Genomic DNA, 144,179 nt, shown 5'->3' on the forward strand with positions numbered 1-144,179 from the left:
ACCTCTTCGTTTGCTTTACCTAAGACCTTTATGGCCTTTAATCCAATCCTCTTCCAGGCTTCTCTACTCTAATGAAAACCACCACCAGTACTTTCAATTGATACACATGACTGAAGCGCCTCGTCCTTGAAACCATTCTAGTTAATCTTTTTTCCTCCATCTATGAGACCTTTGTATTCTTCCTAACATATGGTGCTCACAATTAGGAACAATGCTATATAATGGGCAACACAAGAGAGACTCCAGATGCTGGAAACCTGGATTAACACATGCAAACTACTTGAGGAACTCAGCAGGTTAGGCCTCATCTATGGAAAGAAATGAACAGTCAACCTTTTGGGCTGAAGTGGTTTATCAGGACTGGAAAGCCAGAACAAAGGGAGAGGAGGAGTGGGAGGTGATATGCAAATCCAGATTTGGAAGTGGGAGGCACTGCAGATACCCTCCGGCATTTTGTGTGTCTTGGGCAAACCTGGTTCAACATAAACACCCTTGTGCTGCAATCTGTGTCTCTGTTATGAAGCTGAAGATTACAAAGCTTTATTAGCTCAGCCTGCCAACCAAATTCAAAGATTTTTGTATGTATACTTACATAAACAAATGAGTAAAAACAAAAACTTAAATCAGATTTAGAACAATAATTGATTAAATACTTAAATAATAGGTAGTGTTGTAGGTACTGTAGAAGGTAATGAACAATTACAGGGTGTAATTCTGGCAAACACCCCTCAGATTATATTGTTTCTCCTCATTCTTCCCACCAATATGCATCATTTTTCATTCTGTACGTTAAATATCATCATTGCGTGTCCACCCATTCTCCTGGACGGTCTACATACCCTTGAAATCTTTCACCATCTACCTCTCTGTTTATCACACATCCAAGTGTAGTGTCATTTGCCAAGCTTGAAATTATACCTTACAAACTCTGGTCTGTTAGTATACCTCCAACTGCAGAGAAAACAGAACATGAGCAGTACAGCACAGTACAAGTCCTTCAGCTCACAGTGTTACGCCGACCTTTTAACCTACTCTAATATCAATCTAACCCTTTCCTTCCACATAGTCCTCCATTTTCTTTTATCCAGTGCACATCAAAGAGTCTCTTAAATGCCCCTAATGTATCCACCTCTACCACCACATGTGGCAGAACATTCCACACGCCCACCACTCTGTGTATATTTGAAAAAAACATTCCTCTGACATCCTGGCTTTTCTTTCCTTTAATCACATTAAAACTCTGCCTTCTCCCATCAGCCATTTCTCTGGGAGAAAGATGATGGCTGTCCACTCTGTCTATGTCTCTTATTGTCTTATGCACTTCCATCAAGTCACCTCTGGTCCTCCTTTGCTCCAAAGAGAAAAGGCGTAGCTCACTCAGCCTTTCCTCATAAGACATGCTCTCTAATCTAGACAATATTCTAGTAAATCCCCTCTGCACTTTCTCTAAAGCTGCCACATCCTTCCTATAATGAGGTGACCAGAAACGAACACAATACTCTAAGTGTGGTTTGACCAGAGTTTTAGAGAGCTGCAATCTTACCTCACAGCCTTTGAGCTCAATCTCCAGACTAATGAATCCTAACACACCATACACCTTCTTAGCAATCAACTTGCATGGAAACATTGGCAGATCTATGGATGCGGACACCAAGATCCCTCTGTCCCTCCACCCTAAGAATCCTGCTATTAACCTTGCACTTTGCCTTCAAGTTCATCCTTCCAATGTGTATCACTTTTCCAGTCACACTTGAGCTCAATCTGCCACCTCTCAGCCAGCTCTGTATCTTATCAATGTCCTGTTATAATCTTCTACAACTTTCAACACAGTCCACAATACCACCAACCTTTGTGTCATCTGCAAACTTGCGAGCCCACGCCTTCACTTCCTCATCCAAATCATTAATAAAAATTACAAAGAACTGGATTCCCTGCGAAACAGCATTTGTCACCAACCTCCAGGCAGAATACGCTCCATCTACAACACTCTCTGCCTTCCACGGGTAAGCCAATCCTGAATCCATGCACAAATAAGGGGAAATCTGCAGATGCTGGAAATCCAGGCAACACACTCAAAATGCTGGAGGAACTCAGCAGGCCAGGCAGCATCTATGAAAAAAAGTACAGTCGACTGTACATTTTTCCATAGATACTGCCTGGCCTGCTGAGTTCCTCCAGCATTTTGTGTGTGTTGCCTGAATCCATGCAGCCAAAGTTTCTTTGCATCCGATGCCCCCTGACTTTCTGTATGAGCCCACTATGGAGAACCTTGTGGAATTCCTTACTGTTGTTGTTGTTCGCCCATCGTTGGCGTCGATGAGGACCTCGACACTATAATGATGGTGTTGAGACTAGCGCGTGATTTGGATTTAAGTGAGGGAGAGTTGCGCAGCGTCAGCCTCACTCTCTCTTCCCAATTCCCATCTGGATCCAGTGGCAAGACAGTCTAGACGGCTGGAGATGGGACTAGGCGCAGTGGATGACCAGGACGTCTTCTGTGTCTTGTCCTGCTCTACACGTTCCACGACGCTTGCAGAGACCGCCTTCTTGACCATTGGACCTTCCATTGGTCTCGTCCGCTCAATCCGCCGGAGTCTGTCTTCACATGCTGGGATAGACAACTCCCTATCTCACCGAGGGTTTGAGACCCGTCGGCTACCCTCACCTGGTTTAGCCGGCTTGTTGAAGCCGTTGTCTGGGGTGTGGCCGCTGTCGCATGCAAACAGCTACGGGGAGCCACAGGTGAGAGCTGAGTGCCAGGTGGGGACCAAAGGTGGACTAACCATCTTGAAAAGGATGCGACATGTTCCCCCACCAGAGGTGCTACCCCTCCCTGACACCCCATATACCCCAATTAGTAATTAGTAATTACTTAATTAGTAATTCCTTACTAATATCCATATGAACCGCATTTACTGCTCTATCTCCATCAATTTGTTCTGTCACATCGTTGAAGAATTCAATCAGGCTTGTGTGACATGACCTGCCCCTCACAAAGCCATGCTGATTGATCTTAGACCATACTTTCTTCCATCTTGGAAAGTAGGCATTCAACAAAACTCAAACAACAGGAATTCTGCAGATGCTGGAAATTCAAGCAACACACATCAAAGTTGCTGGTGAACGCAGCAGGCCAGGCAGCATTTGTAGGAAGAGGTGCAGTCGACGTTTCAGGCCGAAACCCTTCGTCAGGACTAACTGAAGGAAGAGTGAGTAAGGGATTTGAAAGTTGGAGGGGGAGGGGGAGATCCAAAATGATAGGAGAAGACAGGAGGGGGAGGGATGGAGCCAAGAGCTGGACAGGTGATAGGCAAAAGGGGATACGAGAGGATCATGGGACTGGAGGTCCGGGAAAAGACCTCCCCCTCGTACCTCATCTGTTACTTATTTTTATGCACACATTCTTTCTCTCACTCTCCTTGTTCTCCCTCTGTCCCTCTGAATATACCTCTTGCCCATCCTCTGGGTTCCCCCCCCACCTTGTCTTTCTTCCCGGACCTCCTGTCCCATGATCCTCTCGTATCCCCTTTTGCCTATCACCTGTCCAGCTCTTGGCTCTATCCCTCCCCCTCCTGTCTTCTCCTATCATTTTGGATCTCCCCCTCCCCCTCCAACTTTCAAATCTCTTACTTACTCCTCCTTCAGTTAGTCCTGACGAAGGGTCTCGGCCTGAAATGTCGACTGCACCTCTTCCTACAGATGCTGCCTGGCCTGCTGCGTTCACCAGCAACTTTGATGTGTGTTGATTCAAAAAAACTTCCTGTTAAAATAATGGTCACAGAAATTTACATCACAGAGAACGGGAGAAGGCCAGTGCTTTTTGTGGTTTTGTCTTAAAATCACAGCTGTGAGAAACAAAACAGAAAATGCTAGAAAGATTTAGCCAGTCAACCAACATCTGTGGAAGAGAAATAGAGTTAATACTTCAGGTGTGAGACACCGTGTTTATTTCATCTGCGGTTTTTGATTTTCACAGGCTGCGAGAATGAACATGGGCTTGCACAGAAGCTGTGAATAAGCCAGCAGATATATTCATGGATTGTGGATGTGACCTCTGGAGGCATTCTTTATCAAAGTTATAGGACATGAAAAAATGAAATAATGACATCGGTAGCATTGAGGACTATTTCCCAAAAGCACACATTAAGGACCACCTTTGCCAGCAGTATACAAAAAAGAAAACTTTTGCAGTTATTGCAAATATCAAATATATATTGAAAATTCTCAATAAGAGAAACCTGCAGATGCTGAAAATCCAAGCATCACACACAAAATACTACAGGAACTCATCAGGCCAGGCAGGATCTATGAAAAAGAGTAAACAGCTGACATTGCAGGACGAGATGCTTCATCAGGGCTGGAGAAAAAGGGTGAGAAATTGGAATAAGAATGTGGGGGGAGGAGATGAAGAAATACAAAGAAATGGGAATGGGGAATGCTGAGGAGGGGGTTGACAGAGAAATTGAGAGAAGGGGATAGCATTTTTACAAGTAACGGGGTGGGAAGAGATATAGTCCAGGTAGCTGTGAGAATCAGTGGGTTTATAAAAGGTATCAGTAGATCAGCTATCTCCAGAGATAGAGACAGAGATCATGAAAGGGTTCAAAAAGGTTCAAACGTTCAATTTAATGTCAGAGAAGTGTATACAATATAAATCCTGAAATGCTTTTTCTTCTCAAGTTATCCACAAAAACAGAGAAGTGCCCCAAAGAATGAACGACAGTTAAATGTGAGAACCCCAAAGTCTCCCTTCAGCTCCCCCCTCCAGTGCGTAAGCAGTGGCGAGCAACAATCACCTCTCCCCGCACCGGTAAAACAAAAAGTGCACCCGTTACCGAGCACAAGCATGAGCGAAGCAATAGCAAAGACATAGACCTTGCAGTTACCCCACAGACTATCGCAATTCATCCGGCATTCTGCAACCCACAGGTTCTCTCTCTCCCTAGTAAGGGAGAGGGAGGTGTCCCCCATTTTCACAGTGAGCGGGAGACATAACAACAAGCCGCCGGTTTACAATATTAAAAAAATCCGTTTCGTTGCTTTTTACGAGCTCTGTGCCTGAAGATCGCAAAGATTCCAGGTCTTTGGGCCCACAGTGAAAGATTTTCCAACCTCCCCTACAACACACGAGTCTCCTGCCGTGACACCGACCCTCAATCCGCCCGTTTCCAGAGCCCCGAGATCTTAGGGTTCCAAACACTAGGCCACCTCTCAGGCCGACCCCTTGGTGTGCCAAACATCGGCCGGTCCTGAAACCCTGAGAACGGGTCCCATTCTTGCAAAGAACTGAAGTCAGTGTGTAACTCCACGTCAGGGTCTTCAAAAGAACCCTGAAAGGGAAAAATAGAGATATTAAAGATGGAAATAGAGCTGTTCCCGAAGATGCAAGCAAAGGAGTTGCTGTTTAGTGCCATCTTAACTCCGCCTCCGTCTCCGGGAGGGAGATGTTGGAAATGGACCAGGTAAATTTGAGGGCAGGGTGGAAGCTGGAGGCAAAATGGATGAAGCAGTCATTAACGTAGCATAGGAAAAGTTGGGGAGTGATACCAGTGTAGGCTTGGAACACAGACTGTTCCACATAGCTGACAAAAAGGTAGGCATAGCTGGGACAAACGTGAGTGCCCATGGCTACATCTTTTGTTTGAAGGAAGTGGGAGGAGCTGAAGGAGAAATTATTGAGAGTGAGGACCAGTTCCGCCAGAAGGAGGAGAGCGGTGGTGGAGGGAAACTGGTTAGCTCTGGTGTCCAGAAAGAAACGGAGAGCTTTGAGGCCTTCCTGAAGGGGTATGGAAGTGTATAGGGGCTGGACATCCAGAGTGAAAATAAGATGATCAGGGTCAGGAAACATTAAATCATTGAAAAGATCAAGAGTGTGTGAAGTGTCATGGATGTTGTAGGCAGGATGAGACAGCTTTTTTACTGATATCTTTTATAAACCCATTGATTTTCGCAGCTACCTGGACTATACCTCTTCACACCCTGTTACTTGTAAAAATGCCATCTTCTTTTCTCATTTCCTCTGTCTCCACTGCATCTGCTCTCAGGATGAGGCTTTTTATTCCAGAACTAAGGAGATGTCCTCCTTCTTCCACAATTCCTCCACCATTAACACTGCCCCAAACAGTTCTTCCAGGTGAGGCGACTTCACCTGTGCGTCTGTTGGGGTTATCTACTGTGTCTGATGCTCCAGGTATGGCCTCCTGTATATCAGTGAGATCCAAGGTAGTTTGGGAGGCCGCTTCACTGAGCACCTACACTCCACCAGAAAAATTGAGATCTCCCAGTGGCCACTCATTTTAATTCTGCTTCTCATTCCCATTCCAGCATGTGAATACTGCAGCAATGAGATCACACTCAGTTTGAAGGAACAACACCTTATATTCCATCTGGGTAGCCACCAACCTGATGACATGAACATCGATTTCTGGAACTTCATGTAATGCCCTCCTCTCCTCTCCTTCTCCATTCCCCTTTCCCATTTCCCTCTCTCACCTTACTTCCTTACCTGCCCATTACCTCCCTCTGGTGCTCCTCCCCCTTTCCCTTTTCTCCATGGCCTTCTGTCCTCTCCTATCAGATTCCCCCTTCTCCAGCTCTTTCACCAATCGTTAACCCAGCTCTTTATTTCACCCCCTCCCCCCCCCCGGTTTCACCTCTCACCTACTACCTTGTATTACATCCTCCACTCCCCCCCACTTCTTACTTTGACTTCTCATCTTTGTTTTCCAGTCCTGATGAAGGGTCTCGGCCCGAAACATCGGCTGTTTACTCTTTTCCATAGATGCTGCCTGGCCTACTGAATTTCTCCAGCATTTTGTTGGTAAAAATTCTCAGTAGATTTTAGGGATCACCAATGAAGACAGAAACTGTTAATGTTTCTGGTTGGTGACTGCTCAAGTTAAGCTAGAGGAAAGCAAATAGGGAATGGAGAAGAAAACAAATCAGAAGGTCAGTGTAAAGTGGAAGGCAAGAGAGATTAAATAACAACAAAGATTGATGGTGAAAGGCAATTGGGCTGTTTATTGACAAGTCTGTATTTCTTTTTTTATTCATTCTTGATCATCACATGGAAATGGCAGGACATGTGTAATGAGTCCAGTGAGATAACGTCACCAACATCTCTTTATTTTCTCTGTGTCGGGCCTTTCAGCAGCATCTCCAAAGCTTGATGGATCATTCTCCCAGGCCTGCAAGGAACATAGTCTGACTATCAGCTTGAAAAAGACAAATGTCTAGGGACAAGATGTGGAGACACCTCCATTTGTTAGGGGTCTAGATGGTTTAGAGTTTGTAAAATGTGTTCAGGAAAGTTTTCTAAATCAATATATAGAGGGACCAACTAGAGGGGATGCAATATTGGATCTCCTGTTAGGTAATGAATTAGGGCAAGTGATGGAAGTCTGTGTAGGGGAGCACTTTGGTTCCAGTGATCATAACATCATTAGTTTCAATTTGATCATGGACAAGGATAGATCTGGTCCTAGGGTTGATGTTCTGAACTGGAAGAAGGCCAAATTTGAAGAAATGAGAAAGGATCTAAAAAGTGTGGATTGGGACAGGTTGTTCTCTGGCAAAGATGTGATTGGTAGGTGGGAAGCCTTCAAAGGGGAAATTTTGAGAGTGCAGAGTTTGTATGTTCCTGTCAGGATTAAAGGCAAATTGAATAGGAATAAGAAACCTTGGTTATGAGGGAAGATTTGATAGAGGTATATAGAATTAGATGGGTGTAGATAGAGTGAATGCAAGCAGGCTTTTTCCACTGAGGCAAGGGGAGAAAAAAACCAGAGGACACGGGTTAAGGGTGAGGGGGGAAAAGTTTAAAGGGAACATTAGGGGGGGCTTCTTCACACAGAGAGTGGTGGGAGTATGGAATGAGCTGCCAGATGAAGTGGTAAATGCGGGTTTTTTTGTAACATTTAAGAATAAATTGGACAGATACGTGGATGGGAGGTGTATGGACGGATATGGTCCGTGTGCAGGTCAGTGGGACTAGGCAGAAAATGGTTCGGCACAGCCAAGAAGGGCCAAAGGGCCTGTTTCTGTGCTGTAGTTTCTATGGTTCTATGGTTACCATTGATAGCTACAAACTGGATGTTGTTAGTCAGTTCACATATCTGGGGTTCATCGTCAGTGACAACCTCTCCTTTCTTGCAGAAATTGACAAGCGCATTGCGAGGTCTGCAGCAACTCTAGCTTGCCTCATCACACGAGTCCGGGCAAACTCCAAACTCTCAGTCAAAACAGAGATGGCAGTGTACAAGCTTATCTCACCAGCACACTGCTGTACAGCAGCGAAACCTGTACAACATACCATAACTTGGAGAGAAGGCTCAATGCCTTCCAATTAAGGTGCCTTCACGCACCTTGGGCATCTCCTGGAGAGACAGAGTACCCAGTGATGAGGTTCCCTCTCATGCCTCTCTCCCCAACATTTACACCCTGCTCAGGCTGCGTAGGCCAGGGTCACTGGGCTACGTCTGCCGCATGCAGGATGGTCGCATCCCAAAAGGCATCCTGTATGGCGAGGTGGCTTCGGGCAAGAGAACCACTGGCCACCAGCAACTGCGCTACAAGGACGTTGGCAAGCAGGACATGAAGGCACTGTGGACACCAACGCTGAGTCCTGAGAGGAACCTGCAGCCGACCACACCAGATGGAGAAGCACTCTGAAGGAGCACCTTCTGTCAGTCAAGGAAATATTCCTGAGAGCAGCAGAAGACCAAAGGGTCCATAAAATGGCACGCTGCATCTCCAGCAGAGCTGAAGCCACTTATAGATGCGACCTTTGCAATAGAGAATGCTGCTCTCATTGACCTCATCAGCCACGGACAGCATTGCAGCAACAACGTAGATAGCTGGGATACAACCTCCATGTCGACCTCAACCAACAGAGGGTGACGCACAGGGCCTGTGGGGCACATAGATAGATGAGGCCTTCACAGCTCATGTGAGGGCTGCTTTGTTCTTACTGTAAGGGTTCTGTCTGAGTGAGCTCCAGATCTTTTGAATATAGCACTGTGAATCCTCCTTCAGCTGGTCCTGTTTCAAGCTGTACGCTTTCCCTAAGAAATGTTTTTTTTCCTTAAGCCCATCAGTAACTCCCTGGTACTAAATGCTATTCCTTCCCTAATACAAACACAGCGCATACCCTCCCAAGACCAATAATGAGCTTGAGTCTTGCACCCACCCCTGCCATTTCCTTTGCTTTTCCTGCAGTATTGGAGCATGCACAGAAAAACTTTTCAGTGCAGTTCACAGGAGAAATTGATTCTTTTGCTGAGACAGCTCTCAGATTTCTAAACTCTGATGCAGTACTTTGAACCACTGGGAGGGCGAAAATGAACTCTGACTTGGAGTGGAACAGACAGACATGCAACTGAGAGCTCAGAGATATATTGGAGACACGAAGTGTGTCTTCTAACCAATCTGTACTGAGAACGATTTTGAAAGGAAGACTGCATTGTCAATGGAAAGACTGTTTCCAGAAACAGTTGAATCAACCTGTCCCAAAAAGCATGATAAACAGACCTTGTCCCAAAACAACAAGTCCATCCCTATGTTCAGTGTAAATGCACATTCACTGATTAAATTTTTGGAAGATCAATCCATTTGTAAATCTGCAATGTGCTGAGTTGTTTTGGGAATCTCAGAGCAACAGCTCCCACTGACTTGCGGGGAATGTCTATTGACCCTTTAAAACAGAGAATCAGCATTTGGGAAGGATGGCAATTGAGAACCTCAAATTCATGCATCGGTATTACACTGAAAAACTGAGCACACCACCTCAAAAGCTACTCACTCATCTTCCCCATTAGGTACCTTCTGTATCTACGGAAGAGCCTGTGACTCTCACGTTGTTCCTATCAACCACCACAGATCAACAAAATTGGAAGGGAAGCAAATCATTCTCATTACCTAGAGACAGCTTGAGAAATGTAGGAATTTCATACTTCCGTGAAGAGTGATCTTTCTGCAGAATGGCTATCGATGCAAACTTAACAATATTTTCAATGCTCAGAACATTGTCCCTGAATAAGAATGGTCTAATGATTGTGTTACAGCTTTGCTAATCCAGAAGTTTGGATAAGACTTCAGTTTGTAGTCTGTGAATTTTCCTATAAAAATAACCAAGGCAGTGAGAACACCCAAGAGCAGACTGCAGCATTTTACAGAGACAATTAGGGATATACAATAAATCTGACACTGCTGATAATGCCTGCACATTCAACTAAACAAAAGTTATTGGCAAACAAATTAAAATACTGAATATTTTCGAAACAGTATAAAACATTTGGCTGGGATCATTTAGGAATTTAATTCAACAAAATATAATTAGGACTGGGGACACAATGGTGTTATAGTTGGAGTTGTGCTGTTGCCTTTCAGCTCCAATGATCCAGGTTCAGTCCTGATAAGGACTGCTGAATATGTGGAGGTTATATGTGAACATCTGGGCTTCCCCATGTGCTTTCGTTTCCTCCCACACCCCAGAGACATGCTGGAAAGCAGTTAAATTGGCAATTGTAGATACCAGTATAAAGATGTGGATCAGAGCATCAACGGATAGTTGAAAAGGATGTGAGGGAGAATAAGTTACAGGGACATTGGGGGAATTGTTTGGAGAACAGCATCGACTTGATGGGCCAAGCGACCTCCTTTGTCATGATTAAGTATTAAGACAGATTTTTATTATTATTCTCCCTTTGTGAAGATAAGAAATTATATAACTTTTCATGAAAAGTCAGTTTTGTAGTGACTGAATTAAGGTTAATTAAGGTGAACAATATTTCATCTGTTGATTTCATTGGAGACACAGCATACTGCAGATGCTGAAATCAAGAGCAACACACAAAATGCTGGATCTATGGATGGCAGTGGACAGCCAATATTCTTGTCCAGACAATGGGTCCTAGTCTAATGCATTGAATAAAATTTTACAAATTTAAAACTAAAAATGTGTACTTCCCCAGTTTGAAATAGGCTAATTTTTTGTTTCTGGATTTGATATTTAGAGTATTTCTATTTACAAGATAACTGGTAGGATACATAAAACAAATAAAACTTGCAGAAGGTGGCCATATCAGTTAATTCCACCAGTGCAAAGAACCATTACGACTAGAGTTTGTATTTGAATTTGAGTTTTGTATCTGAAAGAGAACTGTTAAGTTTGTGTGTATGAAGTAACATGGCAGCAAAACACTGAATTAGTATTGGTGAGATAACAACTTATATATTCCACAGCAGACGTTAGGATTTACTGATTTTATCTTCTTCCTTTAAGGTTTTTCTATTTGAAATTATATTTTCAAATTACAGTGCAGGATGAAAGAAACTAAATATTAACACGTCATTGTAATATGAAGAGTGGTGCTAAATTCAATTTCCTCTGTTGCATTGCACAGTGTGTTTTTTTAACAAATGATTAGAACTTTGCATAGCCACGATTTAAGAATTTAATTCCAGCAATCTTTGAGATATCTATTCATAAATTCATCCCCTGTCAATGCTATTTCCATCACCTGACATAACGGAGAGAGTGCTCTGAAAGGAAGGTGAGAGAAAAGTCGCCAATGCAAGGAAAAGAAAAGTTATTCAAAGAGGAAGAAGAGAAAACCTGGTAGGATAAAGGTAAGGAAATGAGGCATCATTGTGAAGGACAGTAAGGATAGAGTATGAGAGGGAATGAACAGGGATTGTGATGTACCGAACTGACAATAATCGCAAAGGCTAATGTACCACATTGACATTCATAGCAAAGGCTGAAAAATGACTGATTGACATCAGGGAGGAGAGGGTCAAAGCCTGTTTGTTGGGACTGGGAATGCTCTGTGACCAAATGTTTGTTCATTCCAAGGAACTAGCTGAAAAGTGGAGGAAGTATTGAGAAAGTTGCTGAGAAGACTCTATAGTTTTGGTCAGACGTTTTTTTTTGTTTAAGCTTGTAAATCTGCCAGTTATTTTTCTCCAGTGTTTGTTTATTTATTGAGATCTATTCCTTCCAGCAAAAGTCAGCAACTCTTTCATCCATTCTGGTCTTTGCTTTGTTCATTCTAAATTATTAAATATTGGAAATGTACAAAGCAAAATGTGTAAACTTTTGTGCACTTCATGTCTGAAACAAATATTTTGTTTTAATGTATGCTTTTGGTTGTATAACAAATAAAGGGAAATACATTTTCAGTTCTGGCGTGGAGCTTTCCTCACTGAGATCATCAGGCAGATGTGTTTCCTAAAGTCCATGCTTCTATTGTGATCTAAAACTTCCTGGGAACATCTTCAGGAAATATTGCCGTCCCAATAGAGTGGGGATGAGGTAGGTGCAAAGAATAACTAATAGTGGTCTAATGACCGTCTGAATCATTTGATCCAATGTGATCAAATCAGGCCAGGTTATTTCAGAATGTGTGCAAACTTCAACGATGGATTCCGAAAGAGCAAGTCTACCTAGTTCTGCTTCCCTGAGTATCATCTCCAAAGCAAGCAAGTGCTGAAACGGGAACACAATGCCACGTATTCCACAGTTTACCACAGAGCCCACCGTTGGCTTCAGAGTCCCAACACCATGACTGCTATTTCAATAGCACCTCAGCGCATCACTGTTGCTTGCTGCTTGCCACATTGTGAAGCAAACAGCCGACGCGGGAATGCGAGAAAATCTGCAGATGCTGGAAATGCAACGCGACACGCACAAAATGCTGGAGGAGCTCACTCAGCAGGTCAGGCAGCATCTGTGGAAAAGAGTAAACAGTCAATGTTATGGGCTGAGACCCTTCATCAGGACTGGGGAAACGATGAGAAGTCCTGGTCAAGACTAGCAAGACTGAACACGTGGCATCAGTGTCGATTCTTTGGTTCAGCCAGGGCCCTAAACCAGCCATCTGAAAACAGAGCCAATAGGAAAAGTCAGGACACCCAGATATCTGATATGAATTTTAACACTTGGGCGTTTCAGCTGATACTACACGTGATTTTTCAAATCGTTTAAATGAATGGTCAATTTTTTAAAATGACGTCTGTACTGCTTTCCAAGATACCTTCCACTGGGGACTGGAGAAGGCCATTCACCGTCAAAGGCAGAACACGATCCCCTGTGAGAGTTTGGGCAAACACTTGACGTAACTGACCGAGTGAGTCCACCGTTGCAATACTGCCACCTTGGCCTTCAAGTGAATTAGAAGTTTATTTTCTTTAGGCTGACATGCGACAGGCAAAAGCGCGAAGGGTGCCCAGACGATACGCAGCACCCTTCGTCTTATCTACTGGAGAGCCAGAAACCCAGCAGCTTTGTTTCTAAACTGGAAATCGTGACAGAGACTCGGCAGGCGTGACTGCAGGAGACCGTCTGTAGGGAAAACAAAACATTCCATCCAACAGGAAATCTTGGCCCATTGTGGGAAAAAAAAGCACTTAAGAGAAGGGAGATTTTCCGATGTACTGCAGCAGCTTGTTTTATCAATTGGCATAAAGCAGGATCTGTGTAAATCAGTGAAGCATGTGCTTCTCGCGGTTACATGAAGCTCTGCTGTTTTTACTGTAGTTCTTAAATGGTGTTGTTGAATCTAAGCAGCTAGTTGGCAAACAAGCAATATGTGACTGACAAACATCAATGGGGAAGTTGGTGACTAGTCTTTTTTTAATATTTTATAATCGGAGCAACGTTTCATAACAGTATTTATTTCTTTTGGGGAAAATCCTAGAGTATTTCAAAGCGTCCAAAATGCCCGCCAATTTGAGTTCAGCTTGCTTTACGTCTACGGAATGAAGAGGCAAACAACGCATTTGTTTTTGGAATTAATCATTCGTGTTTGCCCATATCAACGGGGAACGACTTCCGCTGCTTCAGTTGTTGATTGCCAATACTGGTGTGTTGAATAGATAAGGGCCGCACAAATACTGTCTCATCCCATGACTTCGCCGATTTAACAGATAATGTATAAAGAAGGTTCGATAATTTCCGTCATCAAGGTCTGTAAAAAAACATAGTTACTGCCGCCACTTCAAACAGATTTCACTACGTGTATAAACGATCAGAGTCCAGATACATACAAGACAGAAACAGGTCATTCGGCCCATCTAGATCAGGCCAACCTGACCTTTTGTCTAGTCGCATCAATCTATTCCCAGATCATGTCACCTACACCCCTCTCATCCATGTATCTATCTAATTTCTCTTTAATATTACAATTGAACACGCATCTACTACTTTCCCTGGCAGCTAATTCCACTCTCTTCCTACCCACTGGTCTCCCTTCAGATTCCTCTTAAATATTCCACTTTTCACCCTCAACTTCTGACCTTGAGTTCTAGTCGCACCCAGCCTGAGGGTGAAAAGGCTGTAGTGTTAACTTCCTCTATACCATTCGTAACTTTGTCGACTTCGGTCACCTGCACTCCAGGGAATAAGGTCCTAACCGATTCAACCTTTCCCTGTAACTCAGACATTAAGGTACCAGTAATGTCCCTGTAGATTTTCTCTGCACAATTTCAATCTTGATACCTTTCTTATAGACAGGTGACTAGAAATACACACAATACTCTAATATAGGCCTCACCTATATCCTGTATAACTTCAACATAACATCCCAACTCCTGTATTCAATACCCTGATATATGAAGGCCAATGTTTTAGAAGCTCTCTTTACACATAGAACATAGAATCGAGGAATACGATCGAGGAACGTGTTTGTAGACCGGATATTGAACTTTTTGCTGTTGGACTCCAGACATATTCCACCGAGATACAACACTGGGCGTCATGGGAGGTTGTTCCTGCCTGTGGCCATCGAACTTTGCAGCTCCTCCCGTGGAGGGTCAGGCACCCTGAGCTAATAGGCTGGTCCTGGACTTATTTCCATCTGGCATAGTTTGCATATTGTTGTTTGATTGTTTGTGATTTTTGTATTGCTGTATTTATGCTCTATTCTTGGTTGGTGTGGCTGTAATGAAACCCAATTTCCCTTGGGATCAATAAAGTATATCTATCTATCTATCTATCTAGAACATAGAAATCTACAGCACCTTCCAGCCCCTTCAGCCCACAATGTTGTGCCAACCATGTAACCTACTCTAGAGACTGCCTAGAATACAACCCTATTTACCTGTGATGACACTTTCAAGGAATTAATGATCTGTATTCCTAGATCATTTTGTTCTACACCACACCTTAGAGCCCTACTGCTCACTGTATGTCTTACCCTGGCTTATCCTCCCAAAGTGTAACACTTCACTAGTCCGCATTAAATTCCATTTGCAATTTTGCAGGTCATTTTCCCAGGTGGTCAAGATCAGAATGAGGTTTGAGAGCCTTCCTCATTGTCCACAATACCCTACTCATGTTATCATCATCTACAAATGTATTGATCCACTTACCACATAAATCATATAAATATTAATATATATATAGCAATATTGGGCCCAGCACTAATCCTTGCCACGTACCACTAGCCACAGGACTCCACTCAGAGAGATAACCATCTATTACCACTCTCTGGCTTCTGCTATTAAGCCAATGATAAATCCAATGAGCTACTTTAACTAAACCTTCTGGACTAGTCTTCTATGTGGGACATTGTCAAAGACCTTAATTAAAGTCCACGTAGATGACATGAAATGAAATGAAATATCTTTATTGTCATTGCATAGTACAATTTGTCATGCACCAATATAGCGAAAATGAACCTGTAACTCCCATACTCAATGCTATAAAACAACAAATAAATAAATAAACAATAAATAAAATCAAGTAACCAGCCAGTACAACCAGCAACCCTAAAACCAGTATTAAAGTAGCAATATAACAAATTTATGGATGATGCTTGATCGATTGGTTCAGAGCAATTATAGCTCTGGGGAAAAAGCTATTTTTCAGTCTGGAAGTGCGGGCATAGAAAATCTTACGTCTGCCAGATGGAAGAAGTTCAAACAGATGATTGCATGGGTGTGTATTGTCCTTACAGGTGCTTGTAGCTTTCCTTAGGCGGCAAGAGCTGTAGGTGCCCTCCAGGGCTGGGAGCTGTGTCCCGATGATCTTCTGTGCGCTAGAGACGACCCGCTGAAGTGCTTTCCTATCAGCTGCTGTACAACTGAGATACCAGACAGAGATGCAGTATGTTAAGATGTTCTCTATGGTGCAGCGGTAAAAGGTCACCCGCATCTGTTCAGGTAGACCAGCTTTCTTCAGTGTCCTGAGGAAATACAAGCGTTGCTGTGCTTTCTTAACTACTGTGGTGGAGTTAGTGGACCATGTAAGGTCTTCTGAGATGTGTATTCCCAGAAACCTGAAACTGCACACTCTCTCCACTATTTCTCCGTTAATGTAGACTGGAGTGTACTTGTCATCCTGTGACTTTCCAAAATTGATCATTAGCTCCTTAGTCTTTGCTGTATTAAGCTACATTGTCCTCATCAGCCTTATTAATGACCTCCATGAGAAACTCTAAGACTGGGTACACATGGCCTACCATGCCCTAGTCAACGTTCAAAATAAACTTATAACCAAAGTACATATATGTCATCATATACAACACTGAGATTCAATTTTTTGTGGGCATATGCAATAAATCTAGGGAATAATAACCACAACAGAATCAATGAAAGACCACATCAACTTGGGCATTCAACCAGTGTGCAAAAGACAAGATGTCCTAATTCAAAAATAAATAGATGGTAATAATAAATAAACAAGTGATAAATAACAAGAACATAAGATGAAGAGTCCTTCAAAGTGAGTCTATTGGTTGTGTAAACATTTCAATGATGGGGCAAGTGAAGTTGAGAGAAATTATTTTCATTGGTTGAAGAGTCTGATGATTGAGGAATTGAGTAGAGAATTGAACCTGGTGGTGTGAGCTCTGAGGCCTCTGTGCCTTCTTCCTGATGGTATCAGTGAGAAGGGAACATGTCCTGGGTGGTGAGGGTCCTTGATGATGGATGCTGCTTTCCAACAACAGCAATTCTTGTACAGGTATATGTGCTCAATGGTGCGGTAGTCTTTAACCATGGTGGACTAAGCTGTATTTACTATTTTTTGTAGGACTTTTCATTCAAGGGCATCGGTGTTTCCATACCAGGCTGTGATGCAGCCACAAAAAATAACCTTTCCACTACACATCTATACAAGTTTGTCAAAGTTTTAGATATCATGCCAAATCTTCACAAGCTGCGAAGGAAGTAAAGGTGCTGCCATGCTTTCTCCATAATTACACTTATGTGCTAGGCCCAGGACAGGTTCTCCAAATAACACTGAGAAATTTAAAGTCGCTGACCCTCTCCAGCACTGACCCTCCATTGAGGTCTGGCTCATTGTTCTCTGGTTTCCTTCTTCTGAAGTGTATAATTAGCTCCTTTGTCTTGCTGATATTGAGTAAAAAGTTGTTGTTATGGCACCACTCTGCCAGATTTTCATTCTCATCCTGTATGCTGATTCATCATCACCTTTTGTTTAGCCTATGACAGTGGTGTCATCAGCAAACTTAAATTTGGTATTGGAATAATGCTTAGCCATACAGTCTTAAGTGTAAAGTGAGTAGAACAGGGGGCTAAGTACACAGCCTTGTGGTGCACTATGCTGATGGATATTGTGGAGGAGATGTTGTTGCCAATCTGAACTGACTGGGGCCTGCAAATGAGGAAATCAAGGATCCAATTGCACAATGAGGTATTGAGTCCAATGTCTAGGAACTTACTGGTTAGTCTTGAGGGGATGATGGTATTGAATCTTGAGCTGCAGTTGATAAAGAGCATACTGATGTATGCACCTTTGCTGCCTGGATGTTCCAGGGTTGAGTGAAGAGCTAATGAGATGGCATCTATTGTGGACCTATGGCTCTGTTAGGCAAATCAGAGAAAATCCAAGTGGCTTCTCAAGCAGTAGTTGATAGGTTTCATCATCAACCTCTCAAAACACTTCATCACTGTAGATGTAAGTACTACTGGATTCAGGTCCTGTATATCCAAATACTCCTATGTCCTGACCCATAGAATGCCTTTCAATAACTTACCTATGACTGACCATTAGGCTTATTGGCCAATAATTTTCCAGCTTTTTCTTACAGTCTTTCTTGAACAATGGAACAACATTTGTCACCCTCCAGCTAGGGATATTTTAAGTATCTCTGCCAGGGCCCCTGCAATTTTTGCACTGGCTCCTTACAAGGTCTGAGGAGACACATTATTAGGCCCTGTTGATTAATCCACCTAACTTGCCTTAAGACAGCCAGCACCTCCTTTTCCATGATCCAGATATAGTCCATAACTTCTCTACACTTTTCCCTCAGTTCTATAGTCTGTTTATATCTCCAAAGGAAACGTGGATGCAAAACATTCAAATAAGATCTTCCCCATCCCTTTTGGCTCCATGCATAGATGACCATGCTGATCTTTAAGGAGGACCAAATTGCTGTCTTTCTTCTCTAAATATAGCGATGACGACAACTATGATTCTCTTTTACCTTGTCTGCCAGAGCAATTTTGGCCTATTTTTGGCCATCCTGATTTCTCACAAGAGTTTTCATGCAATTCTTATACACCTCAAGTGCTTCCTGTCTGCCTATACCTGATATGCAGCACCTTTCTCTTTACCAGGGTCTCAATACCCTTCGATAGTCAAGGTTTCCTAAACCTGTTAGCATTTTTTTTAATTACAGGAACATTCAGATTTCACTTTTGAAGGTTTCCCTCCTACCAAGCATCTCTCTGCCAGAAAACAGTCCATTCCAATCCACATCTGCCTGATCCCCTCTGATGCCATCAGAATTGGCTATACTCCGGTTTAGAATCTCAAACTGAGAACCAATCCTATCTTTCTCAATAATTATCTTAAACATAATGGAATCATGATCACCAGATCCAATGTGTTCCGCTGTAGACACTAATCACCTACCCTGTCTCACTCCCTAAGAGGAGATCCACTATTGTACTCTCTCTCTAGTTGGGATCTCTACATATTAATTAAAGAAACATTCCAGAACACATTTGACAAACTCTATCCCAGTCAATCCGTTTACAGTATGGGAACCCCAGTCAATATTTGGAAAGCTGAAATCACCTACTATCACACCTTTATATTTCTTACAACTGCCTGCTATCTCTCTACAGATTTGTTCCTCTAAATCCCACTATTGGGAGATCTAGAATAAAGTCCTATTAACATGGCCATAATTTTTTATTACTTAGTTCTACCGATATTGCTTCAGTAGAGAAGCCCTCCAATGTCCTCTGAGCATTGCCATGAGATTTTCTGTGATGAGTAATCCCTCTCCTATTAATACCTTTCTCTTTATCATGCTACCAGTCCTGCCCCTTCTCTAACCAAGGCTCGCTAGTGACTACAACATCTGATCCATGCTGCAAGTTCATCTGCCTTACCTACATCTTGCAGTGACATAGACTGATTTGAGAACATTAACCACACCATGCTCATGAACCAGTCAATTTCTGCCTTTGCTTGTAGGCTGAAGATTTACTTTCCCCACAGCCATTCCACGTGCTGCCCTGTCACTCAGGTTCGCACACCCCAACTGCACGAGCTTAGAACACCTCCCACCAATCAGCAGCACTGGCAAAATTTCCCACAAGGATATTGGTCCCCCATCCAGTTCAGGTGCAAACTATCTTGTTTGTACAGGTCCGCTGGCCTGAGAGAGAGCCAAATAATCCAAGAATATGAAGCCCTACCTCAAGTAACGTCACCCTAGCCAAGTGTTAAACTGCACTGTCTTCCTCCTCCTTGCCTCACTAGCACATGGCAGGGGTAACAGTCCTGGGATCACTACCCTGGAGGTCCTGCCTTCACCTGGAACTTAACTGCCTGAATTCACTCTGCAGTACTTCACCAAGCCTATGTCATTGGTATCAATGCTGTCAATGAAATCTGTGTGCAGTATTCGTTTGGCCACTGCAACACAACTTAAAAATATGAATGGAAATCAACCATAGAATGACAGGTGCAAGAAATCTGCAATTGAAACAGAAAATACTGAAGGGGGTGTGGTGATGATACAGCAGGTCAAAGCGAATCCATGGAAAGAGAAACAGTTAGTGTTTTGAATCTACAATCCTCTTTAATGGTTTCTCTTTCCATGGATGCTGCCTGATGATTCAGCATTTTCAGTTTTGGTTAAAAAATAAATAATTCAAAGGGCTTTATTTATTTTGGAGCAACAAACTGCAGATGATAAAAATCCAAATGAAACACAGAACTCAGTAGGTCAGGCAGTACCTGTGGAGTGAGAAAATAAGTCAGTGTTTCAGACCATTCATCTCAAAATGCTTTCCAGGTAATATAATAGGTATTAAATTAATCATTATTTCAAGGTGGGATAGGAAACACCCATGAACAGCAATATGATAATGGTAATTTCTTAAAGTATTATAGAATGACGGATACATTCTGCCCACTACTAGGGAATGATTTGGCCAAAAAAAGTGCCATAAAATATTTCACCACTACCCTCCCTCCCCCCCCAGAAGAAAGAGAATCACATCCAAAGCGAAGCATCACAAGTAGTACTGCAGCCTCTCAATGTTGCACTACAATATTAGCAAAGACTTTGGTGCTTAAAATGCTGAAATGTTGACTGAAGCTGGTAGCTTCTGAAAGAAGGGTGTTATTCACTGGGGCATAGCTGTCATAACCAAAGCCCAAACAAATGTTATATTTTGCAATATCCAAGCATATTAAGAAAAATAGTCAGATGTTGGAATCTGAAGCATGAGACAATCTGTTGGATGAACCGTTGAGCAGCATCTGTGGGTTGAGGAGAATTGGTGACATTACTATCCAAACCCTGTACTGTATCAGTCCTGACCTGGTGCAGGGTTTCAACCTGCAACATTGATAATTCCCTTTCTCCCACAGATCCTGACCAACAAACCCAGTTCATCCAGCAGATTTTTGCTGTTAAAGGAGATCTGAATAACTGGGTTCAAAAGCCCATTTATGTGGGGAATAAGTTAGGGTTTTCTAATTTTGCAGTGGAAAGTTGTCGGAATGCTTTCAAAGTTCAAAGTAAACGTATTATCAAAGTACATGTATGTTGCCACATACAACCCTGAGATTCAATTTCTTGCAGACATATTCAATAAATCCATAATACAATAATAACCACAACAGAACCAATGCAAGACTGCACCATCCAGTGTGCAAAAGACAACACTGTGCATATACACAGAAAGAAAAAATAATAATAATAAATAAATAAGCAATAAATATTGAGAACATGAGCTGAAGAGTCCGTGAAAGTGAGTCCATAGATTGTGGGAACATTTCAATGATGGGGCAAGTGAAATGGAATGAAAATGTCCCCTTTGGTTCAGGAGCTTAATGATTAAGGGGTACTAACAGTCCCTGAATCTGGTGGTGTGAGACCTGAGGCTCCTGTACCTTCTACCTGATGGCATCAGTGAGAAGAGAAAATGACCTGGGTGGTAGGAATCCCTGATGATCGACGCTGCTTTCCTGTGACAACACTTCGTGTATTAGTGCTGAATGGTGGGGAGGGCTTTACCTATGATGGACTGGTCCACTTTTTGTAGGATCTTTCATTCAAATGCTGGAAATCTTGAACAAGACCCATAATACTGGAGAAACTCAGCATCTAGGGAGACAAATAAACAGTCGATGTTTCAGGGAGACCCTTATCCTCTCCCTGTTTCTTACCTCATGCCCCCACCCCACCTATGCATCCACCCTTACCTGGTCTCACCTATCACCTGCCACCTTTTACTCCTTCTCCTCCTGCCATCATTTCATTCTGGTCTCTGATCACTTCCTTTCCAGTTTCAATGAAGGATCTCCACTCAAGACTTGACTGTTTCCCCTCTAGAGATCCTGCTTCACTTGCTGAACTCCTCCTACATTTTGTGTGTATTTTTCTCAAAAGCTGCAAAATGTTGTTGAACCATACACACTCATCAATATTTCTGAACTGAAGACACCCAGGAACTAATATTTAACATTCAAAAGATAACTTCTGATGAAAGCAGATGTTTGTAGCAGAATTTGTCTTATTTGTTTGATGGCTCCTTTGCTAGTAAATACCAAACTGTTTCTGCCAATGATTAAAGAATGGAAAGACTTATATGGAAATTGCATCTTTTGCATACTCAAGTTGTCCTGATTCATTTCACAGGCAGGGATGTTCCTTTGAAATGTAATAATTTTCTAATGAGGAAACACTGCAGCCGCTTTGTGTTAGCAAGCTCCACTATTTACCAATGCGTTAAGGAGAGGGTAATCTATTTTTGCCATGTCACTTGAGGGATCAGTTTTGGAGAAGGCACCAGGGATAACTCCAATGTATTTTATAATGAATACTCCAGGTACTCCTGCATATGTAACTGTGGCACCAGAGGTGAAATCCTTTGATACCATTTCTTTTGTAGCAAACATTAAGTAATTTCTAGATATCGGCACTTTCAGATAAAAAGTAAAATATGCTGTTCGATATTTAATTTATTTTATGCTGCATTTGTACTATTGTTCGAGATAACCAAACTCGTAAAAAGATGGTAAAATTAAACTGATGCATTCTCATATATTTACATCTCTTAGAAAGTTTGACTTTCGAGTTTTATAATGACTGTTAATAATTGAAACTGCGTTTATATCTGGAACTATTGAGAGTACTGATGTTGTTTCTATAATTTTTTTCAATAAGCGGTTTCAATGATTTTTTTGTGGACATAGTCAGTATAGGTTTATCCCACTTTTTGTGGTTAAACTCGTAACAAAGTTCTTTCTAGTTTCAATTATTTTTGATGGAATTAGCAGCATCCTCGTGGCACGTGACGCATAGTTAAATTTTCGAGGCTTGGGACCTCCCCCCGCATATAACCAGCAAATTGCCATGTCCATTCAAAGCAAAGTTGATCCTCGTCCAGCCAAGCCTAATCTTCTCCGACAGGACGATATAGAAAAAAAAGATACAAGATTATAATTCCTGGATTGTTTTGAAGACTTCATTCAACCTTTAATGAATCAAATGTGACTTTAATGTTGCTCGACTGTACTGGGGACAACAGAATGTGGTAGTGAGGTTGTGAATCATTCGGCATTTATCGAGAAAACTGCTGGATTAGACCAGAGATCGCGTTGTTCTGGGTTCAGGGATACCCACTGTGACATGTCGGGGGATCCAGTTTTCGCGCTGCTGTGGCTATGGATTGGGATTTCTGATTCAGCCGGTGAGGGTTATCTCCAGGCAAATGTTCTTGTTATGCAATATTTAAGAGGGCTCAACTTTATAGCAATTAAGCGCGCGGATCCAACAGAATTGCAGAAACGTCACATACGTAGTTTAACACTGTAGACATTAATTCATAGCGAAAATTTAAGTTTATTTTAAACGAGTGAACATGGTTTGCAATTGATTTTTTTTTAAAAATTGCATTGTAATATATAAATCCATCCCGTGTTTACTTTCATTTGGTGCCGTACCTTGACTCTGCGCTTTGTAAAACCTGAAGCCGATTTTTGATGATATAAACTGATTGTGGAAATTGTTTCGCGCAGTTGAAGAGAATTCGACCTCTTCAAACACGCGCACTTGCTCGACTTCCTTAGCCGAGTAGTCCATCTTCTGGCTGCCCGAGGCAGGCTGAAAGCCGACCTGTTGTCGCCTCTGAAAGTGACTGGTAATAATCTGATCAGTTCGGTTGTAATGAAACATTGCCACGTTTTTTGAAATCATACGAAAACAAGCGTCGTAGTTAAAACGTGGGGTCTTAGAAAGAAATCGGAAACTGTAATATTTCGATTAAATTTACAGGGAATCTCTAACATTAGTATATTGGTTATGGAGAACTGACGTTTACAACCGAGAGTTTAAAATGCTCTTTAAAGTAAAGTACAAACGAACACTATGCAACTTTACTGTCTTCCTCCGCGTTCCGCTGTTCACTCTGTAGCGTAATAGGATCGTCTAACAGGAAAGCCTGAATAGGACCAAATAATGCTGGAAAAACTCAGCAGGTCAGACAACATATGCCTGATGCTGAGCACTTCCACACTTTTCTGCTTCAGATTTCCAGCATATGCATTTTTTTTCTTATGTTCCTCTAATGTGGTAAGTCGACCAAGAAAGCGACGGGGTGCTCGTTTCTTTTCTATTCATGCTGCGCGGACCTCTGGATTTTCTAGACCGAATTGATAGACGTTCTCCGCAGAAATTAATTGGGAGAACGTTCAGAGGGGTAATGAACCGTGTTGGCGGAGTGTGAATCTGGACTGAGCGGCTGGCATTCAGTGCTGCTGGGTATGTGCCCGAGGGGATGGTGCAGGTGGCAGCGCTGACGGGGAGACAGAGGATGGTGGTGATTCCAGATCACTGCAGTTCGGAACTGGAAGTGAAGTACAAATGCTCCTTTGTCCATCATCTGTTCACACCTGCCATATTTTCGGAAGCAGAACTGAGACACTCATCAGGACCTGAAAAGATGATAGAGCTTGCATTTAATTGTACTTTATTTGTTCTCATTTAATCGTTGTACTTTACGCTATGATATCTAAATATCCAGGAATGAAGGTTCAATGTTTCGAGCTAAAGCAATCAATGGAGAGGAGGTGGGGGTGGGAGTTATCAATGCTAATGGAGCCACATTCCTTCAAAATACAAATTACGCCATCCTGCATCACTACTCTGTGCCAATGGACTGACATTGTCCCATCTGTCTGCTAGAAGCACAACTGTTTTCTGAATGTCGCTCCTACATTTTGATTCCGTCAGATCATTCGGTTTCTCTCGTGTTTCGGATTCACACAACACAAAAACGGATAACCCCAATCCCACCCCCATCCTGCTTCTTCCCCGTTGCCGGAGGGGAATAGAGCAAAACAAAATAACTTATTAAAATCACTGGTCTGCTCTCGAAAGACTTAAAAGTAAAACCCGTCCTGCGCCAAAAGACGTTGGAACAGTCCGCGCAATCATTCACTTCAATGCACTGCTGTTATCCAGGCGAGCGGATAGTCATTTGGGGGCAATGAAGTTGCTGAAGTCTGCTGTCAACGCGGATTGTCTCGCTGAAGTAGCTCCTGACAGACAAGCAGGAGGCGTAAGACCTGTTGATCAGAGGAAACCTGTAGCACAATTAGTGCCAGTAACCCTAAAACAGTCAGACTGCAATAGAAAAATAAGTGAAAGATTTCACTCTGCTTTCTTCGTTACCAGCTTAATAATGTTGTGAAGGCTCATTAGCAGGCAATGCTGTGAAAATAAGTAAATTCTAAGCATGTTTACTCAGGCTGTCTTTAAGGGAGCATAAATTGCTTCTTCACTTACCCTCAGCATCCCGTTTAATAGATGTTCTTCCAAGGAGTCAGTTCCCTGCATCTTCCAGAGAATGTGTAGTGCCCATCTTCCTATCATCACACCCATTCTCAATGTGTGGTATTCAGAATCTTAGACTTAATTTAGGGTATCCCATTGTTTAGTGGGCTGTGATTTAGATAAAGGATCTGACCACCATATTACCACATAGAATTAATTCAAAGTGCTGGCAATATTAGTTGAATATAAGTCCCACTGACAGTCCTATCTGCAATTATGTCAATGAAGAACTCACAAATGTTTTGATATACATGTAACAAATAAAGCTAATAAAGCTAATCTTTAAATGGAATATAGTCAACCTATGAATGAAGTAACTAATCACTGTGAATACGGACATATTCAGCAGGCCTGATTCTTTATGAAATGAGAAGCATTTTCTGAAAATATTCTTCCTGTTAGCATTCCAATAGTTCATTCAGTAAGTATGTTGCTAAAATATGTTACAATCCTTTCAGCACTAGCAGTGCTCAAAATGAGTCACCATGGTTTTCTGTAATTAAATTGACAAATTGCTTTACCTTTTTATTATTTTTAACTCATGTATAGTCAGATTTTACTCATTGAGCCTAAAGTTAAAACTTTAAAATATTGCAGCAGACAAATAAAGGAATATATATATATATATATTCTAAAGTAAGTACAATGTTACAGTCATCAGAAGAAATTGTCCTTGGACCCACCCAAACAGAATTTCCTTCCTATCTCTGTAAAAGTGTTGCTGTACTTTTTCTAGAACTAGCTATGCCCATATGCATTACACATAAACTGATGTAGATAGTTATACACAATCTATGCCTAGGAATTTGGGCTGGTCTAATGAGATGAATCCGCATGCACGGTTGAACTCAGCTTTTGACTCTAAATTACATTGAGGGATAGCTACTTCCATGTCTTTCCAAAACATTGCGAGACAATATGAATAAAATATTTATATCATGTTCTGTTGTACTATGTTGTCAATATTTTGATGAAACCGTTGTTGAGAAACAGCTTAATATGCCTGTGTAAACAGCTAGAAGCAGATTGCAAACTAAGCTATAAGGAACCAAGTAAAGACAATCTCTTAAATTGTATTAGGTCCCAAGTCACTCTCTAATGGACTTAGCTATCCCAAAGATTGTTGACATTTTTAATGTTCTGTATTGTAATTTAAGAGAAATAGAGGAAAGAAATATGAAATTCTCCAAAGGATGAGATGGTTTGCTGATTGTTCTAATATTCTACTCCTTATGTAAATCATGAGGAAATCAGAATCTTTCCCAGAGTCTGTGAGGTCCTAACCAGTTATCTCATGCCGAGCAATCTGCCCTTCATCCTGTAACAACAGAGTGCTGAACAAACCACTGCCTTTTGATGAGGCAATATTCCTTTATTTTGTTTGGGGAATTATTTCAAAGTGGCAGCATAACAAGATAAAAACGAATTCTGCATGCCCATCGGTACTCGAACATTGACAAACCCATCTTCCTGTTATTCAAGTGTTTGAATGCAGTGTTTCTGCGGAGTGGATGAAGAACATACACACTTTGTTGTACGTTCTTCACAAAGCCGAGTACAGAGCTAGTGAATTTTGTGCATTTTTTTCCTGATACATGCATTTGAAATACTTGTGGAGCAGAAAAGATACTTGATATACTTAAATTCATTTTTACAGAAAAACCTGCCATGCCCTATGTCTGAATATTTCTTTTCTGGAGCTCAATGTTCTAAAAATAAATTATAGCAGTTGTTGAACGGTGTCTAAAATCAGAACCAGCCTGAATATGTTATTTCATAAGATTTCAGAAGAAACTGTCCTTGGACCCACCCAAATAGAATTTCCTTCCTATCTCTGTAAACCAGTTGCTATACTTTTTCTAGACCTAGCTACACCCATGTATGTTCCATATAAAGTGATGTAGATTGTTATACCCAAGCTATTCTTGAGAATTTTGTTTTAATTACACAAATAAAACAGTGAGGTGGCAAACATGGATTACAAATCAATGACAAATTTTTCAAAAACCCATTCTCATATCATTTCCTTGTGATTTTGAATCTTTCAGTGCTGACATTCAATATGACAAATCTATAATTATTAAATGACTAGACACAGATATAGTCAATCTATCAATGATTTTTCCTTAATATTTATCTCATGGTTTCATTTATAGGTTTCTTCTCTTTGCCACACCTTAGCATCCAGAATAAAGAGCATGTAATTAATGCTAATGACACTTTAATAATTAATTGCAGGTAAGAGATTACAAGAATTATTACCTTTAAATGCATTAAACATCAGTTAACCTTGATCTTGCTTTACAGGTTTGAAAATATATATGGTTTAATGAATTTTCCTTTGCATATCTGTTTATAGTAAATATATTTCTATTAGCTTTTGACAATATTATCCAGATGATGTGATTAATAAGATTGTATGGTATTCCATTTTTGTTGTTGAAGTTCATGCCATTAAACATAAATTTAAACTGGAATCTAATCCTGATATCCCAAATGAGGGAAAGACAGTCAGCATGAATGGGAGTATTGAGGAACAAAGGGAAGTTGATGTGTAAGTCCAAAGATATTTGAAGAGAGCAGCACAAGTAAATAGAATGATCCTAAATCCTTCCTTTATTAGCTGAGGCAGAGAAAATAAGAGCAGGGAGGTCCTGATACAAGATTATAAAATGTTGGTCTGGCCACAGCTGGATAATTGTGTACAGTTCTTGTTGTCACACCACTGTGATTAAACTGGAAAGGTTGCAGGCAAGATTTGCCAGGGTGTTGCCTGGGATGGAGATTTCAGTTATGAGTTCAAAGTTCAAAGGAGAGATTAGATGGACTCTGTTTGTGGTGGTGGAGGCACGCACTTCTACAAAATTTAAGAAGCATCTTAAAGAGCATTTGATTCAGCTGATATAGAGGATTCTGGGTTGTGCTGGTAAATGGTATCAGTAGAACTAGATATTTGATGGTCAACATAGATTTGATGGACCAAGTAGCCTGATTCTGCACCATTTGACTCTATGAATTTAAATTAACACATATAAAATCATGAACAAATGTATGTTATCTGAACATATTAAGCGTACACCTGCAAAAATGGTGACAACTTTTATACATCTGAGAAATTCCCAGGGTTATGTATCTACGCAGTATCTACATCCATAATTATCCATAAGTCTGTTAAAGTCCATATTTATCCATCATCTAAAGTTGTTCTGTATTAAAATTAATTAATCAGCTACAATATTTAAAACATAGAATTCAAAAAACACAGTTACAATTTATATGAACTAGTCATCTTTCACTTTAATGAAATAAAAAATATATAATTTCAAATGCATGGATTTCTGGTAACAGAGGTGACATTATATTTTATGCATACACATTATATCTGCTTAAATTGTTACCAGAACCTTTTGCAAACAATCTCAAAATTCACTCTTAATGCAGTGATAGAATTTTACTTCCATTTCGCCTTCATACTAGCTTCAAAAATTTTACCTCACATAAATGAATATACTAGTATCATCATTATGCCCTGAGTTGTATTGACATGGGTGATCAAGCTGTTACCTATGACCTTGTATAGATTAGTATATCCTGATGTATATTAACATTTATCAATCGAAGATAGATCACATGCAGTATGCATCCTGAAGTACCAGATGAACACATACTTCCTTGATATAGAAAGCTCCTACACAACTGGTTTTCATCTGCACCTCATTCTCAGCTCCCAGCCATGCTGTTTTGGAACCTGCCTGAAGAGGAGCAAGGTTGGTAGGTGCCTGAAGCAGATACTATAGAAGGGATCAAATTGCTTTTAGATAGACACATGAATCTGCAGGGAATGGAGGGATATGGATTATGTGCAGTGAGAAGGGATATATTCTTGACTATCAAAGCCCTGAGCTCTGCAGCTCTCTCCCATAATCCCTGTCTCTCTCCTTAAAATCTACTCTGTGCAATGGTGTAAAATTTTGAATACTTACTTCTGTGAAGGATTAAGGTAAACGAAGCATATAAATACAAAGTGTTGGCTGTTAGTTTTCTCACTGAAAGTAAATACCAACTTCAATGTTTCACAAATTCAAATTAGCCATATAAGGGGCATCCGTTAGTCTCGTGATACCATGGATTTATGCCTTGGAAGTTTTCCAGGGCGCAGGCCTGGGCAAGGTTGTATGGAAGACCGGCAGTTGCCCATGCTGCAAGTCTCCCCTCTCCATGCTGCAAGTCTACCCTCTCCATGCCACTGATGTTGTCCAAGGGAAAGGCACTAGGGCTGATACAGCTTGGCACCAGTGTTGTCACAGAGCAATGTGTGATTAAGTGCCTTGCTCAAGGACACAACACACTGCCTCAGCTGAGGCTTGAACCAGCAACCTTCAGATCACTAGACCGACGGCTTAACCACTTGGCCATGTGCCAACACATTAATTAGCCATATGCTAAATATTATATTTTAGCCCTCTTCATTGGAATGCATATTTTTAAAAGGAGTGTAAATGTGATTGCATAAATGATGCCTCTTTTGCATGAAATAATTACATTAAACACTTTGAGCTTAAAATATATTCTAATCATTTTTTATTTCTAATTTAAATGATCATTACCTTCTAGATGAGAAAAATATCTGTAAATGCTTAATAAGTCTGATTAAATAATGTTTAAATTTTGTTTTCATTGCTTTTAGAAAATATAATTATAAAAATTATGCTCTACATTTAAAAATATTTTATTGTTATTTATAGCTGTGGCTTTTTTTTAAAAATAGATTGTTTTAACTAGTTCTACATTTCTAATTGAGAACATGTTACTTTGGAATGTTTGCTATAGTGGGCATGGACCAGTGGAATGGTCATGGCCTAGAAACCACAGTAGCATGGAGCACAGGATATCACTGACTAACTGCAGCAAAGGGAATTGGTTTTGCAAAACTCTCATTCTGACAAAGACCAATGCAAATGATACTGGAATGTACCGGTGTTACCATACACAATCACCAATCCATGTTGCTGCAAGTATCTATGTCTTCGTTCAGGGTAAGAAAACCTTTTCAAAGTTGTTTGACATCTGGTCTTTAGGATGATTTCTAATGATATGTAGAACAGTGCCAAATATCTTGATTGCACTGCTGTTTGTCAATACTTCCCTTGTGGCTCATTCTTCTGTCTGTTCAATGCATTCTAAATATGTCAATGGAAGTATTTAAAAGAGTGAAAGAAATTAAGAAAAAAATTTCTCCATTGACATTTTTTATTTTAACATATTTGATTTTATCATATCCAAAAAAAAAATTAACTGGTTACATTTCATGGAATGAACAAGATTTCAGTTTAAGCCTATATTTCCTGCATATTGTGTTTTCAATTTCTTTTAGTCTTTGATCTAATAGCAATGCCTGTCTTGTGGTAGTAGATACTGTTTCTTATCAGAGACCATACAAATGATCACTTTTGCTTCAGCAGCAGTGGTAGTGTGTCACATTAAAGTCCACCACATGCTGGGGTTAACCTCCATAGGGTTCCTCTTTACTGACTTCCAAAGCAATGTGGTTAAATGCAGATTGCCTGCAGCACTTCCTTCTGTCTTACTGATCAGAAGGGATTATAATAAAACACCAAACCAATTTCCTGATTGGCATTCATGACTCATGCATTTAATGTGTTTTTTTCTCTGCAATTACACTTGGGGGAATTGCAAATCAACATCAAAACATAACATTCTCAATCAATGATTATGAGTCACCGAGAATTCTATTATTTAACAAATTTACATGCCCACAAGGAATTTATCAGAAAATAGCTGTGCGCGTCATTTACAGCTAGCTACATAGAGGTTCATATTCACTCCTGCTGCAACTGTCATTGCAATTTTTTTTGCAAGTTCACTTATTTTAAAAACATACAGGTAACAAACGTCGAAAACCTTTGTGCACTCTAATAGTCATTAAATGTAGAGAGTCGGAAAGAATGCTTTAACATTGATCTTCAGCTTGAATTGATATGATTTAGTTTATACCTTTGGTGGGTGACCAGTTGCTCTAATGCAGCTGATGAGTTGGCAAAGATACTGATAGGAGAATGGTCCACATTTTACCATTTCTGAATGGCCCACGCCTCATGAATCTTTAATGTCTTTAATTTTCCAAGAATAGCAACTAAATGGGGTTGTTGGTGTTCAGGTTGACACTAACCTATGCCAGATATTTTTCACGGATTTGCCTTGCCACTGAATCACTTCTGGCTAATAAGATCCGGTGACCTGCAGAATTTTGAGAATGTTTACTCCACTGTCAACATATGTGTGCAATGTATATTAAATCTTTATCAGACATCCCAGCACTCCCGGAAGTTCCGGGAGTCTCCCGCATATTAATAGTGGCTCCCTGATGCCCGCAAATTATATACAATATCACGGAAATCAACTTTTTTTTAGAGCGAGCGCACGAGCGAGGGAGACAGAGAGTGCGAAAGCGACCACGAGAGAGCGAGAGAGCACAAGCGAGAGAGACATAGTGCGAGAGCGACCACGAGAGAGAGAGCGCGCGTGAGCAAGGGAGAGAGAAAGCAAGCGAGATCGTGAGCAAGAGAGAGAGCGAGCGAGAGAGACCGCGAGCTAGAGAGAGAGCGCAAGAGCGACCACTAGAGAGAGAGAGAGCAAGCGAGAGAGAAAGCAAGCGAGAGAGAGAGAGTGCAAGAGCGACCACTAGAGAGAGAGAGAAAGCGCGAGCGAGAGAGAAAGGGAGAGAGAGAGCACGAGAGAGAGCGAGAGTGCACCATGGCAGAGTGTTCCAAAAAAAAAGAAAATATGAAACGTACGTCACCCCAGACTACACTGAAGTGTACCCCTGCCTAATAGGGGTCAAAATAATGACAATGTTGCTCGCTGCACTGTTTGCAACAGTGACTTTTCTATTGCCCATGGTGGGTTAAGACTGTAAAAGACATGTTGAGGTGAGTTTAACAGGTGTCATTCGTTCATTAGCCATAGTCATAGTTATAGTCATAGTCATACTTTATTGATCCTGGGGGAAATTGGTAACGTTATTTAAACTAGCTGGCTAGCTGCTAAGGAGCTACTCTATTGCAGACGTCCCACCTCTCCCGGAAGTCTCCCGCAAATTGATGGTGCTACCTCCCTGAAATGAGTTTTTGCAGGGTGGGATGTCTGCTTTCTCAATATTGGAACAAGACAAGAAAACATTCATCAAACAAAGGGAAAAACATACTGAGGTCAGAGTTCAAATAGCCTCATTATTACCCCAGGTTTATGTGGAAATTGTTCAGTAACAGAAAAATGAAACCAATCAAAAATTTGTCCATCGTCCCTCCCCACTGATCTCACTATTACACAGACTAGTGATTTACACTTGCCAGTTATCAACCAGTGCAATCTCTGGTTTACATTTAACAGAGTCTCATTATTGATCTCAATGATCAGCAGATGGTAATTACAAAGTACTTATCCTTGCAAGCAGAACATTGGGCCCTGCACCTCCTCCCTTACCACCATTTAGAGGCTCAAATAGTCCTTCCAGGTGACACTTCACCTGTGAGTTTGTTGGGGTCATCTACTGTATCTGATGCTCCCAGTGTGGCCTCCTGCATATCAGTGAGACCCGACGTAGATTGAGAGACCGCTTCGTCAAGCTCCTGTCCTCCATCTGCCAGAAAAAAGCAGGGGCTCCCAGTGGCCACCCATTTCAATTCTACTTCCCATTCTGACATGTCAGTCTCTGGCCTTCTCTCTTGTGCAATGAGGCCGCATTTAGTTTGAGAGAGAAACATCTTATATTCAGTCTGGGTAACCTGATGGCATGAACATCGATTTCTCAAACTTCCAGTAATACACCCCCCCCCCAACTTCACCATTCCCTATTCCCATTTCCCTCTCTCTCCTTAACTGCTCATCATCTCCCTTTGGTGCTCCTCCCCCTTCCCTTTCTTCCATGGCCTTCTGTCCTCTCCTATCAGATTACCTCTTCTCCAGCCCTTTATCTCTTTCTTCAATTCACTTCCCAGCTCTTTACTTCACCCTTCCCACCTCCCAATTTCATCTATCACCTTCTTCCTTGTATTTCTTCCTCCCCTCCCCATCTTCTTATTCTGACTTCTCATCTCTCTTTTTCCAGTCCCGATGAAGGGTCTCAGCCCAAAACGTTGACTATTTACATCTTTCCAAAGATGTTGCCCACCTGCTGTGTTCCTCCAGCATTTTGTGTGTATTACTTTGATTTCCAGCATCTGTAGATTTTCACTTGATTTTTTTTAACTAGGCCTTTAATTTCCACAGGGATCCTCCTACAGCCAATCAGAAACTCTGAAGGAATTTGTCAAGTCACTTTTGCTCCCTATCTTCCCATGATTTTCCTCATGACCTTGTAAAGTGTGCAACAGTGTGCCATTGTTGGCAAAAGTTTTCCTGTGTGTGAGCTTCCTCAGCTTGATTCTGTGCTCAGATGAGACCTGAAACGGGAATAGAAGCCGATATGCAAAAAAGGAAGGGGCATATTGGCTTCCAGATATGCTAATGTGGACCTCAGAAGATGATCTCTCGTTGGAAAAGGAAGGACTGGAATGTGAGAAATGTAACAAATCTTATGGATCTTCCTCAGATGGGACTGAAATATTACAGAGTGGGGTTTTGGCCTAGGCCTGAGTCAACGTAGTAGTAGTAGTAGTAGTAGTAGTAGTTTTGGAAGATTGAGCTAATCCCAACATTACCAATGTTAGAGCAAAACAAAATTTGCAGGGTGAAAGGATTGGGTAAGCACCTACATTGTGTTTGGAACAGGTACTTTCTGATATGAATTTTCATCAGTTCCAAGTGGTTGTGTAATTCCCAGCATAATTTCAAATTCACAGACCCTTTGCTTTTTTTAAATCTCTATTTTGCAGATTTATGATACTCTCCTTCAAAAAATAAGAACAAAATTCTTTCCACTTACCCAACCCACATCTGCTAGAACAGGCGAGAACTGAAGTTTCACCCTGAAGTGAAATCATGTACCCTCAATTTTAACTTCACATGAAATAATTTCTAAAGAGTAATCCAATGAAATCAAGATTGTATAAGGTCTGTTCAAGAATACTGTTGCAAGAAAGTTATCCAACTCACCAGCTGCCGTTGATATCCTGATATATTTTAAAAGAATGTGAAAATATAACTAATCACTTTACATTAATATCTTATTTCACTTTAGATGATCAAATGCCTTTTGTGAATCCCTCCGACAAGCCAGAAGCACTGTTCATAACTGAAAGTAAGAAGCTTGTCATTCCATGCAGGGTTTCCATTCCAAATCTTAATGTCACCTTACATACGGTAAATATAATTGCTTTTTCTAGTTACTAGAACATCTACAGTGTCTAATTAATATACAGCTTACTTCAATATAGTTATATTTTAAAAATCATAAATGCCAAATATGTAAATAGACTGTTTATCTTTAATATTTGCTCAAAAACTTTGTGCATGTCTGAAAACATATTATAATTTTTTACAGTTTTGATATCATGGTAAATCTAATTGAGCATATTGTAGAAAATACATCATAAAACATAATTTATAATATACTTGTTAACTATTGCATGTAGCTTTATTACAAGTTATAACTTTTATTTTAGCATTACTTTTTTATTTGAAAATTAATTCTCTTTAATATGTGAACAGAAATATCCAGAGAATTACATAGTCCCTGATGGAACAACAACATTGTGGGATAATAAGAATGGTTTCATTGTCTTGAGTCAGAGAATCAGAGATGCAGGACTGGTCCAGTGTGAGACAACAGTGAATGGAAAAGCCTATCATTCTAACATTTATGTGCTGGTGGTTGTTGGTAAGAACATTTTTTACATTTACAGTGAAGTGGCTAAATCTGAAATATATAAAATATTATTTGGTTTAAAGGATGGTGAAAGTATTGATTAGATAGTGTTTATACTGTGTCCATATGAAGTTGCAGTTCAGAGGCTTGTGTCATATTAATTCTGGCTTTTACTTTACATGATGGTATCGGTCTGAAATGAGTGCTTCTTACATTCAGTTTGTTAAAATGCTGGTGGGATATTTTGTTCTCAAATAATGGTAACAGCTTGTTTAGAGGAATGTCGAAAAATGTCAGGAATGTCATGAGGAATTCATCATGGAGAAGTGGTCCTATCTGCAGATTATGCACATTTGTTACATCTGTCATGTGGTTTATAGGCATCTCAATTTAAACTCATGGGGCTAAAGGCAAACAGATCACTGGGTTGTAACAGAATGGTTCCAAAGAAAGTGGAGTTGAAGGTTTGACAAACAGCCACCGTGACTCCCTTGTTGGAAGGAGAAGGAAGATGCATGGAGGAAATCTATAGCTCATTTAGTTTAACATCTATTTTTGGAAAGATGTTGAAGTCAATAATTAATGAGGAAATAACTAGTCATTAAAGAAAGATGAATATAATCAAAACAGGTGAACATGGTTTTATGAGAAGTAAATTGAGTTATTGATGTGACAATGAAAATTGACAAAGGGGATCCTCTAAATGTAATATATTTAGATTTCCTAAAGGCAAGGTGCCTTATGAGAGACTGGTGAATAAATTAAGGGCTCAGAGTATTGGAGAAAGTGTGTTAGCATGGGTTGAAAGTTACCTGTCCCTTGCAAACCAAAGAGTTGAAATAAATGAGTTATTTTCAAACTGGAGGGATATAACAAGTGGAGTACCCCAGGAAAGGATCTTAGCTCTCAATTGCCTTTATGACCTGGAGAAAGGGATGAACTGTAAGGTTTGTAAATTTGTCAACAATATGGAAATAGGTGGAAGTGTATGTTATTATGATGATATTGTGACTTTGCAGTGGCGTATACTGGAGGTAGATTCAGTAGTTGAGTGATATCCTAACAGGAGATTAATATAAGGAAGTGTGAGGTTGTACACTTTGCAAGAATCAAAAGGTGGATTAACATTTATTTAGAGAGAGACTTAAAATGAGTAAAGTTCAGAAGAATGCAGGTGTTCTGGTGCATGAATCACAAAAAATGTTAAGAAGCATATCCAACAGGCAGTTCCTATGGCAAAAACCACATTGGCCTTCACATGAAAGAGTAAGGGGATGTTATTTGAGTTATACAGGGTGTTGGTAAAACCACATCTGGAATACTATGCATAACTATAATCTTACCTATGGCAGCCCAGAGGAGATCCACCAGACTAATTCTGGGGATGAGAGGTTGTTCTATCGAAAGAAGCTAGACAGATTTGTTCTGTATTGAATGGAGTTTAGAAGAATGAGGTCTGATCTTAGTTAAATATGTAAGATCCTATGGGCACTTGACAGGGTAGACGGTGAAATGTTTTCACAAGTGGAGGAGCCATGAGCAAGGCAGCATAGCTACAGAATAAGGAGCTGGTCATTTGAAACCAAGATGTGTAGAAATTCGTTTCCTCAGTAGGTACTAACTTTGTGGAATTCTCTACTACTGGGGATGCTGGAGAATAGATCTTCAAGTATATTTAAAATGCAGATAGATAAGTAATTCAAAGAAAAGGGATTATGGGATATCAGAAACTGACAGAGAGGAGATGAACCATGATTATGTTGAATGGTGAGACAGGCTTGAGAGGTGGGGTGGCCTACTCCTGCTTCTATTTTCTTATGTAAGTTAGTATTGAAATTACTTAAAACTGAAAACTCACAGGCATGAGGGCATAGAAGAAAACTTGGTCAGCTAGATTCTTATTTCTTTAACATTCTCTTTAATGTGTATCTAAATATCATTTTGGTGTGCACTCACATCCTGCTCTGATAATTCCTACTGCCTATACTCGATGGGTAAAATCAAAAATAAGTGATAATTCAAGAAGGTAGAGGCATGTCATGAGGATATAATTTATAAAGGCAACAGAAGGCCCAATCCTAAACTGTTTCTGTAAGATTACAGCCTCAAGCTCATGGTCCTGTGCAATACCCACCTTTTCTGGCATACAATTCATCCCTCTTACTGAATGAAACATCAGCTTTTAGATTTAGACATATCTGAAGATCGCAGCAGACAGGAATAAATTTAAGGAGTGATTTGATTTTGTACTATAAATGCTGTGTTTTGAGCATGAGAGCCAAACAAAATTTTTCCATTCTAGAAGCTAAAATGTCAGCATGATTACAGGGAGAATACAGTTCTCTGAAATGGGGGCAGGCATAGTTCCCTTTAGAAAATAGTATGGATGCCTTTCAGTCCGTAAAATGAATTGCCTCTCTTGTGGCTCATTTGTATCTCTGTTTAAAAGAACTACAGTGCAATGTGTGTCTCAAGATAATAGCTAATCAGAACTGCACAGTTTATACTGCTTCTCACAGTAGGGCTACTCTTCTGACTGATAAAATTGAGTGTAGCTTGTCACTTCATGCTCCTTGCCTGCTGAGAGAGAGGGGTGAGTTAGTGATGTTTGTTTTATTGTATCCCTGATTTTCCCAACAGGAAAACTAGCTTTCCTCAAATGAATAATTAATAGTTTTTCTTTATATAATTAATTCATTATAAAATTTAATCCATATTAATTTCACTCAACATAGGCATCCGTTAGTCTCGTGAGACCATGGATTTGCGCCTTGGAAGGTTTCCAGGGCGCAGGCCTGGGCAAGGTTTTATGGAAGACCGACAGTTGCCCATGCTGTAAGTCTCCCCTCTTCATACCACCGATGTTGTCCAAGGGAAGGGCGCTAGGGCCGATACAGCTTGGCACCGGTGTTGTCGCAGAGCAATGTGTGGTTAAGTGCCTTGCTCAAGGACACAACACGTTATCTCAGCTGAAGCTCGAACTAGCTACCTTCAGATCACTAGACCGATGCCTTAACCACTTGGCCACGTGCCAACACTCACTCAATATGAGGCTGATATTTTAATTAGTTGAATCTATACTCAAGGTGTCTGTAATTTTTCTAAGGTGTTTAATTTGGCTACAGTCGGGTAGCTGCCTGTTTGCCAAAACTGGAATGTCCACATCACCCTGCAATTTCTTGATAGGAAGTACATGAACTTGGCTCATCCTTTGTTTTCTCTTCATTTTCTCTTTGTGCTGCTTCTAAAGATGATAAGATGATAACATGTCAGGAAAGGGACTTCACCATCTGAGGAGTTGCAATGAGTTCTTCCTCCCTGAACTCCTTCAGTATGTAATGATCTGCCAATGAACTTTTCTATCCTACATCACAAGCCACATTGATGGTCTTAGGAAGAGCACTGGAGCAACATCATTGAAAACTCGGGGCTTTAGCTGTAATTTAAATCAATAGAAATAAATAGTGGCCATCTCTTAAAATATGTATCCAAATGTTTTAGACTCATGAGAACTACATGTTTACATTCAACAATGTAAGATCAGTAATTGAAGGAAAGGGGGGATAAAAGAATGTTGGAATTGATTGGACATGTATTCATTTGGGAGAGTATTTCTTAATGTAGAGCGGTTGGACCAAACAACCAGACTTTAATTTCTGCATGATTTTGAATCAGTACTTTAATGGAATCCTTGATTACTACATATTTGCTTCATGTGTTTAATGTTCATGAATAACAATTAGTAGTAAAAATATCTACACAGTTATTGACATCAATTGCTGTTTAAATTCTAAATTAAGTTGCCATACCAAGAAATTTAAGACATCCTCAGGGAGGTATATTTGTAAATGCATGCAATAGTGTGGGGGTGGGTACAGTTCAATGAAATAATTGACTTAATTTACTTTTAGAAAGACTATATTTCCTTACTAGGTTATTCTAGACTGATCACAAAAAGCAACTAACAAGTTATTTTAATTTAATAGACACATTGTTTAAAATATTCTATAAAATGCTAACTCAGAAAGACATTAACCTAGGATTTGTGGTCAGTGGTTAAGTGACGCTCATCTCCAATTTCTTTGTGGAAAGCTTCACCCCAGTCCTTCATCGTAACCCTCTGCACCTCTATCACATCCTATTCAAGATTTCTATAACCAAAACCCTTCCATATTTTCTTTGCCCACTTGCCCATCCCACCATTTTCCTGGGTAGCATATTTTTATAACAGCCTTTACTGGCAGCAGCTGGCCCAGGGCTGGAACAGTTATTGCTACACTGCTCCTGCAGCCATTAACAGCAGTTGTTAAACTTTCCAGTCAACACAATTCTAGGTCAATACTCTGGCAGACAGAGATTGCAATGGCATCTGATAATATGGGGAGATGTCTGTACCTCATGAAACAATATTAAAGGGGTCCAAAACTAAAATACTGCAGATGTTGAAAATCTGAAATAAAAATGGAGAATTCTGAAAGCACTTAGCAGTTTTGAAGAATGGTTGTTGATCTAAAACATTAACACTGTTTCTCTTTCCTCAAATTGTGTGTCACCTGTTAATTGTTTCCAGTGTTTTCTGTTTTGATTGAAATGGTAAATATTTTCCTATTACACATGATGTAAGGCAAAACAGTACAAGTTCCCATCTTCGCTGCAACCCTCAACCCCCTTTCTCAATCTGTAACATTGTTTTATTATGGATGATCTTTAACCTTTCCCATTAGTCTGGAAATATTAGGTTCAAGAAGCCAGGCAAGCTACATCATTAGCCTTTACTTATTATCTTTCTCTGCAGGATTCATGATTTATAACCTCACACTGAATAAACCATCCCCAGTGGAATTGTCAGTGGGAGAGCGCTTGATGCTAAATTGTACTGCTAGAACTGAGCTGAATGTAAGGCTGAACTTTCATTGGAAATACCCTGGAGAGAAGGTACAGCATATGAAAATTTTACTTTTTTTTGGTTAAAAAAGGTAAAACAGATGTTTCTATGGACAAATCCAAGTGAACCAGAAAGATTCTTTGTTCACTCTCTGTGTCTTCATACTTGGGTTTATTGCCTTTAGTATGAAAGGGATAGAAGGCAGGAAAATTGCATTGGACCAAATGATCTTATGATGGTTACAAATATATAAATTTTATATGTTTACCTGGAAGTACAGTGGATTCCGCTTAATTGGGCCATCAGTTAATCAGGGTAGCTGCTTATCTCGGTCATCCCCTAAAGAACAAAACCTAATGAGATAAAAGCCTTGTTTATTTAGAACACTAATTGGGGCAAGAGTCAATTAATGAACAATTTCTGACTAGTGTCAGTTGCATGCACTTGTGTGGCTATTAGAAACTACACTGTGCTTTGAATGAACAGTTTTTAAATATCATCAGTTGCATGTGTGTGTATTCAAAAAGCAGCAATTTTTGAGACTGATAGTTGGCAAGAAATAAGCATTAAGACAATTCCGAACTGTTCTTCTCACGTGTTTACGAGCATTCAATCTTGGAGATGCCAAAAACAGCCAGGAATGTGAATGTAACAATTTTACTACTTCAACAAGTTAAGAACTTCAAGTTAACAATGAAGAATTTGAAGGTATTGACAATCATCTTGAATGTTACAACGAAAATAAAGATTTGGAGAATGCAATCGTCGACAGCATTGTGTGAAGGCCGTCCATTACCTACACTAGGTGTCTGCATTGATTTTATTCATTTACAGTGAAAAAAATGCAATGTGGATGAATTCTTCCGTCAATATGTTTCCCAAGTGTCCCAAATAACCAGAATCCACTGTGCTTTTTTGCTGTGTTGAACAGCAGAAAAATAAAATAGCAAACCACATATAACTATTGAAAGAAGTAGTGATGTTAGAACCATAGAACTATAGAACACTACAGCACAGAAAACAGGCCAATCGGCCCTTCTAGTCTGTGCCAAAATATTATTTTGCTAGTCCCATTGACCTGCATCTAGTCCATAACCCTCCAGACCTCTCCCATCCATGTACCTATCCAATTTATTCTTAAAACTTAAGAGTGAGCCCGCATTTACCACGTCAGATGGCAGCTCGTTCCACATTCCCACCACTCTCTGAGTGAAGAGGTTCCCCCTCATTTTCCCCCTGAACCTTTCCCCTTTCACTCTAAAGCCATGTCCTCTTGTGCTTATCTCTACTAATCTAAGTGGAAAGAGCCTACTTGCATTGACTCTGTCTATACCCTCATAATGTTAGTGAATGATTTTTTTATACGATGCAACAAATAGACCATCCCTTAGTTTAATACCAAGACAATACAGTAGAACACTTTCTCAATATCATCATAAATAAATGCAGGTTGAGAACCCCTTATTCAAAATGCTTGAGGCTGGAAGTGTTTTGGATTTTGGAAAATATAATGAGGTAGCTTGGGATCACCATCATTTCCAACTCTGAACTTATATGTTACTGGCAAGCAGTCTTTGTCTGACCTTTGTTCAACACACATATGTACTTAACAGCACCAGTGATTATGTACCATTAATATGATGAAAATATAATGTGTACAGGGTCACAAAAACAGCACAGCAGCATCAGGTGAACATCTGAATCAACTGCTGAAGAAGAACGACAGCAGGTTTTCAGACTCCATCTGTGATTAATCAGTTACAGTAGACTGTCTTTGTATTTTACTTAGGTTTTATGAAAGGTATAAAAACATTGCAGACTTGTTCTGATGTTAGATTTTCATCAGCAATGATCTTCACAAACTTATCAATATTTTGTGATTGGCAGATGCTTTATCTTTAAAAGTTTAAAAATCTAAAAATTTAAGCCGCACCTTTTCATATATTTCTGTACCCAGCCTGTTGAATATTCGCAATTACAATTACCTTCAATTTTCCGTTTGGTGTATAGATCTTTACCTGTTTCATGATCAGCATACAATTAAGCAGCATATGTTCATTCCAGCACTGACGAATCCATTCTTTCAATACGTGATCGAGATCATTTTTCACTTTATGCAGCATTTTTCTATTTTTCATTAACTTCAATTCATTACGTATGTGAGGTTATTTCTCAGAGCTGTCTGTGATGCACAGAGACCTGTGCATCATCTGGGAACTTTCCCAGTGCCTGATGGAAATTTCCTTTGTGAAGTCATGTCATCGCTCGGAAAAAATTTGGACTTCAAAGGTTTTTGGATTATGAAATTTCGCATAAGGGGTACTTAACCTCTACTAGTTATGCAAATTAAGCCCAGGAATGACATTAAAATTCAAACTTCTAGCTATAAGACTACTGTCAAGTGAGTCAACCTAGCATGATAGTGATGTTAACAACAGGAATTCTGCAGATGCTGGAAATTCAAGCAACATACATCAAAGTTGCTGGTGAACGCAGCAGGGAAGCAGCATCTATAGGAAGAGGCGCAGTCGACGTTTCAGGCCGAGACCCTTCGTTAGGACTAACTCCTGACGAAGGGTCTCGGCCTGAAACGTCGACTGCGCCTCTTCCTATAGATGCTGCTTGGCCTGCTGCGTTCACCAGCAACTTTGATGATAGTGATGTTATTGCAATAGGAGAATCTACATCTATATAAACCAGAGTTTATTCAGCAAATTTGAACTGAATTATATTGGACCTTTCATAAACATGACTTCTGTTTATTATAGCAGAATCCCCACTTATTCTTCAAAAATCAGAAGCAAGAATTATCACAAGGCCTGGAACTCTCAAGCATTCTGATTATAGATAACGTGATAAAAAGAGATGGAGGCAGATATATATGCCATGCTTCCAGTGGAATGATGTCAATGGAGCACAGCATTGATGTTATTATCCACGGTAAGATATATTCTGTATCATATGCTTTGAAATACATCCACCATGTGGAATTGCTTTTAAAATATTTTAAAAGTAAAGCACTATTAACAATTAAAAAAAAAACAAGTCATTGGGTATACTTAAAGTGGAGGGTGATTAGTAAGGGCATCAAGGCAGCCAAATGGGGTTGAGAGGGATAGTAAATCAGCCATGCCGATAAACGGTGGAGCAGACTTGATGAACTGAACAGACCAGTTCTGCTCCTATGCCTTATCTCCTTGTGGTCTTATGACTGACAAAAGTTAGGCTGAATCAAGAGTTTCTGCAAAGCACCACAATTCAGAACTTCATTTGACAATGTAAAGAATGAGCTGACAGCGCTCTAATGTTAGCTGAAAAATGTGCTTTTGGGTCATCAAGTAAGGCATCTGTAGTTTGTTTGGAGAATAGCATTTCTACAAAAATAAATGTGCATTTTCTTGACAACTGAGCAATCTTCACATCATTTTTACAGGGTGAGAAGCCCAGCCTTCACACACTTTCATTACATGTTAGCATTTGTTTTCCCAAAGCACTCACACAAATATAATGAAGAATGCTGTCTTACATAAACAGTGTCATGTCTTCTGCAGCTCAAAAATTCCCTAGCCCAATGTTTTCAATAAGAACATTACCATTGTGGATCTGACTTTGTTTTCATTCTGTGCTTTCAGAGAAACCCTTCATCTTCATAGATCACAAAGCCAGTTCAATAATTGAGACGGTGTTGAAAGAAAGGAATGTCAAAATTCCTGTGAAGGTCACAGGCTATCCCCAACCAGAAGTGAAATGGTAATTGCTAAATAAATGACATAATTAATTAATGACAGTTAATTTTCAGAGATGTATACTAAAGCATTTCATATATATATTTATATGACTAAATGAAATTATCATTGTATTATTCATTTTGACATATTTACATGAAATGATGAATGCCTCTGAACAAATAGAATGAATTAAACTTTATGGTGAATATTTTGTTTCCAAAACTTAAGACAATTTTGTTATAATGCATCAAAATGGATAAACCAATCAAACCATGCTTTGTAAAAATTTCATATGTTTAATATCAAATATATTAGTAACCTTGATATAATATAAACATGCAGTGTTTTTCTTTGTTAGGTAATTTGAATGAATCAGATGACCTGATCAGCTGGAGTCATGTTAAAAGAAAATATTTTAAAAAGGAAGCTATAAAACCTTCTGCATTTTTTAATAGAAGTTAATTTAATCAACAGCTCTTTGTTCCATATCAAACATGGTTCAATGTTTATTTCTAATATGTTACTATACACATATCAAGCGTTTTCTTAAGATTGCTCTGTAAAGGAAAATACACAAAAGGACCAACTTTTTTTGTTGATGTGAATACAGTCTAACAAACTCCCTGAAGTGTTTCAGAACAATTACCAATGGATTCTTTTTTAAGGACCAAGAATGGAAGACCAATAAGCAAAGATCACTACAAAATAAAGCAAGTTGGATATACATTGATCATCAGTGGTGTGACAGAAAGGGATGCTGGGAATTACACAATTATACTTAGAAATCCAATGTCAAATGAAGAGCAACAACACACAGTTCAACTCATAGTAAATGGTAAGCACTTCTGTAATCACAAGCTGTTTCTTGGCTGAAGTATCTCAAGTAAATGTTGAAGATCATTAAATGAAAGAGAATATGGTTGGCAAAAATCATAAACTATACATAAAGTAGACAACAATTGAGATTTTAATGCATGTTGACTAAAGAAGATATGCTGAACTATTTCTCAGCATGATTTAATTGTTTTTGTTCATTATATAAAGAACTCATTCCAAATTCATTATTCCAAATCAATATGGCACAGTCATTTCATTGTGCATATAATCAAGTCTTTTTTTGGTATAGATAGATTCAAATATGCATTACAGGAGAGTGGGGAGAGCTGTAATAGAAGATAATTTAACAAGTGTATTGACTTTATTTCTAAAAGAGGGCAATGCAATAATTTACAGTAAAATCAGTGTGAAGATGAGCTGGAATGTTTTTACCTTTGGTAAGAGTTTGGAACTCACAATCTGAAAGGGCAGTAGAGGCAAAAGTATTTAAATGTGTCCTTGAAGACATATGATATGCAAAATTATGGACCAAATGTTGGAATATTGGATTAGGTTGGGCTGGTCTTTTCAATCACTAAAGACACGATGGTGCAGGGAAAGGAAAGGTTCAGGGATATGGGCCAAATGGGATGAGCTTAGATGGACATCTTGGCTGGCATGGACAAATTGGGCCAATCATTCTGTTTCCATGCTCTATTGCTCTCTAACTCTATGACTGTACCGTATATCAGAAAAGTTCTCTGATGCTATTCTAATAATAGCAATTGAATAATTCAATTTAAATTGATTAACCTGGTTGATTTACTGATTGTAAACATATTTTCTCCTACGAAGTATCAGGTTTGAAATTTTAGTGGGACTAACAATTGCGTTAACTGGGCAATCTGCTTCTATCCATTTTTAAGTTCATTCAGAAATAATTTTGAGCACATCTCTCAGTGCATTAAAATACTATAACTATTTTATCCATAATTTAAAATCGGCTACAAATGTATGATTTCAACTGCATTTAATTTTGACAACAGGAGATACGAGTACTTGGATATCTTGGGTCAGTCTGCACCTCAATAGTTTACCTTGTTGAACAACACACACAAGATACTGGAGGAACTAAAGAGGAAAATGAACAGACTATCTTTTGGGCTGAGATCCCTCTTGGCCTAAAACATTGACTACTCATTTTCCTCAATAGATGCTGCCTGACCTGCTGTATTCCTCCTGCATTTTGTGTGTGCTGCTCAAGATTTCTAGCAAATGCAGGATCTCCTGTGACCCTGTTGACACTTATTCACAAGCATTCTGTTTCTAAAATTGTGGTTCAATATTTTACAGTTCCTCCAGAGATTCATGAGAAAGAAGTGGCAACGCATACTGACTTTCACAGCTACGGAAGTAGGCAGCCATTGACCTGCACAGCATATGGCATTCCTGCTCCTAGCAGCATTATTTGGGAATGGCAGCCCGTAGAGAACTGTAGCTTCTCCTACAAGTAAGAACTAAATAATATTATGAAATTTGTAATGAAATCCAGTTGATAAACTTTAGGAAATGCATATTTGATTCTACTTGCAGTTTTGTGGAACAACAGCTAAGACACATCTAGATTATTGCATTCGGTTCTGTCCTCCCCATTATAGGAAGGATGTTGAAACTTTAGAGAGGATGCAGAAGTGGTTTATCAGGATGCTCAAATGGTCTAATGAGTGGCTGGACAATCTCGGGTTGTTTTCTTTGGAGCAGCAGATGCTGAGGGAAGATCTGTTAGAGATTTATAAGATTATGAGAGGCATATATGGAATAGACAACCAGCATCTTTTCCCCTGGGTTGAAATGTCTAATATCAAAGCACATGCATCTAAAATGAGAGGGGGTAAATTAAAAGGATGTGTGTGGGCAAGTTTTTTTGCACAGAGAATGGTGGGTGCCTGGAATGTACTGCCAGAGCTTGTGGGGTTGTGGTGATGGAAAAGTTAATAGAAGTGTTCAAGAGGCTCTTAGATAGGCACATAAATGTGCAGCAAGAAGAAGGGTATGGACTCTGTATATGCAGAAGAATTTAGATTAGTTGTGCAATTGTTTATATATTTAATTAGTTCAGCACAATATTGTGGGCCAAGGGACCTCTTCCAGTGCAGTACTCTTCTATGTTCTCTTTTTTTTTACTTGAACCATGGTACTTAATTCACTATGGTTCTAATAGGGATTATTTATTTTTCATTTGTTTCAGAAATTTTTACATAGTGAGAGCTTGAGAGGTCTTGGCTTTTAGAGAGATACAGGTGTCCTTGCACATGAATCACTGAGAGTTAACATGCCTAAACCACAAGCAATTAGGAGAGCAAACGGTATGTTCCAATAGAATTTGGGTACAGAGTACAGATACCTGCCACCATTTATTTTAGGCTACAGGGAGACTGTGCATTGAATACTATTGTACAAGATCTGATCTTGCAGTCTGAGGAAAGATTAAGAGAGCATATATTCTCTTGCAGTTAAAACAAGGGGTGATTTGACTGAAACCCAAAATTCTGACTGGGGTTAATGAGGTAGACTGAAGTTTGAATTCTTTTTTGCCCTTGAAATGATGTTCAGTCTCAAAATAAGGTTCAGTCATCCAGGGATAATTTGAGAAGAAATTTCCATGAGTATGTGAATTTCTTTACCCATGAGGACTGAGGTTTCTCAGTCATTCAATGTATTTTAGACAGAGGTCAATAGATTTTTTTTTAATATTAAGGGTCAGGATGCGGGGTTAGTTGAGGAAAGTGTCATTGACATAAATAATCAATGAGGAGCTCACTGGCAGAGCAGACACCAGGGCTGGATGACTTACTCCTGCTTGTAGATCTTATAGACCTCAACTGTTATTCTTTCTTATAAAAGTGAACAAGTTCTGATGTGAAATATTGTTATTTTTGTGTATGGGATATTTATTTTATTTAGCAGATGCAACATGTTTCAGTAAGCTGAGTTACAAAATTAATAGCATCTCTAAAGGGATCTGAGAACTATTGGTATCTCAGTAGCCATACAGCAAGCAATTTAATGCATACCCATTTGCAAAACAGTCAGCTGCATTATGGAGACAAAAAAACTTGACTTTGTTTGTCTGCAAGATGTATTCATTGTAGAGGAAGTGAACTGATTGATGTTTAGAATGAGTGACAGCCTCCCACACTAGTTCTTATCTTGCCCTAGCAGAAGGTCCGGTAGACTTCCTGTATGACAATCCTGGGCAATCTGCTTTCCTGTTGTTTGTTTGGCCACTCACTTCCACTAGGTCTTTCCTCCACCTCCCCTATTGTTTTCCCTTTCCAATCACGGAAGCAAGAATCTTATTGAGAACTTCAGTAGTTTCTCTGTCTCCTCATCTTCCTTAGAACTTGAATTATCTCTGGCAACAAAACTCATTTATCAAAGCCATGCTTCCAAAAATAGGTACTTCCTTCGATGCATCCTAATTTGAAGTCACTTAAGGAGCTTGACTAATATTTTGAATTTTGATTTTTTTCTTGAGGCCGTATACTAATACACCGATTGTGCTATATATTGAATGGTATGTATATCATTAATAACTCACTCCAAACATGTAAAACATAACAGGAGATAGACAGAGCATGTTGCATATATATAAGATTAATATTCTGTCCTAATTACCTCAGTGTGAGGGAAGTACAAAATTCTAAATCCAAAAACAGAAGTATATACAGTTATCGATTCAATACTGAAAACGTCCTCATTTTTGTCTATACCCTCTACTGAGCCTACTGTCTTGTTTATTATTTATTATTATTTATTGTAATGCCTGCACTGTTTTGTGCACTTTATGCAGTCCTCGATAGGTCTGTAGTCTAGTGTAGTTTTTGTGTTTTTTCTTATGTAGTTCAGTGTAGTTTTTGTATTGTTTCATGTAGCACCATGGTCCTGGAAAACGTTGTCTCATTTTTACTACGTTCTGTACCAGCAGTTATGGTTGAAATGACAATAAAAAGTGACTTGACTTGACTTGAAACGTTAATTAAAAAAAGAAATTTAATAACACACACAGAAAATGTTGGAGGAACTCAGCAGGTCAGGAAGCATCTATGGAGAGGAATAAAAGCAAGATCCTGATGAAGGGTCTTGGCCCAAAATATCGACTCTTTATTCATTTCCATAGATGCTGCCTGACCTGCTGAATTCCTCCAGCATTTTGTGTGAGTTATTCTGGATTTCCAGTATCCACAGAATCTCTTCTGTTTTTGAAATTTAATAATTTTTAAATAATACTTAATCAAGGAGGCAAGTAGGAAAAAGAAAATTCTTATCTTAACAAGTATTGAAAAAAAATTAATTCTATCCTTTGTATTTTAGCTCTCATTGCATTTAATTGCACACAATAGACAAATATATTTATTTTACTTTCTTATATCTGCAACCTGTTTCAGATATATATGAATATATGAATAATTCCATATATTCTTTAATTTCCATGGGGGAAATATTATTCCTTGGTAGTTAGTGCTAAACATGAAGTACAGTGATTGTTGCTTATTGTTCTCCTGGTTCTGAAATCTGTTCCATTGATGTTAATGTCCATATTTTATAATGGTAATGATCATAGAACTATCGGCTTTCACCACTGTTAGTGTCTGAAATTGACAACAAACCAAGTTCTTGTGCATCTCCAGAAATCCTGAAGTTGTCAATATCAATTCTCTGTACCTTCAGCTAGCTCACTTTGTTGTTTCTTTTTCACCTCAAGCAAAGTTAATTTGAGGTAATTATAAACTAGGCCCAAAGCAATTATTAACTAGGTCTATGCTCTGGCTGAGGTCTGGTTAAGTTTTTAATTGTGTTGGCAAACAGAATTCACTACTTAATGAACCATTTGGCTCTAAAGGACTAATTTATGTATCTACTGAGCTGTTATTTTGCAGATGCAGACATCATAAGGCAGACAATTCTCACAACAGAGATTGATAGATCTTTATGGAGCATTTACCTCAGTGTCAGCAATGAGACTTCTTTTTTAGCACTGATTCCAAACATGCCAGTGTAATTCAGCTTCAGAAAGAGAGTACAGTGCACAGCTTCTGCCATGTTATGTATTTAATGCAAGTGACTAAGGATGAATTGCCATCTTTTGGGTTCATTATTCAGGATTATTGAATTGTGCATCTGTGAAAACTAAGGAGTTAACCCCCCGCCCCAGCTCAATCTAATCCTTTTTGACTGTAATTTCTGAATGACTATTAGGAAAATAATTCCAGTTATTTGGTGACCAAGCTGGTCACAAAATGAGCTTTCTATCCCTTTAGCAGATATGCTGATATCACAAGTACTTCAGTGAATCGTATAATTTAGAATTTATTCCCATTGAGACGGAGGAATACAATTATTGTGCAAGTCATTAGAAGTACTGACATTTTTATTTTGGGGATGTCATTTGAAAATAATGAAATGATGATGTCAAATTCTTTCCAATAGTTATCAGAGAGAATTGGGAGCTCCCAATAAATCGAATGAAAATGAAAACTGGAGGAATATCACAGACAATCATGGCAGCAACAAGATAGAAAGTTCAGAACCTCGAACTGTGTTCCTTGAAGGGAAGCATAAGGTGAATTAACAGTTTTAAAAACCTTTAGCTAAACAAGCATTTAAGAATGTTAACTCCAATGATTACAACATATTAATAAGTATATAAATTAAGTTGAGCAGTAATTGCCTAGCAATAATTGTAGGTACGAACTAACATCTTGAATGTGACATTTTGATTTCATTGCTTTGCAGCTGTTCATTTCTAACGAGACTCCTTTTGTCAGTGGAGATACTGATATCTGAGCTTATTTTGAATCGATTACATGTAAGGCTCTATTTTTCCGATCTTGTAGGTGGTCAGTACTCTTGTGATTCAAGTAGCAAAAGTCTGCGCCATGTACAGATGCCGGGCTGTTAACAAAGTGGGAGAGGATCAGAGGGTTATCTTCTTTCCTGTAACCAGTAAGTATGTCATATCCGCAGCAGCATCTCATTGAGACAAATCTCATCCGAAAGGTCTGTGCGGGGGTGCATTTGGAGATTTGAAATAATATAAACAGTGCACAATAACAGAACCACTGCTTAGTCCATTTCAAAGTTGTTTTTTGTAAGTAAAACATAAGACCATAAGATGAATTCCACAGATTCACCACCCTCTGGCTAAAGAAATTACTCCTAATCTATGTTCTAAAGGGATTTCCCTCTATTCTGAGATTGTGCACTCTGGTCTGAGATTCACCATTATAGGAAACATCCTCTCCACATAACACAGTAGCAGTCCTGAGATCGCCTCTGTCTACGCTTTTCAGTATTCGACAGATTTCAATGAAACACCCCCCTCCCCACCTCATCTAAACTGCAGCGAGTATAGGCCCAGAGCTATCAAACTCTCCTCATATATTAACCCTTTCATACCCAGAATTATTCTTGTGAACCTCCTCTGGACTCTCTTCAATGGCAGCATACATAAGGGGCCCAAAAGTGCTCATGAAACCAAGTATGGTCTGACCAATGCCTTCTGTGAATCGGAAAAGAAGGGGGGGAGAAGAGGCACTCTGCAGTGATAGGGGGTTCATTAGATAGGGGAACGGACAGGAGATTCTGTGGGCAAGAATGAGATACCTGGAGGGTATGTTGCCTCCCAGGTGCTAGGGCCTGGGACATCTCTGATCAAGTCCTCAGTGTTCTTACATGGGCGGGTATACAGCCAGAAGCTGTGGTCCATGTAGGTACCAGTGACAGGGGAAGGACAAGTGACTAGGTTCTGCAAAGGGAGTTCAGGGAGTTAGGTGCTAAGTTAAAAGGCAGGAGCTGTGGGGTTGTGATCTCAGGACTGCTACTGTGTTATGTGCTCATGAGGCCAGAACTAGGAAGATTATACAGTGTAGTACGTGGCTAAGGAGTTGGTGTAAGAGGGAGGGCACAAGATTTTTGGATCATTGGGCTAGCTTCCAGGGAAGGAGAGACCTGTACAGAAGGGACAGTTTGCATCTAAGCTGGAGGGATACTAATATTCTAGTGGGAAGGTTTGTTAATGGTGAGGTTTAAACTAGATTCGCAGGAGGATGGGAATCAGAGTGCCAGAACAGTTAGTGGAGAGATTGTGGAGGTAGGTGTTGGTAAGACCTCAGACAAAGTTTACAATCAAAACATGGTGCAGCTAGTTTCCTGTGCTGCCTATACTTCAGTGTAAGAATTATCATTAAAAAAATGTGGATGATAGTGCAGAAGATGAGTGTACAAAGAGGCAATGTGTAGTGAGGAGAGGCTGTTGACAGGGTAAAATGCTGTTCACTGGATGAGTTGCAATGTAAGTATACAGGACTGATGGTGTTGTATTTGAATGCTCACAGTTTATGAAATAAGGTGATGAACTTGTAGTGCAGTTGCAGATTGGTATGTATGATGTTGTAGGCATCACTGAATCATGGCTGAAAGAAGATTATAGGTGACTTAGGGTGGAATGGTGTTGAATCTTCGTAGATAGAATTAAGGAATTGCAGGGGTAAAAAGACCCTGATGGGAGTTGTATGCAGACTCCAAAACAACAGTAAGGATGTGGTCTACAAATTACAATGGGAGACAGAAAATGCATGCCAAAAGGGCAATGTTACAAAAGTCATGGGAGATTTCAATAGCAGGTAGATTGGGAAGATCAGTTTGGTGCTGGATTCCGAGAGGGGGAGTTTCCAGAATGACTGTGAGATGGCTTTTTAGAGCAGTTCATGATTTAGCCCAGAAGGAATTCAGATATTCTGGATCGGGTGTTGCGCAATAAACCATAATTGACTAGAGAGCTTAAGGTAAAAGGAACCTGAGGAGAAAGTGATCATGATATGATCAAATTCACCCTGAAATTTGAGAAGGAGAAGCTTAAGTCAGATGTATCAGTATTACAGAGGAGTAAAAGGAATTACAAACAAAGAGAGGATTAAAGCGAGGAGCTGGCCAGAATTGACTGGAAAACAACATTGGGAGGGATGATGGCAGAGCAGCAATGGCTGGAATTTCAGGAAGCAATTTGGAAGGTACTGGATATAAACATCCCAAAGAGGAAGTAAGTCTTCTAAAGGCAAGATAACCCAAAAGTGGCTAACAGGAGAAGTCAAAGCCAACATAAAAGCCAAAGAGTGGATACATAACAGAGCAAAAATTAGTTGGAAGTTAAAAGATTGGGATCCTTTGAAAAATCAACAGAAGACAACTAAAAATGTCATTAAGAAGGAACAAGGAAATGCAGATAAACTGAGTAAATATTTTGCATCAGTTCTTCACTGTGGAAGGCAGTATGGTGCAAGTTCCAGGTGTCAGAAGTCATGAAGTGTGTGAAGTTACCATTTCTAGAGAGAAGGTTCTTGGGAAGCTGATAGGTCTGAAGGTAGAAATGTCACTTGTACCAGAGAGTGTACACACCAAGACTTTGAAGGATGTGGCTGAAGAGATTGTGGAGGCATTAGTAATTACCTTTCAAGAAACTCTAGATTCTGGAAAGGCTCCAGAAGACTGGAAAATTGCTAATGTCACTCCACTCTTCAAGAAGGGAGAGAGGCAGAAGAAAGGAAATTAGAGCCCAGTTAGTCTGACCTTAGGGGCTGGGAAGATGCTGGAGTGGATTATTAAGGATCAGGTCTCAGGTACTTGGAGGCACATCATAAAATAGGCTATAGTCAGCATGGTTTCCTCAAGGGAAAATCTGGATTGACACATCTGTTGGAATTATTTGAAGAAATAACAAGCAGAATAGACACAGGAGAGTCAGTTGATGTAGTGTACTTGGATTTTCAGAAGACCTTTGGCAAGGTGGCAAACATGAGGTTGCTTATCAAGCTACAAGCCCATGGTATTATAGGAAAGATTGTAGTATGGATAAAGCAATGGCCTGATTGGCAGGTGGCAAGAGTGGGAATAAGGGGAGCCTTTTCTTTTTGGTTGCCAGTGACTAATGGTGTTCCACAGGGGTCTATATTGGGACCAACTCTTTTTACGTTATATGTTAATGATTTGGATGATGGAATTGATGGCTTTGTTGCAAAGATAGCAGACAATACGGAGATAGGTAGAGGGGCAGGCAATTTTGAGGAAGTAGAGAGGCTACAGAAGGACTTAGACAGATAAGGAGAACGGGCAAAGAAGTGGCAGATGGAATACAGTATATGAAGTGTATGATCATGCACTTCGGTGGAAGAAGTTAAAGGGTTGATTATTTTCTAAGTGGAGAGAAAATACAAAAAGCAGCAGCGCAAGGGGACTTGGGTGTCCTTGTGCAGGATTCCCTAAAGGTTAATTTACAGGTTGAGTTTGTGGTGAGGAAGGCAAATATTTCATTTCAAGAGGACTAGAATATAAAAGCAAGAATGTAATGCACCCGTGAGGTCTCACTAGGGGTATTGTGAGTAGATTTGGTCCCCTTTTCTTAGAAAGGATATGCTGAACCTGGAGAGGGTTCAAAGGAGTTTCACGAAAATGATTCCAAGATTGAATGGCTTATCATATGAAATGGGTTTGATGGCTCTGGAGCTGTATTTACTAAAATTCAGAAGAATAAGGGGTGATCTCATTGAAAGCCATCGAATGGTGAAAGGTATTGATAGAGTGGATGTCGACTGGATGTTTCCTGTGGTGGAAAGACCAGAAAACACAGCCTCGGAATAGAGGGGCGTCCTTTAAGAATGGAGATGAGGAGGAATTTCTTTAGCCAGAGAGTGGTGTATCTGTGGAATTCTTTGCCACAAGCAACTGTGGAGGCCAAGTGCTAATGTATATTTAAGGGAGAGGTAGATAGATAATTGATTGGTCAGGGCATTGGGGAATACAGGAGAAGGCAGGAAATTGGGACTGAGAGGAAAATTGGATCAGACACGATGAAATGGCGGAGCAGACTATGGGGCAAATAGCCTAATTCTGCTCCTGTATCTTTTGGTCTTATAGTCTTATAAAGCCTCAGCATTACATCTTTGCTTTTCTATTCTAGTCCTCTTGAAATGTATGCTGACATATGGCCACAGATGGCTATGGAAGCCATGTCATTGGGTATATTTAAAGCGGAGGTTGATAGGTTCTTGATTAGTCAGGGCATCAAATGTTCCAAGGAGAAGGCGGGAAATTAGGGTTGAGAGTGATAGTAAATCAGCCATGATAGAATGACGGAGTAGACTCAATGGACCAAATGGCCCAATACTGCTCCAATGTCTTATGGTCTAACATTGCATTTGCCTTCCTTATCACCAACTCAACTTGCAAGTTAACCTTTCAAGAATCCTGCATGAGGACTGTCAAACTCCTTCGTATCTCTGATTTCTGACTTCTGTAAGTTTGGCCCAATGATTGTAGACCAAGTAGACACTGTTAAAGTGGGTTAGAGCAGCATCCAATGATTCTGAAGAAATTTAGTTAGCAAAACCTAGTGCAATGATTTCTCTGAAACCAAAAGATGCAAATATACATACCTTAGTAATGCAGCCATGTAAATAATGACTCATTGCATTTCATGAATCTTATTTCTTTTTCATAAAATCATTTTACTAATGAATTAATTCCATTTAAGTCTAATTGGAGTTAGTTCTGCCAAAATTCAGAGAGTGAGTAATCTAGACATCTTATTACTTCCTGCAATGAAAATAATTTTATGTGACCTCATTAGGTTACAGGAACTAGTTTTGGTGAAGGCTAGTTCTGTTTTATTAAAGCTTAGTCTGAAGATATTTTCTCAGACATTTAAGTAAAATATGTATTCTGACCTTTTTATAATTTAAGAATACTCTGCAAGCCTTATGCTCTCAAAATGCTTCACAGGAATAAATACGTATAATTCTGTAAATTGTAAGGAAGAAGTTTCCTTTTTGGAGATTATTGAGATTATTTGGAGAGTTGATTGAATATATTAATTAATGTATATTAATTAAAGCAACTGTGTGGAAGCTTCTTGAATAATAGAATGTTCTCTCCTTAGTCTCCATTTCTTATTCCAGCTTCAGATATTATATCTTGTTCTCCTCCATTTATTGGAGCTCTCTGTATTTACTATGTTACTGATTACAGTGTTTGACCATGGATAACTTTGTTAGTTTAACTGCTTTGAATTGAAGTCCCTTAACTGAATACACTACATTTAAAATAAAATGACTGAATCTAAGTAAGGAAAAATAGATTTATAATTAAAAGCTACTTTAATCCTGCAACTTTAGAATGCATCAGAAACGTCTTCTGCGCTTCAACGTTATATAATGTACTTTCCAAAAGATAACGTCTATTCATGTATCTATTAGTAAACAGCAAAACGTTTGTGTGTAGGTCTTTACTGATCTTTGAAAGTGAATGCATCATACATCTAGAGTTACTTTGAATCATTGGTTCATAACAGAGCAAAAATAATTGTTGCATGTCTGTTTTTCTCAGAGGGCCTTGAAATGAACTTGCACCCTACTGATCATCCTATTGAAAAGGACAATGTATCTCTTCAGTGCAGAGCTGACCGATTTATATATGAGAACTTAAGGTGGTATAAGCTCCATCCAACAACCCTCCAAAGCTACCGTGGCACTCCAGCCATCTTCTCTTGTGAGCACCTCAAACACAACGCTCAGGAGATGGCCTGGAAGATGAGTTCTGAACACAAGACTGAAAATATCACCATTGGACTGAGCTTCATTAATGTATCTCTTCAAGACCAAGGAGTTTATCTTTGTGAAGCCCAGAATAGAAAGACAGGTGCAAAACACTGTGTCATGAAGACTCTCTCAGTAGAAGGTGAACAAAAAGTTGTTGTATCAGAAGCAACCTTTGGAACACTATCATTTTTGTCTGTCATGTTGAAGAATGTAGACATTGACAATGGATCTTCTATTTTGTATTTTAGGCATCCACTTTTAACATCTTTACAATATGATAATAATAGTGGCCTTGTTCAGATACATATTTATTTATTGAGCCAATGAGTTATAGAGCACAGGAACAGGCTATTCAGCCCAACTCATTCATGCCAACCAAGTTGCCTACTTTGGCTAGTCCCATTTGCCTGAGTTTGGTCCATATCCCTCTAAACCGTTCCAATCCAAGTACCTGTTCACATGTCTTTTAACCTACTTTGGCAGTGCTTTTCACATGCCCACCACCCCCGGAGTGAAAATGTTGCACCTCAGGTCTGTGGATACCAAATATCTTTTCAATCACACTACCTAGCCATGTCTGCACTTTCAGGGAACTATGTATTGTATGCCTCAGTCTCCTCGTTCTACAGCACTCTCCAGGGCCCCCCTACCAAAATGTAACACTTTGCTCTTGTCTGAGTTAAGTTCCATCTGCCATTCCTTGGCTCACTGACACAGTTGATCTAGATCTCGTTGTTGTAATGTTAGATAGCTTTCCTCACTGTCAACTACACCACCAATTGTGCTGTCATCTGCAAACTTACTGAAACAAAAGATATTTTGAAATACGTTTTGTGTTCTTTCCTGATTTAGCAATAGGCATTTGCAAACAAAGGAGACATTGTAAATGTGTTAGACCACAAGAAATTACTTTATTAGAGTTATGTAAAACATGCAATGCAGAAAGAAAAACAAATTGTTGAAGAGTTAACAGTACAGGAAGCAAAACAAATACTTATCATCCACTAAACGAACTGATCTACAGAATACGGCCAAACTTTCATGTAGCCTTTTCTTTCTCTCTCCCTCTTGACGTTTTCTTACCCTCCAGACATACTGTTACCCTCACAACATATTTGTCCCTATCTTCTCCAACTTTAGCACCAACACCAGTCCTAAGAGAGGATCCTCCTTCTCTCTCTCTCTCTTTCTCACTCTACTTTTCTCTCTCCAGAAGGTATTGCCTCTTTTTATACCCTTCAAAACCCCTCATGCTAGTACATTCCCATGCATTTAGTACCTGCCCCTGAACAATGATCTCACCTTCCCCAGACAAACATACTTTTAACCATTATCCGCTATTATGGCTGCAGACTTGACTTTCTCAAAGCGTTGCTGTTGGCTGGTTCTCTTGTACTTTCTTAAAACAATCCCAGTCCAAGCCTTCACTGTTTTATTTCAGCATATACCAAGGAAGAATCACCTTTAACTCTTTCCTTACACTTACTAACCATGTGATCTACATTCTCATACAAATCGTTAATGTACATGTAGATAAGACAAGCAGTGGACCCATCACCAATCCATGCACCGTGCCACTGAACGCATCCAAATATCCAATCTGTAATACAACCCTTCAACGGCACTGCCCTTACACCATTTCAGACAGGACATATCAGTATAACTTGCCTCCATTCAATATTCAATTAGAGTTATCAGATCCTATCATTGAACATTTCTAGAAATTATTTCTGACAAGTATCAAACTCATTGGTTGATGGAAGTCTCTTCTGGCTTTGACTGCAGCTCAACAGGCTCCCTTGGTGCTTCAGAACCTGACAAACCAAACGGTGAACATGAGCTCGTCTATTGAGATGAGATGTGATGTAGCTGGTGCCCCAAGGCCACACATTATATGGTACAAGAATGAGAAGCAGATCCTGGAGGCGTCAGGTAGGATGCTCGTTGTTGTTCAATGTTATATCCAAAAATTACTGTCAATCTTCCTGTGATCATCTTTTTTTCAAGACTACGCTTATAAGAAGTAGCACCATTAATTCATACTCCTCTTGAAATAATAAAAGATTATTTCTTTTTTTGACTACTGCTTGTGAAATGTGTACAACATTAGCTAAAGATCGTACTTGATTCTCCATATGAGACCCATGCAACCACATAATGTGGCTCACTATCTCACACTGGCGATGTCTCATGGAGATGCCCTCCAAATTATATTAAGAGGCGATAACTGAGATTAAAATTCCAGTACAGGAGAAACATTTAAAAATTGAAGGATTAAGACTAAACTTTACAAAAAATAAAAGCAAATAGTGCCAGGAACACTCAGCAGGTCAGGAAAAAATTGAGGGAAGGGAAGCAGAATTAATGTTCCAGGTTGGAGTCTCTTTCTCAATGCTAGAAAGTGAGGTAATGAGTTAGTTTTATGTGTAGGGATGATGTGTAGGATGCTGTCCAAGTTGCATGCCATCTTGGACAATGTTTCCCATCCACTACATAATGTACTGGTTGGGCACAGGAATACATTCAGCCAGAGACTCATTCCACGAGATGCAGCACAGAGCGTCATAGGAAGTCATTCCTGCCTGTGGCCATCAAACTTTACAACTCCTCCTTTGGAGGGTCAGACACCCTGAGCCGATAGGCTGGCCCTGGACTTATTTCCTGGCATAATTTACATATTACTATTTAACTATTTATGGTTTTATTACTATTTATTATTTATGGTGCAACTGTAACAAAAACCAATTTCCCCCAGGATCAATAAAGTATGACTATGACTATGACTATGAAGGAATGATGGATATGACAAAGGGAGTATTTCCTATAACATCAGGCAATAGTTTCTCAGGTGATATGCTGTTGGTGAAGACATGCAGTTGTTAAGCAGCCCAAAAGAGAGAATGCTTATGAAGATATTGTGATGTGAAAGCAGTGAAGTGTGGAGCTGTTGAAATTGCTCAGCAGACCAGGTAATGAAAAGGACCGGGGAAAAACTGAGTAAATCTTACTGTTGGAGCCTCTATAGCAGAAGTGACCAGCAGAGCTGATATAAACAGAGAAAGCATAGTATCTGAGATAAATGAATTTGATATTGCGTCTAGAAGGCTGTAACATACTTAGACAAAATATTTCAAGCTTACAATAGCCCTCTTTGCAACATTACAGTAGGGCACTGGCATACAAGGAAGAATGGGAAATGGAATAGAGACGTGAAAGGCAACTGGAAGGTCGAAATCAGCCTTTAGACTGACTACAGAGCCACTGCAAATCGTTATCCAATCTGTGTTTGCTTGGAAACATAAGATAATGCAGATGCTAGAATGTTCAATTGGAAGCGGGTCAAGCAGCATCTGTGGGAGGAAGGGAATTCTCAATGTTTTGGATTGAAGCCCTGCATCATATTTAGTTCTTTGGCAGGAATTCACCACGCCTCACCGATGACCATTTCTCTCGGCTCCAATCATCCTCCTTTTCTTGGACACCCCACTATGGTTTGCTGCCTGCTCTGGATCTTTTCAGCTCCAATTGCCAACAAGCCATCAACCTGCTTGACTTTTGCACTCCTCTCTCCTCCTTGAAACTTACCCCCTCTGAATTCACTGCCCTCCACTCTCTTCTCACCAGTCCAAACCTTACCATCAAACCACAGGCAAAGGGTGTGCTGTTGTATTATGGTGGACTGATCTCTACCATGCTGAGATCAGGCAGCAGTTCTCAGACATCTCCTATTATATACCCCTTGAAACGGATCCCACTCGGGATCATCAGAAAACTGTCTCCAACACTGTCACTAACCTTGTCAATTCTGGAGATCTCCCATCCATTGCCACTAAACTCATTGTTCCCTTACCCCGCACCGCTCGTTTCTACCTCCTACCCAAGATCTGTCTGTTCGGGTAGGCCTATTGTCTCTGCCTGTTCCTGCCCCACTGAACTTGTATCCGCATACCTCTACTCCATTCTATCCCCTTTGGTTCAGTTCTTTCCCACCCATACTTCACATGCTCTCAATCTCCTCAACAACTTTTAATTCCCTGACTCCGACCACCTCATTATGAATAACCAGTCCCAATATACTTCTATCCCCTATCATGAAGGTAATACAGCTCTCCAATTCTTTCTCAACAAAAGTCCCAAGCAGTTCTTCTCCACCACCACCCTCCTCTGTTGAGCAGAACTGGTCCTCACTCTCAACAATGTCTCCTTTGGCTCCTCCCACTTTCTCCAAACTCAAGGGATAGTCATGGGCACATGTATGGGCCCCAGCTATGCCTGCCTTTTCACTATTGATGTAGAACAGTCCATGTTCCAAGCTTTCTCTGGTAATGCTCGCCAAGTCTTCCTGTGCTATATTGATGACTGCATTGGCGTTGCTTCGTGCACCCATGCTGTGCTCATCAATTTCATCAACTTTGACTCCAGCTTCCATCCTGCCCTTAAATTCACTTGGTCCATTTCTGACATCATTCTTCCCTTTCTCGATCTCTCTGTCTCCATCTCTGGAAACAAACTGTCTACTGTCATTTATTATAAACCTACCGATTTCCACAGCAGTCTTGACTATACCTCTTCCCACATGTACTCCTGTAAAAAATGCTATTTCCTTTTCCCGGTTCCTTCATCTCCACTGCCTCTGTTCCCAGGATGAGGCTTTCCTTTCCAGGTCATCAGAGATGTCCTCCTTCTTCAAAGAATGGGCTTTCCCTTCCTTCACCAATGATGCAGCCCTCATCTGCAGCTCCTCATTTCCTGGATGTCCATGCTTACCCTAACTCCCTGCCACTTTAACAGGGATAGAATTCCTCTGGTCCTCACCTACATGAGCCACCACATCGAACGCATCATTCTCCACAACTTCCACCATTTTTAACAGGATCCTATGCCAAACACAGCTTTAACACCCCCCGCCACCCCTCTCTGCTTTCCACAGGAATTGCACCCTCCATGATTCTCTTGTCCATTAATCTCTCCCCACTTATATCCCTCCTGGCATATATCCCTGCAAGTGACCTAAATGCTATACCTGCCCTTTCACTTCCTCCCTTCCCTTCATTCAGGGCTCTAAACAGTCTTTCCAAGTGAGACAACACTTCACCTGTGAATCTACTGGGGTTGTCTATTGTATCCTGTGCCCCTGATGTGGCGTCCTCTACAACTGAAGGCACATAGTGGATGTTGACCACTAAACTATCCCTTGAGCTCTGTAAAGGAATGAGCTACACCATGCAAAGATGATTGTAGGGCAATTGGCAGGAAAAGTAATGAAATTTTCAGGTTCTGTATCATTAAAGGAAGCAACACCATTGCTATCGTTGACCTATTAGAGAAAAAAAACATTTGTTCTGCTGAGTGTCTCCAGCATTTTCCATTTTTATTTGGGATGACTAACATCTGCAATTTGTTTTTTCTTTCCTTTAACAAGGATTTGTTCATGATTTATACATGATTAAGTATGAGTTTTCAAATAGTGTACTGTAAGTATTAGCAGAAAAAGCAACACTTGGCAGTATGGCTGTATGATTGTTTTATTGTGCCTTGTTATTCAGCATGTCCTTTCAGCTTTGCCAACTCTGCATTGAAACATTGAGTTGTGCAGGAAATGGGGTTTTATTGATTAACACCTTGTGTCTCTGTGCGACCAGGCATTGTTCTCGGCAAGCTGAACAGGACCTTGACTATCCAGAGACTGAAGAAGGAAGATGAAGGGATGTACAAGTGTGAGGCTTGTAATATGCAGGGCTGTGCTGAAACATACGCAGCAATTGCTGTTGAAGGTTAGAAATCGAAATTGAAATATCTTTATCGTCATTGCATAGTGCAATTTGTCATGTACCAATACAGCGAAAGTGAGTTTGCAACTCTCATACTCAATACTATAAAACAAATAAAATAAATAAACAATAAATAAAATCAAGTAGTCAGCCAGTACAAGCAAGGTCCAGCAGTACAAAAGCGCAACTCAGATGCATGACAGCCATAAAACCAGTATTAAAGTAGCAATGTAACAAATTTATGGATGATACTTGATCGATTGGTTCAGAGCAATTACAGCTCTGCGGGAGAAGCTATTTTTCAGTCTGTAAGTGCGGGCATAGAAAATCTTATAACGTCTGCCAGATGGAAGAAGTTCAAACAGATGATTGCATGGGTGTGTATTGTCCTTACAGATGCTTGTAGCTTTCCTCAGACAGTGAGAGCTGTAGGTGTCCTCCAGGGCTGGGAGCTGTGTCCCGATGATCTTCTGTGCGTTAGAGACGACTCGCTGAAGTGCTTTCCTATCAGCTGTTGTAGAAGAAGCAAAGCAATCTTCCTTGTATCTACATGGCATACTGCAATTACCTGTATGTCCTGTAGCACGCAGCAATAAATGATATTTGATATAAGAGCAACTGTCATGCCATGCCATCAGGCAAATGCAAATCCATTTGCCCTTATAATTCAAAATGTAATCGTTTTTGATTTGCAATAACTTTAAAATGGAATGTTCAATGAACTAATTGCTGAGTCATTTCAGTAACTGAAGTGAATTAACTATTCACTGAAGTTCGTCTCCTCTGAGGGGACCACCACTTTGTCATAGGAGCTGGAGGCCTGTGTGCCTCAATGACCTGAAGAGCTATGTTGGGTGGAGTCAGGGCCTCGTGCCCTTGGTAAGGTCACTCATGCCAAACAGGTCAAAGTGTAGAGGCCAGACTAAGAGTGGTCCACTGGTCCTCCAGAATCACGGACTTAGCTCAGGGCTAACAACCCTGACTGGTCAGAAAACAACTGTTATGAAACAGCGATGAAGAATCCTTCTATACAGACAGAGATGGAGGACCTTCATTGCTGCCTAAAATGCCAGCGGCATAAGGGGCAGTAAGTAGAAATTTAGTATGTTTTGCTATTAATTTATTTATTGGCAATTTTCCAAAATTAGGTTATAAAAAGAAACATAGTATAGTCTTTTAAAAATAGCCATTTCAGGCTCCAGGACTGCACCAAATGTTTTGAATATATATACAAGGACTTTCTGATCAACTACCACGAGGCACTCATCTGCTGACCATAGCTCTCTCAAAATGCTCATGCAAGGTTACAATCTCTAACTTCTCTGATCTCCTTACAACCCTTCCTCCCCTCAACCCCTCACCCGACTCCCACCCAGGCTATTCATACTTCTCTACCTTCTATACTTAGGAAATATTTTCAAGTATTATTTTTAAAACAAATGACTGTCATGTATTACCTGTTTAACATATTATAAAAGACTGTGTCCTGTACTTTCTTACAATATTAATACATTCATATACTACGTTATACTGTGGCAGTCAAAGTATCCTCTAATATCATCGAGTAATACCCAATTTGTTTCTTAGATTTCTTTGTAAGAAGCTCACTTTGTTACATCTACTTTGAAGTGTTTCAATCCTAATGCAGGATCAATCTGTGTACTTTATTTGTTTCTCAATAAATTGCCACCTGTACCAGTACAAAACTGAAAAGATGTTTTTCTTCTGTGCCAGGAGTTGATGAGAAGACAAATGTTGAGCTGATTATCTTGATTGGCACTGGAGTAATTGCCACATTCTTTTGGCTGCTTCTAATAATCGTCATTCGAAAAATCAAGCGGGTAATGAAACAATCCCATCATTGTCCTGGGGGAGCTTGCACTGCGTGACAAATGAAAACTGACCATTGCTTTTTCATATTGCTGTTTTCTTTGTGTTTAAAACAACGTGCACATGCTTTTATTTCTTTCTATTAATGCTGCTGCATAATTTAACAAAGGAATGACTAAATGTGTGTTAATTAAAATTGTCATTCATGGATAGAAAGACCCTTGTTGCCCACCCTACATGCTCAGGCCCGCCAAACTGCATTACAAAGAAATCTGAAGTAATTGCGAGTGGGGCGGGCATGTTCAGTTTAGCTCATGCGCTGCCTGCTTTTGTTTGTTTGGCAACATTTAATTCTGGATCATTGACTGTTCTGTGTCATTTCTCAAAAATCACTAAAAGGAGCACGGTTGTTCTGCTAGCACAATGAGAGCAGTTAAGTAACTTTGAGTTGTGGTTCTTTTCCAGCCCAGTGATGCAGAACTGAAAACAGGCTACTTGTCAATCATCATGGACCCTGATGAAGTACCCATGGACAAACAGTATGAACAGCTGTCATATGATGCCAGTAAATGGGAGTTTCCTCGGGACAGGCTTAAATTGGGTGAGGTTCCCCACCTTGATGATGCTGTCATGTTTTATCGCCTCTTTAGAATAAAATTGCATTCAAACTTTTGAACATAATGAATGCACGGAGAACTTAACATTATGGAGCAATAAAATTTGTCTGTTTTTTGTGGGTGCTCAGATTTCTGGTAGAGAAAGCCACAAAGTATATGGTTGAAATGGGAAAAAGCACTTTTACACCCTGCATCTTTTCTTATTTATCAAATTTCAGGGCAGTAATAATACTTCACTCAATTCAAATTTGTTTAGACTTGCTCTTTCATAGAAGATTTATTGCTGCAGTTATGCTAAAATTCTATAATTATTTACTGAATGGCAACTCCATTAGAAAAGCAACAATTGGGCTGTCATCATCAAATCTTCTCTTAATCCTATGTGCCATTATATGAATAAATTGTATTACTTGCAGCATTTATCAAGAACATTCAAAGCACCTGATTAATTGTTTCATATAATTTTAATTTTTTTCATCAGGAAAACCATTAGGTTGTGGAGCTTTTGGCAAAGTGATTGAAGCAGCTGCGTTTAATATCGAAAAGTACTCTACATGCACAACTGTTGCTGTCAAAATGTTGAAAGGTAAATTAAAATGAGAAATATTTCTTTCCAAAGTATGTAATTTTAAGGTCATTCTACCTCTAATGACTGTTTTTGCAGCATGATTGAGATTTTATTACATTTAAGATTTTAATCTACTTCCATTTTATTAGTGTAACTAATGTATGAAGGTAAATTATAGAACAATCAAAACATAGAACAGTGCTGAATAGGCCATGCAGCGCATAATGCTCTTCCAATCTTGATGTCAATTTATACCAAATGTTTTCCTCCTCTGTGTCACCCGTATTCCTCCATTCCCTTCATCTTCATGTGTCTATCTAAAAGCCTTTTAAACTCCAGCAAACTACCTGCTTCCAACACTACCCCAGCATTCTCCACACATGAAACTTGCCTTTCGTGTTACTTTATACTTACTTTCTCTAAAGGCATGTTCTCGGGTATTTGACATTTTTAGTCTAGGGAAAAGATTTGGACTGACTATGCTGTCAATGCTTCTCATAATTTTAAGAATCTCTATCATCTCTCCCCTCAGCCTCTCTAGAGAGAACAATGCAGTTTTGTCCAACATTTCCTTATAGCTCATGCCTTCTAATCCAGACAGCATCCTTCACCCTCTTCTGCACCCATTCCACAGTTTCCACATCCTTCTGATAATGGATGCAGACAATAATCCAAGTGTTGTGTGAATACAGATTTATAAATTCTATAAAACTAAATAAATTCCTTCATAATGTTATGTCCTTGCATATATGCAACATTAGGGGAGAACTCATCAGACCCTTGAAGACTTCCTACTCATTAAAATCTCATAGTTTCTGCTGGATCTTTGTATTTGAATCCTTAATGCATATTCTGTATTCCTAAAGTTTAGTATTGAGTGTGTGAATGCATAAAAATTATTCCATAATGATAAGCAGGCATAGAAATTCAAACAATAACACAATAACGATGTTGCCTTACGTTGACTAGGATTTTATGGGAAATTGTCAGTGAAGTCCACGCTTCACAAGAAGAAAAAGTATAAGTTAGACAAAAATTAAGAACAATCGTTATAAGAATGAACACAAATAGAGCAAAGCATCTGTTTTATTGCAAATTGATCCAAGTGATCAAGGTGATGCTAAACTCTCATGATTTTGAATTGTGCTGGTTGATTCCAAAACCAATTATTTGAATGGTATTAGCTGTTCTTGTACCTGGTGGTGGGGGACTATAACCTTCTGTACCTCCTACCTGATGGTAGCTGTGAGAAGATGGCATAATGTGAGTGGTGCAGATCTTTGTTCACGTTCTTAGATGACCCATAGAATGTCTCTATTTTGAGGACTGCACTTCAGTACTGGAGTGTTTCTGGATGAACACTGGAGCACAAAGTTTCAGATACTGATCACCACAATGAACATAGGACAGTACAGCACAGAACAGACCCTTTGTTTTGTCCATCTTTTAATCTACTCTAAGATCAATTTAACCCTTCCCTCCTACATAGCCCTCCATTTTTCTTTCATTTGAGTGCCTGAGAGTCTATTGAATGTCCCTAATGCATCTGCCTCTACCACCACTCCTGCCAGCATGCTCCACATACCCATCTCTGTGTAAAAAAAACCTACCTCTGACATCCTTCCTACACTTTCCTCCAAACACCGTAAACTTATGCCCTTTTGTATTAGTCATTTCTACACTGAGCAATAGTCTCTAGCTGTCCACCCTATCTATGCCTCTTATCATCTTGCACACCTCTATCAAGTCATCTCTCATTCTCCTTTGCTCCAAAGAGAATCTCAACCGCACCCTCTCTAAAGCTTCTATATCCTTCCTATAATGAGGCGACCAGAAATGAACACAATATCTCGAGCGTAATTTACCCAGAATTTATAAAGCTGCAACATTACCTCGTGGCTCTTGAACTCGATACCCTGACTAATGAAGAATAACACACCATACACCTTTCTTAGTCCACTTGATCTGCAACTGTGAGGGAATCAATGGATGTGGACCACAACATCCCTCTCTTCCTTTAACCTGTTCAGGATCCTGCCATTAACCCTGTACTCTGCCTGCAAGTTCGACCTTCCAAAGTTAATCACTTCACCCTTTTCCAGATTCAGCTCTTCTGCCATTCTCAGCCCAGCTCTGCATGCTATCAATGTTTTCCAACCTACGACAACCATCTGCACCATCCACAGCACCACCAACCTTTGTGTCATCTACAACACTTACTCGTCCAAGTCATAAATAAAAATCACAAAAGAGCAGGTGTCCGAGAGCAGATCCCTGGTCACGGACCACCCGGCTGACTGTGCTCCATCTGCTACCACCCTCTGCCTTCTGTGGGCAAGCCAGTTCTGAGTCCAAATGAGCACACGCATGATAGAGTTTAAGCTACTATTGAAATATAAATCAAAGTTTTAGAAAAGTTTGAGATCCTTCCAGTTGAAGTTTTAAAAAACAGAAAAAATGTCTCAGAACAGATGTTGCATTCGAGGTATTAGTGTTGATTGTACATCAACACCGACTAACTAACTGTATGCTGTGTAGCGCATTTTTCCCCCATCTGCAGTACATGGCCTGCAGTCTGAAAGTAAGGTTAAGATCAGATTATGATTTGTTGGATGCAATGTGTGCTGACAGTAAGTCAATCAAATGTGTCCAGCAGGCCAGACTGTGCAAATAAGAAAAAAATAACCATGCCAAAATGATGACAGACAGAAATAATAAATGGGAAGTAATGGAATTCAATACAAAATACTGAATGCTGCAGTCTAACCATTTGATCGATGAGGTGTTGTTTAGCCTTGTTTTAACAGTGTTGAAGACCACAGACAAAGAAGTAAGAATGATAAATCAGAATCGGATTTACTATCACTGATATATGATGTGAAGTTTATGGTTTGGCATCTACAGTACAGTGTAAAGCGATAAAAAACCTATAAGTTATAACAATAAATAGTGCAAAAATAAATAATGAAGTAATGTTCATGAGATCAAAGATCATTCAGAAATCTGATGGTGGAGGGATAGGAGCTGTTCCTAAATCATTGAGTATGGGTCTTCAGGCTTCTGTACCTCCTCCTTGAAGGTACTAATGAGAAGAGGGCATAGCTCTGGTGGGGTGAGATGACAACAATAAGATCAATGATCACCCATTCTCTCCCTTGTTGAGGAGGCTGCATTATAACATCAACTGCAGTGTATTAGATTAGAAGAAAAACAAGTGAGTCTTTTCTTCACCTGATGGCAGGAAAGGAAGAAGAGAAATGGCAAAGCTTGCAGCTCTTGTGGTTGCAAGAGAAAATGCAACAGAACAAGGAGTGGTGGAGATTAGAAGAGCAGATTAGTGAATTACCAAGGGGTAATTCTTCAAAATGCTGCAAGGGGAGGTGAGTAGGTGCCTGGTGGTAAAATATTATTGAGCTGGTGGAAATTGCTAAGGCTACTCTGTTGTATATGCGGCGGCTGTCAGGGTAGAAGGTCAGGACAAAGGAGTTGTGTTCTTGTTCAGGGGGAGAGGGTTGAGAGCACAGTCAAAGGAATAGTTGAAATATGGTCAAATCCTCCATCCACTATACTCATGTGGAAAGCAATGATTCGGGAAGAAGAAAAACACTTCAGTGTGGAATTGGAGGAAACGTAGGGATGGAAAGAAGTGGAAGAATAGAATGGAATCCTTACAGGAAGTGGGATTCACAGTAGTGAAAATAGCTGTAGTCAAAATAGTTCTGGGAGTCTGTGGACTTGCAATGGATGCTTGTGACTAGCCTAGTTATGAGGTGAAGATAAAGCATGTATGACGTGAATGTAGAAAGTGATAGAATAAGTGATAATAAATTTAGTTCTATGTGAGTGTGGGAAGCAGCCCAGTACAGTCATTGAGGTACTGGAGAAAGAGTTAATGGAGTGAGTCTGTGAAGAGATGAAAACCACCGTTCCACTAAAAGGCAGGTGAGGTCGGGTTCCATATGAGTGCCCCAAGCAATACTTTGATCTGGAGAAAGTGAGTGGAGTTGAAGAAGTTTTTGAATGAGTGAACAAAGTTCAGCCGGGCAAATGAGTGTGTTCATAAAGGGGAACAGGCTAGACCTCAACAGTTAAATTTTAATTGACACACTTTCCACAGAAGCTGCCCAATTTGCTGTATTTCTGGTATTTTCTGATTTTATTTCAAATTCACAGTTCTTAAGACTTTAAGATAATGATTTTGGTGTGCAGATAACAAGGCTAGAGTTTATAACTGCAGGACAGTCACAGCAAAGCATCAAATAGTGACTTCTGAGTAATCTGTCATGTATTTGGTCGCTAACTTTCTTCAACAATATTGTTTGCCTGCAGTATAATTCTTTATATTTAACGAGTCAAAGACTGGCTGATATATGCATTTTTAGTGTGTTTAAACAATTAAGCACATAGCTAGATGCTTATCATAATTGCTTCAAAGATATATAATGAATCTTCATAATAAAATTAAAAATGATATTTAGTTTACTTGGGAATCTCAAAAGAGGGAACCATTATCATGAGTAAAATACAATATATTGCACACAAAGGTAACAATCTACAGCTTTGTAACTATCAAAGATTCTGGCATTGTTCTTAAACTTCTACACATGTTCATTGCTCAAGTTTGTAAAAGTATATAATTACGTGTAAAAGCCAGCGCATACCTGTGATGGAAGCAAATCATCTGCAGTGCAACAGAGATGGAAATATTCATTTATCTGACCACTGTTTTAGAAGGGGCAACGTTCAGTGAACAAAGGGCATTGATGTCTGAACTGAAGATTCTTATTCACATTGGCCATCACCTCAACGTAGTGAATCTGCTGGGAGCCTGCACAAAAGTGGGAGGTGAGTCAGTGCTCTATCATCATGGACAAATCTCTTCTGGCATTGCAGGTTATCTATGGCTCTTCCTTATGAAGCAGCTATGAAATAAATAAATCATAGCAGTTAGTCTATCTTAATGATATCTACAGTGTTTTCTATATAGTGTTGGATCACCTTGCATATCCACCTGTGACAGTTCAAAGTACATATATGTGACCATATACAACCCTGAGATTAAATTTCTTGTGGGCATACTCAATAGATCTATAGAATAATAACCATAACAGAATCAATAAAAGACCACCCAACTTGAATGTTCAACCAGAGTACAAAAGACAAACAACTGCAAATACAAAGAGAAATAAATAATAATAAATAAATAAACAATAAATATCGAGAACATGAGATGAAGAGCCCTTGAAAGTGAGTCAGTTGGTAATGGGAACATTTCAATGAAGGGGCGAATGAAGTTATCCCCTTTGGTTCAAAAACTTAACAGTAGAGGGGTAGTACGTGTTTCCAAACCTGTTGGTATGAGCCCTGAGGCCCCTGTACCACCTTCCTGATAGCAGCAGAAAGAAAAGACCATGGGTGGTGGAGCTGGGGGAGTCCATGATGGTGGATGCTGAATGCCTGCAACAGTGTTTCATGTAGATATTCTCAATGGTGGGGAAGTTGTTACCTGTGATGGTCTGGGCTGTATCCACTACTTTTTGTAGTATTTTCTGTTCAAGCACATTTGTGTTTTTATACCAGGCTGTGAGGTGGCCAGTCAATATACTCTCCGCCACACATCAATAGAAGTTTGTCAAAGTTTTAGATGACATTCTGATATCCATAAACTCTGAAGGAAGTAGAGGCACCTCCGTGCTTTCTTTGTAATTGCACTTTTGTGCTGTGCCCAGGACAGGTCCTCTGAAATGATAACACTAAGGAATTTAAAGTTGCTGTCCCTCTCTACCTCTGATCCTCCATCGAGAACTGGCTGATGGACCTCTGGCTTCCTTCTCTTGAAGTTTGAAGTTAATAATCAGCTCTTTGACCTTGCTGACTTTGAGTGAGAGGTTGTTGTTGTCGTACCACTCAGCCAGATTTTCAATCTCCCTTCCATATGCTAATTCATCACTACCTTTGGTTTGGCCTATGACAGTGGTGAATTGGCAAACTTTGGAGCTGTGCTTAGCCAGGCAGTCATAAGAGTAAAGTGAGGAGAGCAGGGGACTAAGCACACTGTTTTGTGGTGCACCTGTGCTAATGGAGATCGTGGAGGAAATGTTGTTGCTAATCTGAACTGACCGGGAAAATGAGAAAATTGAGGATCCAATTGTACAAGGAGGTATTGAGGCCAATGCCTTGGAGCCTATTGATTAGTTTTCAGGGGATGATGGTATTAAATGCTGAGATATAGTTGACAAAGAGCATCCTGATGTATGCATCTTTGCTGTCCAGATGTTTCAGGGTTGAGTGAAGACCCAATGAGATGGCAGCTGCTCTGGAGGAATTATAGTTCATTTCACTTGTGGAAAAGTTAGGAAAGTGATGCTGAAAGTAACTCAAAAGTGAATTTTTTCTCCTTAATAATCATCAAATGGAAATTGGATTACAGTTGATTTTAAGAACAGGAAAGCAGCAGCTGGGCTAACATTTCAATAAAGTAGAAGTTCATCGCAGTGCTGCATGCTCTGAATCTGCTTTAGAAATAGTAAAGTAATAGGTAGCCTTCAGCTCATTTTCAAAACTATTGGATAGTGCCCTGTTGAAACACAATTGTGTTTTTTTTACACAGCAGACAGTACTGTAATATAGTTTCCAGTGTTTTTCCGAGTGAGAATTTGCACCCCAGTGAGCTTAAAGGGAGCACAGAAAACAACCCTTGTAAAGTAAACCTCAGAACTTGGTATCCCCAACTTTGACCCTTGTTCTGGCTGTGGATCCACATTACCACTGATACTCATGTAGTCGACTTACTATCCCTGGATTCTTGTGAGAAAACAGAGCCAGGGTTAATAAATCAATAAGTAATAAGGATGTGTTGGCGTGTGGCCAAGTGGTTAAGGCATTCGTCTAGTGATTCAAAGGTTGCTCGTTCGAGCCTTGGCTGAGACAACGTGTTGTGTCCTTGAGAAAGGCACTTTACCACACATTGCTCTGCGATGACACTGGTGCCAAGCTGTATGGGTCCTAATGCCCTTCCCTTGGAGAACATCGGTGGTGTGGAGAGGGGAGACTTGCAGCATGGGCAACTGCTGGTCTTCCATACAACCTTGCCCAGGCCTGTGCCCTGGAAACCTTCCAAGGAGCAAATCCATGGTCTCATGAGACTAACGGATGCCTATATTGAGGATTTGGTGTACTAATGTGTGAGCAGGATGCCAAACAATCAGACAACAGATCATTAGAATTCTACGCCACCATTCCATCCACACTTTTGTTGCTATTTGTTGATGTCAAAGGAATTTACCTGAACTTATCAGCATTTGAGTTCCTATATGATGATAGCTCATCACTGAGAGTGTCTGATCAGTGTATTAAGGCTCACCAAGTTCATATCAAGATTACAAACTTTCTTTTAAATGTGGAACTCTGAAATCATTCAACTCATTATAGGAGGGACGTGGAAGCTTTAGAGAGGATGCAGAGGAGATTTACCAGGATGCTGCCTGGAATAGACAATATGTTTTCTGAGAATATGTTGAACAAGCTTGGGCTTTTGTCGTTGGAGCAAATAAGGATGAGAGGTGACCTGATTAAGTTGTATAAGATGATAAGAAGCGTAGATCAAGTAGATTGCCAGAGACATTTTCCCCCAGAAATGGCTAATACGAGAGGGTATAATTTTAACGATTGGAGGAAAGTATAGGAGGGATATAGGTTTCTTACACAGAGGATGGTGGCTGCATGGAACACCCTGGCCGGGATGGTGGTAGAGCCAGATACATTAGAGGTATTTAAGAATCTCTTCGATAGATGATAGAATAAATGGAGAGCTATGTAAGAGAGAAGAGTTAGATTGGTATTAGAGGACAGCCTCATGGGGCCAAGTGCCTGTACTGTGCTAAAATATTTTATGTTTTATGTTCAAAGAGGTTCTTTGGTCTATCATGACTATAGAAGCTCTTAAAAAAAAACGCTTAGTCCCACTGCCCCAGCCATTCCCCACAACATTGTAGATAGTTTATTTTCTTTAAAGTACAGATTGTTAACCTTCAGAAATGGGGCATGCATTTTTCTCTAGTCAATCACAAGGCAAACCACCACATGCTACTTGCATCGTGAATATGTGGGATGAAATTATTGATATTTACATATTACAAATAAAACTAATCCTTCTTGAAAATAATCATTGAATGTTTTTCCAGCACAAATTCAGCCAGAATTTCTGATTGTACAGCTTAATGAGTACAAAAAACTCTTGTCATCTCCCCTGCGGATTTTATTCCAATTGTTTTGAATCTAAGCCAAGTGGTTGTTTAATTGCCTGCCAGTTGGAACAATTTCTACTATAACAAACTTTCAGCCCATCATTAAATCTGTGCTTAACTTCCCCTGTTTATTCTTCTTATACTTTATTCTTATACACAGTCATGGGATTTAGTTATAGAGTCATAGGTTTACGGCATTAAAATCGGCCCCACAGCCCAACTCATCTATACTGACTGTGTTGTCCAGACAGCTCGTCCCATCTGCCCACTTTTGGCCTATAGCCCTCCAAACCTCTCCTAACTAGTACTTACCCAGATGGCTTTTAAATATTGCTAATATGCCTGGCTCAACCACTATTTCTGACACCTCATTCCAAGTAGGCACCAACCTTTGTGTTAAGAAGCTGCCCTTGATGTCCTTTATAAATCTCTCGTCTCTGATCTTAAGTCTATACCCCCTTGTTTTTAGCACCTCCTTCCTGAGAAAAAAGACTATATGCTTTCATCTTGCCTATGCTCTTATGATACCTCTATCAGATAATACTCCAATCTTGACAGGGTTCAATATTCCAGGTTAGATAGCATCAGCAAATAAAAAATAAAACAAGTTGAAACTTCATATTAATAAATTGTTAGTCGGTGACAACCAGAAATAAATTAATAATTTCAGATGAATTGTTGCTTCATTTAATAATCTTTTATAGAGTTTAAACTGGACTTGGAATATTACTGTTTGGCTGGATTTGTGTAGTGTTGCATGATGGAATAGAATAACCACTTGTGTCTATTGTTATTGTGCATTTCTATCCTATACTTCATTCTGTTACTGCTGCTCTTCTCTCTACAGGTCCACTGATGGTGATTGTTGAATATTGCAAGTATGGCAACCTGTCAAATTATTTGAGAAGCAAGAGGAATGACTATGTTCCTTACAAGGTAGATTTATGATACTCCTTTTCATATTTGCTGTTCTATGAAGATTTCTGTGAGAAATTAATTCACTCATTCACAAAAAATTTGAGATTAATTGAATGAAAATACATGTACTTAGTTTCTCGTGGTCTCAGAATGCCTCACGGCCAATCAATCACACTTACAGAGTATCCATTGGGGTAATGCTCGAAAATGCCCACATTAGATAACCAGTCATCTCTTTCCAGTACTGTAATCATGATATCTATTACACTTATCGAAGAGGACAGGTGGTTTGACATCTGATCCAAAGGATAGGACAGAACGCAGTACCCTCTCTGTTCCATTGAATTATGTGTCGGCCCTGAATTGTTATTCAAGGCTCTACATTGCAAACCTGCATCTTGTTGTTCAGAGATGGGATTGTTATTGAGTGAACCAAACCTTTATGTTGATATTTAAATTCCCTCTGACTGCCTTAAGCACTAGGCAACCAGATTCAGATGTGAAATATAGGTTTTTACTGGTGCAGTAAGAACTGATTATTGAGTAAATGGCATTCACCTCTTGAATTTATGGTTCATGTACTGACTGGAGAAAATATTTTTCATATGGTTTTCATATTCTGTAATTTTATTCCCAATATGTACCCTAGGTTTTATTTTCCATTACACCTACCATAAAACAAAAGTGGTCCTGGGATAATCTCCCTCTCTCATACCAGAGCCCTATTTAACTCTTAATCTCTTCCATATTGTAATTAAATTGAATTGGACAGTTCTTTTGCCTTCAGCTGTCTGAGTTGACCAAGGGATTGTTGCACAGAGGAGAAAATCACATAGAAAGGTTAGGAGACTTGTCCTTAAATCTTCTTTAAAATTGCTGGTGGGGAAGTAAATTAATGATTATCAATCGCAGTTTCAAAACTGTTTTGTCCTGCTTAACCATACTCCTTAGAACTTTATGTAGGCTTATTTAAGGGAAACCTGAATTTGATATCCCTTTGCCTCATACAAACAACATTGTTCAGTAGAAGAAAGAAAGAAGTCATTTGATACATTAAGCCCATAAGACCATAAGACATAGGAGCAGAATTAGGCCATCAAGTCTGCTCCACCACTCCATCGTGGCTGATCCCGGATCCCACTCAATTGTGTGTGTAGCAGATGGACCACCAGTATTCTACAAGTCTGCTATGTAACCATGAGGCTGTGGGTATGTTTGAAATCCTTTAAAAAGTTCAAAGTTCAAAGTGAATTTATTATCAAAGCACACATGTACCCATAAATAACACTGATTCATTTGCTTGTGGGCATTCACAATAAATATTAAGAACCACAATAAAATCGGTGAAAGACCGCTCACAACAAAATAGACAAGCAACTAGTGTGCAAAGGACAACAAACTGTAGAAATGGAAAAAGAATAATAATAAATAAATCAGCAATAAATATTGAGAATGTGATGAAGAGTTCTTAAATGTGAGTCCATAGCTTGTGCTCAGTTCAGTGTCGGGCTGAGTGAAATTATCCCCTCTTGGTCAAGCGCCTGATGGTTGAGGGGTAATAACTGTGCCTGAACCTGGCGCTGTGGGTCTTGCGGCTTCTGTACCTTCTACCTGATGGCGTCCATGAGAAGAGAGCAAGGCCTGGATGGTGGCTTCCTTGATGATGGATGCTGCTTTCCTGTGACAGTGCTCTAGGTAGGTGTACTCAGTGGTGGGGACAGCTTTACCCATGATGGACGGGGCTGTATCGCTACTTTTTGTAGGCTTTTCCATTCAAGAGCATTGCTATTTTCTTAGCAGGCTGTGATGCAACCGGTCAATATACTCTCCACTGCATATCGATAGAAGTTTGTCTAAGTTTTAGATGACATGCCACATTTATGCAAACTTCTAAAAAAGTAGAGGGGCTCTCATGCTTTCTTTATAATGGCACTTAAGTGCTGAACCTAGGACAGGTTTTCGGAGATGATAATGTAAAGTTGCTGACCATTTGCACCTCTGATTGCCTCATGGATCTCTGGTTTCCTCCTCCTGAAGTCAATCATCAGCTCCTTGATCTTGCTGACATTGAGTGAGAGGTTGTTGTTGTGGCACTACTCAGCCAGAATTTCAATCTCCCTCCTATATACTGATTTTTCACCACCTTTGATTCAGACAACGACAGTGGTGTCATCAGCAAGCTTAAACGTGGCTTTGGAGCTCTGCTTAGCCTCACAGTCATGAGTACAGAGTGAGTAGAGCAGGGGGCTAAGCACACAGCCTGGTGATGCAACTGTGCTGATGGTGAACGTGGAGGAGATGTAGTTGCCAATCCGAACCGACCGGGGTCTGCAAATGAAGAAATTAAGCGTCCAGTGAACAAGGAAGTATTAAGGCATGGTCTTGGAGAATAAAATGTATTTTAAGTAATAACACCTAATAATTGAAGAGTGAGATTGTTTTGAATAAACATTCTCTGTGGTAATCATACTTGCCTCTTTCTTTTGACCTGTATAAATGATCTAGGATTGACTAAGACAGTCGGAGTTGGTCAGATTTGCTGGTGATATTCTACAATGGGGTGAATGCTGCAGCATCTGTCAAATAATGATCCAAATAAAAGATATCCTTACTCAATCTACAACTATATTAGACCTTTCATTTCACTGAATCTTGAATGTGAAATCCTCATTCTCGTATTCCAAAGCTGTTTCCGTCTCCTCTAAGGTTTCTCTGCACTTCCTTTTCTTGAGTTCTTGCAAATCCATGATAGACATTGCTGGGTCAGGTGCCCAGGCCCTACGTCCAGAGGCTTAAACTTCCTTTGTTCACCTTTTTTTTTACCGCTTTAAGGTGGCTTATGTCTTCAAAATGGAAAAGAAAATTTTGGCAATACTCAATGGATACAGGCAATGACCACAGAGAGGAAGAGGGTTAATTTTTCAGTTTCAAAAACCTTCTTTCAGAACTTCTGCCACTTTGATCTTCTTTACAAGGTGCAATATAAATGCAAGCTAACTATACAGCTGGTCTCATTGTCTGATTTAATAATAAAAATGGGCAATGGGGTGTGCAAAGTTTGAAGAGAGAAGCCTATTATATAAATCTAACAAGCTATTAATTCAGAGTTAAAACAACCCATTTGGCAGCGTCCCATTGAAAACAATAAGAGAAGAATACAACAGGAAGGTGTTTCCACACAAGTCTCTGTTTCATACCCTCATCTGAACCTATTGCCTTAATAAAATGAAAACCCTGCCAAAAGAAATCCTATGTGGACGAGTCATCTTAAACAATGAAATTGAAATTATTATTCTATAGACACGATAACAATTATGGCACGTTTCTAACACCACCATGAAAGTTGATTTCAGCTGCTGAAATTTACAAAAAGTGTTATCAGTAATGTCTCTGTGTGATATTCCGGGACAGCAGAACGATTAGCTTGTGCAGAATCTGTTTCAATTTCCCCATAAAATTCCCTGTTACTTCTCTTCATCCATGGCCCACACCACCATCCTAATGCCACCAACCCCACACATTCCCTGGGCAATGCCCACCGTGCACACATACATGTACACACACACACACACACACACACACACACACACACACACACACACACACCATTATATGAACAGGTCCATCAGAGCTCATCAACTCTGCTGGGAACACACCTAAACCGATGATGTAATCACATGTCTGATATATTGTATTTTTATATAATTAAATGTCATTTGTGGTTTTGTTTTTCTGTTACTGTAGAATAAGGCAATGAGGTTAAAACAGATGAAAGAGAAGGATCCTTCTGAGGTGGACAATGAGTTTAAACGGCGCTTGGACAGCATTGCAAGTAGTGAGAGCACTACTAGTTCTGGCTTTGCAGAAGACAAATCCCTGAGTGATGTGGAAGAGGAAGAAGGTAACGTGATGATAAACATCACTCTAACTTTCCACAGCTATCATTGCTGGATAATTGAACAATATGGTAAAGAATGAAAATGTTTTAATTGCACATTTAACTGTTTCTTTCCATGGTTTTGGATAGATCAATTGTCCAGTAGGGTCTAATGTTGGGGTTAAAAACAAAGGAAGATTTACAATATGTAATAAAAGATGCAAATAAATGTACTCTGAAATATGACCGATGCCTTTGGCTGATCTCTGCATTTTCACACTTTTTGCTTTTCACAGTTGCAGATGACCTCTACAAGAACTGTTTAACGCTGGAGGACCTTATCTCCTACAGCTTCCAGACAGCCAGGGGGATGGAATTCCTGGCCTCACGCAAGGTGAGGGACCAGACCTTTATCTTAAGCAGAGATAACAGAAAGATTTCTAACATATCCCTAAATAATGCAACATCATAAATTATGCAGTTATTTTGAAAATATACTCGTTTTGAAACATACCCATGTCAGCTTCTCTTAAATACACTGGAATACATTCTAACTTGGACAACGGGTGAGAGTGAATGGACATCCTATTCTGCACTTATGGGAAATGAAAAAGCAGGGAGAATTAAGGCAGTTGTTGATTAACTACTACCAGTTGCACACGCTTTTTCTCTTCTATCTATTAGAGTTATGGAGTTATACAGCTTGGAAAAGGGTCCTTCAACCCAAATGGTCCACGCCAATCAAGATTCTCATCTAAGCTAATCCCAGTTGCCTGTGTTTGACCCAAATCCCTCTAAACCTTTCCTATCCACATACCTATTACCTATTATCAGGCACATTGTCTTCAATTAAAGGATCTATAACTCTTGCCTAAGATACTGTACATTTGTGATCATCTATGGATATTTTCATGTCACACGTAAATCACAATGTGTTGCCAGTGTATCACGTGAGGATGTGATCTATCCAGTAATGCCTTTTGAAAGAAAAAGATAAAATATAGTAACTGCAATAATAATTTTCTATTTTCTCTTTTCAGTGCATCCACAGGGATCTGGCTGCACGTAATGTACTCTTGTCAGAAAACAATGTGGTGAAGATATGTGACTTTGGTTTGGCTCGAGATGTTTATAAAGACCCAGATTATGTTCGGAAAGGAGATGTGAGTGCATGCATATCAATTTGCTTTGAATCTCCTAATCAATAACCTGCAGAAAGTGAATCATGGGCTCAGATGTTGAAATTAAGATATTGAATGATATTGGAGCTGGGCTGACTTAAGTTCCATTGAAATAAATGGAGGAAAATCTGAAATGGTGGAAAGATCCCTCCATTGCCTTCTATGTGCTGAGAAATATGTCAATGACTTGAATGATGGAATTGATGGCTTTGTTGCAAAGTTTTCAAACGAAATGAAGATAGGTGGAGGGCAGGCAGTGAGGAAGTTGAGAGGCTACGGAAGGACTTAGACAGATTAGGAGACCTAACAAAGAAGTGGTAGATGGAATACAGTATCAGCAAGTGCCATCCACTTTGATAGACATTTAGAAAATATTCTAAATGGAGAGAAAATTCAAAAATCTGAGGTTCCAAGGGACTTGGGAGTCCTTGTGCAGGATTCCCTAAAGGTTCATTTGCAGGTTAAGTCTATGGTGAGGAAGGTAAATATGATGTTAGTATTAACTTTAAGAGGACTAGAATGTAAAAGCAAGGATGTAATGTTGAGAGTTTATGATGCACCGGTGAGGCCTCAATTGGAATATTCTAAATGGTTTTGGGCCCCTTATCTAAGAAATGATGTTCTGACATTGGAGAGGTTCAAAGCCGGTCCAGGAAAATAATTCCGGGATTGAAAGGCTTATCATATGAAGTACTCATTAAAATTCAGAAGGATGAGGGGTGACCCTATTGAAAGCTATCAAATGTTGAAAGGCCTCAATAGGGTAGATGTGGAGAGGATGTTTCCTACGGTGGGGGAGTTTAAGACCAGAGGACACAGCATCAGAATAGAGGGATGCCCCGTCAGAACGGAGATGAAGAGGAATTTCTTTAGCCAGAGAGTGGTAAATTTGTGGAATTCATTGCCACAGGCGGCTGTGGGTGCCAAGTCTTTATGCATATTTAAGGCAGAGGTTGATAGATTCTTGATTAGTCAAGGTATGAAGGGATACAGGGAGAAGACAGGAGTTTGGGGATGAGATGGAAAGTTGGATCAGCCATGATAAAATGATGGAGCTGACTCGATGGGTCAAATGGCCTAATTCTGCTCCTATGTCTTATGGTCTAACTAAGTTTTATCCCATTGACTATACAAAGACAGTAACCAGCATTGCGAAATCCAAGAGAAGACTTAAAGAAAATTCAAGCTTTGTAATGGTTTATGAAATTTTAGTTCTAAATTTGGCATGAGGATGTTTGCCCATGAATGTACCATGTATTCTTCCTTTGGCAGAGAGAAGTGTATTTTATTGGGACTGCTCTTGGAAGTGCTAATGAAGAACCTCTGACGCATATACAGCAGGTCAAAAGAGAGAACAAATAAATTATTACACTTTTTGATTATCATTGTGACCCTGTCTCTTCTTTCAGTTAGTCCTGACGAAGGGTCTCCGCCCGAAACGTTGGCCTTACCTCTTCCTAGAGATGCTGCCTGGCCTGCTGCGTTCACCAGCAACTTTTATGTGTGTTACTAGTTAAAACATATTCAGCAACAGTCTCCTGCCCCAATTAAGCAACATAGTGTCCCAAATAAAGGAAGGGAATCCCAACAATTTCCTTGAATTTTTTTTGTTCTTTAAGAGTTATCCCAAATAAGTGGCTGCTCCAATTAACCGATGTCCCAATTAGCTGGAATCCAATGTACATCCTTAAGTCACACAATTACATATAAAGCTAAATGTTTGTATTGTATATTAAAATGTATTTTTTTCCTAGGCACTGCTTCCACTTAAATGGATGGCACCAGAGACCATCTTTGACAAAGTTTATACAACACAAAGTGATGTATGGTCTTTTGGAATTCTACTTTGGGAAATATTCTCATTGGGTACGTGTCTCCAGTTACCTTGGTAATGAATAGTCAGAAAATCGTTTGGTGGTGATTTGATAAAAGGTGAAGTGAAGCTCCCAGATAACTGCAATGTTTTCCCTTTTCTAATCACTTCCCAGGTGCCTCTCCATATCCTGGTGTTCAGATAGATGAAGAGTTTTGTCAGCGACTCAAGGAAGGGACTCGAATGCGATGTCCTCAATATGCAACAACAGAAATGTAATTCAATTTCCATGTCATATAACTTATCCTTCACAGAATGTAATGCTTGGAAAATACAAAGTACATTTATATTCAAAGTGTGTATACTATTTACAACTTTGAGATTCGTCTTCTTACGGGCAGGCAAACAACTCATTCAGTCAAACAATTCAGAAATTCGTATACATAAAAATACTGCAAGACCATTTGCTCTCCCAGGTCTATTTTCTTCATAATATTGGCTGAAAACAGAAGGAAATCATTTTTGCTATTTTTGCTTGTGCCTGCTTTTGATTCTAGACTTGCAGACTCTTCCTTTTTAAGTACAAATGTAATACCCTTCTAAAAGTTATTACTGAATCTGTCTCCCCCATATTTTCAGTCAAATACTTCCAAATTGCAACTGCCTCTGTTAGAGGAAATCCATATATTATTTTTGGTTGTTAACTATAATTTATAAAATATGTCATTGCTAAGAAATTAAGCATTTTAGCATAGCATGTTGCTGTCCTAGTGGGTGCTATGGTCAGACAATATGAACTGTTTGATCTTTCTCATGAAATTATTGAAACCAATGAGTGTTTGAGGAAATCTTTGGTGTTAAACACTAAATACTAGTGGACCATGACAGCAAATTCTTTGATTTCACATAAATCTAGAAATTTTTCATCCAAGAAGTTTAAACCTAAACTGGCACTCCCTTAGTATTAATATAGATCACATGAACCTATATGCTTCTAACTAAAGTACGAAATCCAGGCTGACATCTCAAACAGCTTCTATTATTTTTCAGTTTCTTGTCTTTTTTCTATCTGCAGACATGTGCATTCGCATATGCATATCCAAAACATATGAAGTGAACATTCCCCTTCAATTTAATTGCTTCATTTTATTTATTTAATCTTTAAACACAACAATCATTCTCTCTTGTCAGTTATCATACAATGTTGGATTGTTGGCATGGAGACTACAAAATGAGACCAGTCTTTTCTGAATTGGTAGAACACTTAGGGAACTTACTCCAGACGAATGCTCAACAGGTAAGCTTGGGCTTTGTCAAGATGTAAATGTGTTTCAAAGTATTTTTCTTGAAGCAGCATATGTAATAATTAGATAAATATTTTGCGATTTTAGGATGGCAAGGATTATATTCCACTGAACATGTCACTGACTATTGAAGATGATTCGGGGCTTTCTCTGCCAACTTCGCCTACTTCCTGTATAGAGGAAGAGGAAGGGAGTGATTCAAAGTTTCATTATGACAACACGGCCAGAATACGGTAATTACCTTAATGGACATCCTACCAATCCTCAGGGTAGAGCAGGGAATAAGAGGTGAATGAACAGAGGGAAATAAAAGGAAATATTGCTCAGCTGCTTCTCCTGGCCTTTCAGCTAGAGCAGACAATTAGACGTCAGACTTGCAGGGATGTGACAATGAATTGGAAGCTTGTCAGGAAAATCCATCAGTGGATAAAATTTAAACTATCAGAATATCAGAGAGATAAAACCATGCACCAGATGACAATTTGGTCACTGTATCTGGCAATAAATAATAAAATATTTCACTGGTATAGCTAATAAAAATATTTACAAAATGAATACTCAAAAAATCTCATCAGTATGAAATGACTACTCAAATGTCATAGGTATCGTTTAGACTGGAAGACCACAAGACATAGGAGCATGGTTAGGCCATTCAGTCTATCAGGTCTGCTCAGCAATTCAGTCATGGCTGATTAGTTTTCCCTCTAAACTCGATTCTCCTGCCCTCTCTCTGTAATCTTTAACACCCTTACTAACCAACAACCTGTGAACTTACACTTTAAATATTCCGAATGACTTGGTCACCATAACTGTATGTGGCAATAAATTCCACAGATCCATCACCCTCTGGCTAGAGAAATTCCTCCTCTTCTCCATTCTAAAGGGACGTCCTTCTATTCTGAGGCTGTTCCCTCTGGTCCTGGACTCCCCCACTCCACATCAACTCTATGTAGGCATTTCAATATTTGGCACAGATATCATAAAATGTCATAGTGCGGAAAATCTTCAGCCGCCTTTCACCAGTGAAAGAGACATTTGTCCCTGACTCAAAGGAGCATTCAAGATCAAGTGGAATTGCTGGTTTTGAATGCAACTAGTGGATGCCTGTGATTCTTTATGTAAAAATTAGACGAGGGTAGGAGAAACTGGATTCAGCCACAGAGGGAGGCCGGTAATAGGTTTCTGTAGGCGCGGAACAGTCACCATTATAGTAGAATTCCAATAGTTTTCCGCCCCTGATGGACCCTACTTTCAACACTTGCCAAACCAAAGGGCCAGCTTTAGTGTGCCTCTCAGGCGTTTTATAATCTGGAGGCTGGGCCTAAGGAAGTTCCAACTGAGGAATTCCTGGTTCTAAATAACTGGACTTCCTGTAGTTTCCCCACTTCGTTCCATTGAATGTTGTAACTAATAGGTGCTGTAGATAAAGAACCTTTTCTTTTTTTTTCAAATATTAGCCACATAGATTGGTGAGATCACTTTGCTTTGGTTTCTTCTATGAGCATTCCACTAATTACTAATACCTACAATCATACAAATATAATGACATGAAACTTTTATGATTCATAAGTGATTTGATGAGACAGTGTTCCATTGGATACCAAATCTCATAGTGACAGAATCTTAAGAAATTTGAAGCCCATGGGTTTGTAAATTGTAAGTCATATCCATGCTTTTTAAAAAACTATTTTGAATTCCATATCTTGTCATAGTACAAGATTCTAAAATCACTCCTTACTTGAGTAAATTTATGGAGGAATATTGCCTAAGCAATCACTTTGATAAGATTCATTCTTTACAGCCTTTTGGAGATCGTTATTTAATGCTGCATGGCATGACTGCTTTTTTCTTTAGATACATTAACGGAAGCAAAAATCAAGGCAGACCTGAAAATGTTAAGACATTTGATGAAGAAACAGTACAAAAAGCAACTATCAACGTGAAAGAGGTCTGTATAGATGAAGTATTACTTTTCCAGGCAGAATACACAGTCAGCCATAACTGAGTCCTATTTTAAGGGAGCTACCAGCAGTCTTCAATGTGACTGTAGGTAATTTCTTACAGAAATATCAGGAAGTTTAGTACATCCATGTACAATTGTGCAAATATGAATGCCCCAACATACCTCATAAAATTCAGCTCAGGAGCATGAAGCTATAGATATTGTACACACATGGGGAAATTTGCACAAACAAACTTTGCTGGGTCAGATAGCAAAGACAGATTTAATGCTTCCATTATAATGAAGGAGATAAGTTATGCAAAATGAAGGATCACACATTTTGAGTTAGTTTGAATGCTTTAAAGATTTCAAGTATTTTTAATGCTTTAAATCTTTTCTTAACTTTTGAAATCTTTTCTTAACTTTTGAAATGGTTCTTTCAATATTTCAATAGCTTGATTAATCTTTCACAGCTGACCACATTTTCTGAATGTTTGTTTTGGATCATCAGAAATATTTAGAAACTTTTGAAGTAATTAGACTGCTTTTGGCATTTGTCAACTGTTTTAGCTGCTTGTGAGTGGAGCTTGAATTGGCCTGCCTGGTGTGACCATCCTTTTCACTGAAACCTTTACTGCTCAGGGGAATATGCATATGAGAGTTCTGAATTTCATTCATAGATCAGCTCACGCTGCGTCTGCAAAATCAAGGCCATCATTTGATTGTTGAAGTGGCTTAAAATAAAACAAGATAAAGTTCATTCCGAACTAAGCAGACATGTTGAAACTAAATTTTGAACATTGAAATGAGAGACAGTTTCAAAATGAACAAGCTTAACACCATTCATTCAGTGTTGTCAATACAGTGACTCCAATATATCAAGGAGAATGTGCACCATCTTATCTGAACAACTTGTATTAAGCAGGGTGTGGAACAAGCTGCCTAGATTGATGCTTGAAATGTCAAAGCAATATGAACTGTGGAGAACTGATATTCAAGGGAATTAATAGGGAATTACGGTGATATCAAGTTAGAATTTTGTACTAGAAATGTTAGTACATTGCAATATGTGGCTTTTCTTTACCACCTTTGTAAATCAAGATACATTTAATGGTGTTTAATTAGTGAAATAGAGCTAATGACCATTATGATGTTCTCCAATCTATGATAACAGTGGGCTTGACAAATGGCTTGGTTGTTCCTCATCGTACAATATGCTATTTTAGGAAAGACTTCAATAGAATGTAGTACTTGCCTTCATTGAGTTCTTCTCTTTAACTAGTATAACCAGACTGATAGTGGCATGATACTTGCATCAGAGGAACTTAAGACATTGGATTCCAGACAGAGTCAATCAATGGCATTTAGGTAAGTTCAAGATAAGTAAAGGTGATAGCTATTTTAAGAAAATATTTTCTTTAGCTAGATAGAAGATATTTCAAACACACTTAATTGATTTTGCCAGTAGATACACTTGAAAATGAGGTTTTTTAGAGACTGCACACACTAAAGAATATTGGTCCTCACTGGTTCCAAAATTTATCTTGTTCTTGCCCTTGGGTAGTATTATTGCCTCTGGGGATGGAGCTTGTCTATGCCATGTTTACTTTTGATTGCAACTGGTGATTTTCAGTTCCACTGATTGAGGGTCAAGCTGATGGACGAAGCATTGGATACCCCTTAATTTCATTTTTAAAAACTCATTTCAGTTCTACCCCCCATAAAATTAACTTCAGCTTTTGTCAACAGGAAAAAGATCAAGGAAAAAGATCAAGTAAAAGCAAATCATCAGCCCATTATGAACTGCCGGCTATCTTTTATTAAGTTCATCTGGTAATATCACTGACTAACTCCTGCCCTCAGTGAAGTAATCGTAACAAAACATGGGTATCTTCTAGTACTTTGAGAATACTTCTCTATCTCAGATCAGCTTTTTGTTGGAAACAGTACAACTGTGATATATTTTGTACAAACAAGCTTCCATATATTTCATGGACTCGACCTGTTAAGTGTGTTACTTAAAATCCTGCAAACTTCTCCCTTCTTATCAGATTCTACCTGTTGGCTATTCACCACTGTTTTCATAATTTTACTGTCTACCAACATTTCCTCCATCTGGCTCCATCTGCCCATCATCTCCCTCCTCACTTGGTTTCATCTGTCACCTCTTGAACACTTAAGGAACTTACTTCAGGAACATCTTTGATCAAAAAGTTCCTCTTGCTATTCTGTCAGGTTTTGTTCACCAGGACTATATGGTCAACATAAGTTTTGTGGAATTCATTGCCAATTCTCCCTAGATACACCAATGCTCCTAGTACACAACTATCTTAGCTCTGCTTCACTGAGTTGCAGTGAGGTTGCAAAGCATAATTTCCATGCCAAACTTAGCATCTTCTCCTTGCACCTTGAGTGATGATGCCTACTTTGCTTCCGTTCTGATTTCATCTCTGCCTCTCCTTGCTCCCCACACCAAAGTTCACTGGATAAGGCTCAGAAAGAATATACCCTGCATGGGTGAGATATGATTTAACAGCTCAGAGAAATGCTACAGGCCAAAATTTATTGTCATGTTTAATTGAAATTCCATACCCTCCTTTACCACGCGTGTTTATAATTTATAACGAATTGTTACAACTAGCTTCTTCCTTGCAAGGTCATTCTGTTAACATAATCAGCCACCACAATCAGTGAACCTGCCTTCTGCCTATTATAAAGATTCACGCATTTCATTCGCTGTAACGCTGCATGCTCTCAGCAGCGTATGCTTGTAACTTTGAAGTGCTTTTCACTAGTGGCACCTGACTAAACCTCTTGTTATATCTTCATTTCCTCTGACATACTATATCCATGTCTCAATTATTGATCCTTGATTTAGTTTTGATATCAACAGTCTTGTCAACACTAATGGTATACTTACTATAGAAACTGCTCTGCTCAATCATCACAAAGTTGAATAAACTTCCCTTCTATAACTTCAACCATAATTGTTTATCTTCCTTTGAAATTCTGTTTGAATGTAACTACTTTGGCTTGCTATATCCTGTCTAGACTTACCAAAAGCAATGTGCTCAACTCCCAGATTAATTCCAAAACTATGCTGTCAGATGTTTTGGAGTAGCTTAATAGCTATGATTTTGAACCTTTTATCGAATTATATTGCAGTTTTGGTTCCATATTTTCTTTTCACTGGATCTTTAATTTATCTTTCTTGGGTAGTTTGAATTTAAGTTTCACTTTGTAGACATCTAAAGCAATCTGTAGAGAGCAGGGGAACTGTTTGCTCTGTTCGTGGGAAGCAAGGTGTGGAAACAAGAAGTAGATGCTGCTGAACTATAGGATGGCCCAGTGATCTTTTAGATTGTCCAGTTTTATTTAGTAAACTGCAGAAACCACATCCATTCAGCTACCGAGACAATACAAATTCACTTCTTCAAAGATAGTACACGTGCTTGTAACCCCTTTGGTATCATCACCTTTGTCGTGAACACCGGGGTTCTTCAATTAAAAGAAGATGTTTTTCCACAGCCCTAAGGGACAAACAAATATCTTATGAATAACACAATGCATCATTTAAGTATGCCTAGACAATTTGCAGCCAATGAGAATTAAGGTGCTCACTGTATATTTGTTTAAATGCACAAACAGCAAATATATGAATGTAAATCTTTGGATGACTTATTTGCATTAGAGCAAAGAAACTAGCATCACTGAAATGAATTTTCTTAATAGTTTAATTAACTTAAAGATAACTTCACACTTAGCAACACAAGATTAGGCAGATACTTGCTATCCACCAAACCCATTACTAACATAGCTCTTATGACCATTAGATAGATAACTCTTTTATCCGTTCAGGTTGGTCTGCATGCAAAGTGACTTGTCACACAAAGATTACATGCAATTTCCTGTCTACAATATTTCCAGAAGAATTTAAACATTTATTCTATTGTCATCAACAGTGCTTTAATTCCAAGCAAGAGCAAAGAATCTGTGACATCTGAAGTCTCTAACCAGACGAGTGGTTACCAGTCAGGATACCATTCTGATGACACAGACACAGCTCCTTATAGCAACGAGGAAGCACAGCCAAAGGAAAACTACTGCAACTCACCAGCTGATTACAACCATGTGAGTCGATACAGTGCACCACCTGTTTAGGAATTCAAACTGAACTCAGTGGATGCCACCCTGTAGCAACTTCATCTAAGCCATAATTGTATAAAGTTACCACATATATTTTGTAAGGTATTGTCAAAAATGAACTTTAACTGTTCTAGCTAATAGAACTATTATGAATATTGACAATATATATATCTTCATATGGCTGAAGATGGCCCTGGAATAATTCACAGTGAATCCTTTATCTGCTGTCTAACCTATTGATGATGAATTTGTCAGGGTTGAACTGATTTCTGACTTCTACATTCTGAGTTCAGATCCAGTGGCCTTGATTGTCCAACATGTAAGCTGTATCATGCAGCATACCAGGAAGCAACAAGGAAATCAGAACACTGTCTGGAAAAATAGTGGCTAGCATCAACTGTTGTGTATGTGGCCAACAGTTCTCCACAATAAGGCATTCCGTCAAGTTGCCTATTTCAAGCATCTCTAGGCAGAAGTAACGCTGAGTGAAATACTGTACAATGAAAATCACTTGACATCTAAGACTGGCATCCAAACACAGGACAAAACCATCTGCATGTATATATCGCATATTGCAAAGTACATTTCATCCTCTCAGATGGGTACCTTTCCAGTTAGACATCAGAGTGTGTGCAGAGAAAATGTGAGAAAGGACGTATAGGTAGGCATCTATTTATAGCAGCTGAATGTTGAATGTCTGCAGATTCACAAATACATCTAATATATTGAACACAGATATAAACATTTTCATTGAGTGAGAATAATGTAAACAGGGCACAGTTTTCACTGCCATGGTTAAAGGAATCTTGGATTGACCAGTTCATCAGCTGGTACATACTCTTTCTATTCAGCAACAATAAAATCACTTCCACACAAATGTACGTAAGCATGTAATTGGCAGTTTATAAAGTTTGTAATGTGCTGTATATAATATATGTTGATCAAATGCATCACTTTATTATTTTTGAATGTGAGTCTACAGAGCTTTAGTTATGAGCTATAGAATCAAATAGAAAAAAGACCTCAGAGATCAAATATTTCATAAATGAACGATAGAACACTTTACTGGCAAAGTTACGTTGTTTAGTGAGAATGTTTGAGCTGTTCAGTTTAATTCTCTGATTCTGCCTTTTGTCTTCCAAAAGGTGAATTATTTTAAAAGACGTATGATGTTATAGGTTAATGAACAGTTTTGCAAGGTAGCTCATGCTGTATATATAATTTATATATATATATAGCTTTTGTACTTTGTTAGATTTGTATCCAGTTTGTCAAGAATAATTTTATAGAAAATCAATATATGGTCATGAAGAAATTAGTCATTATTAAAGAAAATTTGCTTGCTGGCCAGGCCCTTAAATTCAGAGCACTAAGCAAATCAGATTGTAATTTGCACCCCTCATCCAGGCACACTGTTAGGACAGTGGTTCCACCATCAAATGGATGAGATAATGAAGGATATATATATTTTTAGAGTGCTTCTGCACATCCATCAGTACTGAAAATGTGTGCTCATGGGTTCATTTTTTTCCATCTAACCCATTTTGTAATATATGTCTACTTGACTTCAATGAAGGTATCCCAAAAATAAATAGATTAAGCTAAACAGTTATGAAGAAAGCAACTGTAGTTTCGATGCCTCATATCCTTGAATATTTTTGCTTGAACACAAATCTAAACTTAGCATTAAGCTGTCACTGCCTAGGAAACAAATCTAATAATGAACACTTCCATAAAAATACTGACATCAAATCATCTGACACTTAATGAATAATTCTTTCATTTGTTTAGTTGAAGTAATGTGTCTCTTGCACCCCCCCCCACCCCCCATTAGACACTGCACAATGACCTCAGTGGAAAGGAAATTCTGGCAGGTGCACAATGGGCAGCTGACCATTCTCACCAACGTTTGGTCTAGCATTGAATTTTCTGGGGCTAATAGCCACATTTTTTAAATCTATGTCCATGATAATTTACTGAACTCATCCTTGAAGGATAACTGTATCATGGCTGATGAATATTTTCACACTAAATGCAACTCAAATCTCAAGTATGAATGTATGTTGAATGTAAAGTAAATCTATATCTAATTCACTTTAGAGTTCTTAGAAATTACTATGTATTAAAGATTTAATTCATTTTTAATAAATGTTTTCCATGTATCTTTTTGTGGTTATGGACTTATTCCTGGATTTTCAGTTTTGGGTTTACATTTAAAAAATTGAATGCCAGTACACGTTAAATATTCTCAGAGATATGACAGTCAAACAGCCCAAGCTGCTTGATTGGAGAAGGTATATGTCCTTTCCTCCTGTGAATAGAATTCCAAATAATTCATTCAATTGTTAATCAATTTAGTTCAGGTCCAGAAGTACAAACTAAAATACTTAGTTCACGGCATGTAAGCAAAGAAAACCAGAAAAAAAGAATGTAGAAAATAAAGTTGATTTTAAAAATTCTCCAATAATCTTTCAGAGTAAATGTCAATGCCTAAGAAGGTGTTTGGCAGTATTAATTATAATCATGCTATTAAGCTGACTTACACTTAAGTCTTGATGAACTTTCTGTTGTGCTGACTAGGATCTAATGATCATGTACCACATAGCTATGTATATGAATAATGAATTTGAAAGAGCAAGTGTTTTTGGAACAGAATAATTTGAAACTAAGCTTCCTGGTTTCCCTATTAACTGTTTGAAAATGGACAACAGAAGCTGCAGTCCAATTTGCATATTTTACTTGGGTGTTTTAAAGAAAATCCTCCAGTTTTATTCCATAATAAGTTAGACCTTATTACCCTGGATGTGGCCTGCAGGGCCCTTGATGGGTGCAGCTGCAGGAGTGGTCAGGTGGAGTTGAGAGACAATGGTTGGTAGGAGACAGGCTGAGACAGGTAACAGGTGAGAAGAAACTACTTTGTTGTTAAAATTGGTTCCAAATGAAATGCCTGTTCTTTATATGATGTCTACTGTGACTATGATCAAGTCATCATTCCTCTTTGTCCTACTCGATGTCTTGCCAGCATTAAATCTTCCCCACCAACATGACTTCCTACACTTCTTTTCTTCCATTCTTACCATCTTAAATATAGCAAGACCATAACTGACAGAGGATGATCCTTCTTCGGTGCAATCAGGAATTCTTTTTGTATCTGTCTTATTCCTCATTTACACTGTGCTCTTAGCAACAATGTGCAAACACATGCTGTATATATTGTGTCTCATGTACGTTGAATTAATTCAGGTAAGCAGGAATACATGAGTAATTCATGCCTGCCATCACATAGAACTGTGTATTTCATGCCTTTGAGACAATGTAGATTGCAGCATTAGTAGGATATTGGTCCGAATAACATTGGGAATCCTTCTACCCTATGAGCTACGGGGCCTTATATTTCAAGTTCCAGATGTAGTAGGGGAGAAATGAGTTCCCCAGACAAGGGATCAATTGTCTGCACCTGGACTGTAAATTGATGCCATTGATATACCTCAGGGAGGTGAGATGGAGCCAAAGATTAAAAGGACCAGAGATCTAGTAATGAGCACTAAAGCAGTCAATGCTTTAAGTCTGACTTCAGATCATCTTGCACGGTAGCAAGCATTTTCCAGTGGGGAACTTCCCCGGGGGAACTGTAGGTATGGTCTTCTTGAATCGTACACTCAGTTCAGAAAGTAGCATCCTTCCCTGCTTTAAGCCTTTGCTTTTAAACTCATTCAAGAAGCAGAAGGTGGACACATTGCTCATATATATCTACCCTATGAATTTAATTTAATGTAACAGCTCATGGTCACGGTACAATCCAAGTTCTTTTGAAATGGCAAAAAGCCATTTTCATTTGCAAAACAAAAATCCTTGATAGCTGTGTCCAGAATAGAAAAAGATGATTAAACACGTGCTTATTCTCCTAATATATTACTGTTGTAACTACATACTAGCAACAACCCGAATGCCAGCTGTCGGTTGGAAAAGTAGATGTTATCCAATAAATCATTAGTGATTCATTATAGAATCCAGCTAAAAGTGTATCACATTTCAGAGGTTACTAATTAGACACGGAGGACACGGAGCTGGCTCACTTTAAGTAATAATTATGTACGTTAGTGCATTGAAAGTAATGCTATCAATGGAAGCCAACTTAGAAAGTAACAAGGCAGAGGTTCGCTTACTCATAAAGTTGAATAGCATAGAGACAGGTTCTTTGGCCAACTGGGTCTATACAGATCATCATGCCACATCTATACTAATCCCACTTGCATGCATTAATTCCATATTCCTCTATGCCTTGCTCATTTAGTACTTGTCCAGATGCCTCTGAAATTTTGTTAATGGTCCTGCCTCCACTACCTCCTCTGGGCTGCTCATTCCAGAAACCAACTATTCACTGTGTGAAAAAAATTACCCTTCAGATCCCTCTAAACTTCCTCTCTCCCATCTTAAGTTCTGCCCCTTAGCTGGGAAACAAAGTCTGGATGTCTGTGCCTTAAAAAATTTTATTCGATCATATCACCTCTCAGCTTCCTATTCTCCAGGAAAAACAGGCCCAGTCTATCCTACATCTCAGACCTCTAATCCAGACAACATGCTGGTGAATCTTCTTACACCCTCTCTAGTTTAATCACATCTTTCCTGTACTGTGGCAAACAGAATTGCACATACATTAATTGCAACTTCACCAAAGCTGTGAACAATGGTAACATGGTAACCCAAATCTCATACTCATTGCCTCCGCTGATGAAGGCAAAAATGTTATTTGCATTCTTCACCATCCCCTCTACATGTGTGCTACCTTCAAGCTGCTAGCTTGTATTCTAAGATGTCATTATTTAATAATATTGCCAGGACCCTGCCATTCACTGATATGTTAACTTGTGGTTTAACTTCCTGAAATGCACTTGTCCAAGTTAAATTCCAACTGTAAATGCTTTGTCCAATATCATATTGATCTATATTGTAATCTTAAATGGTTGTCTTCACTGTCCACTATACCATCACATTTTGGTGTCATCCACAATATTACTAACCATGGCACCTACATTCTCATCCAATTTATAAATATATATGACAAACAGCAGAGGACCTGACGAGCATTTTTCTACCTCCATTCTCCTTCATCAGACTGAACTCATTCTTTACCCAAGCACTTTGTTCAAATAAAAATACTGGTAATGGAAGCTCTCAGTGGTTCAAACTATGTCTTCTGCCATTCCCTTGGATTCATGGAGCAGTCCTTTTTTTCAGTCCCACAATGCTTTTACTAACCATTCTTTGAGTCCTCTCCTCCAAGCCTGTTGTAGATGACAAACTACAACGAACCTCCAAGCTTCTTGTCCATTCTACACACGATTGGGATTTCCTGGCGCAGGTCTTGGCCAATGAGATGAAGGATGGCAGTAGTAAAGATGGCAAATAGGTTGGGTGCAATGATACAGCCCTGTTTGGCTCTTGTCTTGACAGTGAAAGGTTCTGATTCAACACCACTGTTGCTGAGTACTGTGGCTGGCACACCATCATGCAGTAGCCTCAGTGTTTGTAAGTACTTGTCAGGATAGCAATGTCTTGATAGTATATACGTGAGAGCTTGGTGGCCTGCTGCATCAAAAGACTTTGTCAAATCTATGAAAGCCAAGTATAAAGTTGTCTTTGTTCATGGGATTTTTCCTGCAACTGGCATGCTGTGAATTTCATGTTTACTTAGGTAAGCAATGGCCTCACTAACAATTTGTGCCATATCATAGTCAACATATAATTCACATCAGTTATTGTTGTATATTTGGACAACTATCTCATTATAGAGTCGTAGAAAAATACAGCACAGAAATAGACCCTTCAGCCCTCTAGTCCATGTCGAATCATTTAAACTGCCTGCTTCCATCAACCTGCCTCTGGACCATAGCCCTCCATACCCTTGCCATCCATGTTCCATTCAAACTTCTTGTAAACTTTGAACCGAGCTTGTATGCAACGCTTACACTGGCAGCTCGTTCCACACTCTCACCGTCCTCTGAGTGAAGAAGTTTCCCCTCATACTTCCCTTAAATTACTATTGTAGGTATCGCTATTGCAACAATGTATTCCCTGTTCATGTTCCATAGTCGTTCAATTTCCTCTGTTAATTCAGCATATTTCTGGTATTTTTCACTTACTGATTTCTGTATATGTGTGTTTGGAATGGCTATATCTATTAAATAAGTTGTTCTTACTTGTTTATCCTGTATTGTTATATCTGGACAGTTATCACGAATTGTCCTATCTGCAATAATGGATCAGTCATAATATAATTTGAGGAACTCTTGACTCTAAAATTGGATCAGGCTCATATTTATAGTAAAGTATAGTTTCTTTTATGAGTTTGCATTTTAAAGCAAGATTTTGGTAAATCATGTTTGCCACTTGATTGTGCCTGTGTAAGTAATCGGGTCAAGTTAAACTGTTAAAGGATTCTGTAATGTGTTGGATTGTTCCTGGTTTCTCTTGTTATTTTCTGTATTCATCGTCTTGAATTTGTTGTTTTTTTATTATGTACTTTTGATTATTATTTGTGTTAGCCACCTGGACCTCTTCTGTTTCTGGGAAGAGGTCTCCAACTCTGAGCCAGGGGTTTGGCTCTTCCTTGTCGACATCTAGTCTGCTCAGATCATGGGGATGTCTTCCATGGAGGGTCATGCTCTTCCAGTGGTTAACATTTCCTTCTACAGTGATAATTTCTTCATTTTTCTGAGTTGTGCTTTCATTTAAATTTAATTAAACTTATTATTATTATTATCATTATTTCATTTTTTTCTTTTTTTGCAAGAAAATATATCCCAGGGTTGTATAAAATGGCATATATGTGTTTAGATAATAAATTTACTTAGAACTTCATTGACAGCTACTCACACTTACCTCTGGTTTATCAGCGGAGATTTCCAGTCCTTGGGTACCTGCTTCAATGTGGCTCCTCTGCATGGTTTCTGTATCATTAAACCGACTAAAAACACAGAGTAATGCAGGATTCCAACCAGGAAAGCAGAAAATATAAATTCTAGTCAGATCATCTACAAGAAGCAAAATAAGCACCAGAAAATATAGAAAAGATTAAGTCAATACAGTGAATAACGAACTATATTCTCAATAAAATTTAAAGTCTTCTTCAGATAATTGGTTAATCTGAGCAGGTTTGGCCTTCTTATCTAAGAAAGGATGTACTAGGTTGGAGTGAGTCCAGAGGAGGTTCAAGAGAACGATCCTGGGAATGAAAGGGTATGAGGTGGCAGGGTGGAGATACTGTACACCTCTACCAAAGAATGTGTAAGGTACTTCTTCCCTTCACTATCCTGCAGGTCACCCTTGGGCAAGGTGTAGCACCAGCTTAACTCCCTCCCCCTATCAGGGTCACGCAAAGCCTTGGGAACAGGTGGTGGATGGTCATATGAGCAGCTGGTGCATATCACAAGCTCTGATTATATGACAACTGACACCAAGCAGACAATCTCTAGATTATTGATAATGGCTGCGGTCACCCGTCTAGTAAGGCACTGCCCAATGAAGGCAATGGCAAACTACTTCTGCACAATAACTTGCCAAGAACAATTATGGTCATGGAAAGGCCATGATCAGCTATGTTGTACGACATGGCACGTAATGAATAAACAAATGAATGAGGAGTGTTTGAAGCCTCTGAGCCAGTACTCATTGAAGAATGTGGGGGTGGGGGGAGTGTGGAGGATCTCATTGAAACGCATCAAATATTGGAAGGCTAGATCTAGTGGATGTGGAGAGGATGTTTCCTATACTGGAGGAGTCTAGGATCAGAGGGCACGGTCCCAGATTAGAAGAATATCTCTTTAGAGCAAGGATGAGGAGTAATTTCTTTAACTAGAGAATAGTGAATCTGTGGAATTTCTTCAGACAGCTATGGAGGCCAAGTCATTGGGTATATTTAAAGCAGAAATTGATAGGTTCTTGTTTAGACAAGGCTTCAAAGGTAGCAGGGAGAAGACAAAAGAATGGGGTTGAGGGGGATAATAAATCAGCCATGATGGAATGGCGGAGCAGTCTCAATGGGAAAAATGGCCTAATTCTGCTCCTAAGTCTACATTATGTCTGCCTTATGGTTTAAATATCACAGGTTGCAACATTAAAAATTCACAATCCTGAATCTTAATCTTTCAGCCGAGAATAGTTAAATATCTTAATTTCACAACATTCCATTGAATTTAATGCTGTTGGTGAAGGCTCTAGCTTCCCACCCTATGAAGGATAAGGTGTCTCCAGCAATGACTCTATAATTTTTTATATTTGACAAAACCATGTAGGAAACTGATAAACTCACTAATAATAATTTAAAAATATTTAGTCCAATATAATTCTTTCAAGTTTTTTTTAAATACTGTATTTATTACTAGATTTAGTTCACTTTTCTTCATCTGTAAAGTAATGTGGTCATAAAATAAAGGCACGAATTAGAAAATAAAGCAGCAAGGTAGAATTACAACACCGATCCTAAATAATCAGGGTTGTATACACTTCAAAAAATTTTTTCTGTAAAATAACGGTTAGATGTAAATGATACTGATAATTTAAGAAAGATGTAGTTCTTTCCACTTTATAAAATATCTTGAATTACTAATCAAACAAATATTCAACATAAATGTCGATATAACCAAAAAAACATCAGCTCACATTAAATTCCAAATGGTGAAGAAAGGTTGAAAGCTATTGCAAATCTTTTCTGAAAGATCAAGTGCAATGGGCCTTGGGCATAAGGAGCAATGGCTGGGGCAAAGGTTCAGGTCTTTGAAGGATCCATTGAAGGGTCTTTAATCTGAAGCATGAACTTTCTCTCTTTCCACAGTTGCTGCTGGACCTGCAGCACTTTCCAACACATTTGTTTTATTGCAGCTGAAAAAGTAAAATAGCTGCCCTCATGCATTTTTACTACTTTATGGATTTGATTTTTAAGGCCCCTCAATAGCACGGTTTGTTGCATCCAGTGTCAAGATATATGCTATGAAGGAAGTTCGTTTTCCTTTCAATCACCGCCACGTTGTTTAGCTCTGCACACTCATACCCAGTCAGCAGCTCTAACATCCTAATTAGAAAGCAAGTTGTGGGAGGTCTTCTTCTTTATAAATTTTCACTGTGATGCTCAGACTATATAAAGCACTAGTGAGGCCTCACTTGGAATATTGTGAGCAGTTTGGCCCCCTTTTCTCAGAAAGGATGCACTGAAACTGGAGGAGGTTCATGCAAATAATTCCAGGATTGAATGGCTTGTCATATGAAGAGTGTTTGATGGCCCTGGGCCTGTATTCACTAGAATTCAGAAGAACGAGAGATGACCTCATTGAAATCTATCGAATGGTGTAAGACCTTGATAGAGTGGATGTGGAGGGGATCCTGTGATGGGAGAGTCTAAGACCAGAGAACACAGCCTCAGAAGAGAGGGGCATCCTTGGAGGATGGAGATGAGAAGAAATTTGTTTAGTCAAAGAGTGATGAATCTGTGAAATTCTTTGGCACAGGCAGCTGTGGAGGGCAAGTCTGTATGTATGTTTATGGCAGAGATTGTTAGACTCTTGAGTAGTCAGGGCATGAAGGGATAAGAGGAGAAGGCAGGAGACCTGGCTGAGAGGAAAATAGGATCAGCAAATTTGATGGGCCAAATGGCCTAATTCTGCTCCTGTATCTTATGGTCTTAAAATCTAAACTAAAGACTAGGAGAGCACTCAAAAATCCATGCAAGGTGTCAACTGGGGACTTAAGCTCTTTGCCATCTGATGTTTTTTAGCAATAACACCAGCAGAGTTCTCAGTACCATTTCAGGTACCCTTCCAGGATTTGGTTCATTCAGAGTATACAATCGTATCATTCCTGCTGCCGCTATACACTTTGGTGAAAGAACGGACAAACTGCAAATATCATCATCCATGAAAAAGCAAGACCTTGGCTGGAATCAAGGGCATGGGCCAATCACTTTGGCACAATAGTCTTGACAGGGGTGGACAAAATCACCACCTCTCAGAAGGCAAATCAAAACCTCTCTGGTGTGACTTCATTCTTGATGATGGGAATGGTATGAATATTTGAAGAGAAATTGTCACAACTGCAGATTCGGCAGCGTGGTAGATACGGCAATTGAGCTTGTTAATATGCACTTGTCAGCTAATTATAATTTCATTGTGATAGTATTTAACTCCATTCATTCCATCGTAGTATTTGTCGAGACTTGAACACAGCAATGCTTTGCTACCTGCTTGCATTCAGTCTGAGAAATTGGTCTGTCGAATCAACTGACTTTGAAGACTAGTGGTATTCATTTTATATTTAGTTGTTCTTTTCAGCTGCAGTGTAGGCTTTGTTTTCCATTTGAGAGTTTTAGCAAATGGCCCTGTTTGGCCTAGTGCTTATTGTTTTCTTTTCCTCATAACACTGTTCGCATTAAAGTCTGTAAATGATAGACCGGCATCTGTGTCTCTCACTCCGCACTTGGGCCATGTCTGAACCCGGTGACAGCAAGTCTCAACACCATGCAAAGATGGACCCAGCGGAGAGAGTGCAGTTGACCTTGGCCATGAGATTCATTGGCCAGAGTGATTAATCAAGGCAACAATGTTCCGTTTGAATTCCAATGTATAAACTGTTGTTTCTGTCTCCAGCATGACAGAAGGATCTTGCAAAGTAATGGACCCAGCAAAGTTTGAACAGTGACGTTTTGACATTGGTGTGTTGAGGAGAGGGTGCCTTCTATTCTCAGTGCATGTCCCGACTCTACATTCCGAGTGTCCTGAGTCTACATACCGAGCTTCTCCAGTCTGCATCGAGTTTCTCCGGTATCCATTCCAAGCTTTTCAAATCACAAGTACCCAGGTTCCCAACTTTGTGGTCCCGTGACTCAGGTCTGCATAACAAATGAGTGCTTCAAGCAAGCTTATCAATTGATTCAACAAATCGTCATTCAATAGTGTAAATTCTGGAACAGCCCTGCTCCAAAAGCTGATTCCCTGGCAGGTGCACAGGTGGGATGGCCCTATCAAGAGTATTTTTAACCTCTTGATGAAAATCATGGTACAGACTGGGAAAATTGAACTTTCATGTAGCAAATTAAACAGATCCACAGAAAACCAGCTAGCTTAGTGATGAAAGGAACCTGTCTATGCTCTCTTGATCTGTAAAATTGAGCGTATCTTCTAAATGCCTCTGGAAAAGTTATGAAAGATAAAACACTGAGCAAGATTTGAAAAGGTTCCTTCTCTAGGTTTCAAGTTTCATGGTTTCAAGGTTCCCAAGGAGTTTTCTCTGTTCCCAGGATTTTTTTCCCGATCGTTTGCAAGGTTTATTAAATGTTTTTAGGGTTTTTCAATGTCCACCCCATCTTGAGGACTCCCAATCTTCCCTCTTGGCCCTGCCCGAGGTTTCTTGATCTCACGCAAGATTCCCCAGTCTCTCAGTTTGTTGGGGTTCCCAGGTCTCTCAGGATTCTCCGGTCTCTCAGTCTGTTGGGGTTCCCAGGTCTCTCAGTCTCTCTGGATCCCCAAGTCTCCCTGCCTCTCGAGTTCCCCATGCCTCCCTCTCAATTTCCCCAGGTCTCTCGAGTCATCCCTGAATCTCGAGTTTTCAGGTCTTCCCGGGCCATCAGGTGCCAGCTATAGGCAGAGGGGTCCTGTAGTGACTTCCTCAGGCCTGTGCAGGGCATCAGAGAGCATTGGGCTGAGGTTTTCAGAGCACCTGAATTGATTAAATGTCGATTAGCAAGTTATTAATGGTTCAGGAGCTCCTTGTGTTTTTCTCGAGCAACTCGCTCTTTGTAACGCGTTTTCTTGGTGCTTTCTGTTTAAGTTTGTTAAGTTTATTTCGATAGGCTCAGGGATTCTGTGTTAGTTTTATTGTTGAAGCAGATGCCCGATTAGCTCCAATCGGAGGGTTCTCATTTTGAGAATGATTCGTCTCACGGTGATGCATGGTCGAACTACCTCTTTATAAACTCTTGTTTCTGTCTCTACATGAACGTCCTCAGCTCCGATATTGGCCGTGCACACCATGGCACTTCTCTACCAGGCGGACACGGGTCTGTGGTGCCTCAAGGACTGGGCCTAGAAAGGGGGGCCCTGTCGCAACCATGGATTTGGCAGCACAGTAGATACGGCAATTGAGCTTGTTAATATGCATATGTCAGCTAATTATTTCATTGTGATAGTATTTAACTCCATTCATTCCATCGTAGTATTTGTCGAGACTTGAACACAGCAATGCTTCGCTGCCTGCTTGCATTCAGCCTGAGAAATTGGACTGTCGAATCAATTGACTGAAGACTAGCGGTATTCATTTTATACTTAGTTGTTCTTTTCAGCTGTAGTGTAGGCTTTATTTTCCATTTGAGAGTTTTAGTTAATGGCCATGTTTGGCTTCATGTTTATTGTTTTCTTTCCCGGTAACACTGTTTGTATAAAAATCTGTAAACTATTGACCGGCATCAGTATCTCTCACTCCGCACTTGGGCCATATCTGAACCTGGTAAAAGAAATTACATAAAAGCCAATATAAATGACACATAGGTTTAAAATGGACAGCAACTCTGAATGGTTAGTATCTGCATTTCTTATATCTTTCTTAAAGCAATACTTTGTTGCAAAGACAATACCTCCACAGAAGATATATACTCAGTGACCACTTTATTAGGTACATCTGTACACCTTGTAATGCAAATATCTAATCAGCCAATCATGTGGCAGCAACTCAATGCAAAAGCATGCAGACATGGTCAAGAGGTTCAGTTGTTGTTCAGACCAAATATCAGAATGGGACAGAAATGTAATCTAAGAGAGGTTGACCATGGAATGATTGTTCGTGCCAGACAGGATGGTTTGAATATCTCAGAAATTGCTGATCTCCTGGGGTTTTCACACACAGAGGATGGTCCAAAACACAAAAAAAAAATCCAGTGCATGGCATTTCTATGGATGAAATGCTTTGTTAATTGGAGAGGTCAGAGGAGAATGGCCAGACTGGTTCAAGCTGACAGGGAAGTGACAGTAACTGAAATAGCCAGCCACTACAACAGTAGTGTGAAGAAGAGCATCTCTGAATTCACAACACGTGGAAACTTGAAGTGGATGGGCTACAGCAGCAGAAGACCACAAACATATGTGTATATGCATTTTATACCCTTAATGCACTACATTCACACATTAAAAGTCTTACATAGAGTTGTCTCATTTTATTTTAGAGGACACCACTTGAACTTTGGCTTCTCAGACTTTATATATATTTACATAGGAGCTTAGTTAAGGTGATATTCCAAACTAGTCTTCCCTTGGACAACACATACAGTATGTCTGGATGTTGAGTGTGTTAGTTAGAAGCAGTAAGTCAGAGATATTTGTTTTTGCTGAAAATCACCAAGTATTCCAGCATTGATTGAATCTGCCTCAGGATATGGTCTTTGTAAATGGCATATAAGGAGCAATGCTATGTGTAATCAAACTACTGAGATGAGCACGAAGTGTGTCTCCACATACCTTCCATGCAAAGGCAATTCTACCAGGAGTGACATCAGCACAAGGATGTCGGAATTAGCCTGCACGATGTTCTTTTCGCCCAGCTCTTTATTTTAGAGTGGCCATATCTTCTGCATCAGCTAATCCTTGATCTACGAAATGTTCCAAGAGTTTTATCTGTGTGAGGAGTAGGCATACTGGATGTCTGGCTTTAGTGCATTATTGGGTCCTTGGGCCCCAAGAGACAAGTCAGCAAATGATTCGGCCACACTTGCTGCTGCTGAGGTTGATGGGACGAGGCTGCTTTGTCAGCAAGTCGGAAGCAGCTGTTCCATTTTGTAGGGAAAACCCTTGAGTGTGCCGACTCCAATTGTGTCCCCATTGCCGGACGTTGACTTGGCATAGGAGCAGATTTATTGACAACAGCAAATTGGCTAAGTCAACGTTAGTTTGATCTGATCAGCTAGTGTGTTGAAGCCAGAAAATGACACTTCAAACAAATCTCAACACAGGGCCAATTGAATTGTTTGTGATTTAAGCTTCTTCTGTGATTAGGAGGCTTTTGTGAATAATACCATGCCCTCATAAGATCTGATAATGCCCACAAAGTTAATTTTGCAGTTTGTAACAGAAACTTCAGTTTTCTTTTGCAGGTTGGCCTCAGTACTTCTTCAACACTACATTAACATCTATATCCACCTTCTTGAACTAGAGTCTGCAAGTTTAAAGTAAGTGGTTGCTTTCCTGATCAGTGATTAGAAGCAGTGTGAAATGGCTCCTAAATGGCTGAAGGGTATTAGTGGCTGGATAAGATATGGAGGTAGAATTCTTGTAGCTAATACTACCACCATTTACTAATTAAAATAAATACCTTGCATTTACCAGTGGTACCCATATCTTATCTATTAACACTAAGGGAGATTTAGGCATATATTGTTTTGCACCACCACAAAAACACCATTGTTCCTGTTCTTGGCTTTATGTCATCAATAGGATTTTCAGATAAGGTGCCGCAAGCCACTAGGTTTTAAAATATCATATTTATTCAAATTAATATTGATCGTGCCAAGATACGGTGCATTGATTATGAGCTATTGGTTTGTCACGGATAGTTTAAAATAGTGGCAGAATTAATTTATTTTGACTTGTGGTTGTTAACACAGAAATAATTACACTTTAGAGTTTGACCCTCTGCTGAAATATAAAAGAATCAAGGGTATGTACATACCCTTTCCCTATATGAAAATTTAAGATAGGTCAACAGTAAAATGCCAAGATGCCATTTTGACAAGAATTTGTAATCCTAAAACAAATTGATTCCAAAATGGCCTTGTTTGAAGAGTTACTCTTAATCCCTAATTAGTTTAAATCTTATTTGAACATCACTGATTCCAAAAAAGTCTGTTATATCTAAATATATGGTGTTTTAGAAGGTTATGCTTGAAGAAAATGCTAAATAAAAGAAACTAGAAGTGTTTGCAAGTGGGAGCAGAGTAATATTTGGAAATAGTTTTCAGCAGAAGAGATGAGTTTTAAATTGGCGCTCATCTGCCACTTACTGATTATCTAATTTAAAATTTAAAAAATACCTTAAAATATGCACAAAATATTTCTAATTGAATTGGAGTACAGAACATTTTTACAAGAGTACTAAAATGCTTTGGCCAGAAGCTCAACTTAATCTTTGTTAATTTTACGTCTGTCCATTGGAATGATCATTGCAAACATATGTGCTACAATCTGTGCAAGCTTATGAGCCTTTTACCCAGCAGTCATGTGACTTCATTGGTGGCATGGGACCTTATTTGTACCAGGAATTGTGAGTTTGCAAAGACAATGAGATCCAAATGCTCATGGCAAAATTACCCCTGCAAACACATCTCCCCCAGCCACTTTTATAATAGTAAACTTCACCAGTCTAGCAATATCTATGTTGGTCTTGAATATTTATAATGGCACCTGGGGTGTATAATCTCATGACAAGGAATTGGTCACCTATGGCTGAGTTAAGAAGGAATTTCTTCTCTCAGAGGACTTTTATTCAAGGCTGAGATAGATTTTTGGACTACGTACGGGGGAAACAAGAATTATGGGGATGGGTAAGAGAATGGGATGGACACCTAAGTCAGGCCAAAAGTGATTTTCTTGAATGGGAGAGAAGTTCAGGAGGCAATCAGAATGTTCTACATAATATTGTTCTCTGCTTTGCACCTTAACACAAAAATTATGGCTTGGCCGCTTTCTATTCTGTAGGAGTTATGTTTTGGAACGGTAACTGGCCTATTAATGTATAAAACAATAAAACCAGATATTGGTAACAAGCAAAAAAAGTTGGCTATATAATTGGATGGTTCCACATTTGGTGATCATGCCTTCATCTGCCAAAACCTAAGGTCTGAAGTTCCCTTTTTAAAGCTTTCCACATTTCCAGCTCTACTTCCTCCTTTATGTTATTGCTTAAAACTTAGTCCCTCAATTAAACTTGGCCAAGAATCTAGCATGGCTTGATGGCAAATGTAGTTTGACAATAAAATCATAAAAATGCTGGAAAAATTCAGCAACTCTGGCAGCATCTATGGAAGGGAATTCAGTAAATGTCTCAGTTAAATTATTTTTTTACTGGTACAAGAATGTACAGTAAGAAATAGAAGCAGGAGGCCACCAAAGAGCCGCTCATATATGTTCAGTCACTCGATAAATCTGGCTGAGTTAGTTTCCCGTCTGATGCCTGGCCAGTGATCAAAGCCCATAATTTCCTGAGCTTGATACGGAGATGAGGAGGAATTTCTTTAGCCAGGGAATGGCTAAAGAATCTGTGGAATTCATTGCCACAAGAGACGGTGGAGGCCAAGTCATTGGGTATATTTAAGGAAGAGGTTGATAGATTCTTGATTAGTCAGGGCATGAAGGGATATGGGGAGAAGGCAGGAGACTGGGGCTGAGACGGAAATGGATCAGCCATTGATGAAATGGTTGAGCAGACTTGATCGGCCAAAAGGCTTAATTCTGCTCATATATCTTATGGTCTCTTATGGTCTTATTCACCTTCTTCATCAACCTGATTAACTTTGTCACTACTTTCAGCTATGGACTTGTACTCCTCTCTGCTATATAATATTCCTCAGAAACCAGTCATCCACTGTATATGTCCTACCTTAGTTTAACTTCCCAAAATGCATCACTTTGAACTTATCTGTTTTAACTTCCCTCTTCCATTCCTTAGTCCATTTTCCCAGTTGAAGTAGATCCCATTGTAACCTTAGACAAACTACTTCATTGTCCTGCTGCAGTAGTCCACAAACTTACTAATTATGCCACACCTTCCTATGCAAGCTCTTAATATACTGTATATGCCAAACAAGGGATGCAGAACTGATCCCTGCAGGACATTATGACTTACAGGCTTCCAATCTGGAAAACTATCTTCCCCTTCCAGCCTCCACCAAGCACATGCCATCTTACCATCGGGATCAACCTATCATGTGGGAGCTTGTCCATTCGAGCAACATCTACCAACTGACCTCGTCAATCCTCTTGGTGACCTTTTCAAAGACTTTGTGAATCATGATTTCCCATGCATTAAAATGTGACTATCCTTCATCTGTCCTCGTCTTTCCAGATGTAGCAAGGTCCTGTCTCTCAGAAGTCCATCCTGTAACATCCCCCTCCACAAGTTGGCCTCTGCAGACCTTTGCAATATCATATGCCTTCTGGTTTCAATTTAACACCATCCCTAATTTTCTTAGCTGGCTACGGATGATGCAAACATCTTCCACATTGAATTATACTTTAGAGAATTATTTCTTTAAATGTCAGCGCTACTGATCTGCAATGTTACCAAATAACTATTTTCTGCCCTGTAGAGACTTTAGAAAATTTTGAAATATTCTGATATTTGTAAGTTGAAGTTAGGTGAGAAGAGGATCGTGTGGAGTATAAGAAACAACCAATTGATTTTGAGCAGTAATTAATAGAAGTTGTATTAATATATAATAGGTGCACTTCTGAATTTTCAAACGTTCAATGAATTGATTCAATCTTTCTTAGATTGGCAAGATTAGCAATTTAGTTAGATATCCGTGTGAACAGTCAAGAATTTTATATAAATAACAGAACTACAGTATTTTTCGGCCCCAGTTTACCTTCCTTTTCCAATCTGTGACTTCCTTTGGAATGATCTGTTGCATAGTGAATCCAGTCACGAAGAAGCAAGAGGAAGTTTTTAATTAATGTCAGCTAAAAATAGTTTTTCTCAAGGAAAACTATTTCCTTTGCCATCTATAAAGCTATTTTGTTTGCTTTGAGGTATCAAGAAGGTTTGACTCTTTCTGGTCTACTGCAAAGCATACTCCAGGGATGTTTCTGCATTGTTTAGTACTCCATCAGTCCAACAGTTTAGTACCAAGTTCTCATCTATGCCATCTTGTATGAAAGTGCCTAATTCATGGCAAAGCAAGGATTGAACTTAATACTTGGGATACTGAACCACAGTAAAAAAAAATCTATTCAACCTTCCTAAATCTGAATCAATATTTGTTTTCCTGAATCTTGAAGTTTGATTGACTTCTCCAACTGACTCCCTATGTCCTTTATACCTTCCTCTTTTCATGTCTTTAAGCAACTTTTATAAGAAGTTAGACTCGGAGGGGGGAAGCAAAGTCATGATGGCGCTAAACGGTGATTCCTTTGCTTGCATCTTTGGAAACAGCTCTATTTCTATCTTTGATATCTCTTTCTTTCCTTTTCAAGGTTCTCTTGAAGACCCTATTTGGAGTTACGCTCTGACTTCAGTTCTTTGTGAGAACAGGACCCGTTCTCAGGGCCTCACGACCGGCTGCTTTTTGATATCCCAAGAACGTGGCCTGGAAGATTAGCGAGCCTTCAGGGTTCCAGGTTTTCGTGGCTCTGGAGGCAGGCTGATTCTGGGCCAGTGCCCCTGACTGAGGTGCCGCGAGAGAAACAGAACATCAGGAGCAGCGGGTTAGCTGCTATAGGTTGTGTATCCAGAGACCTGGGCCTTTCTGGGGCTGACTCTCTAGGTGCAGAGCTTATAAAAAGTGATGCAACCGACTTTTAACATCATAAATCAGCGAGTTGTTTGTTATGTCTCCCCTCTTGCTGTGAAACAGGGACACCTCTTTTCCCTTTATTAGGGAAAGAGAACCTGTGGTATGATTGAGTAGTCTTTGGGGTACTGCAAGTCTATGTCTATATTGATGCTTGCTGCATGCTTGAGTGCTCGGTGGAGAGCGCCGACGCTCTTTGCTGGCGCGTGTGGGGGGAGGGGTTTGTTGCCTTGCTGATGCTTGTGCGTGGGAGGGGGGAGCTGAGGGGTCTTTTAACTGTTATTCATTCTTTGGGGTACTCCTCTGTTTTCATGGATGCTTGCAAAGAAAAAGAATTTCAGGATGTATATTGTATATATTTCTCTGACATTAAATGTACCTATTGAAACTTATTGATCTGCAAAAGACTAGTGCAAAAAATTCTAATCATTTTCTGCATTTGGATCTTTTCAAAATCATGAATACTCTTTCCAGTTATTTTAAACTTCTGCCTTGTACCAGATTCCCTACATTATCAGCTCATGCAAACAACCTGATATGATGGGCAAGATAACAAATTAGTGCTGTGAAGTTCGTGATTTTCACCAAGGAATATTTCAATGCATAACCTTGCATTCATTGTCAGTAAGAACCAGGAATTGATTGTGGACTTCAAGTTTCAAGTTTCTGGGTGTCAACATCTCTGAGATTTATCATGAGCCCAACATATTGATGCAATTATAAAGAAGGCACGACAGTGGCTATATTTCTCGAGGAGTTTGAGTGTATTTAGTCTGTCACTAAAGACACTTCCAAATTTCCACAGAGGTAACATGGGGAGCATCCTAACTGGCTGCATCACCATCTGTAATGGAGGGGCGGCTGCACAGGATCGGAAAAAGTTGCAGAATGTTGTAAACTCAGTCATTTCTATCATGGGCACCAGCCTCCCCAGCAGAAAGGACACCTTCAAAAAGCGATGACTCAAAATGGCAGCACCATCATTAAGGACCCCCATCACTCAGGACACGCCCTCTTCTCATTGCTACCATCAAGGAGGATGTACAGGAGCCTGAAGACACACACTCAATGTTTTACGAACAGCTTCTTACCCTCCACCGTCAGATTTCTGAATGGACAATGAACCCATAAAAACTTCCTCAGTAATTTCCCCCCCACTTTTTGCACTAATTATTTAATTTATTTTTTATATATACTTATTGTAATTTATGGCTTTTATTACTATGTATTGCAATTTACTGCTGCTGCGAAACAACAAATTTCTTGGCGTATGCCGATGATATTAAACCTGATTCTGTTTTGACTCAATGTGGAAGGAAACCATCTATGAGATAGTGCAATATATGTGACAAACTAAGAAAGTTAGGGGTGGTGAAAGAAAAAGCACACCGTATTGCTAATGTTAGTGGTAGGCCAAAGTAATAGGAATTTTTTATACACCAGCAAATAATGGCAAAAATATTATGAAGAGCAAGAAGGTAGAGTATGAGAATATATTAACCAATAATGAAATAACGCACAGTTATAACTTCTACATAGGCAGACTCCTCTCCACAGGCAACGAGTGGAACATGAGGGCAGATCTCGGCTGACCGCTACGGTTCACCAGGGAAATCACCACCACATCTCTCTCCCTAGATATAGTACTGTGGTCCATGGCCACCAAGACAGTTCTCTTCATTGAGTTTACCATCCCATGGCAGGAAAGAGTGGAAGCTGCCAACGAGTGGAAGAGGATGAAGTACTCAGACCTGGCATCTGAGTGTAATGAAGCTAGCGGTAGGATGCCAGGGCTTCAGTGGCGCATTGACAACAGGGTTACTCTGTAAAATAGCAGTGACTGGAGCAAGGCTCAGGAGGGCCACCAGAGAGAGGCAGAAAAGGGCAGCTATTGGCTGCGGCTGAGGAGGAAAGACAGAAATTGGGGGACCATCAAACCCCAGTAGAAACTGCAAAGTGTGGCAGGGGGATATCCCTGGCTCTGTTCCACCACCAGGAGACGTACCAGGGCTAAAGGAGTGAAGAATCAATGAGGAGTGGTCCCAGCTAATGACTCTGCAGTAGACCTAAGGGCACTGCTGGAGGTGTAGCAGACAGCAATGCCAAGCAGGAAACAACAAATCCCTGTAAATCTCATTGAAAGGTACACAGTAGTTAATTTAAATGTTGGTCCTTAAGAAGATGAAATTAATTTTAGAAAATGGAGAAATGATTTTAAGTAATTATTTTATATCACTGTAGAAGACACAAACTATCTCAATAATAATGGATAGTTAAAGGACTACTTGGAGGGAGACAATTAACACAATCAATATCTTGAGGAAAACATTTCCTGGCAAGCTAATGAGGCCACAGGATAGTGAATCTTCTGGGCCTGATGGTTTGCATCTGAGGGCCTGACAAGAAATAACTTCAGAAACAGCGAATGCTTCTGTTGTAGTCCATCAAGTCCCTGGATTCTGAAAAGACCTTGGAGGACTGGAAACTGCAAATGCCATGCCACTGTTCAAGAAAGAAGGGAGAAAGAAAGCAAGAAATTGTAGGCTAGTAGGCCTAATATCTGACAGGAGGAAAATGCTGGGATTAATAATGAGATAATAGCAGGACACTTAAAATCAGAATCAGAATCTGAATCAGATTTATTATTAGCACTGACATATGTTGTGAAATTTGTTGTTTTGTGACAGCAGTACAGTGCAAAGATATTAAATCATTATAAGCTACATAAATAAATGACTCAAAAAACAAAAGAATAATGAGGTGAAGTTCATGGATTTCACGGGCCATTCAGAAATCTGATGGCATAAGGGAAGAAGTCATTCAGAGTCATTGAGTATGTGTCTTCAGGCTCCTAAACTTCTTCCCCAATTTTAGTATCACAGAGAGGACCTGTGAGGGTCTCTAGTGATGGATGCCAGCCTCTTGAGACACTGCCTCTTGAAGATGTCCTCAATGGTGGGCAGGAAGGACAAAAAGAAATCATAGGGCAATCGCACACAGTATCAACATAGTTTTATGAAAAGCAAGTCATATTTGACAAATTCATTAGAATTTGAAGATGCAAAAAAAAATTGGGTGGAATGAAAGGAAACAATAGTTGTAGTGTATTTGGATTTCCCGGAGGTGCTTGGTAAGATGTTACATAAAAGGTTACTGCACAAGATAAGAATAGGAGGCAAAATATTGACATGAGTAATTGAACAGCTAATGAAGAGAGTTGGGATAAGTGGATCATTTCTGGAGTGGTAGTCAGTAATTAGTGAGCTGCAGAGGTCATTGCAGGGGTTTCCTCTATGAATATATATATATTTTGACTTCGTTGAAGGAATTAAATGCACAGCAACAAAGCCTGCTGATAATATGAACATAGTTGAGCTAGCAAATTGGAAAAGTACTCAAAGATAGGCTATATGAGTGCAAACAAAAGGTGACAGATAAAGTCTAATGCGAAAAATATTTGGTTATCTATTTTAGAAGAAAAATCAAAAAATGACAAAAGCAAACAATTACTTAAACGAAGTGTGACTACAAAATACCATGGTAAAAGCAATTCAGAGGGTCCTCGTTTCGATATAACTTTTCTGAATGATGGTGAGACTGAGCTTCGAATTTTGTTCCCAGCTATGATTTCCATAAGAGCAGCAGAGTGGCACAAAAGGTAGAATTGCTGCCTCATTTCTAGAGACCTGGGTTCAACATTGACCCTGAATGCTGTCAGTGAAGAACTTGCACATTCTTTCTGTGACTGCAGTGCTTTGGTTTCCTCCCACAATCCACATGAGATGATGGGTAATTAGCCAATGCAAATTGCCCCTGGTGTGAGGAATAGTGGGGGAATCTGATGGGAATTTAGGAAAATGTCACAATGGCAGGGGCATTGGGAGCAAGGGTGGACCCAAATGCAAGACACGTCTTGTGAGGTTACTTAGATTTAGTTTATTGTTCGATGCCAGGAGAGCAAGGCAGGAGCAGGAAGTAGTGACAAGGACTGAGGACTACAACTAGGCTGGGACCAAGGGTCTGGGCTAGGACTCTGAATCGGCAACCAGAACTAGAAGAGGCATGAAGAGGCTAGGGTATGGACTCCGAGCCTGAGACTGGGCAAGGACCCAGTACCTGGGTCTTGCCTCGGGCTCGGACCCCAGAACCAGGCATGGACATGACATGGGCTAGGGAGAGGAGGAACATGGGAACACAGAGCCTCGGTCTCGGGAGAGCAGGTACGTGGAACCATGGACACATACACAGAACACAGAGTTGGGAACCCTCCTTGGGTACAGGACATAGGGCCGGGACTCACACACAGAACAGAGAGCCAGGAACCCTCCTTGGGTACAGGACATAGGGCCGGGACTCACACACAGAACAGAGAGCCAGGAACCCTCCTTGGGTACAGGACATAGGGCAAGGACTCATGACCCTCCACGGGGCAATGGCAAGATGACCTGACCTACGCCACGGAGGCGAGGACAAGACATGACTCCCCACGGGGCAACGGCAAGACGGCCTGACTTACCCCACGGAGGCGAGGACAGGACAAGACATGACTCCCCGTGGGGCAACGCCAAGACTGCCAGACTTACCCCTATGAAGGCGAGGACCAGACAAGACAAAACATGACCCCCCGCAGAGCAACGGCAAGATGGCCTGACTTACCCCACGGAGGCGAGGACAAGACAAGACAAGACCAACACGAATCTAGCTCTGGCAATGGAACTAGACCGAAGTGCAGGCGGGGGCTGCAGGTGAGGGCTAGAGGCGAGAGGGGCAGAGAAGGGATTCAGACAAGGGGGCTAGGACAGGAATCACAGACCGCCAGGACCACGACTTGACTCAGAACTGGGAAGCCGCCAGGGCCAGGACTTGACGGTGCTAGAATGCTGACAGGGAAAGGACTTGACTTGATGCTAGAATGCCGCCAGAGCCAGGACTTTACTTGGAGCCTCCGGGTAGTGGCGAGCTCGCGACTCAGCCTGGGAACAGAAGACAGCAGTTCTTGATTCCCTCCGGCAGGTTAACTGATGGACCCACCTTGATGAGGAAACTTTGCAGGCTCATTTCGGCGAGGTAACTGGACTGGGTTGCTCCGGTGAGGAAGGGCAAATTACCGGCACTCGCTTCGGCAGAGACTAAGCTTGCTCCGGCCAGATGACATTGGCATACTGTAACTTTGCAGACTTTGCAGACGCTCCCGCTCCGAACGGCTGAAAGCCGGAGACTATAAACTACCGGTTCAGCCAAGTGTTAGTTGCCTCTAATCACTAAAGTCGAGGGACACGGGAAAACAGGGAATCAACGGTCCGGATCGTAACATAAACAAGGTAAATTTAAAGGAACCCCGATCTGGACCATGACAGAAAATGTAAGGAGAATAGTAAATGTTGGGCTGCTCTCTGTGGGAAGGAGGTCTGCTTCTGCCCTGTATCTCTCTAATACTGTAGGTAGTGTAGAGAAGGTTCACTAGATTGATTCTTGGGTTGAAGCAGTTTGATATTAGAAAAATGAGAGGTTTTAAAGGTAAAGATTAGATTTAGTTGTCATATGTACATTGAAGCATACAGTGAAATATGTTGTTACGTCAAATCAAATCAAGAGGGTTGTGCTGGGCAGTCCACAAGAGTCACCATACTTCCAGCACCAACACAGCATGCCCACAAGTCACTAAGCCTAATCGTGTGTCTTTAGAAGAAACCAGAGCACCCAAAGGAAACTATTGGGACAAGGGGAGAACATACAAACTCCCTACAAACAGTGGCAAGAATCAGATCCAAACTTACACTAACGCAGTAAAGCATTCCTCTAGCTGCTAAGCTAATTTATTGAACATTTACGTTTCTGAGAGGAATACTGACATCATGTTTCCTCTTGTAGGGTTATTTACAACTGAGAGAAATATTTTTGGAACAAGGAGTGGCTTATTTCTGGCAGAGAGAAGGGGGAGTTTCTTTCCTTCGAGACTTGCGAACATTTGGCATTCTAGAACAAAGAACTCTGGAGGCATAGCAACTAAGCACATTCCCAGCAGGGACTACCAGAGATTTAGACTGAAAGGGAATCTTGGGATACAGGGAGAGAGCAGGAAAGTGGTGTTGAGGCCAACAATGAATGGCAGTGCAGGTCATCCCTAAATCTTAAACATGAGAAAATCTGCAAGATGCTGGAAATCCAAAGCGACTCACACAAGGTTTCAAGACTTGAAGAAGAGTCTCAGCCTGATTGACTTCTTACTGTTTTCTATAGATGCTGCCTAACCCGCTGAGTTCCTCCAGCAATTCGTGTGTGTTGCATCCCTAAATCTTCTCAGGTTTAGTGGAAAAATAGCAGACCTTCAATTGTATTAGTTCACTAGGTCGTTGTCAGGAAGAAATTGTTATTTTTCTTCCTGTTAACATCCTAGTGAATGTGTGCTGTATCTAGTCCATGGCTTCCACATCCTTCCTATAATAAGATGCCCTGAGCTTCACACAATACATCGACTACATCATTGTGTTCAACATTACTCTTTATTTTTCTATTTGTTCCCACAACTTATGGACTCACTTTCAAGGACTCTTCATCTCAGGTTCTCTATTTATTTCTTATTCATTTAATATTATTATTATTATTACTATTTTCTCTTTTGTATTTTCAGAATTTGTTGTCCTTTACACATTAATTGTTTGTCCATCCTGTCTTAGAACATAGAAACATAGAAAACCTACATCACAATTCAGGCCCTTTGGCCCACAAAGCTGTGCCGAACATGTCCTTACCTTAGAAATGCCTGGGCTTACCCAGAGCCCTCTATTTTTCTAAGCTCCATGTACCCATCCAGGAGCCTCTTAAAAGACCCTATTGTTTCTGCCTCCACCAACGCCGCCGGCAGCCCATTCCACGCACTCACCACTCTCTGCATAAAAAATTTACCCCTGACATCTCCTCTGTACTTGCTTCCAAGCACCTTAAAAATATGCCCCCTCATGCTAGCCATTTCAGCCCTGGGAAAGAGTCTCTGACTATCCACATGATCAATGCCTCTCATTATCTTTTACACCGCTATCAGGTCACCTCTCATCGTCCGTCTCTCCAAGGAGAAAAGGCCGAGTTTGCTCAACCTTACATTGATTCTATTGTGTTTCTTGCATTTACTGTGTATGCCTGCAAGAAAACAAACTTCAGGGTTGTATGTGATAACGTATTTGTACTTTGATAATACATTTACTTTGAACTTTGAACTTCAATGTGCTCACGGTATCAAACTTAGTTCAGTTGCATATAAAGTCGTTGGAAGATCCATTTGAAGAACCATCAGTGAAACTTATTTTCCCCATTTTTTTCAATCCACGACAGAAGTGTGATCTGGGAATAACAATCCATCTTGCTCTTATTTTTTTCTGCAGTCAGCTGTTTTTTCCTGTACATTGGAAATGCTATATTTTTCAAGGTTATACAAGTCTTTCAATAGGTCTCTATGGCTGATGGATGTTTATATGAAAATTGAGGCATTCCAACTGATAGTTAGCATAATGTTCAGTGTCCTTGAAAATTCTTTGAGATTTTGTCATATGTCAGCATGTGTCATATCCACCCTGAAGTAAACATTTCTACTTGATCAAGAGATAGTTTTGGACAACTTCAGCATTCCATCACATCCTACACAATAGTTCAGATACCTTCCACCTTTAGAATTCAAATAGAGAACTTGAAAAATGATTTATGTAATCACCCTGTTTGAGGCTAATCGCCAAGTCTTTACACTTTTCTGTATCACTTCAATGTAGGGTCATCTGCTGAGCTGATTGTACCCATTGACACAGAGCAGGAATATCAATTTTTCCTTCAGCTTTTCAGTGGGAACAACGTTAACGAGCAGTAAATGCCACTAAGTGCTTCTTGGCATGTTCAAGATAGGGTTGTGTAAACAACTTATCATTCTCATGAGGAGATTATTTTAAAAACTGTGCACAAAGGATGTCCATCGTACTGCACTCAGACACTGACAAACTCAGTATAAACTCCATGTGTTCCTTCAGTCAACCAGCCATAAAACTCGGGCTACTAAAGCTAGGTGTGGAAAATAAAGATAAGTTACTTGGGTCAGTGTGGGATCAAACTCACTGAACTATATCAAAGCTATTATTGAAATTTACAATATATGATATGTTTACGGTGCAATTTATTTAAAACCTACTCCAGGTTTTTTTAATTATAACTAACAAATAGATAAAAACACCTTACATTCATGTTACGTCTTCCACATTCTGAGGCTACCATATTATGGATATTCCCCTTACCTGAGCTTGTTACTCCGAAAAATGTAACAGTATATGGTAAACTCCCATTAACCTCAAATAAATGAATGCGTAGATATTCAGTGGATTTTGTTGGGAGAGAAGTCTTGAAATAGTCACATTGGACTTTTACTTGAACAGGAAACAATGCCCTTGTGTGGCATTTCATCGAGAAGAAGATGGCAGGTGGAGAGGTGAATCATAATTTTATATCTAACAGTACAGTACCTCAATGCTATACAATGACAGTATTGTACCCAACAAAACAGTATCCCAATGTTACACAGTCTCAGACCTGAGCCTTACCTGTACTGGACTCCAATGTTATACAGCCACAGATCTGTACCCATGCTATACTTGAATGTTATACTCTCACAGACCTTAACCCAGCATACTATTCTCCTCCACTAAAGTGCACCTTGGCCTAGAGCTTAATTTTCGTAGCAGATTCTTGATTATTTATGATTCTTTACTGGTGTATTATTAATTTTAGAAGAAAGAGTTTGGCTGAGATTAAGAGATGTTTGACTAAACTCTAAAAAGGCGTATCAATTCTAGTAAGCAAAAAGCTTCAGAACAGAGCATTCGTCCAATAACAATACATAAGCTTGATGCTATTCGGTTTAAAGCAGCCACCTTGGTAACAGCCTCATTCTCCATCCTAAACATTCAACCGATTCATCAATAGTGCTCAATTCTCCAAAATGCATGACAGCAATTCACCAAAGCTCTGTCGATGGCATCTAAAAAACATGAATCTTACCGACTAGAAGGACAAGGACAGCAAGTAACCTTGGCCACCACCATAGGCAACTTCACCTCCTTCATGTGGTTTCCAGACTGGAAATATATTTCTGTTCTTTCACTTTTGGAATGCCCTACTTAAAAAAATTAATTTGGAAATAATTTCACAGCGGCAGTTTGTGAAAAGGTCTCAACTTGCCATGTCAGTTGTAGCACATCTCATAAATGGACATTCAGACTGGATGCAGACAGCTTGTCTTTTCTGGAGAGGACCTGTGAATATCACACAACACATTTAAATTGGATTGTAACTCTTTGGATTACTGGCAATGCATTTTTGGGTCAACTCATTTATCTTAATTTAGTATCTAAGGGGCTGTGGAGACTTCTGATTCTTTGTTAGCATGGTCAAACTTATGTTTAGTACAGGGTACACTAAATCTGTTTTTTGGAGGGAATGACATGTACAACCTCAGTCTCACATCTTCTGTAGAGGTCTGGGCTTTTGGGAACATTATCCTTTCTGATATATCTTTTTTCTCAGAAATCCTTCTCTTACAGTTCTCTGAGCTATTGTTTCAAATTTCTATAAATCACCCAGTATGAAATTTCTGCATTCAAGGTGATGCATGGCCTAGCTTTAATTTGCCATTAATCACACAACAGAAAGCAGAGTTTATATTAAAATTTAAATCGTTTGTGCCATCCTTTTAGAGATAAGTCTACCTGCAATCATGCTGTGTTGGATTGTTTCGAGTATTTTAACTGGAAACATATTGCTGGTTTTGAAGTAGCCAATTACACAATATATTTATCTTTTTGCAGATCAGCATCATTGTTCTGCTTTTGTCTGTGCTTATGTTAACAAAGTGTAGAATCCAGACAACAAAATAGATCATTCAATAGATTAACAAGTTAAAACCAAGTGCAGATGATAAGTGATGATGATAATTTGCTGTGAACTTGTGCTTAGTGACTTACTGGTTGTTTTTAAGGTGCAGTGTTTTGTAATACCATCTGAGATCCACTTTTTGTTTTGAAGTTTACTAATGCAATTAACAGCAACACTGGTTATTGCATAAATAAACAACAACATGAAATAACATGTCCTTTCTTGGAGGTAGTCAACATTTAACTAACAGCATTAACTGATAGAGCAGTGCACCAGGAGTTGCGTTAAACATAGTTCTTAAAATGCACTCACATCAACATATTCCACAGACACTGAATGAATTACACTTAGTTTTTGTAGTAAAAGAGGGTGGTTGATGAACCTTGATCTGTAACCAACCAATGTGATTAACTTCATAATAGAAATAAGAGTGCTATATGAGGTTATTCTTACTCTCGGCCGTTAGGCTCTATAATGAGTCAGCCTATAGACAATCAAAGCAAATTTTGAGCCACTTGCAGTAAAGCCAAACTTACTTCTTACCTTCCTAATTGCGTGTGTATCTGTATGCTTACTTTCTGCTGACTGTGTCACAACTCATCTGTCTGTAGAGTCAGGATTTACAATTTCTAACTCAATATACTCCATCTGCCATCTTTTTGCCCACTGACTAATTCTGTCCATTTTCCTTTGTGGCCTCTGTGTGCCCTCAACAGATTCTATGTTGGTGCAAGAATGGAAATATGGTGTGTACTGACACACTGCATCAAGTATTCAGCTCCCTAAACAGTTCAAGAGTTGTGCCCTATTATAACCCTATAATGTAGGAGGAAGGACAAAAGTCAAACAGTCCCAGGGAAAGATAATCATGAAATTATGTACAGATTGCATTGCAGTCAGTGGGACAAGTGCAAGGATATGAAGTCAAAAAGTTAGCCCTAAATGACTACTTAGTGACTAAACATTGTCATGGAACCGACCCTTCAAGCAGCACAGCTACCTAGCCTGGTCTGTAATGCATAGCAGCTATTCAATACCTGGTGCAGAAAGTGATGCTAATACAATATATTGTATAATCCTTTCATATATTCCTATGAAAATGCATTATCACCCTTCATGAACTGTGAATCCAACCTTTGTGTACAGCATTGCCAAGATTATAACATGTAATCTCACTCTTTGTGCATTGCTTTCTTTACACTGTGATCCTATCTTTTATTGGAAGAAGATCAATGAAACCCATAGAAAAATAAAGTAAATGGATTGAACTTCCATTCATCCCATTTAATTAGATCGTCTACTGACCTTCCACCAAGGTTACAATTAGTAGATCGTATGGAAAAGTCCTCACTTCCATACAAACAACTAATGATCTGCATGAAATTACTTAACCTGCTATATTTTCTGTGACATTAACCTATTTATCTTGACCTGACTTAACAAAATACCAGACAGAATCTCATACATGTATGCTGAGGATTTAAAGTCAAAGTTGAGTTTATTGTTAAATGCGCAAGCACATTGAAAAGCCGCCTTACAGCAGCGCAGGCCCACAGCACCACACTGGCTAAGTAGCATTCACAAGAAAATCATAAATTATGTGTAAGTTTTACAAAAATGAACACAATTAAAACAAAAAAAGATCCACGTTAGTGCAAAGGTGGTGAAAGTGGATGTAACTTCACTAAATTGTAATGCTTTCGTTGAAGGGAAGTAGCTGTTCTTGAATCTGGTTACGTGGGATTTCAAACTTTTGTACCTCCCGTCCGATGGTAGCTGAGAAATGATGGCATGGCCTGGATGGTAGCGATCTTTGATGAAGGAAATTTTCGTCTTGAGGCAGTGCTTCCAATAGGTACCACCAAATTTGGGAAGGACATGTCCATGACGTACTTAAGTGGCCAAGTCACGTTGTAAGATTTTGGATTATATGTACTAAGTGGACAAATAACAAAAAATACAGTCCCATGGTCTTCCTCAAGTTGATTCCATGGGATCTGTTGTACCTGAAAAAATGGAAGGCTCCTCCATGAATGTCTGTGCAATGTTCCTTTTGTATTAAATTAAATGGTCTGCTCAAACCGGTGACACAGCACTTGAATGAACAAGCTTCTGATGTAGAGGTGAGAGTGGTAACAACCGAGCCACTACTGACACCTGAGTGCAGTCGGATCAAACAGGAAGAATTCAGACGCATCCTGAATTTCTGGAACAGAGAGTCAGTTTGAAAAACACACCAGCAGGAGTACCTAAAGCAAAACTTGTCTGAAAAAAAGGTGGTGATTTACCTCTGTTGTGGTGCAGGTTAATCCCATTGATGGCATGGGCATTTTAATCCTCAGAACAACAATCATCTCACTGGGACCCTGGACTCTGTGTTCTGTTTGTTTTGAAAATAAAACTGTCAGAAGCCTGCAAACGACATCAATGTAATGTTTGAAGCGGTTATTCGATATATGAGGCAGTCAGGGTGTTAATGTCAGTGTTAATTGGGGGCATGAGGAAGGAACCTGCAAACATGTTTTATTACATCCATCTGGGACTTCTGCAACACACTTTACTGCTTATGTTACGGATTCAGTTACTCTTAAGGGCTCCTGACTATTGACACTGATACTTATGCTACTGCGTCTCTGTTTAGTAAGACCCTGTTTTCTGCCTGATTCAAGATGGGCACGAGAACTGCAATTTAACTATTTTAGTTTTAATTAATTTAGATCTCCTCAATTGTATAAGTCGAACTGGAACAGTTATTCTCATGTTATTAAAAGTTCCATTTTAAACAGCAGCTCTCCTGTTCAATGTGCGTCATGCAGAAACAGAATAGATGTAAAAGAAAATTTTAAACCTTTCTAGGTGGTCCAACTAATTGGTTCAATGTTTAAACATTTTGTTGGCAGAATGTATATTTGGATTTTTTGCCTCAGAGAAAAAAGTGACCAGATTATACAGGACAAATGATTAACGTAGCTTGACACTGACTGCATAAATAGCATCGGTATCAGCCCAGACAGCTAGTGTAACTGCTTTTAAAAGACCCAAATGACAAATTAAATACATGACCAAAAACAAACAATGGAAAATCGGCAGATGCTGGAAATCCAAAAAACGCACATGAAGTGCAGGAGGAACAGAGCAGGCCAGGCAGCATTCTATGGAAAAGACTACAGTCTACATTTTGGACTGAGACCTACAGTCCTGCTGAAGGCTCTCGGCCCAAAGCATTGACAGTACTCTTTTCCATAGGTGTTGCCTGGCCTGCTAAGTTCCTCCAGCATTTTGTGTCTGTTGCTTAAAAACATGACTCTATCTCTTCAATTCCCCTTCACTGTGGTCTGAATATTCATTGGTTTTTCTAATGTGCTGATGGCATTTTCTACTGTCCCTTTCATCACCAGTAGCCAGGAAGTGAGATGAATACAACTGCAGTAGCTATAATGACATCGGGCAGATGAGTTGAGATGAGATGAGGCATATAGTATACTCGAACATCTGCACAGGAAAACAGCCGAGGAAACTGCTGAGAACTCTGGGAATAGCAGTAACGTAGCCCAACACGAACCAAGAGTGAGAATGTTTTGCAATCTAAAATTTCAACTGGCAAGCACAAAATTGGAGGTCATTTTCTCCTAATCTAAACACTCCTAACAAACCCTGTTTCTGATCGAGAGGTAGCGACAGCGCGGCTCAATATGTGGAATGCAACAAAACAATATTCCCGACAGAAATGAAAGATTAAACTTGGGAAAGAAATTGAAGTAAATCTGATTCCTAAAGAAAAGTTGAAGCTTTTTGTTGTTGCCGAGCCTGCTGGGTCACAGTATTCGTTACCTACTTCCAGAGAACTTCCAGAGAAATTCCTCCCAATTCTATGCATAACACTGCCAAAATGTACCAGGAATATTGTAACCTGTGTGCTTAAAGACTTCAAACCGAATCATCTTTGCAGTGCTGGGAGTTCCAGCAGCTCCTGTTGTTGTTACTGTTGCTATTATATGTGTGCCATAAAAGCAGGAGACTGTCATAAGGAGAATCACTTCCTGTCAGAGAAGGTACCATTATAGCAACATCTGTGACTTGACTCCTTGTACTTCCTTTTACAGATTTTGTTTAAGGTCGTTCAGGAGATCTGTCAGCTGTACTGTCAGAATAAATAGAATCCATCTTGCAGCAGCTGGAACACCTGTAGGTTACAACTGCTGTACGGCGAATGTGGATTTGACGTTTCCCTTGCTGAGGTGTCTAAAGCCAAAGGACAGTCTTAAAATAAGTAGTCAGGCGTTCAGGGCAGGGTCGGGATTTCTTCACATGGAGGATGGTGAATCTTTGCAATTCTCTTGTTGGTGGGCTGCTAGAAGCTCTAGTTCGCAGGAGAAACATTGAAAAGTGTTTCAAGGGGTAAATCATTACTGCAGGAAAGGGCTGCAGCCATGATCTTATTGAATGACAGAGAGGAGTGAGTGGGCAAATGCTTTTTTCTCACTTCTGCTTCGTATGTTCTAATGCCATGTGTACAAAATGAATGCAAGGATGTCCAAAACACAAAATTATAATAATAGAATATTATAGTTCAGAAAGAGACTATTAAGGTCAGATTTTAAATATCATGTCCAAATTAATTGAGTTGCACTTTTTCCTTTATATTATAAAACATTATTATATTATAAGTATGATTATATAATAATACTGATTAAGGGCAGCTTAACTGATCTCTCCTGATATGTCAGCTTTAACAGATTTGCTTCTGAATATCAATTCAAAGTTAATCTGTAAAATATTATTGTTGTTGAATTTCCATTTATTCTACAGTGTATTATTTGCAATTTGCCTACCGGAGCAACAGGTCAATGGCAGATGTCATCTCTCTGGCCCTACATTCCTCCTTAGAACACCTGAAGAATAAAGACGCATGCGTAAGGCTCCTTTTCATTTACTACAGCTCTGCCTTTAATACCATCATTCCAAATAAACTGATTCCTAAGCTCCGGAATCTGGGCCTTAGCACTCAGATCTGCAGCTGGATCTTCAACTTCCTCACAGACAGGACCCAGGCTGTAAAAATAGGGGCCGAGCTCTCCTCTACAATCACTCTGAGCACCGGTGCTCCACAAGGCTGTGTACTCAGCCCCCTGCTGTACTCACTGTACACCCATGATTGTGTAGCCAAGTTTCCATCAAAGTCAATATATAAGTTTGCTGATGACACAACAAATGTAGGCCGTATCTCGGGTAATGATGAGGTTGAGTACAGAGAGGAAATTAAGAACCTGGTGGGATGGTGTGAAGACAATAACCTATCCCTCAATGTCAGCAAGATGAAAGAATTGGTTGTTGACTTCAGAAGGAGTAGCGGACCGCACGACCCAATTTACATCGGTGGTGCGCAAGTGGAACAGGTCAAAAGCTTTAAGTTCCTCAGAGTCAATATCACAAATGACCTGATTTGGTCCAACCAAGCAGAGTCCACTGCCAAGAAGGCCCACCAGCACCTTTACTTCCTGAGAAAACTGAAGAAATTGTCCCCTAAAACCCTCACTAAGTTTTACAGATGCACCATAGAAAGCATTCTTCTAGGCTGCATCACAACCTGGTATGGAAGTTGTCCTGTCCAAGACCGGAAGAAGCTGCAGAAGATCGTGAACACGGTGCAGCACATCACACAAAGCCATCTTTCGTCCTTGGACTCACTTTACACCGCACGCTGTCGGAGCAGTGCTTCCAGGATAATCAAGGACACGACCCACCCAGCTAACACACTTTTTGTCCCTCTTCCCTCCGGGAGAAGGCTCAGGAGCTTGAAGACTCATACGGCCAGATTTGGGAACAGCTTCTTTCCAACTGTGATAAGACTGCTGAACGGATCCTGACCCGGATCTGGGCCATACCCTCCAAATATCCGGACCTGCATCTCAGTTTTTTGTAAATACCTTACTTTCCATTTTTATATTTTCTATTTATGATTTATAATTTAACTTTTTAACATTTACTATCCATTTGTAATCCAGGGAGCAGGAAGTGCAGAATCAAATATTGCTATGACGATTGTATATTCTAGTATCAATTGTTTGGCAACTATAAAGTAAAGTAAAGTGTTATTATAAAGGCAGCAGAGACTGACTGATGACTCTGATTCTGAGACTGAAGGTCCACTAGCATGCCATCAAATGTCTGATTCAAGGTCTTTGAAGAGATGACTAGCCATGAGTAAGTTATCTTCCAGCAGGCTTTGTATCATCACATTGGATCCACCAACACCCCACCCTATTGGTCCATGGGATCTTTGACAGCCTTAGCAGAAGTCACAGAAAATGCACAAAGTAGTGGAGGGGCAGTGTGGCTTCTTTTTTGCAAGACCTAGAGGATGGGAGTGTTGTCTTAAGCCTTGCCAAATAACATCAACTCTCAGAGTGGAATGAAATGCGACTGAGCCTGTTCCCACTATTAAAATTAATAACTCACCTTGTCAGGATTTAGAACACAGGGTAATGTTTCACCTCTCTGCAGGACTGTAGGCTTTACCATTGAACAAGGCATTTTTTGAGCAGACAATAATTCTTTATTCCCACTTACTTTATCTCTAAATCTATTTCCCATTCTAGGTTTGTCCTACTCCAAGCCTGTCACTTATTCTGCTGAGTAACTCCAATATTCTCTGCACTTACTTCATAACTTAATGCTAATATCTTTGACAAAACGTGAGAAACTTCTGATACTCTTGGATCATGTACTGCCTGTATTGATGGAAGTTTTACTGCTTAACATTAACAAAGCACCCTTACATCACTATGACCCACAGGAGATCTTGCATTGGCCTTCCAAATAGCTCCTGATGTCTCAGGCAAAATAGACAATTTCTCTGATCACCTGCTGCTGTAGAAATAGCAGAGGGAGTGAGTTAGGCTGAAGGGACTAGATCAAATGGTGATTGGAATGGCCAGGTTGAAGATGGGGTAGGGGGTTGATGGAGGAGTGCCGAGGGCGTGGGTGAGTTTGGGTGTTGGGGGGGGGGAGTCGGTAGATAATGTGAAAGGCTGCACAGCTAATATGATGTCAAGAGGATGATACAGTAGCTTGCAAAGAAGGGTTTTGATCGGTAATGATAGCAGATTAAAGGAAGTTACCTGGAAGAAGGTGGATGTCTTGGAGTCTTTTGATGCAAATAACGTAGGGTGGGGTCCTTTAATCATTACTGAAATATGATGGAATTCTTTTGCTAACACTGAGATGGGCATTAAAACAATTAAGGAAGGTTACATACACCAGCAGGCATGAAAGGCCAAGAAGAAAATTCAAATTCAGAGCTCATCAGCAAAAACAGATAGATATATGGATATTAAAACCAATAAATTACAGGAGTAATAGAAGATAAAGAGGAAAGCATTTGCAAGATTTGAGAAAGAACAATGTATTACTGTGTGTGTATATATATATATAGCTTCGACAAAAGCAAATGGTGTGAACATCACCAAATAAGATGCATGCAGTTCTGTTAAACCATTCACGGATGCAGAAGGCCAATCCGTGCTAGCCTTTTATATAAAGATGACTGTACAAACAGGCCATGAAAATGAAGATGACCTCTGGACATGCATTTGTTAAAATTTGACAAATTTGAATCACTTGTTTTAAAATAGCACAAATTACAAAGACTGCATTTTAGTAACTTATATTTGGCTAAATCCTACATTAACATTTAGTGCACCTTTATTCAGTACACAAGTGGCATTCAAAACTAAAAACAAAACAGCAGACTCCGAAAACTGAAATAGCTCCAGAACTGGATGGATTTGATTTGATTTGACACAATAATGCATTTCACTGTATATGTCAATGTACATGTTACAAATAAGGCAAATCCCTCTTTAGAGCAGGCAAATCAACTGTTTTTGTGATGTACTCTGGTCTGTGGCAAGAATTGGATCCTCTCGTAGAAATAGTTGTTCGAGGAACTTGCGAAACCAGCAAGGGATGTAAAGGGAGTTAATCTGAACAAATCCAGATGTCCAACTCACCTTTGTCTCTTTTATGTTGACACCAATTCTACCTGTGGACCCACGTCATCTCCATAATCCCCAACACGTTCCCCAAAATCATGTCCTTTGATTAACCTGCTCGCATCTCTCAATTTATTGACCTGGAACCAGCCCCCACTTACCACATATTGGGCCCACTCTCCTGTCTAATCACTCACTCTTTGATCATCCAATCAAAATTCACCCTGCCCTTGAGGACTGAATCCAGGTGATTCACTTTCATATGGTATTTATTCCCCTATATCGAGCAAAACCTCTTCTGTTTTTCTCATCTCTGACTATCAATCCTCCATCAGCTGATGCTAAACCTAGGCAGCTGCTCTTCCCTTATATCCCTAGTCACTGATCACTCTGCATCGTTGAACACTCCCAGCTGTATGGGTCCCTCTCCACTGTGACCCCATCAAACCTTGACCAGGGCCTAGCTGACTTTCTTTGAATGTTATACACTTCGGCCTCCTCTGCTTTTGTTTTCCAGCAGCTTCCCTTCAAGGAAGTGTTTATTAGCTTACCATAAACTGACTGAGCAAAGCCGTACAAGAGCTGGGCACGATATGCTGGTAATCTGCTCCGAAAAATTTCTTTGAAATTTATCCAATACCTAGATCTTGACTAAAAACTTGAGTTTGAATGAGAGTCTGGGAAAATGCTAAATCACTAAAGGAGATGAAAATGGCGATAATGTTTAAATGAATAGAAAATCGCAAACTTCTTTCCACACTGCCCAATTCAATTTTCAGCAGTGATAAAATCTGACAAAAATTAAACTGAAGTGCAATTGTCTGCCTGCACAACAGAGGCTTCCACAAACATTCAACGTCACCTCACAGTGCAGATAAGAATGAAAGGTCAATAGTGGCATTTTTAAAGCGATCAGTAAATGGACGTAGTTGGTTCCATTTCAGTGCAGGAATAATTTTTCCAGTGTCGCATTGTCATGCCATCCTCTCTTGAGAGGAAACATTCTTCCTTCAGCAGACAAAAGAACCCGGTTAATCTGCATACAATAACACTTTGCTATTCTGCAAGATCAAACCATTCCCATTGCATGCAAAGATTTCCCAGTGTGGACATTATTAGATTTACCTTTTAAGTTCTGGTGTAATTGGATATTAATTTCTCAAATATATGTGTAGTATATTTAATATGTGAGTAACATTGTAAATATATTGCTTGATTAAGCATTCTTTGTTAGATTACATTATTCCTTATGGGTTATATGTTAGAAGCACACTAATGGCATATATCATTGTACCACCATATCAATGGAAGCAGCTCACTAAAAAACAATGAAGTAGATAAGTGTTCCAGCTCCTGCATGCTTTTTTCAATTAATTTCTGGAGTTACAAGACGTAACAGTGGCAATGAGGAGGTTTTAATACAAACCCCCAAAGTTGATTACCTACCTGTTGAAGAGCAGCATATGTTTCTTCAGAAGGCGAGAGAGAGGTTTGAGCTTAAAAAGTGGCAGAATATGGACAAAATTAAAAAGCTATGAGCACAGCCATGGATTCATAGACGGTGAGTACCGGGAAATAATAATAAATTTTAAAAGAAGCAGAAATGACTGGCTACATCAGAAAGATAGACATGTTCAATTGCAAAACAGATAACTGGATGGATGATTTATACTGAACGAGTTGAGCAGTATTCTGAAGCAAATGAAATAGCCAATGAGAACAAGTGCCAGAGGTGCTGAGTGCAATAGGTAGAAAAGCATACAGTGTGCTAAGAAGTTCAAAATGAGCCTTGCTGATATCATGAACGTAATGCTGGAACATTGAAAACCAAAAACATTGTTGATTGCAGAATGCTTTAGGTTTCATAAGCAGAATCAGAAGGAAGGGGACTCCATTTTCAGTTTAAGTCGCTGAATTGAAGAAATTGTCTGAGTATTGTCAGTTCAAAAATGGGCTTAGTGATGCACTGAGAGATAGTTTAGTTTGTGGGATCTTACAAGAAAGCATTCAAGAGCAGCTCTGAACTGAAGCAGAATTCACATTTAAAAGAACAGTTGAAGTTGCTGTGTCAATGGAAACAGCATCCGGAGATGCAACTGAGTTGCATTCTGGAATGAAGGTGACTTGAACAAAATTGCAACATCTAAACAAAAACTTACCTGGCTGAGGAAATTACGTTACCATTGTGGCAGGGTCTCATATGCACCAGATCAATGCAGGTGTAAGACAGAAAATAGAACAAAGTAGGACACATACTGTAACAAAGAACATGTCAGGGAGACAAGTATGCACAGGACTGCAAGGGAAGAGAAAAAGCTAAAAAGAAATCAAGTTGCAGATTCAAAAAGACCATCAAATTTCATGCTGTTAATGAAAAATCTGATAATGATGAGAGTGACATAGGACGAGGTAGCCTTGAGATTTACTATATGAAAACTGACAAGAGACAAGCATAAGGCTTACACCAAAAGTAATTAAAATGGAATTGAGCACTGGCTTGTCTGTTTCGGTCATTCCATAGAATTAGTTTGAATGTCATTTCAAAAATACTGAACGGAAGTCTGCAGTTATCCAACTAAGCACTGAAGCTGTAGAATGGCATTCATAACAGTGAAATACAACAATCAACAAGCAACACTGGGCTTGTATGTGGTCAAAATAGGAGAGCCAGCATTGTGGGGCCATGATTGGCTAAGAAAACTGCAACTTGATTGGAGATCTATCCACCATATGAACGCCACATCCCCTGCAATGGACAGAACTGAAAGTGAATTAATATAGGTACTGGATGATGTCACAGCAATGTTCAAGGATGGCATTAGAAACTCAAAAAATATCAAGGGTAAAATAGCATTAAATGAAAATGCCACACCCAAGTTTTACAAAGTCTTTCCTGTTCCTGATACAATCCATGATAAAGTACCAGCGAGCTAGATCACATGGAGGCTGAAGGAATGATTTCCAATGTTGAGTGAAGCCCATGGACAATGCCAGTGGTCCAAATAGCTAAGAAGGATGGGTCAGTCAGGTGATTTTAAGGTTCCATCAATCCTGTACTGAAAGTAGGTCAATACCCTCTGCCCAGAGTAGAGGATATCTTTGCAGTCCCGTCTGGAGGGACTTAGTTGAAGTCTACCTACAGATGAAGACAAAAGAAGAGTCCAAAGTGTTTCTCATCATAAACACTCACAAACATCTGAATCACTTATAATAGGTTTGTGTTTGGAATAGCATCTGTAGTTGCATTCTGGCAGAAACCTATGGACTAGGTGCTGCAAAGCTGGCCAGGCACACAGTGTTACCTGGATTATATCATGTTTACTGGTGACGATGACAAGAATCATCTCCAAAATCTCAAGACTGTGTTTAAAAGGTTGGAAGATTATAGACTCAGAATACAATGTGACAAGTGTGAATTCTTTAAACAAGGCATCACTTACTGTGGTCACACCATTAACACACAAGAATTATACATGTGTGCTGAGAAAATTCAAGCCGTGGCAGGTGCTCCAAGGCCAAAGGACATGTCACAGTTGAGGTCCTCTTTAGGATTTATCAATTATTATAACAGGTTCCTGCCAAACCTTGCTACTGTGCTCCACTCCTTGAACTCATTACTACAGGGAAGTAATGCCAATGGACAAAGCAGTGTGAGGTGGCTTTCCAAAAGGCAAAGGAAATAGTGATGTCAGACACTGTACTCACACATTATGATCCACATCATCCAGTGAAGCTTGGCCATGATATCTCACTTTATAGTACAGATGCAGTCACGCCACATGCTATGAGTGATAGAACTGAAGAATTTCCCTGTAGCCTTTGCATTACGTTCCCTAGCTACTGCAGAGGAAAACTACACATAGATTGTCAGAGGCCTTGAGTCTGGTCTGGGTTGTAAAACATTTCAGTTAGTATTTGTTTGGGGGGGGGAGATTTCCCCTCACTACTGATCATCAGCTACTATCATCCATTTTCAATCCACAGAAGGGTACTCCACTAACAGTAGCAGCACAAATGCAGAGATGTGCTCTGTTTCTTGGAGAACACAATTACAAGATTGAATTACAAGAGGACAACTGCTCATGAAAATGCTGATGGAATATCCTGTTTACCCTTGGGAAAGGAAATACCTGAAAAATTTACAAAAGAGGATACTCCTCTTGAAGTATTCTCCCAAATGCAAATCAAAAATCTCCCTATTATGACAAATGTGATGCAAAGACAAACCAGAAAAGACCCCACACTCTCTCAGGTCTACACGGCAACTCAAAATGGCTGGAATGTGCAGAGAACTTCAAATTGCCAGCGCTGGGGTGAACTTGCCCTTGACAGGAGAATTGAAAATTGTTGTACCATCCAAGCTGAGAGCTAAAGTGCAGGAGGAGCTACGAAAAAAAAGCTTGGCTTGAAGCTTTGTTTGGTGGCCTGGGTTAGATCAGCAAATCGAGCAGCTAGCCATGTACTGTTCGAGATGCCAACACGTTCAGAAGATGCCAAGAGCAGCACCACTCCATCCCTGGCAGAGGGTTCATGTGGATTTTGCAGTACCATTCCTGGACACAAATTTCTTAGTAGTAGTGGACACAGTAACCAAGTGGTCAGAAGTGTTTACAGTGGCCTCCACTACAGCTTCACAAGTTGTTGATGTGATGAGAAGCCTCTTCTCAAGGGCTGGTGTTCCAGAACATTTAATCAGAGACAATGGACCATAGTCTGTTGTAGGAAGGTTTCAGTCATTCCTGAAAGTGAGTGGAATGACATATTATATCTGCACCATAGTCATAGTCATACTTTATTAATCCTGGGGGAAATTGGTTTTCGTTACAGTTGCTCCATAAATAATAAATAGTAATAGAACCATAAATAGTTAAATAGTAATATGTAAATTATGCCAGTAAATTATGAAATAAGTCCAGGACCAGCCTATTGGCTCAGGATGTCTGACCCTCCAAGGGAGGAGTTGTAAAGTTTGATGGCTACAGGCAGGAATGACTTCCTATGACGCCCAGTGTTGCATCTCGGTGGAATGAGTCTCTGGCTGAATGTACTCCTGTGCCCACCCAATACATTATGTAGTGGATGGGAGACATAGACCAAGATGGCATGCAACTTAGACAGCATCCTCTCTTCGGACACCACTGTGAGAGTGTTCAGTTCCATCCCCACAACATCACTGGCCTTACGAATGAGTTTGTTGATTCTGTTGGTGTCTGCCACCCTCAGCCTGCTGCCCCAGCACACAACAGCAAACATGATAGCACTGGCCACCACAGACTCGTAGAACTTCCTCAGCATCATCTGGCAGATGTTAAAGGACCTCAGTCTCCTCAGGAAATAGAGACGGCTCTGACCCTTCTTGTAGACAGCCTCAGTGTTCTTAGACCAGTCCAGTTTATTGTCAATTCGTATCCCCAGGTATTTGTAATCCTCCACCATTTCCACACTGACACCCTGGATGGAAACAGGTGTCACCGGTACCTTAGCTCTCCTCAGGTCTACCACCAGCTCCTTAGTCTTTTTCACATTAAGCTGCAGATAATTCTGCTCACACCATGTGACAAAGTTTCCTACCATAGCCCTGTACTCAGCCTCATCTCCCTTGCTGATGCATCCAACTATGGCAGAGTCATCAGAAAACTTCTGAAGAAGACAAGACTCCATGCAGTAGTTGAAGTCCGAGGTGTAAATGGTGAAGAGAAAGGGAGAAAAGACAGTCCCCTGTGGAGCCCCAGTGCTGCTGATCACGCTGGCCGACACACAGTGTTGCAAGCACACGTACTGTGGTCTGCCAGTCAGGTAATCAAGAATCCATGATACCAGGGAAGCATCCACCTGCATTGCTGTCAGCTTCTCCCCCAGCAGAGCAGGGCGGATGGTGTTGAACGCACTGGAGAAGTCAAAAAACATGACTCTCACAGTGCTCGCTGGCTTGTCCAGGTGGGCGTAGACACGGTTCAGCAGGAAGACGATGGCATCCTCAACTCCTAGTCGGGGCTGGTAGGCAAACTGGAGGGAATCTAAGTATGGCCTGACTGTAGGTCGGAGCAGCTCCAGAACAAGTCTCTCCAGAGTCTTCATGATGTGGGAGGTCAATGCCACCGGTCTGTAGTCATTGAGGCCGCTGGGGCGCGGCGTCTTCGGCACAGGGACGAGGCAGGATGTCTTCCACAATACAGGAACCCTCCGGAGCCTCAGGCTCAGGTTGAATACATGACTGAGGGGCACAGGCTTTGAGCACCCTGGTACTGACACCATCCGGTCCTGCAGCCTTGCTTGGGTTGAGACGTTTCAGCTGTCTTCTCACCTGTAGAGCTGTGAAGCCCACCGTGGTGGTTTCGTGTGGGGAAGGGGAATAGTCATGAGACCACACCACTGGTTCGGGGGAATCGTTTATCCAGAGTCTAAAGAACTCACTGCAGGCTATGACTGCAGAACACATTACACTGACCGTGAATCATAAACTTACCAACTTCCTCTTTGCATTTTGCATTGCAGCACATTCCACAACCAACAATTCATCAACTATGCTCTTCCTGGATCTACTCAAACCCAATCTCAGGAGCATGCAGGATAAACAGCCGAGACAAATTGAGGGCTCCTCAAACAAGGAGGTTCAATGTTTCACTCCTGTACAAGGAGTCCTAGTGAGGGACTACAGAGATGATCAAATGTGGGTACTTGGAAAGATTAAGGAGAAAACTGGACCACTCTCCTACACAGTGGGGATTGCATCTGATGTTATCTGGAGATGTTACATCGATCTGTTGAGGAGAACAGAGTCAATTGTTGGAGAAGAAAGGTGCCCAGAGCTGTAAGAACCATTTCCTGCAGTCCCAGAGTCAACTCTTACAACCACCACGGAGGCCCCAGAACTTGAGATTGTTTCACAGCCACAAGTATATATGTAAGCTGACTAGAGAGTAGTATATTATATATCTGAGTTGAGATGCATTCAGTATTGAGTTGGAATTTATAGCTAAGTGGGCAGGAGTATTTAATATTTCAGTAATTTTTGAGTAATATTGTAAATATATAGTTTGATTAAGAATTTTTTGTTTACATAATTGGTTATATGTAAGAAGTACGTGAATGTCATATGTCTTTACACCACCACGTCATATGAGAGCACCTCACTAAAAAAACGAAATTGGCAAGCTCCTCGGCCCCTGTGTTTTTCTTTCAATTAGTTTCTGGAGTTACAAGACAACAATATGGATTAGAATATATTTTCTTTTGAGCATTGTGAAAACTTGCTTTATAATTGAGTATTGCAATATCCAACTTTAACCATTGCTATAGAGTAAAAGCTTTAGCAATATAAGAGGAAGAATTATTCAATAATTATATATTTATTGCTTTGTTTTCAGAAAGTAACTGTGAATTGTGTAACTGCTGTTAAAAGAACACTCTTCCTGTTACCCACAAAGAAAACTAGGATGCAGGAACAACAGACAAACAGAGCTTGCCATTCTGCCCAAACATACTCTGACAAAAGAAGTAGCAAATAAAAATCAGTGGTGGTATTAATGAATTCTCATCAAATTCTCATTTGTTTAAAACCCATTTCTGTTGGTGTGACATTGAGCTACACGTTTTATGTGTAAAATTATCACCTTGAGTTTATTTGCGTTAAGATCCCTTCCAGAACAAATATTTCTGTTGCCTGCAGAATGCAGTGCTCTTGTTTATGGAAGTAACTTCAAGTATCCCCTTTCTCCAGGAAAACATGTCCATTCTATAAACTACTTCTCATAGTATTTATATAAAGACAGAGTGTGAAGTCAACATCAAGCATTTGCAAGTGTTTAATTTATCGGTGTACAAAGATCAGTATTGCCAAAAGGCACAGTGAATAAAATAAACCACCTTCCACATGCTAAATTTGTGCCCTTGTTGAAATGTCTCTTTGCCTTAGCTGCAATATCAAACAAGTCTTCTAAGGGAACTCTAAGTCAAACACTTCAATGAAATTACTCAGCATTATTAAGAAAATAAAATGCTTCTTCTTAATTTATATAATTTTGTCTACACAAAACACCATTACTTTCATAAAATACATGTTGTTTTTCTCGGTTTAGGTTTGCAAGAAATATTTCACATCCATCATCTTGGCTGATCACAATTTCTGCATGATCTGTGACCATTATACTGCAGTTCCTCAGATAATTAGACAGAGATGCATGAAACTCAACCACAGGAGAACCTTGTACAAAAACCTCAATAAAAATATTAAACTTAAAATTAAGGAATATGTAAACAGTAATTAAGAATCATACCATATACAGTATCTTATATCAACATATAAATCACACCTAACAAATAGGCAGTCAGTCCACTTTCACAGAGCATAGAACATAGTACAGTCAGGATAGGCCTTTTGGCCAGCAATGTAGTACAAAGCTAATTAAACTAGTAATTAAATGCCTAACTATTCCCTTTTGTTTACACAATGCCCATATTCCTCCATTCTTTGCACATTTATTTGTCTATCTAAAAGCCATTCGATCAGCTTTGTTGTATTTGCCTCCATTACTACCTCCTGTAGCATATTCCAGGCACCTATTATTCTGCGTGTAAAAAAATATTTCCGCACAGTTCTCCTTTGAACTTTCCCCCTCTTGCTTAAATAAAACTGTTAATGAAAAAGATACTAACTGTATACTCTATCTATGCCTGTTATAAACTTATAAATTTCTTTCAGGTCTGCCTTGATTATGTGCAATGTACAGTCTAACTGAACACAATGTACAATCTCATCACAAACAATTTGTGCTATCAAACAATGTACAAGTTATCCAATTCCACAATTTATAAAAATACTATCTCACTAGTGAATGTGAATAGAATAAAAGAAAAGGGGGTTAATGAGAGGCTACTGTAAGTAGGTGGTTGACGGTCAGCATGGGCTAGATGGGGTGAAAGGCCTGTTTTATTGATGTACCATTCTTTGACTCTCACCCTAATGCCACTGGCTTCTGTGTAATTTAAATGCTTTATTCAAATTACGCAGAAGCATGTAGTATAAGAGTCAAAGAGTTAATTCTTCATATTAAACATGTCAGGTGAATGACTTTTGCAGGTGGAAGAAATTACATTTTAAGTGACAGGCAAATTTACATAAACCAATCAGTGTATATCCATTTCCAGATTTATGCAGATTCCAGCACAAATACAGAATGCAAAATCAACTTCCCCATTCAGGCCTCACACTTGTGGAGCACATTTTGGCCAATGCTTATCTTAAGACCAGTAACACCAAAAGCATGTTATGAGCATTAATTCCAGGATAAATACATATTACTTGAATCCTTCAAAGTGAAATCCTGCACACCACTTTACACCTGCTTGAACACTCACAGCTAGAAAGGAGATTAAGAATCACAGTGCCTTTGTCTTCCCACACCATCTTGCCCAGTCTTATGCCAGTATTGAATGTTTGTAAGAGAGGTCCCTCTGCAAGGTTCTTTATCAACGGAAGTGTTACTTGCTCTGAAATACTTTTTAACTGGCCACAGCTCAAGTCAGACAGCTGTTGCATGACCTCCATTTTTCAAATTTATTTTTATTTTCTCTAATTAGATCCCATCATTGTTGTTAGGGTTGCTCAAGTCTCAGTAGTGGAAGCTACATTGTTAATCCTTTATAGCAGATGTTTGTATCGGCCTTTTCTCTTCTAGGAGTCGGTCTCAAGTGAAATATGACTTTGCTTGGTTCCAGATCTATGCTGAATATATTGTGTCTGTTTAATATTTCCATCACATTCTGCTCAGAATGACAATGTTGAAAGTTGAACAGAAGCCGTTAAATAATTTTGTTAAGTTCACTTGAAACAAAATTCTTTAGGCTGTCATGTTAACTATCAGCATGCTATTCTTAAGTCACATTTTCTAGAATTATGATATTCTGAAAGTTTATTTACTGAAATTATATGTTCTTAATTACACAAAAATAATTCAATGAAGAATATTCAATATCTGTCTTGCCTCAAGCTAAGTTCACTAAATAAAAGCACAGCACAGAAATAATCCAGTCAACATGTGTTCTGTGCATGTGCTCCATACAAACCTGGTTTATTCTTGATTGATTCATTCAGCTTCCCTTGAAGTATATCCACATGAGCCTCAAGTCTACAAGTAAGTAAATAAATTTTATATCAGAAATATGATGAGAATTTATTGGAGCTCTAGGCAAACTCAAAACTGGAGACCACCCATAAACCATTCAAAAACATGAATAGTATCAGCATGCTGTAAAATGTTTTACTTAGTGAATCATTAAATAAAGCACAACCCTCAAAGTCCCAATTTACTGTTCAGCTTTACCACACAGAATGGAATGAACGTGCTGCATATGAATATAATTCAAATTCATGAGTTTTATTTAATTACACATTTTACCATATCCCAGCAAGTTGCTAGAAGAAAAATACAAGCCACCCTGATAGTCTCAGTATGACTTTGGGAAAGCTGCTGAACTTATTTATAGTCTCAATGTGAGACTATCAGTATCCTTTAGCCTATACTAAGCATGAGTCTAGGAATATCGCTGGTGACTCCTTCATTTATTCAGTCAGATTATTTCCCAACAACATTTTAAAATGGCTCTAGAACCATCAGACATATGTTAAACTTCTTATACTATAAATTGTTTTCTCATATACCCATTGTTGCCATCACATAATTGTGAAATCAAAATGAGAAAAATTACAAACTTTATAAAGCCTCATTAGAATGTGGGCTTTGTGCTTTAACTGATCAGTTTCTTCTGAGTTTTGACAATGGAAAACAATACTAAAGCCAATTTTTTGCATCAGTTCAGATTCAGAGTCAAGACATTTAGGTGCCTCTGATGTATCTTTCATCTCCGTTCATTTTTTTATTCTTGCCATCATCTATAACGTATATAATCTGTAAACGACAGAGTCACAAGAAGTTTAAAGATGATGTACAGCTCAGTATTGTTGACTGGGAGCTGATGTGCCCTGAAAGATGGAGATATTTTATCTAACTTATCCTGTACAAAGAATCTAAAATGTATGAGTTTATTAGGCCTGTTTTGTTCCATGTCATTTGGATGAACTGAGTAAGTTCAGCAGCACGTTTCCAAACATCAGTTATATTAAAAAATCTGTGTTCAAACAATATTCCAAAGCATTTGCTCAACACCTCCTCAGGAGCTGGGCAATATGAGGACACCTAATAACTGATCAAATACAGCAAAGAAGGTCTTAATGTGACCTCTCGGTATCTCTGGCGTAAGGCATCAGCTTTTCCTGATTCATTTGCAAACTGGCATGAGTCAAATCAATATGACAATTCAAATTTCAAAGAAAATTTACTATCAAAGTATGTATATATCACCATATACCACCCTGAGATTCATTTTCTTCCGGGTGTTCACTGTAGACACTAAGAAACCCACTAGAATCAATGAAAAACTGCGCACGAAGACAGACAAACAGCCAATGTGCAACAGAAGACACACAGTGCAAACGCAAAAACAGTTAAGTAATAAATAAATAAATAATATTGAGAACATGAGTTGTAGAGAGCTTGAAGGATCTGAGAACCGGCTATGCATGAGTTTCAAAGTCTCAAAGTCTAGAACTGATACCACCACCGGCTGACTACTGATGAATAGTCTCAAAATTGTGCCTTAAGCCAATTACTAATTGTTGCATCTTTTTGTGAAAAAAGCAGTTTCCAGGTTAGATGTCATGTTGCTTGTTTGGAATTGCTGACAGGTCTTCTAGAGCTTGCTAAATTGTGCATAGTTTTGAAGTAAGGCTGTTGTACAACCTGTGTAACTGCTCCATCTCGTGTACAACACCTTTTAATTGTCAAGGATACCTGACATTGCAGAAAATCTGCTTCCTGCATTATGTGGACACAGAACAGAAAACATTCAGCCTCCTGATATTCGCAGAAAAATTAAACAGCGTTTGACTGGCTACTGTTAATACTATTAACTCCAATCATATCATCTGCAGTGCAATTAGAAATGTCCAGATCCAATCAGCTGATCAACACCTCTACCCACTAACCCACCCCTCTACAACCCCACCATTACTACTTTATCATTTCCCGTCAGAGTTCCCTTATGTACAGACACTCCTGTGCCTAGCATTGCCTTATGGACATACAGTACAATCAATTTATGTATATAAGTTATGATACGTATTTATTCTGAATTTATTGTGTTTTTATTATTGCATTCTTTATCTTATTGTGAGTTTTGTGCTGCATCAGATCTGGAGTAACATGCATGATATTACATTCTTCTTAGGTGAAGAACTATTACCTGCAAAACAATGGAAATACTAATAAATATACAAACTTTTCAATGCTGATACAGTTGATCATCCATAAAACACTTTTAGAAATAGAATGCTACAATGCTCACACACATTGGGCAAATTAAAAAAAACCGCTGAGCTGTGATGTCCTTTGTGACATAATAGCTACACATATAAATGTTATAAATCACATATTAACCATATTTCAAGACAGTGTTCTTTCATTTAGGGAACGTTGCAGGGGTAGAATCTCTTATAACATCTCAAGATGCTGAAAAATGGATACATGCTTATGTTTTTCGCTGATTAGAGTACTGTAATGTAGTCTTTTCAGCACCTTCTAAGAAATATAAATGTAAATAGGTTGCAGCTTTGTCAAAATGCAGCAGCAAGACGCTTCACCAAAAAAATGAACATTTCACCAGTTATGGCTACCTGTGTCCTTTAGCATCAATTTTAAAATACTCTTAATTTTATATAAGTCTCTGAATAATATAGTTCCTCTGTATATTTTGGAGTATCTATTCCCTTACCTCCTAAATTGTAATCTTAGACCTGCGAATACTGGTTTGCTTCGTATTCCCAAAGCCAAGCACATATGAACTGGTGGAGTGACCTTTTGCTCTTATGCAACAAAAATCTGGAATACTCTACCAACTGAGATATGCTGGGCTAGTACTGTGGAATGTTTCAAAATTCTTATAAAAACCTACTTTTTAATTTGGACTTTACTTAATAGGATTACTTAATGCCTGTTGATGTTGATTACATTTGTATAATTCAGTATTTCAATTACATTGTATTCTACGTAATGTTTGTCTTTACTTACGATTTTTAATTTTATCTCTCATATTTTTGTGACTATATTGTCTTAACTTTTCGATCTATGTAAAGCACTTTGAGCCTGAATCTTAATGTATGATAGGTGCTTTGTAAGTAACAATTATTATTAAGTTATTATTACTTTCTTCACAAGAGTCACCACAAGTGAGGTCTTCAGATACATATGGAATCTATATCACATTCAAGAGTCAGACCTCTGAAGGAGAGAAATAATATCCAGTCAGTTGAAGGCACAAAGTGAGAGAAAGATGGGCGTCCAGGCTCCTTGCATTATTGTGCATCTCAGCATACAACAATCTACAAATAATAACATTCACATAAATACTATACTAAGTAGCAACATATCTAAATATAGATTTTAATATTACTGCAACTTCCACAAATGTAGATGTCTGAAAATTAAAAACAGGTTACAGTCAATATATGTCCAGTGCTAAGTTGTTTCCTGTGTCAAGCCAGCATAAAGAAATCAAAGATATCCGGACCATAAATAAGCAGAAGCCTTCGGGAATTCTAGACTCTAGTGGTCAGCGTGTGACTAGGTAATAAGCAGGAACTGAACAGGGATATGAAGGGAAGCAGTTCTTTTCGACAATATGTTGCAGTCAGTTACTGATCTTTGTCAGGCTCATACATTTTTTAATCTTTTTAGAATTGCTCCTGCCTATTTCAGTTTTAAAATAACATTCTTCCATTTGAGCATTTCCCTCATTTTAGAGAGCTACTCCAAAGAAAGATGGTGGTTGTCCTCTTATCTGACGATGACAGGAAAGTTCTGCAGAAGAATTTTTAAAGTGGAAACCTAATGCACTGACGCAGTTCCGCTCTCTCAGCCTTGGAAGTCCGGGTCCAGTGGTATGAATAGACGTCACACCTGGGGACTTCCTTGTTTGCAGTCGATGACTATGACTTCTTCTGTGTCTCGTCATGCCCTTTGCTCTCCATAGAGAATTGCAGAACCACCTTCTTGGCCATTGGATCTCACTGTAGATCTCATTCACCCAGACAGCCAGAGCTGACTTCGCAAGCTAGAACAGGCATGTACTTATCTCACCGGGGTATGAGTGCTGCCAACTACCCTCACCTGATTTAATCTGCCTGTTGAAGCAGTGTTTCGGGGTGTGGCTACTCTCGCATGTGAACAGCTACTTGGATCCACAGGTAAGAGGCAGGGTTCAAAGCTGAGTGAGCGGCCCCAGACTGGACACAATAAGCCCCTTCACTGGAGATAACACCCCTCCCTGGACACCCTGTAGAAAGATGCTGGCATTCCAAATTGCAGAGCATGGTCTGCTGAGCCACCAACTGTCTTGAGACAATGTGCACCTTATTTCTGGGAAGCTAAAGATAGGGTAAATTGAAAAGGATAAATGAGAGTATATGTAGAAGAATAGATTATAGGGAAATAAGAGGGAAAAAGGACTGGGCGGATTGTTCTGAGTAGAGCTAGCATAGACTTAATGGGTCGAATAATCTTCATCTGTGTCATGGTAGGTATGTAACTAGAGATTACGGTCTTGGCTAAGGAGAATAGAGCAGAAGACAAAAGGGCTTCATTGTCTTATCTTCACTTTGGGATTTAACTACATGCAAAGAAAGAGGGGAGACATTATTCAGAGTCCTAATTTAACCTGCTTCAGGTCCAGGATGGAAAGACTTAACATACACTGTGCACCTGGATATCACTGGTTTATCACTGACCTGGTAATACTGAAAGGGAGGAACAGGAACTTTGAAAGTTTAGGGAAGTTTTTGCCACTACAAAGTTCTATTTGTCACGCAGTATGAAGGGTGCTCGGGGACTGTATTTGAAACTGGCATTTGGCTGCACGGTTGCACCTCAGAAATCCAACACATCTTGTCAAGTTTGGCTGTGAATGGCCACAGCATGGTTAAATTTACTCCTTCAATTCTTCACCAGCTAAGACAATAGTTCTCTGAAGATTGCACCTAAGAGGTAAGAAGCACGTTCGCCTTAAATATTCAGAACATCGTTACAAATTTTGTGCTTTCCCCATTAGCACCTCATTGCACCCTGAGGTACCATTGAGTGCCATAGTCAGTGTCTAACCTTATTGTACTCTTGCTCCCTATCTAAAAGAATGCTCCATATTCCTCCACTGATGCCATGGGGCATACGCTATGATCATATTCCAGAACTGAATGCACTTTCTAGATCTTGTGAAGCCAACGACTCCTAGCATTCATTTAATATCCTTCGGATAAAGTCTTCCCATGCTGTTTTTAACTAGGCAATCATGCAACTGATTTGCCACTATCACATTACTGACTTACTTTATGTATCTTATTGCCAGATAGTATGAGAACCAAATTCATTCCTTGCATAACCACATTTTATATGGGATATCCTGTATCCTTTGGAATGTAACATCTCATCTGTAGTTTCTTATCCTGAATTGACTTCATAAAAACCAAAAATAATTAATATAGAAATAACTTTGGCTGCTGCATTCTAACTAGAGAATGACTAAATATAGAACGGCTGAGAAGTAGGCCTGACATTGGAAAAACAAAAGTGAACTGTGCTGTTGTCTTCCTGTTTAAGTTCCAACTCACCTGCACCATCCACTCTCTCATGTTATAAATGTGCTCCTACACCATGCATGTTGGGATAATTGTCATACTTTTTCAATGACTTCTTTGTCAGATTTCTATAAACAGTGGCCTTGCACACTGGAAGACAGGAATTCAGATCAAGCAGGGCTGGAGAATAAGTAACTTGTCCCAATAGGGAAGGGTTCAGGGAGGATGATCAGTGAAGGAGTGATTAAAGATGCAAGCCTGTGGAAAGAGGGAATGAGGAAGAAAAGAAGGTAAGGGGAAAAGAAAGCATAGCACTTAGAAGCAAAAAAGAGGAATTAACATGAAAGTCAATAAGAAGAGGACATGGTAAGTCCATAAAGAGCTGAGGGTTCGCAGGTAGTGAGTTGGGAGTATGACACTAATGAGAAAGGGAGAGGTGCTGAGGAAAGTCAGTGCGGAAAGGATTGATAAGTAGGAGCAGAAAAAGGCTGAAACATCCAAAAGCAATTTATTGCAGATGCTGAAAATCTGAAATAAAAATAAGTCATGTTGAAAATATCTAACATTTCATACAGCATCCATTGAAACAGAAAGAGAGTTCATGAGTACCCAGGTGAGGATGTTTGAAAATTTGCAGCTGATTAATTTTTAATACATTTAAAGAGGGGTTTGCTGAACAAGGATAAATTCACTACCCTGATCCATTAGGGGGTAAAACAAAGCTCTAAAGATGGTCAGTGGGGTGGGGGGTTGATACTGGTGGGGAGTATAATAACCTCAGTTACAATAATAGGAAGAGTGCCTAACTCATGTGGTCGAAACTGAGAGTGCAGTCATCTTTATTTCTTCTGCTCCTCTATATTCCCTTGCTGGTGAACTTTGATAAGCCACCAATATGGATGCCTAATAGCAAACAAGCACATGAATTGCACAAGTTAACGGAAGTAAAGGAAAACTTGCATTAAGACCATTAAGGTAACAAAAATTTGTTCTTATAGAATTCATAAATCGCTATTCAGAAATTCACTCCCATGGAATTTATGTGAACAATAAATTAATAAGCACCTTCTTCTCACTCGTGTTTCTTCATATATTTACAGATGACATAGCTTTATGTTATGGAAAATCACCATTCAGACTATTTTCTTGGAAAGCAAACCTTTTCTTACATGAGGATTACCTGTGTACAAGTTTTAAACATTTATCAAGACAGAACATAACACATATTAATATCTGAGCTGAAGCAGATTATACAATCTCAGAAAAGGTTCAGGCAATTAGATTAGGTTAGATTAGATTAGATTATGAGGACACGCAGTCCTCTTTTATTGTCATTTAGTAATGCATGCATTAAGAAATGATATAATTTGTTCCTCCAGAATGATATCACAGAAACACAAGACAAACCAAGGCTAAAAAAAACTGACAAAAACCACATAATTATAACATATAGTTACAACAGTGCAAAGCAATACCGTAATTTGATGAAGAACAGACCAATTATTGTGCCCACTTACAAATTATAGTCTGATTTGTACAAGTTTAAGTCTATCACCTTCAATTGTTGTAAAATGTAAGGAATGAAATGGGCTGGTGCGGCCAAATGATCTTTAGCATGAGGAAAGGGTTCAGCTGCAACCTCACTGGCAGGACGCAAGAACTTGTTGGGAGGCTTCAACAAACACATGCAGAGGAGGCTTGACCCAAAGGTAGAGCAGCAGTGAACAATAACTTTACTAATAGACCCAAAGTAACAAGCCGCGAAGGGCCACAAAACAAAGGACAACAGAAACTAAATGCAATAGGCAACAAGGTAAACTTTGGACAGGTAAAGTGAAAGCTAGGGTTAACTGGTTGAGGCTGGCTGGGTCGATGAGTGAACAAAGATTGTAGATGAGAGCTGGGTTAAATAGGCTGCAAGTGACGCATCAGGAACAAGCGGAGGTGAATCCTTTTAAGTGGGTGAAGATTACGAGGTGCCTGCATGTGCAAGCTGGGATGTTTCAGTAGGAGCAGGCCTGACAGTCTTCATGTCACTGAAATGAAAGACCCTACCCACACTACCCACTGGGCAGAAGATGCAGAAGCTCAGGGATGGCTCTATCCCACTGTTGTAGAACTATTGAATGGTCCCCATATGGATTGTTGACCTTGCAACCTAGCTTGTTATAGCTTTGCACTTTTGTGTATGCCTCCTCAGTAACTGATTCTGCAGTCTCTACTGTTTATCTCTTCTATGTGCTGATGTGATAAAATTACCTGAATTATGCAAAACAAAGTTTTGCACTGTACCTCAGTACATGTGACAATAATAAACCAATATATTTACCAGCATGTGCTTCAGCATTGGAAACTGATAAAGGCTGTACCCTAAACATGAACATGTCTATTTCATTTTTAGCATGTAGATCAAAGGGCTGCATGCTTGACCCCCATTCTAGAAATCCACAGTCACTTTGGATGTCTGAAATCCCTGATTATCACTGTCTATCCATATGAGAGAACATTCAGATAGACCTGGTCACCTCATTTTGAGCTCTCTAGTGTTGCACTTGACCTTCGGAAATAGTGGAGAGAAAATCAAGTTTGAACAAGGCCAGCTGAGGGCAATGTTGACATTCTGAATCAATTCAGCAGGTGTTCTTGTGATCAGTGTGAGAGGTGTGTTCTGGTATGCAAACTTTTAAGAAGCAAGAATGGAGCAAGAATCTTGTTTCATCCAGGCCTTCTCTAAAATTTGCATGGCCAGCTCAGCTGCACCATGGCGATATGGTGAGAACAAATATAGTGAGTCCCACTTTGTTTCAGGAAGGTCTTGAATCTGTGTGCAACATACTAAAAACTGTTGCCTGACACAGACTCTCTTGGTAATCCATAAGATATAAAGAGATATGTACTTCGAAGAGTCACAGTCCTGTCAGTGGTCATTAGCACTTCCAGCCATTTCAAGCGGATGTCAGTCACAACCAGAAAATATCCCCCTTGATGTTAATCATGAGCAGTGCTTTTGCAATTACACACATTCTTTGTAAGTCAGTTATGTGTCCACAATGTGTGAATGAAATCTTCGGGAAATTGAGTGACTCTTGGTTGTGCCACATGGTAGTTGTTTGGAAAAACTGTTTCTGGGAGTCCTCTGTTTGCTAATGAAATGGCGAAGTCCACTTCAGGTTTTGGCATTTGTGGTGCCATCTGGACTATGCTGACTCTTTGCCATACAATATAGGTTGGGTCGGAAGAGCACTCTAACTCCTTTGAGTCATTCAAAGCAATTTCCAAATCCAACAAAATATCAGAGTTTGATTTAAAACTCTTGAGACAATAGCCGTATATGATCAGTTCCCCCCTCAGAGACCACGGAAAGAGTTATATGAAAGGGCATGATCCTGAATGCACCAAAGTCATAGGAGCTTGTCAGACACTTCAGTGTAATGATGGTGTCAGCAAGAGCTTCCTTCTTCTCGGTACTGATACTGACTCTGAAGTGTTTATCAGTGAGAATTGACTCAGACTCAAAACATTTTGATAATGTTTCTGTGAGTATTGTGTAAGACAAACCTACTAATTATGTTGATGCAATCAACCTTGGAGAAGTTCCAAAATCTGGCA

The 144,179-nt window shown here is 39.6% G+C and overlaps 1 protein-coding gene across 3 annotated transcripts; it reads left to right on the plus strand.

Moving 5' to 3' along the window:
• The first annotated feature begins 22,863 nt into the window (after positions 1 to 22,863).
• On the plus strand, positions 22,864 to 107,016 carry kdr (kinase insert domain receptor (a type III receptor tyrosine kinase)). Of its 3 annotated transcripts, none has more exons than XM_063043121.1 (32): positions 22,864 to 23,184; positions 27,485 to 27,566; positions 30,159 to 30,364; positions 34,528 to 34,649; positions 34,998 to 35,166; positions 39,950 to 40,089; positions 42,808 to 42,979; positions 43,672 to 43,789; positions 44,433 to 44,602; positions 45,937 to 46,093; positions 50,074 to 50,206; positions 50,481 to 50,589; positions 56,023 to 56,373; positions 58,020 to 58,166; positions 61,877 to 62,008; positions 63,740 to 63,846; positions 64,301 to 64,436; positions 64,934 to 65,038; positions 69,752 to 69,865; positions 74,114 to 74,202; positions 77,929 to 78,085; positions 78,358 to 78,455; positions 79,102 to 79,224; positions 80,997 to 81,108; positions 81,231 to 81,330; positions 82,247 to 82,352; positions 82,447 to 82,592; positions 84,214 to 84,307; positions 85,584 to 85,669; positions 88,264 to 88,432; positions 102,563 to 102,650; positions 106,672 to 107,016. In XM_063043121.1, exons 1-31 carry the CDS (start codon positions 23,124 to 23,126, stop codon positions 102,632 to 102,634), a joined length of 4,083 nt encoding a protein of 1,360 aa, XP_062899191.1. In that variant the 5' UTR covers positions 22,864 to 23,123; the 3' UTR covers positions 102,635 to 102,650; positions 106,672 to 107,016. The 3 variants fall into 3 exon arrangements, with proteins under 3 accessions (XP_062899191.1, XP_062899193.1, XP_062899192.1); XM_063043123.1 differs by having other exon boundaries at positions 102,576 to 102,650; XM_063043122.1 differs by having other exon boundaries at positions 42,811 to 42,979.
• Positions 107,017 to 144,179: the final 37,163 nt, after the last annotated feature.

Source organism: Mobula hypostoma, chromosome 3 (assembly GCF_963921235.1).
Source record: "Mobula hypostoma chromosome 3, sMobHyp1.1, whole genome shotgun sequence".
NCBI lineage: Eukaryota > Metazoa > Chordata > Chondrichthyes > Myliobatiformes > Myliobatidae > Mobula > Mobula hypostoma.

Bases quoted from the DNA above. Each gene is read 5' to 3' on its own strand.
- kdr (XM_063043121.1), top strand. From the start codon at position 23,124: ATGTCGGGGGATCCAGTTTTCGCGCTGCTGTGGCTATGGATTGGGATT. The intron at 58,167-61,876 runs GTAGGATGCTCG...CTGTGCGACCAG, and splicing joins GCAGATCCTGGAGGCGTCAG to GCATTGTTCTCGGCAAGCTG. The intron at 78,456-79,101 runs GTGAGGGACCAG...TTCTCTTTTCAG, and splicing joins AATTCCTGGCCTCACGCAAG to TGCATCCACAGGGATCTGGC.